Source organism: Neovison vison, chromosome 6 (genome assembly GCF_020171115.1).
Source record: "Neovison vison isolate M4711 chromosome 6, ASM_NN_V1, whole genome shotgun sequence".
NCBI lineage: Eukaryota > Metazoa > Chordata > Mammalia > Carnivora > Mustelidae > Neogale > Neogale vison.
This window is the reverse complement of record NC_058096.1, coordinates 104,974-226,869: the sequence shown is the minus strand read 5'-3', so window position 1 is coordinate 226,869 and position 121,896 is coordinate 104,974. Positions and strand designations below refer to the sequence as shown.

At 55.5% G+C, this 121,896-nt stretch overlaps 2 protein-coding genes across 8 annotated transcripts; one reads left to right on the top strand and one right to left on the bottom strand.

Moving 5' to 3' along the window:
* The first annotated feature begins 382 nt into the window (after positions 1-382).
* DIP2A (disco interacting protein 2 homolog A) lies at positions 383-93,561 on the top strand. Of its 6 annotated transcripts, none has more exons than XM_044250743.1 (38): positions 383-638; positions 22,227-22,298; positions 25,939-26,058; positions 31,624-31,743; positions 33,128-33,337; positions 36,727-36,855; positions 42,718-42,837; positions 44,267-44,464; positions 51,713-51,804; positions 54,732-54,842; positions 55,998-56,121; positions 56,401-56,510; positions 56,917-57,019; positions 58,564-58,628; positions 58,847-58,940; positions 59,508-59,627; positions 61,359-61,473; positions 62,663-62,802; positions 64,431-64,567; positions 64,976-65,056; positions 65,353-65,480; positions 67,801-67,915; positions 73,561-73,762; positions 74,709-74,818; positions 74,899-74,979; positions 77,381-77,504; positions 81,694-81,815; positions 81,938-82,049; positions 83,090-83,199; positions 83,632-83,762; positions 84,483-84,651; positions 85,197-85,367; positions 87,458-87,519; positions 88,142-88,199; positions 89,679-89,753; positions 90,895-91,069; positions 91,177-91,300; positions 91,710-93,561. In XM_044250743.1, the coding sequence occupies exons 1-38, from the start codon at positions 548-550 to the stop codon at positions 91,960-91,962; spliced, it is 4,674 nt and encodes a 1,557-aa protein (XP_044106678.1). In that variant the 5' UTR covers positions 383-547; the 3' UTR covers positions 91,963-93,561. The 6 variants fall into 6 exon arrangements, with proteins under 6 accessions (XP_044106678.1, XP_044106677.1, XP_044106676.1 ...); XM_044250742.1 differs by having other exon boundaries at positions 83,087-83,199; XM_044250741.1 differs by having other exon boundaries at positions 36,724-36,855.
* A 6,644-nt stretch (positions 93,562-100,205) lies between these two features.
* Positions 100,206-106,502, bottom strand: S100B (S100 calcium binding protein B). Of its 2 annotated transcripts, none has more exons than XM_044254931.1 (3): positions 106,401-106,502; positions 103,919-104,094; positions 100,206-101,334 (listed from the first exon to the last, which is right to left on the bottom strand). In XM_044254931.1, the coding sequence occupies exons 2-3, from the start codon at positions 104,054-104,056 to the stop codon at positions 101,194-101,196; spliced, it is 279 nt and encodes a 92-aa protein (XP_044110866.1). In that variant the 5' UTR covers positions 104,057-104,094; positions 106,401-106,502; the 3' UTR covers positions 100,206-101,193. The 2 variants fall into 2 exon arrangements, with proteins under 2 accessions (XP_044110866.1, XP_044110867.1); XM_044254932.1 differs by having other exon boundaries at positions 103,919-104,098; positions 106,401-106,485.
* Between the last annotated feature and the right edge of the window lie 15,394 nt (positions 106,503-121,896).

Below are 121,896 nucleotides of genomic sequence, written 5' to 3'. Positions count from 1 at the left end.
CCGGCCCGGCGGAGAGCGGCGCCTCACCCCCGAGCCCCCGGCCGCGGCGTCCCCCGCGCCCCCGCCTCGGCGGCGGGCAGTGCCCGGCCCAGCTGCACAGCGTCCGGGGCCCCGCCCTCCCGCCCGCCTCTCCCAACGGGGCCCGCGGGGCGCTCGCCGCCGCCTCGGGGCTGACCGCAGCCCTCGCGTTTGCTGGGCGGGCCGGCGGCTGCAAGCCCCGCCCACGCCGGGCCGCGCACGCGCACTCTCTCGCCCGCCCCGCCCGCCGCGCACGCGCACTCCGTGGCAGGGCCCGCCAGGAGGTCGGGCGCGCGGGCTGGCGACTCCGCGCTCGTGCTCGCGCCCGCGCTCGTGCTCGCGCCCGCGCCGGTGCGGAGCCGCTCGGGCCGCGCCCCTACCCCGCCGCCTCAGCTCCCCGCGCGGCGGATGCGGGTCGCCGGGCTGAGGGGAGCGAGGTAGCCTCCGCCCGCGCCGCCGCCCGGCCCTGGCCCGGCCCTTCCCGGGCGTGTCCGGCCTGGTCGCCCTCGGGGCGCGGCCGGAGCGGGCCATGGCCGACCGCGGGTGTCCGCTGGAGGCGGTGCCGCTGCCCGCCGAGGTGCGGGAGAGCCTGGCCGAGCTGGAGCTGGAGCTGTCGGAAGGTGAGCGGCCCGGACCCCGGCCCGCGGGACCCCGGGACCCCTGACCGGGACCCCTGACCCCTGACCGGGGGCGCCCGCCCTCACGCCGCGCAGACACACACATTCCCAACCCGTCCCCCTCGGCCCTGGCCCCGGACCCCAGATCCCGCCCGGCGGGGACCCGGGGGCTTCAGACCCCGGCCCGGATCCCCCTCCGGCCCTCCCCCGGGGACCCCTGCCTGGCCCTCCCCCGGGGATCTGGACGCCCCGCCACCCGCCTTCCGCGCCGGCCTTCGGGTTCCAGGCGGGTCACCGGCCCTGCGGTGCGGCCGCGAGCTCGTGAGTGGGACGGGAAGGGCCGTGCTGGGCCGAGCCGCGGTGCTCCGAGCTCCGAGCTCCGGCGGCGGGTCTGGGCTTCCCGAGGGGCCGCGCCCAGGCCCGTGAGCTGCCCGTGTCCCGCCGCTGCCCGCCGGGACCTGCACCTGCGCGTCTGCCCCGCTCAGGCCGGAAGATCCCATGCAAAGCCCTGGGCACTCAGCGCGCGCTTGTTGCTCCGTTTCTGGAACATTTAAAACATTCGGGGAAAGCTCAGCGAGTGGTGGTCTGTTGGGCAGAGGCTGGAGGAAGGAAGGGTGCGTCAGAGGTCGCTGGCGGCGGCCTGCAGGCGACCCTCCCCGAGGCCTGGGGCCTGAGGTTGTGTTTGGAGGTGTTGCCCCCGGTGTTCAGGGCAGCCGGCGGCCTTGGAGGAAGCACGTCTCCGTGTTTAACTCCGTGGTGCAGCCTTAAGTGCATTTCAGTTTCCAGCGTCCGTGTCCTCAGAGCCCAGCCGTCCTTCGGGTTTCGGGCTGGTAGGAGGGCGCAGGTCGGGGCAGAGAATTTCGGAAAGGGCCATCCCGGTGTGCGCCCCTCGGACTGTGGCATCAAACCCCCACGAAGCTCGGAGTGGAGGGCGCGGCTGTCCCCGTCCCCGTCCCCGTCCGAGGGTGCGGCCCCCGCTTGCAGCCCGTCTGAGTCGGGTCCTGCTCTGTGGCACGGTTCCGTAATGCAGTGCTAGGCCGTGGCGGCTGGGAGAGGCTCTGCAGAGGCCTGCGGGGCTCCCGGGAGGCCCGGTTCCGGCCGGAGGTGCGCACCTTGGTTCCTGGCCATGCGGCTACCGGCCGATGCGACCACGACGTGTCAGGTGTGTCTGCAGCTCCTGACCCTCCCTGCCTTCGCCGCGCCCCCAACGCTCGTCGTCCTGCGGCTGCACGTTGGAGGCTTTCCAGGAGCGGACAGGACAGCGGGTGCTTTGAGAACTTGGTGGCTGGTCGGTGGGAACGGGTACGGGGTGGGAGACGCGCTTTGTTGCCCGCGGCCGCGCTGTCCTCTTTGTGGTGTGTGCGTGGGGTGTCGAGCCCGGTGAAGGCCGGAAGGCTGTTGGCGGAGAGCCGCGGGACAGCCAGCTCGGGCCGAGGAGGGCGTGAACAGAGCCTTGGGAGGAGAGGACAGAGTGCCCTGTGCCAGGAGGCCGGAGCCTGGCCTGCGTCCAGCTTCTAGACTCGCCTGACACCTTTCTTTTGGCCCAAATAGGTCAGTGATGATTCAGGCACAGCCGCACTTGGCCCTGTTCCCCGGGGGTTCCCACACCTCTGACGCCGGCTTCGTCCGTTTGCGCGGGGCCTGTGTGGACGCCGGCCGGCCTCCCGGTGGGCTCGGAGACGGTTTGCGGCCGCGACCGCGTCTTGGGCCGGCCCTCGGCGTCTTCACGCATCTTCGCGGCAGCTGGTACGTGCCCCGGAACTTCGCCGGAGGACGGCGGCTCTGAACTGGGGTTTGGCCGGCTGTCCGAGGAGGGGCGCAGCGGCGGTGCGGACGTCCGTGGTTCTCGTGGAGGTTCCGTCGGACGACGGAGGACGTGAACGGGCCTCGAACCTCGGGAGGTGTTTTATGGACGCGGTTCAAGGAAGGTTTCGCTAAGGGAGCACGGTCCTGAAGCAGCCACGGGAGTCTTGTCGTCGTGTCTGTTTCGATCAAGTAGAAGTCGTCAGCGGGGGTCTTTGTCCGGTGCCTCCCGTCCCCCCCAGGGGTGTCCGTTAGGGTGACTTCTCCGAAGGAGAACGTGCATGGAATGTAGGGTCGGCACGGCGAGGCGGCTGAGGGGGCCGAGGACGGTAACAGACCAAGTGCTGCCCGCTGGAGACGGGTCGTGGTAGGGGCCTGGGTAATCGGAAAACCCCGCACGGCTTCCCTTGGCCTGCGCACCGGTCGGGACTGGCTGGGAGTGTGGCCCTGCCTTTGCTCACGACTCACGTGTGGGCCCACTGGATCGTCATCATTGACCGCTGTCATTGGGGTCAGCCCTTGGGGGGCTTCTGGTCTTAGAATACACTGATTTTTTTCCTCGAGGGCAGGTTTGTTGGCTTTATGTTAGGAGCTCCCCAGGGGAGCTCTGGTCTTGCCCCTAACTTTCCCTGCTGTTTCATCCTTCTTAGGAAGAAGAGGGTAAAGGGGGGATGTCCCGCTCTTCCTCGACAGCCGCGGCCCGCACCGTGAACACGCATAGACTCACACGTAGGCCTGGGAGAGTGTCTGTGGGTGAAAATGAGATTATTAGACTTGAAAACAATTAATTCCCAAACACTGGTCGTTGACCTATTGCAGTGTCCATTACCTTCCGGTTGGCTCACAGCGCGCGTTGGTACGGCGCAGCCCCTCGGGGCTGGGGCGCTGAGCTGCTTTAAAACCCGGATGTTGGTGTCGGGTTCGTGCTTTGTCTGAGGCGCCTGCAGTGGCTCAGAAAGGAAAGGGGTGCGCAGTGGGCGACGGTTGTCCCGCTCCTGTGCCTTTGTCCCTCCTGTGGGCAGTGGGACTGTTGACGAGCTTTACCTTGACTCTGTTGCTTGTTTTCCTGCGTTTTGTTCGTGCCGGGCCTCAGCCTGCAGGCGGGCGAGCAGAAAGGGGAAAGGCTCTGTGGGTGCAGGGGAGGGCGTCTGCACAAAGCTTTCTTCCTTGTTACGCGTCCTTAATGTCTGTGACTCGTGAGGGAATTCTTGGTTTCCAAAAAGGTAACCTGACATTGCTTCTCCATCGATAAACATTTGCTGTGCTTCCTAAATATTTTGTGATATGTTAAAGTTCTCGTGTCTACAAATTCTTCCCATCCATCAAAGCCCAGCCCAAATCCCTTCTTATTTTGAGCTTTTCCTGATCATCTCTGATGTGGCCGCTTTCTTGGAAGTGTCATCACATGTGTTCTCGCCTGTGGGATTCTTGCCACTTTTTGTTTTTTTGTAGTTGTTATGTGTATATATTCGTGCATTCCGTAATTGTTGAGTGCCCACTGGGTACTAGCTAATGTTTCAGCTGTCAGCGGTCAGGGTTAGCTCTGTTTCTCCACTGATCAGCTTTGCACACTGCCTTTTTAACAAGTAATGCGGGTCCAGGGGCCGAGAAGTGAAATAGTTCAAAGGAAATGTGGGCTAGAGCGAGTGAGTGTGTGTGATGCCCCCGACCAGGTGCTTTCTAGGGTCCATTTTCTGGGTTTCCTTCTAGAAGTAATCTGCCAGTGTGCGTCCTCTGGGGGCCCCTGAGACCTTTTTCTCCTGGGCGCCTGCGAAGGAGGTCTGTGTTCGCAGGGCTGCTGGGAGGCCATCTCCGTTCTCTGTGTTTGCACTGGGGGTAGAAAGCAACGCTGGCGGCTTCATCAAGGCCAGGACCCTGGCGGTGCAGCCCCCCCACCCCGGTCAGCAGCAGAGATTGGGGCCACATCCACTTAAAAGTGTCCTTCCTTGATGGAGCGGTGAAACTTAATTTTCCCAAGTCTCGACCCTTGAATACCCGTCTTTCTAGTAGTCCACGTGAGGAGATGGGAAGCGCCTCGCAGAGCCGCAGGGCCTGCTGGGAGGGACAGGCCTCCTGCGCCTTGACTTGCAAAGTGAACGGGCCGCTGTCATGGCACGATCCGTGTTTACTGGAGAAATGGGTGTTGGACAAACTGCAGGTGCAAGACGGGTCTGTGGTGGACGAGAACAAGTGTCCGTTTATGGCCAGTGACCATGTTTGTGGTTTTGAACAAAAATTAGGATTTTATAAAACTTATCGGCACACGAGCAGGACAGCCTCTCATTACTTAAACTTTTTTGCTGAGATCAGCGGCAATATTACTGTCAGTTTTTGATACTATGTAATGGAGTGTGTCCACGTTAGGAAGATCAATGTATCATGCTGCAAATTTGTGCGCAGGAGACAAGATCTTTCAAAATACAGACCATCGGGCTGTGACCCAACAGGGCGACAACTCACGGGTGGGGTTTCGGGCTCCGCATTGCTCGCAGCCTGAGAGAAAGCGCCGCTTGCCTTGCTGGGGGGCGTGGTGCGGAGGGCGCCCGCGCGGTCTGGAAGGGCTGCCCCAACACTCCGCCCTCTTCCACGGCCGCGGCCGGTCGCCCCGTCGAGCCAGGCGTTGGAAGAGGCGGGACGCGGAAGCAGAGGAGGGAATCGAGACCGTTCTCTGCGAAGCCAGGCTTGACACACTGGTGAGAGGAAGACAACCCCTGTCCTCGCTGAATGTTTTTGGCTCTGGAAATCTCTTATTTTTTTAAATTAAAATATATTTATGTTGACATGGTTTATTATAAACAAATCTGAGTGAATTAAACACTTAAAAATTTCACCATTTTAATTCCTAATACGGTAAATGTTGATCGATAGAACAGACACAAACAAAAGCTCTTCTGATTTCTGAGAGTGTGAAGGGGTCCTGCGTCCAAAACCTTTGAAAAGTTCTAGTCCATGCAACTCTAATAACAGCTTTTAAGGAAATGCCCAAATGTCACTGTATATTTCTTTATACTTTTGGAACAGACTTTTTAGCTGTTGTTGGCATAATAGGATTTCTCTTTATATTTGTAAAGACAGTCAGATGCTTCTGAAGGTTATACTTACTAAATGCTTACGTGTGCCACTTTACATGATTCGGGAATATTCCTTGTGGAATTTTTTTGTAGGGAATCGTCCTAGCACAGGCTCCTTATAAAACTTTTTTTCTTTACAGAATTTTGATATATTTTTAAAAGAGTGTCCATACTGTGACTTCAGTTTTAATACCCTAAAACTTTCCACATACCGTCCGTTGCCAACTATTCTGTACCGTTGAATTCCTGCCTTGTTTAAACTTCACTTTCTCTCTGAGGTTCCGCCTTCCTCTGGGAAACACCCCTTCTCCGGGGAGGCGCGTTTGCCCCGTGTCCCCGTCGTGCTAACCGTGTCCCTCCTGCCCGGTTTACCGCGTGGTCGCGTTTCTTTGTTTGCGAGCTCTGCTACTTCGTAGGGAACAGGAAGTTTGATCTCATCTTATGTCGTCCTCAGCACCTAGCATGTATTAGGCATTTTAATAAATGTTTAATTAATAAAAGTAAAAACTACACAGGGTGCTTATTTTCAGTTGTTTAAACCTTTTATTATTTTTTATTTTAAGTGATCTTCGCGGCCACTGTGGGGCTCGGATGCATGGCACCGAGATCCAGAGTCGCACCCTCCACGGCCCGAGCCATCCAGGCACCCTGTTTGCAGCTGCAAATCCAGAATCACCGTGCCTGGCTGAGCCCTTAGCTTTCTCGGTGACCGTCTTCCAGATTCAGTGAAGCTGTTCGTCAGCAGGGCAGACCTGCGTCTCAGGGTGCCGCTGCCCTGGATTTGGTGCAGTTGCTCAGACTACCAGGAAGAAAGTACCGGCGAGTCCCCACTGGTGTGTGGCTCAAGTCTCAAGTGCCATCTGGAAGGGTCTGACGCCCCCGTGGCCTCAGCTCTGGGCTGTGGGTCCACGCCGCCCGCACGCCGAGGCCGCGCTTCTGTTGCAGGAATACAAAGGCAGGCGGGAGCCAGGGCGCCTGTGGCTCCTGCGGGGCCTTTGGCGCGGGGACGCACGCGGCCTGGAACTTCCTGAGAGCCGAGTCGAGTCTATGACTGTTTCCACGCAGCCCGCCTCCTCCCTCTGCCGCCGCGAGGGGTCCCCTGGGTCGTGCCGCGCTCCACCCTCTGGCTCGCTCCCCGTCCCCCTCACGGGCATGTCTCCCCGAGGTCGCCTGCGTGCGTGTTCCGTCTTAGCATTGCTTCTCAGGGCCCCTGGACTGCCGTGGGGCTCTCTGGTTTCGAGCCAGCTGGAAAGGCTGGCGTGCCTGGTGGTGTGGCTTAAGCGTCTGCCCTGACAGTGCGCTTGGAGACGGGACTTGCCGCCCAGGTGTGGGTCCGCGCGTATCGGGTTGAATTATTCCCTCTCAGGACCCGCTTGCCTGGGGCTGGCTGTGGTTTAGGTGTCCACAGTGACCCTTCCTGAGAGGGGGGCCAAGCCCACCTTGCTCTCTTCTGTGTCCCCGTCTGCGGGGCGCTGGCGTGTCTTCCACGCCCAGGGGCTTCTGTCCGTCCAGGCTCTGCTGAAAAGAGAGGCAACAGCTGGACCTTGGGGAGGCGGTTTTAGACCAGTGCTCAGGACCCCCTGGGCAGTCGCACTGCGCGTGACGGGACGGAGCATCCCAGCCGGCTGGGTTGGCTCAGGCCGGGACTCAGGTGATGAGAAGGGGCGGGTGGTAGGAGGCGGCCTGAGCCTGGGCCGGGTCTGCTGGCTCCACCGGCGTCCACCCGAGGGGTCGTGAGGGTCGCAGGACCCGGTGTTCCATCGGTGCGTGTCCTTGAAGACTCCCTGGCTGCGTGCCAAGAGCGGCTTGCGGGGGGTCAAGCGTGAACGGGGCTCAGGTCACCCGGGGCAGGCACTGCTGGGAGAGGAGCGGTAGTGCCCGCTCGGCCTGCAGGAGGGGCAGAGGGATTGGCTGGTGGCGGGGGGACAGCAAGGAGCCGGGATGCGACCCCTGGGCTCTGGTTGGAGCGGCTGCCCGCGTGCCCAGGGACGGCCTCGGGGAGAGGAGGGTGACTGGGGTGGGGGGGGGGACGCAGTTTCTCGGCTGTTCAAGGAAGCAATGGCCACGGCCCCTGCGGTGATGGGACCCCAGCTAGTTGGCCTGATTGTGTTGCTGTTTTGGGGTGACTGCGGACTGCAGCCACGACTGTGGACAGGAAGTGGTTATTGAACGCTTCGTGCAGATAACAGGTTCCGTGAATATCACGGGTTTGCTATCCTGATGCTTGAAACACCGTCCCTGTCCGTTCAGTAGGTCTGTGCCTAACCTGATTCCTGACCACTAGCTGCAGGCCAGCTCGCAGCCCGCCGCCCGTGTGCGGCCCCGGCACTGCCTCCTCCTCCCGAGGGCCGGCCGCAAGGGGCACCGCCAGAGAACGGTGTCCTGCCTCTGTGTCCCGCACTCCGCAGCCCTGAGGACCTCGCGGACAGGGGCGTGGCCGTCCTGTGAGCTGTTGGCTGGGTCTGCAAGGGGGCCCTCGCGGGGCCGGCTGGCTGTGCCTCAGTTTCTCCCGGGGCACTCGCTGGCAGTCTTGGGGGGGCATCCCCAGGGCAGGCCTTCAGATGAGGCGTGGGTTGTGTGGGGGTCCGAGTCGCACACTGTCCGGAGCCTCTGTGGGCCGTTCGGTCCCCTCTCTCTGGAGACCTCTCATCTGACCGCGTGGGGGAGGGGTACGCCTCGGACTTTGAAGTCTGCAAAGAGGCTCGACGGGGGGCCCTGGTCTGCTAGAATGAAGAGTCTGTGCCTGGCCACACGTCCCCATGGAAGCAAGAGCGGGGGAGGGGAATGGCGTCACCCCTGCGCCCCGTGACCAGCACCCACTCCTCATGCCTCGAGCCCCCAGTGAACGGTCGTCCCTGTGGTGCTGCCACACGCCCGTCTCTCTCCGTCAGGGTCCAGGCTGACTGTCCTGCTCTTCTACTGGAAAAGTACAGAAGAGTTGTAATTTTTGAAAACACATTTTTATTCATTTTTTCATGTGTTCTTTTACCTGATGTGATAATGCAACATTTATTTAAAATAAAAGTGAATTTAAGGGCATCTGGGTGGCTTAGTCCACTGAGTGTCAGCCTTCGGCTCAGGTCATGATCCTGGAGTCCCGGGATCGAGCCCCGCGTGGCATCGAGCCCCACATGGGACTCCTGGCTCTGCTTCTCTCTCTGCCTGCTGCTCCCCCGCTTGGGCTGTCTCCTCTCTCTCTCTGACAAATAAGTAAATAAAATATAAAAAAAATAAATAAAATGAATTCATACAAAGTGTTTGGTCGCTGTACTGTGATGTAGCTGAACAGAGGGTTGTGTTATTTTATCCTGCTCCGCTCGTAGATCTTTTACAACTAATTTTTAAAAGATTTTATCATTTATTAATTTGACAGAGAGAAAGAGAGACAGCGAGACAGCGAGAGAGGGAACACAAGCAGGGGAAGCAGGAGAGGGAGAAGCAGGCTCGCCGCGGAGCAGGGAGCCCCATGCGGGGCTCGATCCCAGGACCCTGGGATCATGACCTGAGCCGGAGGCAGAGGCTTAACGACTGAGCTGCCCAGGCGCCCTCAGAACTAATCTTTGCTGTAGCATTTTGTTGGCAGTAAGCTTGCTTCTGAGTACGACTGCAGTCTTCACGGATCAATCTTCATAGACAAGATTATCTAACATTTCTGATATTGTGCTTATGCATACGAAGAGTAGGAAATTACATACTGCACGGCCAAGAAGAACCTGTAATCAGTGAAAGACACAACACCTGAAAACAGTTGCCTCTGTCCTTTATTGACCAAGAATCACTCGGACGGATGCCCCAGACGCCCTCGTCCTCTTCCACACACGAGATGAATGGCTTCTGTGTTTGGGGTCTCCTGGACCCTCGGGACGGCACCTCAGGTGGTCCCCGGGCCAGTAATCCTGCAGGGTTTCCTTCCAGACTTGGGCTTTGTGTCGCTCAGCTCGAAGGGACGCGTGGAAGTCCTGTGCTATCCGTTTACACCGACTTCATGCCTTGAGAGTCTCGTAGTAGAAATAGCAGAGAAAGATCTTTTGTTTCCCTCCAGATTTCAGAACTTTCTCTCTAGGATCTCTGATAAAAGACCTTTAAATTGAGTATCTGAAATGGGAAAGGACACGTTCATGCTGTCGAAGCAGGTGAGTAACTCAGAAGCACGTGTCGTGTCGTGTCGTGTCGTGTCGTGGAGTTCCTGCTGGACTCCGGGCTCTGCTGGCTTGTCTCTGAGGCTGGGGGCCGTGGAAGAGCCCTTTTCAGGAAACACTGACATCAGGATAATTTAGAGATAAAGGGTATAGAAATGAGATGATCTGGCCTCATTATTGGGTAATTTTGGCATCATGGGCTCAGTTGTATCCTCCAAATTCGTATGTTGAAGACAGTTCATATGTGAAGACTCAATGTGGAATTTAACTTAGCAGATTCGTAGTTGGGACTCTATTTAGAGAACGTCCTTCAAGGTGGGGATGCGGGTTAAATGAAGTCGCGGTGGTCTCTGATCCGACGGGACCTGCGTCCTCCCTAGACGAGAGGTGGCCGGAGCACGTGCGCGCAGAGAGGCCGTGTGAGGACAGACAGGAAGGTGGTGTGTGCAGGCCCAGGAGAGCCTCCGGGAACCCAAAGCTGCTGACGGGGGTCAAGTACGTTTCTGGTGTTGAGCCACCCAGTCTGTGGTCCTCTGTTAGGGCGGCTCGAGCAGACGAAGACTCTGTGTGTCCCCCTGTCGCTCAGCAGCATTCAGCAGACTGAGGGCCGTGGCCGAGCGAGGGCTGAAAGACCCACAGACGGTGGCCGTTTCGTAAGGTGTGTGCAGGCCCCCCAAGGGGAGCCCCTGTTGGTTCGGGCGGGCCCGGCGGATGGAATAGAGTTTCTTCCCGTTGGTGTGAGAGCACGTGTGAGGAGGGCGTCCTGGGAGGGCGGGGGGAGCCTGCTAGACCAAGGGAGACGAGCCAAGGCCGAGTGCCCGGGGGTCTGCAGACAGGGCTCCCCAGGCCACACGGGCAGACAGGGCTTCTTGGGAGAGGTGGGGCCGGTTTACAGCGGGGTTCGTGCATCCTAGCGGGGAGTTGGGACTGGGCCCTCTGGAGCCTAGACCGGTGCGGAGAGAAACTCAGGTGCCTCCTGCGGCCGGACGGGTGTTACGGACGGGTGAGGTGAGCAGGGCCGAGGCGGGCGCCTGTCCTCTCTAGGGCGGCGCAGTAGAAGCTTCTGTGCTGGTGGACATGGGTTGTGCTGGGGCTGCCACGGCCACGAGTGTCCCACGGCAGCCGCCAGTCACGTGGGTGGGAGTGGGAACCGAGTAGCCCATTTAACTGATTTTTGATTAATTAAAATGCAAATCTAAAACTTAAAATTTTAGGGGTCCCTGGAGGGGCTGGGGGGCTCAGTTGGTTAAGCATTTGTCTCTGGCTCAGGTCATGATCTCCGGGTCCTGGGATGGAGTCTGGGGTCAGGCTCCCTGCCACGTAGGGAGCTTGCTTCTCCCACCCCCTCTGCTGCTCCCCGCTTGTGCGTCCTCCCTGTGCCAAATAAAAGAAATAAAATGAAAATCTTTAAAACTTTAAATTTTAAAATACTCCCATAAAATTAGGGATATAGTAAAGATCTGTCCATCTACACTCCTATTAATAGTACAGTTGGTAAGGAAAAGACAAAAGTCTTTGTAAACTGTGAGTTTGCTTCCACAGACAAGTCCCCGAGAGTCAGCGAAGTGTCAGAGCCAGTGAGCGGCCGCACCAGTGCCGGGTGCAGGACCGTCGGGGGGACTGGGAACGCGCCTTCACACCCGGAAGAAGGGACGTGAGAGTCCGTTGGGAGAAGCCCTGCCCTTTCACAACAGCAACAAAATCACACGGTACCCAGGAATGTGCACGAAGATGTGGCAGCTCTCCTTCAGAAATCCACAGACGATCGCCGGGAACCTCGGCCGACGGGAAACAGGAGAGGGAGACTGTGGTGCCCCGGGGTTGGGTGGAGAAGGACCCTCGGTGTTTCATGCGTGCGTGCGGACCGCACACTGGTCTGTCCGTTCTGACCCTGGGACTTGTAGAAGGCTGCACGGCCGAGAAGAGTTGAGACATTTTTCAGGTGGGAAGAAGAGAACAAGGTTAAGGCTCATTCCCTGCGAGATAACCAAGATTAATTTTAAAACTCTGGCAATAAGTAAATAAATGAAGTAATAAGTAAATAAATAAATAGGTAAATAAATGAACGTGGTGTGCTGAGTTACCTGGGAGGGCACACCGTGGCCCCGGGGGTAGACGAGCGTCATTACAGCAGTGGCGGAGCTCCGCGCTGCAGAGGGTCTTCAGAGACCCTGCGAGAGCGGCAGCGGCTTACGTGGCCCGCGTGGACGGCGCCGTGAAGCCAGGGCGGCTCCCGAGGAGGGGTGGCCTGTGGTCTGGCGGGGGCAGTGCTTGCAGGGCCGGTTTCTTACCTGCGTGCACATTTGTGTGATACAACTTGTCAGCCAAGAGCTGTACCTTGTGTAAAGCTCCTCTTGATCCATCTGAGAGAGAGTGTGGGGCAGAGGGACCAGCGGACCGCGCCAGGCACAGAGCCCCACGGAGGGCTCAGTCCCACGACTTCCGGACCAGGCCCCGGCGGAAATCAGGAGTCGGCTGCCCAACCGACTGAGCCACCCCGGCGCCCGGCCGGGAGCTGTGTGCCCAGGAAGAATCGGACTGTCCTCTGTGGCTCTGCGGTCCGTCTCCTCGTGCGGCCTGAGCGGGTGTCGGGGTCTGACCCGGATCCGACAGGGAAACGTAGATGAGCTGACGAGGACGGGTCAGGAGGCTGCGCTTGGGCTGGGCCCTGCCGCGGTGCCCAGTGTGGCCGCAGCTTCTCCTGTAGGTAGTCGAGAGGCTCATGGTACGCACCCGTGCACCCACCACCCGATTTTTCAGAACATGAAGACTTTGTTCGATCAGCTTCAGATCTCTGCAGAGAACCGTTACAGAGGGAGTGTGAGCCGCACTCCGGTTCCCCGTCCCCCGCCTCCCTCCTGAGCTTGGCGTTGGCGCGTCGTGCTGCGTTTCCTTAAACAGCGTGTTGTGCTGTGTTCATGCTTCCAGACTTTTCATCAGTCGCCAGTATGAGTCCTTCTGAAGCTCGCTTTCCATCCCAAATTATGTTTTAGAATGGTGGTAATGGTGTTAATACACGTTCTGGCTGACTGCTTTGGGGTAGTCTTACGTGATTACACTGTGGTGTATTAATTTTTTCCCTTGAGTGTCTATATTTTAAATTAGTCAACCATTTTTAGAGCAGTTTGAGGTTCAGAGCCCAGTGGCGTGGCAAGCGCAGCGTCCCTGTGCCCCGCGCGGCCGGTCCCCACCATCACGGCCCACGTCTGCTCTCTCAGCGCTGCGAGCTCCCGTCGCTCACGACACTGAGAGGACACGTCGCCCGTGCCGCCTCGGCTGCCTGGTGGCGGGGTGTGTGCTGCGGGTGCGGACGTGCGTTTAGTGACATTCGTCCACCGTTTCCCATGCGGTCCTGAGTGTCGTATTTGAAAGAAACGGAGGGCGACCCCTCAGCAGCTGGCAGCGGCCTCGCCCCATCGCCCACGTGGAGGAGGGTCCCCGGGAGGCCCTGAGACCTCCGCCCAGGAGCGCACACAGGCCGGCCGGGGGAGGAGCTCCGGAGGTGAGGACCGCGGAGCGCCTGCGGCCCCGGCCAGGCTCACGGGGTGGCTGCTGGCGGGCAGCGTGGGGTCGCAGTGGGCTCCGTTTAGGAGGACGTGGATCTGGGGCAGGTCCGGGCGGGTTTGGGAGGCCTCTGGCCGCCAGCGAGGTCCAGCCTCCGCTCCTGTTGTTCTGCGGGTCCGTGTGCTGCTGGACCGTGAGCCTGCAAGAGCGGTCATTCCGCCCCTCTGCGGCCATGTCGTGAGGGGACATCTGGCATCGCCGGCCCTCCCCAGAGCGACTCAAGGAAGCACGCGTCTTCCTGAGAGCTCAGCGGCTCTCGAGACGTGGTTTTTACCGGCCTCCGGTCGTGGTGCGTTTCCCGGTGGTCCCCAGAACCGTGCTGTAGTCGGGACCTGTGAACGTTACCGTCTGGGGAGACAAGCTCTTTGGAGATGGGATTGAGGATCTGAGGCGAGTGACCCGATGGTTCGGGTGGGACTTAAGTGCCCTCGGCGTGCGTTCAGGAGAGAGGCGGAGGGAGCGTGGGCGCGCAGACCGAGGGCAGCGGCAGGGGCACCGGGGCACAGACTGGCGCGATGCGGCCCCGACCGGGAAGCCCAAGGGTCCAGGAGCGGGTTCGCCCCGAGGGTCCCCGGAGGTCGTGCGGCGTTTTTCTCCTCATTGTGGCGCCGTGAAACTGACTTCGGGCTTCCGGCCCCCAGAGCCACGAGGGCTTGTTCTTGTTTTCAGGCACGCATTGGTTGCCGCTGCAGGACATGAAGCCGCTCCCCTCAGGCCTGCGGCGTACTTAGAGACGATGGTTTCTTACTTCTCTTTGATCCAGGTTGCCTCTCTGGGGGCGATACTGAGGTCTGAAACAGGTTCCTTGTTTTCCTTTATGGTTAGTAATTTTTGTTTCCTGGGTGAGAGTTCTTTCCCTACCTCAGGGCCACGGAGATGTTCTTTTTTTTTTTTTTAAGATTTTATTTATTTATCGGGGGGGGGAGAGCGAGCACAGGCAGACAGAGAGGCAGGCAGAGGCAGAGGGAGAAGCAGGCTCCCCGCCGAGCAAGGAGCCCGATGCGGGACTCGATCCCAGGACGCCGGGGTCATGACCTGAGCCGAAGGCAGAGGCTTAACCCACTGAGCCCCCCAGGCGCCCCGAGACGTTCTTCTATATTATTTTCTAAGAGCTTTACTGATCTTTCCCACTGAGACGCGTAATCCACCTGCAGCTGAAGCCGTCTCGTTGCTGTTCCGTGTGGCTGCTCCGCTGACGGGCGTGTTTGTGCGAAAGGCGCCTCTTCGTACGGCTCCGCCGTCTCGGTGTCTGTCTCGGGGTCTGACTGCGCTCAGTACCGCAGCCTCGCGGGACGTGTCTGGGTCTGGTCGTCTGTCTTTTTTTATTTTGAGTTTCATTTGCTGATCTCGGCCCTTTGCACTTTTCCACGTACATTTTCGCATCAGCTTGCCTATTTCTACACACGCACAAACCTGCAGGAGTTCTGATCCGAGTTCCTCGGGCTCTGAAGGTCCGGCCGGACAGCAGTGGCATCGTTACGGTATTGAGCGGGCAGGTCCATGAACGTGCTGGATCTCTTCATTCTTTAGGTCTTTTCACCCTTACCCTAGTGCTTTTAGTTGATGTACTTCTGAGACAGAGAGAAAGTGAGCAGGAGTGGGCAGAGCGAGGGGGAGCAACAGCCTCCCCGCGGAGCGAGTGGAGCCCACGTGGGGCTCGATCCCACCACCCTGGGACGGGGACCGGAGCCGAGTCAGACGCGTTGCCAGCCGAGCCCCCAGGCGGCCTGCGTTTCCAGTTTCTTTAGAGGTCATGTATATACGTCTTTCATTAAATTTATTCCTGGATTTGAACTATAGTATTTTTCAGGGTTAGAATTTACTTTTCTGTTTTTTTAAAATCACAGTACTGCTTTTTAATTCCTTGAACATGTTGATCAGGGTTATTTTAAAGTCCCATTATGTGGACACCCGGTCTGTACCTCCCTGTTCTCTCTTAGTCTCCGTGGGTTGAGGTCACAGCTTCCTTTTGCCTATAGGCCGGACGGCGTAGGTGTAGCAAAGATTTGTTACTCTAGATGTTTCTGTGTTTCTCCGTAAAGGGTTTACTTTGGCTCCTGGCAGGTGGATGGACTCGGGTGCGTCTTTAATGTGCACGTCCTACCAGTGGGACATCAAACTATATGAAGCAAAACCAAGTAGAATTGCAAAGAAAAACAGGTGAATCCACTATCATAGTTGGAGACTTCGATACCCTCTCTCAGAAAAGGACCCAGCAGGCAGAACATCAGTGAGGACACAGCTGAATTCAACAGCATCATCTAGCCACTGTGTGTAATGGGTATCTGCAGACTATTTTGTCCAACAACAGAAGATTATACATTCTTCTCAAGTCCGCATGAAGCATTCACCAGGAGAGACTACATTCTGGGCCATAAAACACATCTTCATGAATTTAAAAGAATAGAAATAATACAGTGTCTGCTCTCAGACCACAACGGAATTGAACTAAAAATCAATAGCAGAGAAATCAAAATATGTAGAGATTAAACAGCATACTTCTAAATAACATGGGTCCAAAGAGAAATTCTGAAATATTTTGAACTAAATGAAAATAAAAACACAACTTACCTAAATTTGTGGGATGCAGCAAAAGCAATACTTAAAGGGAAACTTATAGCATTAAGAAGAAAGATCACAAGTCAGTAACTGGGTGGACATTGAGGGCATTATGCTAAGTGAAGTAAGTTATGCAGAGAAAGCCAAATACCATGTGATCTCACTTATATGTGGAATCTAACAAAACAAAACAGAGCTCGGAGATACAGAGGACAGACTCGTGGTATTTGAAAGTTGCTGGGAGAGTAGATCTTAAAAGTTCTCATCACAAGGAAAAAAAAAGTAGCTGTGTGATGAGGGCTGACTGTATTTAATTGTGCTCATTTCACAGTATGTACAAATATCAGATCATGTTGCATACCTGAAGCTAATATAACGTTACCTGTAAATTATATTTCCGTTTAAAAGATCAATAACCCAAGATTCTTCCCTGGGAAATTACAAAAGCAAGAGCAAATTAAATAAAAAGTAAGTAGAATAAAAGAAATAATAAGAATTAGAGCAGAAATCAATGAAACTGAAATCAGGAATCAGTAGAAAATCTGGTTCTTTGAAAGTCAATAAAATCGATAGATCTTTAGTCAGGCTAATTAAGAAAAAAAGAGAGGGGGGTGCCTAGGTGACTTAGCCAGTTAAGCATCTGCCTTTGATTCAGGTCATGATCCCAGCTTCCTGGGATCGAGCCCCACATCAGTCTCCTTGCTTGGCAGGAAGCCTGCTTCTCCCTCACCCACTCTCCCTGCTTGTGTTCCCGCTCTCGCTGTGTCTCTCTGTCAAATAAATAAATAAAATCTCAAAAAGAAAAGAAAAACTCACAACTAACATCATGCTTAATGGGGAGGAACGTAAAGCTTTCCCTATAAGAAGAGATATAAGGCACGGATGACCCCTCTCACCATTCATTGTCAACGTTGTAGTGGAAATTCTAGCTAGTACTAAAAGATAAGAAAAGGAAATAAAAGGCATATAGATTGGGAAGGAAGAACTAAAACTCTTTGTTTATACATAGCATGGTTGTCTATGTAGAAAATCCAAAAGAATTAACAAGCCCTCCTTCTCCTCACCAAAACTAATACACGGTTATAGCAAGGTTGCCTGACTCAAGGTTAATATGCAAAAATCAATCACTTGGCACTGTACAAGTGGAACTTGAAATTAAAAACACAATACCATTTATATTAGCACCCCCCAAATTAAATACTTAGGTATAAATCAAACAAAATATGTTGTAGATCTCTGTGAGGGAAGCTACAAAATACTGATGAAAGAAATCAAAGAACTAAGTAAGTGGAGAGGTATTCTATGTTCATGGATAGGGAGACAATATTGTCAAGATGTCAGTTCTTCCCAGGTTGATCCACAGATGCAACACAGTCCCAATCAAAATATCAGCAAGATATTTTGTGCATATTGACAAACTGGTACTGAAGTTTATAGGGATAGGCAAAAGGCCCAGAATAGCAAAACAATTGTGAAGGAAATGAACAGAGTTAGAAGACAGACACTCTGCTTTCAGGACTTACAATAAAGCTGTAGTAATCAAGATAGCAGAACAGATAGATCAATGGAGCCGAACAGAGAAGCCAGAAATAGACCCACATAAATCTAGCCAATTAATCTTTGACAGAAGAGCAGGAGAAAAAAGATGGTCTTTCCAACAAATGGTGCTGGAACAACTGGACGTCCACGTGCAAACAAATGAACCTAGGTATGGACCCCTACCAAAAAGTTAACTCAAAATGGATCTCATCCCTAAAGTAAAAATGTAGAACTCTAAAACTGGACGATCAATAGAAGATAACTTAGAAAACCTAGGTGACCTTATGTGTGGTGATAACTTTTAGATACAGCACCAAAGCCACTATCCATGACATAAATAATTGATAAGAAACACTCTATTAAAACTAAAAACTTCTGCTCCGCAAAAGACAATGTTAAGAGTAAGAGAAGACAAGCCATTTACCAGGGGAAATATTTACAAAAAACCACGTCTGATAAAAGACCATTACCCAAAATATACAAAGAACTCTTAAAACTCAACAGTAAGGAAACAACCTGGTGGAAAAATGGCCCGAGGACCTTAACAGACGCCTCACCAGAGCAGACATACAGATGACAAATCAGCATAGGAAAGACGCTCCACATCACAGGTCATCAGGGAAATGAAAATAAAAATGATCCTGACACTGCTGCACACCTACAAGAGTGGCCACAATCCAGAACAGGACAGCGGCGAGTGCTGGCGAGGACGGGAGCCCCAGGAGCGCTCGGTCTTGGTCACGGCTGCTGGGGAAGAAGGTGGTGCAGCCATCTTGGAAGGCAGTTAGGTGGTTTTTCCCAAGACGAAACCTGCTCTTCCCATCTGACCCAGTGATCACATTCTTTGGTATTTCCCCAAAGGAGTTGGGGAAACTCAACTGTGTGCACAAAAGCCCGACACACAGTTGCTTACAGAAAATTTGGAAGCAACCAGGATGTAGGTGAGTAGATAAGTAAACTGGTCCATCCAGTCAATGGAATGTTCTCTAACACTGCACAGAAGCGAGCTGTCAAGCCAGGAAAGACATGGAAGAAACGGAAATGCATTAAGTGAAGTCAGTCGGGAAAGGTTATCGTGTGATTACAGCTCCATGACATTCTTGGAAACTATGGAGACAGAAGAAATATCAGTGGCTGCCAGGGATTGAGGGGTGAGGGAAGGATGAAGAGGCAGAGCACAGAGGACTTTCAGAGCAACGAAGATACCCTGTGTGATATCATAATGAGGGGTATGTTTTCATACATTTGTCCAAACTCACAGAATGTACCACACCAAGAGTGAGCCCTAACCAGACTGTAGACTTTGGGTAAATGCTGTGAACCCATGCAGTTCACCACCGGTCTAGGGGAGGGTGTTCATAATGGGGGAGGCCGTGCATGTGTTAGGGTAGAGGGTATATGGGAATTCTCTGTACCTTGCCCTCAATTGTGCTGTGAACCTGAAACTACTCTAAAATACATATATATAAAGCTTTAATTAAATAAATTAAAAGGCAGAGTGGAAAAAAGTCCCAACTTTCTGGAAAATAAATCTGCACACCCAGATGGTTTCACTGACAGATTTTATCACTTAAAAAAGAAATAACACCAACTTTATATAGTCTCTTCCATGTATTTTTAACATTTTATTTTGAAATAATTTTTGTCTCTTAAGTTGCAGAAATAGTACATGGAATTCATTCAGTCTCTTTCAATGACATCTTACATAACCAGAGTACATTATCAAACGATTTTCCACATATTCCTAATTACAGTTATTGTGCTAAAAATGTAAAGAATTTGGAAGTGTATGAAGGGAAAATATTTGTTACACCCACCTCAAGCTAAATAAACAAATCACTACTGATAATTCATTGGGCTCCCTTCCAGGCATTTCTTGCACACACAGAATGTACACACTTACACGCATGCGTACTTCTATTTATTTGTTGTTCCCAAAATTAAATCATTCTTTATAGTTTTTTTTTTAAATCATTCTCTGTAGTTTTCAACTTGCTGCTTTTATCCAGTAGTGGATCATGAATCTGTGTAAGTGATACTCATCCCCTACCTTCCAAATACCAGGGTATTTTGTAAGGAGTAACGACAGAAGTAATAAAAGCTGTTACTTTTACGAGTAACAACAGCGTATCAACAGTATTCTCTAGTAATGATGTGTGAACAGCACGTTTTCTTCCTTTTTTTTCTTTTTTTGATGAGGAAACAGTGGGAGGTTGTCTCTCATTGTTTGCTGTTACATATAATGTGCTCTGCCTGTCCTCGGTGCTGTGGCCTTCAGGAGTCACCGAATGCTTTGAGAATAGGAACCCCGTGTCTGGTTGGGACTTGGAGATAACTGTTGCGATTTTGCATTTGTAGCCCTAAATGAGTTTGGTCAGCGGCGCTGGAGGTCAGCCGGAGCCACAGAGCATCGCCCTACCCGGAGGGCTGGTCGGAGCAGCCAGCAGCTCCCAGACCACCGGAGAAGGAGGGGCCCTGGCATCTTCCCAGCCCCCTCAGGGTGCTCAGCCAGGGGCGAGCTTTGTCCTGACGGAGGGAATGGCGATTCCCTCGGTGGTCAGTGGTCGGGTCAGGGCAACTCCAAGTTTGTGTGCCTCTGCTGTTTGCCTCTTGGCTGTTTACCGAACTTGGGTTCAGAAAATCTGGATTTGAGTCCCTTTTCTACTAGCTTACTCGTTTTGTGTCTGCATTCTCTTGGAATTCCGCCTGCGCTCTGCGTGGGGAGAAGTTTGCATTGGGTGGCGCGTTGGGTTGTGTCTGAGCGGGAGATGGGAAGCACGGTAACTGGTTACGCATGGAAGCGTGTCTCTGGGCTACGTTCAGCCGGTTCAGTGAGAAGACACGAGACCGCTTTTGCGATATCAGAGGCGTGAAGCAGGGAGTTAACGTTTCATTTCTGAACATTCCCTGGCACCTTTGCATGGAAATGCTCGTTTGAAATGCGAACCAAGCAAGGGTCCGTTTCTAGGAAATGAATACCTATTTTTATGTATCCCGGATCCCGGAAAATCAGTGCTCTGCTTTGAAATAGGGGTTTATCAGTTCTTGTGTTGTGTAACAACATTTAGTTTTCATTTCAATTTGTCTCAATTATATATTTTCATATATTTCAGAAGAAGCGTAATTTGTTAGCTTTAAGAAATACATGTGCTTTAAAGTTGTTCACAAGTTAAACCCTTAGAAGCTATATTCCATAACCCTATGGTGGCCCAGGTTGGGGTGTCTGGTGCAGTGAGTGGGCAGGGCAAGGACAGTGCGCCCCAAGGCCCCGGGCCGGTAGCAGCCGGTCGGTGTACCCCCTGCCCCAGTGGAGGCTTAGCAGAAGAAATCAGAGTGGGATGCGCAGTACCCTGCCATGCAGGTCAGGCACAGATACATGCACACAAAGCGCCGTACATTCTGCAGAACAAATTCAGATTAAAAGACCAGGTGCCTGGGGGCCTCAGTGGGTTAAAGCCTCTGCCTTTGGCTCAGGTCATGATCTCAGGGTCCTGGGATGGATCCCCGCATCGGGCTCTCTGCTCAGTGGGAAGCCTGCTTCCCCCTCTCTCTCTGCCTGCCTCTCTGCCTACCTGTGATCTCTGCCAAATAAATAAATAAAATCTGAAAAAAAGAAAAAGCAACACAATAAAAGACTGGTGTGCTGTGGAATCGGAGGGATCGGAGTGGGAAGCAGAGTGCAGGGTAGGTGAGAGCCGCAGGAGCGGCCGGGCTGGGAGGGCGGCGGGAGGGGCCCTGGTTAACGCAGGGCAGACCCCCGGGAGCCTGGACCAGAGCAGCCGCCTGCCTGTTGGGAGGGCAGGACCTGGAGCTCCCTGACCTCAGACTTCTTTCGTGGGGCGCTGTGGGAGTGTCTCCCCAGAGACTTCCGGCGAGTCCTCACTTGGCTGGGAGACCGTGGGCACGGCAGACCCTGCAGTCAGGAGCGTGGACAGGCCGTGCGTGGTGAGGCCCCGGGGACGGCGGCCCGGCGCTGGGCTCGTGCGGGCGGGCGGAGAGCTTCAGAGCAGCGAGAGCTGTCTGTTGACGACGGTTTGCCCAAGCGGGTACCGAGGAAATGGTCGTTCGTCCTTCTGGTCTCCGGAAGGTCCCCGAGACAGGACGGATTCCCGTGGCGCGCGCCAAGTTCCCGCTCGGAAGCAGCTGCGCGCGGAGCCCGAGGCGTGTTTCGGTGAAGACTCACTCCCGTCTCGCCGCTCCGCCCGGAGTCACCCGCTGCTCCTCCGTGTGACCCCGCGTCCGCGCGGCGGGCCTGTTCGCGCTCCGGCCCGGCCTCACCCCGCGCGCGAGTGCTCGGGCCGCACGGGGCTCCCTGCGGGGTCTCGGCGGAGGCCGGCTGCGCTCGGTTGTGGCCTCGAGAGCTTCTCTTTCTTTGTTTTTCACTTCGAAAATGTTTATTTTTAAAATTTTTATTGAATTTTTTTTAGACCCTGCATTTCTGGCAGGCTCTTAGGGGACGATGATCACAATTTTTAAAAGCCAAAGTAGGATTGACGCACAGTAGGACGCGCCCTTCCTGGTGCGCAGGTCTTGGGTGTCGAGGGGCGCGTGCACCAGAGCCAGCACCCCGAGCAGCACGGCTCCTTGCGGCCGGCGACCCTCCTTCCCTGTTGGAGTCAGCCCTTCCCTCACCCCATCTCTTGGCAGCCACCATCCGCTCTGCCCGACGGTTTTGTCCCTTCCAGGATGTCCTAGAGGCGGAGTGACTCGGTGTGCCGCCTGCTTTCACCTGTGCCGCCTGCTTTCACCTGGCGACGTTCTGGCAGCGCTGTCTGGGCCGAAGGCGTCCGTGCTTCCGTCGTGCGGGTGCCTCAGGGGTGTCGGTGCTTTCGGTTCCTCCGTTAGGAACTATCTTTTCATTCCAGAACGTTGGCACTTGGGAGGAAAAATAATCATCTTTTCTGCTGTCGTTTTAGGTGACATCACTCAGAAAGGCTATGAGAAGAAACGGGCAAAGCTGCTTGCACGCTACATCCCGCTTCTTCAAGGTAAGGTCCGCTCGCTCACCCGTTTTCTAACAGTCCGTTTTCTCACTGAACTTGACCTCAGTATGGATTCGAGAGTGTCACACTGGTCTGTTTCATAGTTTATCGAGGAGGACGGGGCAGCGTATCTAATAGTAACACCGCCCACAGGCTATAGTTTACAGTCTGGGTCTCATTTCAAGTAGGATTTATTATATTTTTACGATGATAGAACATGACTCCTGTGATCATAGTAAGGAACGTTCCGTTACTTAGGTTCAGAACAGATGCCGTAATGGTGTCGGTTCTTCCTACCTTAAACTGATCTGCAGAGCTAACACACTTGTCATTTCAACAGGTTTTTTGGTTTTTTTTTCGGTGGATTTTAACAAGCTAATTCTAAAATTCACATAAGTTTAAAGGGCCAAGGGATCCAAAGTGTGCTCCAAAAGGAGGAATGAGGTGGGAAGGTTGGCCCCAGCGGGATAAGAAGGATCGCGATCGCGCCGCTGTGGTGAAGACGACCTGGTCTGGAACGCGGGCAGGCAGCGGAGCAGGAGCGGGACCAGGAGCCCAGACACAGACTCACACGTGTGTGCGTGCGGCCGTGGCCTGTGGGGGGCAGCGTTACAGGGCGCGGGGCCGCCACAGCTCCCTGTCCTCATAGGCTGGACACAGCAATCAGTGTCCGGCATAGAAGGGCCAGTAGAAAAGGCGAAAGCTACAGCCCCTTAGAGGGTCATGGAGGAAGATGGTCACTGTTGCTCGACGTGGCGAAATGGGCGGGACATCACAGGTCTCTGGAGGGGCTGAGAGGGGCCTGAGGGAGGGCTGGCGGCTGTGGTGGAATGATCAATGTCATGGTTCCCACAGTCACCGTGAGGAGGGTAAGGGCACGTCACACAGTGAGAAGAGAATTGTAACGGAATCGAAAAAGAACTGGTGTGCGGAACATACAAGGCAGCCCTGTCCTGTTTATTACCTTTGGCGATAATGGAAATGTTCGGTGACCGCTGGCTGCCGAGCACTTGAACGCGGCTGGAGTAACTGGACACTGGATTTTTGATTTCATTGGAATCCGTTTAACCTTAAATAGCCGGAAAGTCCCCCAACATACTTTTGACAAAGCTCAGGAGGAAGCTGGGCTGAGCCTTGCACCGCTGTGTCCCGAGGGGCAGGCCTCCCAGCCGGCAGCAAAGAAGGAGGGTTAGCCTCAGCGGGAACCAGAGGAATGTGGGTGAGAGCCTGCACGGCTTGTTGGAGGGGACTCTAGCCGAGGGGGGGACAGCTGGCAAAGCTGAGGGGGCATTGGTGGCCAGCCGCCCAGGCGCTCTGGACGACCCCTGGGGCGCTCGTACTTGTCCTCTCTCTGCGCAGCAACGTACGTTGGGCCCCTGCGGCGCCGGGAGCGCAGACGTCCCCCAGCGGAGCCCGTTGGGAGAGCTTGAAGACCCACACGCGTCGGCAGAGACGGCTCTCAGAATCGTGACGGGGAGCGAAAGCACTCACAGGGGAGCTGAGGAAAGCCGACCTGCTCTGCTCAGGAACTCTTCCGTAGCTGGGAAGAGAGACAGGGCCGCGGTTTTCCCGGAGGTCAGCGTGCCGTGTGCTCGCGGAGGGAGGCGGGGGCGCAGGGGGCCCGGAGGTGCTTGAGTCTCCCCTTACCACTGCCGAAGTCCCATTGGGTTTTTTCCCGTGTAACGATTTAAAAACGGGACACGTGGTTTCTACTGCCTGTGTCGGGGTGATGTAGCTTACAGTAAGTCGGCAATAGAAAGAATACGTTCTGACATTCATTCATCCCAAACAGGAGTCTCTGAGTAAAATGGGAATTGAAGGAAAGTGTGGGCGTGTCGTGAAAAGCACGGGACAGACGTCACCGGCAGCTGTCAGACTAAGTGACACACACTGGGGCCTCCGTAGCCCAGGCGGGGGAGACGCGCCCGGCGATGGTGTCGGAGAGCACAGGAGAGCGCTGAGGGGGGGCCTTGTGTGAGGGCCGGGTTCCTGCGGCTCTGTCTTGGGAACTCATTAGCTCGATGAACTGAATAGAAATTCAAAGAAGAGGAAATGAAGATGTTCCTCCCCACAAGTGGGTACGGAAATGTGAACCATTTCCTCCTATCAGATTGGCAAAATTCTAAAAATCCTTCTAAACACCCAGTGCTGACGAGGCTGAGGGGAAATGCCCTTTCCTGCTCTGCTCGTGGGCACGCGTGTTGCTGTAGCCCTTCGGAAAGTCCTCTCCTGGGACCTGTAAAAATGAAAAAGCACCTGCTCCCTCATGTGACCGTTCCACATTGGGCGCATATTCCTGTGGAACCCACGAGCCTCTCGAAGGATGAATGCACCTGTATTTGGGGAGCGAACGTAAGGGTCCACAGGCGTGTGTCCGTAACGGGTTGATGGATTCTCCGTCACGACCTTCGGAGTCATTCGTCAGGTCACGAGTCACAGTGCGCCCAGGATCGCGGTGTGCGCGTGTGTACACGCTCGGATTCGGAGCGCTAACACGGACTTCCGGAAGGAGCACCCCGTCTTCTAGCTCTGTGTAACCGAGTGCCCCGAGATGCGGTCCTCAGCACCCGTGATGACCTGTGTTCTTCACACACCTGCAGCCCAGCGGGGCTCCGAGGGCCGCTCGCCCCCTGCACAGAGCCAGCCGCTGTGGGCCCCGCTGTCCTGTCGCGTGTCCTCTTGGTGCGTTGTCTCCAGGTCACACCAGGTGGTCTCTGCCGCACTGTCCAGCACAGGTCGGAGGCAGGGATAGACGGCCCCTTCTCAGGAGGGGTGAGGGCTGGTGGGACCCACGGGGCTGGAATGCCTGCAGCCGCCTTTACGAGACGTCTTGAGCCAGAGACTCGAGTAGAACTTGATCACGATGAGCACGATGGGAGGCTCGCCCTGTGCTGCTCTCGAAGGTCAGCAGATTAGAGCTCAGACAACACCATGGATTCTGTTTCATGAGCCTGCCTGCTTGGGTCCCGTCCCTTTCCTCACCACACCGTCCTCCGGGCCTGTGTGGTCAGGGGCTGTGCAGTGCAGGCTGTGCGGGTGTCGGGTTTGGAGACACAGCAAGCGGGCACCCCCAGCTACGTGTGTCAGCACCTGAGGCCTCTGTACCCTGTGCCTCAGGCTCTCGCGGTCACAGGCACCCCTGACTCACCACTGCCCGTGTTTCTGCCTATGTCTAAGGGCGGCCGGTTCTCCCCAGTGACTGCACTGGAGAGTCACTGATGTCGTGGACAGTGCCAGGGAAAGTGGCACAAGGCGTTTCAGATTCAGGGAACATTTACGATGCAGAAGTACGCTTTTGCAGGGCCTTCCCAAGAGAGTCTGCCCCAGGTGTCCCCATGTGCTGGGCGGCTGGGCTCGGGGACACTGTTGCTGGTCACCCTTCCTGTGGATGCTGGACAGTGAGGCAGCGCAGGCCGGCACTTCCAGGAGAGCGAGCGAGAAGTGGGTATTCACGGCTCTGACCCCAGCCTCCAGTCAGGGGTCTTCTGGGCTTAGGGACCACTGCTGGATGCTTGTGCCGGATTGTTACGTCGGTACAGTGTGTGCTGTAACAACACAGGACAACGTGGGGTGTTTTAAGTGGATTTTTCCATCATTGGAAAAGCAAACTGTTTACACAAGATGTTCCTACAAAATTGTGTTGCAGGAGCAGATCCCTCCCTCCAAGCAGAGAACAGGGTCCCTGCTCCCACCCAGACCACAGCTGCCGTGTCCAAACAGCGGAAGCCAAGGCCCCCCAGCTCCCGGGACGAGCGCTTCCGGTCAGGTAGGACCCGACGTGGGCAGTCGCCCCCGTGGCCTTGGCTGTAAATGGCTGTGAAGAGACTGGTCTCACGGAATAACTTACCACAGCCCGAGACTTCTCAAGAGAAAAAAACCCAACTTTCACACAACCACAGTCTTCCTTAATGTAACCAGTAGGGTTGGTGGTCTCTCCCCAGGGGATGCTTACAAAAACCCCTAGAGAGGTCGTCCTTCCCCTGCAATTAGTATGATTTCTTTAAACTTTTTTGTCCATTTTCCTGCCTCCAGCTGTGGGACTGGGATGGGTAGTTTCTGTGTGTTACGGAGCAGCTTTCCTACTGTAGGTGTTTTACTGTTTTTTTCTAATTTTGGAGATTTCCTTCTAAGGAGATTGCTGCTACTCTGCACTGCATTTTTTTAATAAAATTTTATTTATTTATTCGACAGAGAGAGATCACAAGTAGGCAGAGAGGCAGGCAGAGAGAGGAGGAAGCAGGCTCCCCGCTGAGCAGAGAGCCCGATGTGGGGCTCGATCCCAGGACCCTGAGATCATGACCTGAGCCGAAGGCAGAGGCTTTAACCCACTGAGTCACCCAGGCACCCCAGCTGGTTCTTTGCATTCTCTTAAAGTGGCTTTTGAAGAGCAGAAGTTTTAAATTTTATTTATTTTTAAAAAGAAGTTATTTGTTTCTTTATTTAGGGGGAGAGAGCTAGTAGCAGCAGCGGGGGGAGGAGCAGAGGATTGGGGGAAGCAGACTCTTGTGCTGAACACAGAGCCCTGTGCGGAGCTGACCCCATGACCCAAGATCACCTCCCCCCGAAGCCAGAAGCAGAAGTGAGACGCTTAACTGACTGAGCCACGCAGATGCCCCTAGAAATTTTTAATTTTAATGAAGTTCATCTTAGCTGGGTTTTTGTTTTCGTTCTTGTGTTTTTTAGCAGATAGTGCTTTTGTTCTTGTATCTGAAAAATCTGGCCTGCCTAAGGTCACGAAGATTGTTACCTCTGTTTTCTTCTAGATGTTTTATAGTTTTATATTTTAGCTTTAAGTCTGTGATCCATTTGGTGTCGTATTAGTTCAAGGTATGAATCAAAGCTCATTTTTTGCATACAGATGCCCAGTTGCCCCCATCGCTTGTGGAGAATGCACCACCTTTGCTCCTAGACCTGGGAGCACCTGCACGGGTGTGCGCGACGTGGTTTCTGGACTCTGCCTGTCCTGTTGGTGCTCGTCTGTGGCAAGAGCAGGTTTCAGGGATTATAGCTTAGTACCATCGTGGACATCAGTAGTGCTCTTCTAGGAGTTTCGTTGTCTTCTTCCTTAGTGTGGTTCCCTTGTCTAGACGTGACTTTTTTTCCCCTGGGACTTCGAAGGTTTTCCTCTCTATCGCTGGTTTGGAGCGAATACAATGTCCTGTTCTCCTCACAGCAGCTGTACTTTCAGTCTCAAGGGGAAAACATTTTACTGATACAAAGCAGACACCTAGTGGAAATAGAAGAACAGAGAAATCCGGGCTCAGATGAGGACAACAGTCAGCAGTAAAGGAGAGTAGGACGGAGTTCCCGCAGGTCGGGTGCGGACGACACCCAGCTTTCTCAGCGGGGAGCCCCGTGGAGACACCCAGGGTGGGTCCCCACTGACAGGCCCGGGCGGGGCGTCCTCTCCAGAGCGGAGACTTCCGCTGACCGTCCCCGGAAGGGCCGTGTTTCTAGGGCCTGTGCCGGGGTCTGAGGTTGAACGTTTGTTCACCTACGTGCTGTCTGGAGCGCGGCATTTCCACGTTCTTCTGTCTTTACGCCCTCAAGGAGCCCGGGCTGCGTGTCTGCCTCCCCTCGGGGATTCCGTTCCCGGGGGGCCGGCCCTGTCCGGAGCGGCAGGGGGTAGGAGGAGACGTGAGGCCAGCCTCACAGAAGGGCCCGTCCTGACTTGGAGCCCAGCCGATGTCCACGCACCAGGCTCCCGGGGTCCCGCGTGTAACATGAGCGCTTTAGCTTTCGTCTTGCTCACGGCGGGCTTTAGCCTGTGTTGGTGCGGGGTGCGGTGATCTGGGATGTGGGAGAAATCACAGCAGCGTCTTCCGCCCAGGACATGTGCCTTGGTGTGTGTGGTTTTCGGCTTCTTGGATTTCTGAGCTTCCTGGATTTGTCGGCTTGGACCCCTGTTTCGCTGACACTGGGTCGACTTCCAGCTCCGTGTCGTGGCACCTGCGTTTGTGGTGGCGCTCGCTTCTAAGACCGCGGCGGGGCTCCAGGGGTGCTCACGGTCACTGCCCTGTCGCGGCAGGGGTTCCTCTCAAACCCCTTCTGTGTCTGCAGGTAGTTTTGTTAGACGCTTGCGTTTCAATGAGAACTTGGCCGAATATGAAATTCTGGGTTCGGCACTTCTTTCTTCAGCAGGATGTGGTTGCCGCTGGCAGTTTCTCTTCCCTAATGTGAGTCTGTCCCCTGATCCTTCCTAGGTGAGTCAGTCTTTCTCTCTGGAAGTTATGGAATTGCCTTGTTGTCTTTGATGTTTGTAAACTTTATTTTAGTACATCTACGTGCAAATTTTTCATCTTTCCTGATTAGAACCCTGTGGGCCATTTCACTGTAAGGATTTTAAGTGTTTTAAAAACACTTTGTTGGAGAAAAATGGAAACATGTATAGGAACGGGCTTCCTCGTGTAGTAACCCTCTTGAGTCATGTCATGTCAGTCTGGACCCATTTATCCACTTTCCACCCGGGCCCTCCCTTCCCACATGATTCTGAAGGAATCTCCGCGATCGCGTTATTTCATTTAGATGTCACAATATGCTTGGTGTCCATTTCTGAAAAGGATCATGTCCTTGTATCTCTAAAAGATAAAACCATCATCACAAAATAATTAGCAATAATTCCTTAATATTAAATATTCAAATGTTCATGTGGTTTTTAATTTTTTTTTAAAAGATTTTTATTTATTTATTTGACAGACAGAGATCACAAGCAGGCAGAGAGGCAGGCAGAGAGAGAGGAGGAAGCAGGCTCCCCGCGGAGCAGAGAGCCCGATGCGGGACTCGATCCCAGGACCCTGAGATCATGACCTGAGCTGAAGGCAGCGGCTTAACCCACTGAGCCACCCAGGTGGCCCAATGTGGTTTTTAATTTTTGATTTTTATTTCAAAAAATTTTTTTAAGTAAGCTCTGTGCCCCACGTGGGGTTCAAACGCCTACTCCAAGATCGGGGGCTGGGCTGTACCGGCTGAGCCAGCCAGTGCCCCGTGGCCGCCCCGTGGCCCAGACAGTTTGTCTGGACCCAGGATCCAAGTAAGATCTACACATCACAACTGTGTGATAGTGTTTTCAGTCCTTCCTGACTTACACCCGTCCGAGGCCCACGGGGGTCGGGTTAGGTGCTCGGTGGTCCCTGAGACGAGAACGGCGCTGCGTTCCTGCACGGGGAGGACTGCCCGCCTGGGAACGCGGTACCCAGTGCCTAGATCCGGTCACGCGTGAGGGTGGCAGAGTAGAGGAGCTGCCTCTGTCATCCTTCTTCCTTCAAAGGCTGGCATCCTTCTAGGAAGACCGACTCCTCCGTGCTTGCCACCTGGGTGTGCTCCGTTCTTTCCATTTATTTGCTCCTTTTTAGAATGATGAGTCAGGTCACTAGCGTCCTCCGATGGCCACTGGTTGATTTTGCTGCCTCTCTTTCTTCCCTTCTGTTCTTTTGTCTGTGTGTATATGGATTTGACATCTTTTTTTTTGTTTTTTAAGATTTACTTATTAATTTGAGAGAGGGGGAAGGAGAGTAGGGCAGGGTAAGGGACAAAGGAGAGGGAAAGAGAATCCGAAACAGATGCCCCAGTGAGCACAGAGTCTGCTGTGGGGCTCGATGCCACGACCCTGAGACCATGGCCGGAGCCGAAATGAAGGATCAGATGCTTCACCAGCAGAGCTACCCAGGCACCGCTGCGTTTTGTGTGCGGTCCGTTCTGGCATCTGTCCTTGTCGGGGTTCAAACCGTTCCAACCCTAGCCTTTGGGAGCCTCTCCCAGTCAGCTCCACAGTCCTGAGCTGCTGGACCAGGTCCTCACTGGCGGTCGTGACGAGACGCTCAGCTCCTCGGTGCATTTCTTGCCCCAGCCCTAGACTCCGCCTCCCTTGGCGTCCTCCAGTGAGGATGGAATTTGAAGGCCACATTCTGGGTGCCAGGGTTACTCGTTGTTGTTGGGTTGGCACTTTTTTGTTTTTTAAAGATTTATTTATTTGACAGAGATCAATCACAGGCAGAGGTGGGGGCTCTCCGCTGAGCAGAGAGCCCGATGCGGGGCTCGATCCCAGGACCCTGAGATCATGAGCTGAGGTGAAGGCAGAGGCTTAACCCACTGAGCCACCCAGGCGCTCCCTGAGCTGACACTTTTTTAAAAAAGATTTTACTTATTTGAGAGAGCAGAGCACAAGAGAAAGCACAAGCAGGGAGGGGCAGAGGGAGGGAGAAGGAGGCTCCCCGCTGAGCAGGGAGCCCGATGCGGGGCTCAAACCCAGGACCCTGGGATCAGGACCTGAGCCGAAGGCAGATGCTTAACAACTGAGCCACCGAGACACCCCTGGACAGACACTTCTCCCAGACATTTTTCGTGGGCGGAGGTGCCGCATAATAGTTAAAGACAAAATACCGCATGTGTTCACGCGGACTCGTCCCACTCAGATCCAGGAAGAGAGGCTCATCGCACGTCCTTTCTGTTTGGATGTTCTTCCTCACGAGTGTCTCGGTTCCCGGGGCGGTAGCATCACTGTGTGATTGCAGGAAAGAGTTTATATTTCTTTTCTTTCTTTCTTTTTTTTTAAGTTTATTTATTTATTTATTTATTTGACAGACAGAGATCACAAGTAGGCAGAGAGGCAGCAGAGAGAGAGAGAGGGAAGCAGGCTCCCCGCTGAGCAGAGAGCCCAGGACCCTGGGATCATGACCTGAGCCGAAGGCAGAGGCTTCACCCACTGAGCCACCCAGGCGCCCCTGTATTTCTTTTCTTAAGTAATGGAGCCAACATAGGGCTTGAACTCAGGGTCCTGAGCTGATCAAGAGTCAGACGCGTAACAGACCGAGCCACCCAGGAGCCCCCAGAGTGTATAACCTGACTCGTCCTTAGTAACTGCCCCGGAGGGACAGGCTGGACAGTCTGTGTATGCGAAAGTCATCTGGAATGGTTGAGGCGACAACCAGAGACGCATTTACGTTCATTTGTTTCCTTTTATTTTTAATTTGGGGAATTTCGTTTTTATAATATAGTTTTGACTTATAACTGAAAATGTTTACATGGGTCCAAATCTACAAACAAAAGAACATTTAAAGAAATCTAGGGCCAATGTCATAGGCCATGCTTACTTTTTAAAAAAAAAAAATTTTAAATCTAAAATCGTGAACATGCAGGTACTGTTCATCTTGGGTGGAGGTCGGCGGTCGGTCAGCTGCACCCAACACCCGGGCTCGTCTCAGCACGTGCCCTCCCTTAGGACAGGCCGTGCTTAGTCTCTTTCTCATTCAGGGCAAACAGATAAGAGTGTGAAACTTAATTTCGTTACTTCCTGAGCCGTGGAAAGTGTCTTCACAACCTTGTTTCTGTGTAGATGTTCACACCGAGGCGGTGCAAGCAGCTTTGGCCAGATACAAGGAGCGCAAGGTGCCCATGCCCTCGAGACGACGCTCTGCCCTCACGCACTCGTCCGTGGACACCTCCACGCCTCCAGGTACGGACGGCCCCGCCGGCGTCGCGCCCTCGGCTCCCTGGGTGCTCCCCAGCCCTGATGTCAGAGCCTTCCTTTCCCCTCGGCCCTGTGGAGGAGATCCGGAGACGTTGGAGATCAGGGATGTTTGTGCATGAGCCGCGCTCCTTCCTGAGCCTCCGGGGCGGACGCAGTGGGGCTCTGACCAAGCAAGCGCTTGCTTTCTACAGGACTTCAGTAAAAGAATTTAATTCTTTCACTAAGATGCCATTTATGGTTTTTAGTCAAGAGAGGAACCTAAAATCAATGCTTCCTGGGATACTAAATTTCTCTGATTTAAGAATTTTAAAATTATTCATCTTCTTAATGACTATTTACTACATTGTTACCAGGCCTTAAACAGGAGCGTATAAGGCTATTTGGAGGATTTTAAAAATTTATTATTGTTCTGTTGTCATTACCTTTAGAAATGGGCACATTTACATGGAGCTGCTCCTCAGCAAAGGTGTCGTAAGCTCTGCGTCTACGCCGCACCCGGAGCTGGTGGCGTGTGGCGCTCTGTGCTCCCTGTCTTGTTTTTGAATCACGACAACGGGCAACAGGAGTTTTTGGTTTGATGATGTAGTGAAAACCAGACACACCAGACTTAGAAGACAAGTTGGTGGTTTTGGTCACACTTCCTTTCAAAAGAAAAAAAGTTTATATTGTTGAAAAAATATCTTCTAAATATGGCTGTCGAATTATCGTTTCTCCTAAACATAACTTGACGTACTGCCTACTTTTCAAAAAGAAAACCTTTTTGTAATAATAAAATGCAGCCAGGGTGCCTCATAGAACCTTAATGACCAGCTGATCTGACTGACTGGGGCAGTTGTCCTGGGGAAGGAATTCTTGTCCGCGCTCCCTGCCAGCGCTCGCAGGAGGACGCAGGTGGACGGGGGGACGCCTGGAGCGGGTTAGGGCTGCTGCGTGTGACCCTGCGCGGCCTCAGGAGGCCGGCTGGGCCGTGCGCGAAGGTTGTGTGGGGCATTCACTCAGCTGAGCGCTCAGCGCTTGGGGTCTCGTGCGGTGCTGCGACCCCTCCTGGGAATGTGCGGAAGCCCTTTAGGGCTCGGGGTTGCCTTCGCGCCCGGCGTGTGGTGCTCCCGGGCAGTCCTGTGGGGGAAGCAGGGCTCTTGAAACCACGTTCCCAGGTAGCGCTCCTTGGCTCTTCCAGTCGGGCAAACACAGGCCCTTCTCGACCGCGGGCAGCCTTGAGATGGCCCCTTGGCCGTGCTGGGGCGCAGCGGTGCGGGTGAACACAGCTTGCCGTGGGCAGGCCCGGGAGACGCAGGAGCTGGTGTGGGGACTCCGCCCTCCTCCCAGACTCACCCCTACATTATGCCTGTCGTCGTTATTTTAACCGCAGACACGTCATCTGCCTCGGAAGATGAGGGCTCTTTCCGGCGACCCACGCGACTCACCTCCACTCCGCTCCAGAGCCATTCCAACACCGAGCCCTGGCTCGACCGGGTCGTTCAGGGCTCGTCCACCTCATCCTCCGCCTCCTCCACCTCATCTCACCCGGGAGGGAGACCCGCCGCCACGCTCGCAGGCCCCACGGCCCACGCCCACGTAGGTCAGTGACCCGCTGCCCCGGTGCCTCTGTGCCCACCGAGCCCCACCTTCTCCGTTTCGTCTGGAAATGGCTTGTCGGACCTGGGCAGCTCAGTGGAAATGGCTTGTTGGTAGCAAAGGTCATTCTTGATGCTTCTGTGGTTTGGCCCTTCCGGACCGTGTGGTGTGCTGGCCTCCCCTGGGCCCCAGAGGGGGTGGGTTTCTGGATGTCACAGCCCCTCCTGCTCGGGGCGTGTGGGCTGGTGCAGGTGGCAGGTGTAGGGTGGACGGTCCCTTAGACGCGGACTTGGGGGCTCCTGAGGGCCTGCCTGGGCCCTCTGTGCCTCTGTGCCTCTGTGTTGGCTCCGCCTCCGCTCTCCGCCACGTGTGCTCCGTTGCGGAGCCGTCCGCGGGGCTGGAGGCTGGGGCTGCGACCCTGGTCTGGCTGTTCTTCCTCCGCATCCCAAGCGAGAGAGCCCCTCAGCCCGAAACGGGGGGTCAGGCAAAGCTAAGCCGTTAAGATGTTAGATCTTTTCTAAATCATCCGCTTCTTTAAATTACATTAATCTTAGGGAAAATCGCAAACCTTCCATCGTTTGGGATCTCACTTGCTAACGACAGCAGCGCTCCGTTCTCTGTCCCGAGCCGGTGTGCGGAGGTGCGTCTGTTCCGCCCCCAGACTCACGGCCGTTCTTGGGTGGTGCCGCCAGGGCTGCCGCGGACCCCGTACAGCCCCCAGGCTTCTAGACGTGGCGGGAGAGACAGACAGGCTGTTTCTCACTTGCCTGAGATCACCCTGGCCCAGGGATGACACTGTTCAATTTGCTGTTCGTTCCGCTCAGTGGATTGGGTGCACCAGCTGCGCCCTGTCACCGGCGGGGGTTTCGGTGGGGGTCCCGGGAGCCTGGACACCCCCAGGCAGCGGCAGGCTACGGGGCTTCAGGTGGAAGTCTGGCCGTCCCGTCGTTCGGCTGCCACGGAGTCAGCTGGCAACTCTCCGCGTCGTCAGGGACATGTGCCTGATGCTCGACACTTTGTCTCCATTGAGTCAGGAGACCTGCACGTGTCTGTCGAGCGGGTGCCTTCTCGGGGACGTGGCCTCGCTGCTCCCCGCACACAGAGACGCTGCCGACGGCCCTGGGTAGCAGGAGAGGTTGGGGCTTGAGGCCAGAGGCCTTGGGGTGCAGCCCACGCAGGCTGTTGGCAGTGGCCCTGGTGTCCTGTGGTCGTGGTCACCCGCCAGCTTCCTCAAGGAGGGCCTCAGGGGAAAGCTTGAAACATGGCCTTCGCACGGATGTTTTTTCTTGTTTGTCACAGTGATTTGGCTTATTGGAAACACAGATATCTCCAATGGGAGAAAAACCGTTGTTTCTGAATGTTCTGTTCCCTTATTTCTGCTTCCTGATGCCCTGTTCTCGGTGAGATGGTGCAGGAAGTAGAGCTGTGTCAGCCCGGCCGAGCCGTTGCAGCCCCTGCTTCCCCGTGGGTCAGAGGTGAAAGCGTGTGTCGCACGAGCAGCTGACCGCGGCTCAAAACGTGTGGCCCCACAGCCCTGGACTGTCCCGTGGCCGCGGGGTATGTGTTCTCCCTGAGGGGGGCTGTGGAGGCCGGCGACCGAGACCCCTGGCCACGTGCATGGACGGTCCCTGACTCTGGCAGGTGCGGCTGCACCCTCTTCTGTCCCTGGCCTCTCCTGCGCATTGTGTGATCGGTTCTCGTAAATTCTAATAATCTTCCTTCATTTGCTGAATGTTTGCTGGACCCGGTTGATTGGAGTTCCTGAATCTGAAAATACTTACCTTTCTGCTCCTTGTTATAAAAATCGTCATTTTAGTTTTTAGCATGAGAGAATTCTTCAGTTTGGACTAAGAAAAGAAATATGGAAAGAGGAAGAATATATTACGTCAAAAAAAATTGACGTACAATCTTTTAGGTAAAGGTAATTAAAAAAAAATCCATCATTTTCAGTTTGGGATCAAATCCATAACACATTGGGACACAGATGTGAATATCTATATTTGAAAGTAGTATTTTCAGTTATAGCCATTCATTTTTATTTGGAATATTATTTATTTTTACATAGTGATTTAAAAACTACTTTGTAGTTAAGATTACCATTTATGCCTTTCATGAATATTATTAAAATCACTTATTCTTTTTGCTAGACGTGGAAGGCTGGGGAAATTTCTTTCTAAACTAAAAGAACATCCTGATAGGCATACTTTAAAATTTGAATTTCATCGTCACACTTTCTCATGGGTTGTGAAAACTCTGTCATTAAGACAGATTTTTCCAGATGGTTTTTTTCTGATATGTCAATAGTAAGTTTGGGTTTTGCTTCCATATAATTTCATCTTTCTATATATTTAAAAAAAATTTAGTTTACATTTTGCCTAGGTGATGAACTAACAGTTAAATGATCAGAATTTGAAAATCAGAAGTAGCGGAGTAACCACTGTGGGGGCAGGACCAAGCATCAGAGGAGCAGAGGGACAGCGGGTGGGCCCCACCGGCCCTGGTGCAGACGCTCACGCTCAGCAGCCTCAGTCAGCCGGCGCCGTCCAGACGCCCGTGCCACGTGGTCCAGATTGAACCCCGGGATGTGCGTGTGGACAGTGGAGGAGTGACTTCAAATATTTTCGGCATCTAACGTCATTTGTTTCTGACTGTGACGTTAATACTTGTGCGCTTGGCACTTGCCTGAGGTCCCCCAATGGGGAGACGTGTTCATCTGTCAGTGGGGATCGTTTTTATGTTCGTAGGCTTGTCCTGTGAAGCCTGTAGAAGTCTTGTATTTTTGTGACGTCCAGCATACTGTTTTGGGGAGTAGGGGATAGTTTATAGAAGCCTGGCTGTGTTTTTCATAATACAATGAAAATGGTCCAATGACAGCTGATTTAAAATGCGTCTCTCCTTCGTTCAAATTCCTTTTTCTAAAAAAAAGATTTTTTCATTTACTTGAGAGAGAGACAGAGAGCATGAGCACAGAGGGAAAGGGAGAAGCAGGCTTCCTGCTGAGCAGGGGGCCCAACACGGGTCTTGAACCCAGCACCCTGGGATCATGACCCCAGCCGACAGCAGAGGCTTTATGGACGGAGCCGTCCAGGCGCCTGTCACCGAGACGTCTAACGGCAGTACACTCGTGCCTGTCAAGGCAGCATCGTCCGAGGTTCCGGCCAATACCCCTTGAGAAGCAGCAGCCCATGTGCTCACAGGTGTCCATAGGCGGTGCCTGGGACCTCCGAGTGCACAGGGTCCCCGTGTGTCTTGCCCCGCCAGAAGGACCGAACGAATCCCGTTCCTCGCTTAGAGCTCAGCCAGTGAGGCTCTTGTTGAACAGGATTTCAGGAGCGACTCTGACTTCTTTTGAATCAAGAGCCACTTTCATGCGCGTTTGTTTTTCCAAAGCAGATGTGCACTCCGCCCCTCCTGACGTCACCACGGGCCTCGTGGAGCTTTCACACCGTGAGCGTCCGCAGCTGGCTTCGGTGCGAGGGGTCGCTCGGGGCTGCAGCGGGAGCGTCCTGGAAACGGCCGGTGGTGAGCATGCCTCTCTCTGTCCTTCTGCACATCCTCAGCCCTTCTCTTCAGGCACAGAACACGGCTCCGGGGCTTTGGCTTTAGCAAACCTGAGCCGCCGTGAGCTGTAATTCTTCGCTGTGCATGCACGGAGGCCGGTGTGGACCGGGCACGTGAGCACAGACCGCACGTGGGGAGAGGCCGTCAGCGCGTCTCTGGCATCGGTCCCGTGGGGATCACGGAGAGCAGTGGGGAGAAAACCTCCACCTGTAAACTGGATGCCAGAGGGGTTTGGGTCTACAAAGCAGAAGGGAAACGAGAGGCCACGGGTGGGCTCTTCATGGCCGGCTCCTTGGGGCCTCGAGGAGAGGGTGCCCTGCCTGTGACGGCCGGGCCGGGCCCCCACGCTCTCCGTGCCCGCAGCCTGAGACCTGCTTTCTGACCTGCAGGCCCCAAGGCCGGCGAGATCCTCAGTGCCCTCCTTCATACCGTTTCCTTTGGAGACGGTTTCCAGGGTCTCCTGTCAGCATCACGCCAAGTTTTCTTTTTAATGTCAAGTGTATCAGATTCGAATGGCAAAGTATTCCGGAGGATCTTAGATTGAAGGTTTCAACGTGTATTTTGATATTCCAAAGCAGTAGATCAAATTTTGTCAAGGTCTTCTAGCTCCTTGTCCGGATGCAACAGAAAAACCCTGAGTCAGCACGAAACAGGCTTTCCGTTGGTTAGGTAGATTTTTAAAAATTTGATCATATTTATTCTATTTTTTTGGTGGCTTTTTGAGAATTTTTTAAAATTTAAATTCAATTAATTAGCATATAACGTATTATTATTTAGAAAAGTAAGAGCTTAGTTAAGGTATAACTGACTCATAATAAATGACACATATTTAAAGTGTCGATTTTACAAGTTTTAAGGCGTGTGTACACCTGTGAAAACCATCTCTGTGATCAAGATCGAACACATCCATCTTTCCCTCTTCCCCTCCCCCTCCTGCCGCACCCCCCAGATAAAGAAAGAAATAAATAAGTCAATAAAACAAACCTTGGGGCGAAGGGTGGCTCAGTTGGTTAGGTGTCCGACTCTTGATTCTGGCTCACGTCATGATCTCAGGTGGTGAGAGCGAGTCCTGTGTGGGGCCTGCGCTCAGGACAGAGCTGTTTGGGATTCTCTCTCTCCCTCTCCCGCTCTCCCTCCCCCTCCTTGCTTGCAGGCTCTCTCTTTCTACCCCCTCAAATAAATAAGTCCTCTTAAAAAAAGAGATAGTGAACACATCCAGCATTCCTAAAGGTGTCCCAGGAATGTAATACCTCCCTTCTGCCCTTTCTGGCTTCCTTCAGTCTTCAGGCAACCCCCAATTTACTTCCTGACACTGTGAATTAGTTTGCATTTTCTGGAATTTCATAGAGATAGAATCATGCAGCATTTACCTTAGACGGTCTGGCTTCTGCTGCTCTGCGGAGGCACCGAGATTCACGCAGTGTCTTGGAGGCATCGAGTATTTGTTCCTCTTACCGGTAGGTGGTGTTCCCTCCGACGCCTGTGCCATCCACTCATGGCGTTGGGTTGCCTCTGGGGCTTGGCTCTTACAAACGAGGCTGCTGCAACATTCTTACAGCAGTCTTGGAGGTCAATGGCTATGAAGAGAATGGCTGCATCATAGAGTAGGGTTATGCTCAACTTTCTTTTTTTTAAAAGATTTTATTTCTTTATTTGACAGACAGAGATCACAAGCAGGCAGAGAGGCAGGCGGAGAGAGAGGAGGAAGCAGGCCCCCCGCTGAGCAGAGAGCCCGATGCGGGACTCGATCCCAGGACCCTGAGATCATGACCTGAGCTGAAGGCAGTGGCTCAACCCACTGAGCCACCCAGGCAGCCCCAAAGATGGGTTTTTTAAATAAATGTTATAGTGACCATTGGAAAGCTTGCTGGGAAAAGTTAAACTCAGATCCTATTCCACTAAAAAGGCAAAACTCCAAAAGAATCAGGCATCCAAATATCAGAAAAGAAGAGTAAAATTTTAAGAATTGGTGAATTTTCTTCAACCCGGTTATAAGTAAAGACTTTCTAAATTTAGCTAAAAATCTACATGCAATAAAAGCAAAGATACATGAATTTGACTATGTGAAACTAAAATAATTCTTTACATGGCAAAATATCCCCATTTAGAGTCATGAGAATCCTGCGTCTGTAGGTGCCATTTCGTTAGGGACATAGCCACACCCCTCCTTCCAGTGTCCTCTTTGCTGCTTTTGCCCCAGAATTGCAGAGTAGGGTAGTTGCAACCAGATGCCGTGCTCACTGCCCAGAATGTTTCCTATCCAGCCCTTTAAGATAAGTTTGCCAACTCCTAGTACAGGAAAATGGGCAGAAAATAGGAACAGCCTGTTCATAAGAAGATGTAAAAATAGTTCTTGAACATCATGTTCAGGATTTTTTTGAAATTAGAGCAATATGCTATTGGTGGGAATGCAAAAGAGTTAAACCTCTTTGGAAGAGAAACTGGTAAAATGTATAGAGGTGCTTCTGTCTGGGTCTAGGAGGGCCAAGGTGGAACTGTGCTCGGGACACAGATTTCCAAAAGCCAGGAATGCACGTGTGCATTACTTAGGATTTCAAAGCATCGGAAACTCCCTAACTCTCCACACCTCACAAACTGGCAGAACAGACCCAGTATATTCTCACTGTGGAGTACAATGCAGCCGTCAAAAATAGGAAGAAAGAAATACGGAGAAAGCTCTTTATGACTTGGAATTAGGTGTTTTTCCAGGAGATGTTGGTAAGTGGGAAAGTAAAAAGTGAAAGAGCGGTTATGGTCTGCCACCTTTTGTGAGCAACAAGGGGACGCGACCAAGCATGTGTCTGTATCGGAGGGGCCCTGGGGGCCCAACGATGGGAGGAAACGATGAAGTTGGTCACCCCAGAGGTGGGCGGGTGGGTAGGAGGCGGAGTGCAGGAGGGAGGGACATTCCTTGAGTTTGTCTTCATAGTTTTGACTTTTAGAAGTTCGTTCATGTAATACAAAATTCAAAGCATAAACTTGAAGGATGGGAAGAGGGTGAAAACCCCTGAAACGGAAAGCAAGTGGGAATGAACCCAGTTGCATCCCCAAGAAGTGCCAAAGCCACATGCAGGGGGATGGGGAGAGAGGACAGAAGGTTAGTTAAGATCACGGTATTGGACTCCACTCCTGCGGTCTTGGGCGAGCTTGGGTGTGAACAGCAAAGAAGTCTTGAACTCTTGCTTGTAGGTTCGTATGGGTAGAGCAGCTTGGAGACTATTTTACATACGTGATGGTGTTGGGCAAAGGTATTGACGTTGCTGGGATCCAGGGTTCCTACTGTGGAAGAGAGGATGTCCAGATGAGAGCAGGAAAGGCCAGAAGGACCCTGTGGGGAAGATCGGGATTGGAGGAATAGGTATGGACGTGTGCATCCTAAGGTCTAAATATGCATCTGTTCCTACTGTGTGGCCCACGTCCAGGGACGTGCGGGGGTGTGTGTGTGTGTGTCCGTGGCCACACGTGTGTGTACATACCTAGCACACTTTCTCGGCTCCGTATTCTGAAAGCAGCAAAGACCCTGCAGCAGTGGTGAGTGCACACGGCGTGGAGAGCTCGGTCTTCGGCGTCTGTCCCATTCAGGGGACCAGGGCTCCTTCAGGGAGCAGCTCATTCCGGGGCCGAGGCAGGACAGCGAAGCCTGATGAAACATGACAGACGTGTAGCTTGACAAGTGATGGGTCCTGTCACCTGTCCACTTGCACAGGCTCCCGCTGGCTAAATGGGGGACAATTTATGCATCAAAATAGTTAACCATAATGTCTTTTTTAAAAAAAGATTTACTTATATGGGCGCCTGGGTGGCTCAGTGGGTTAAACCTCTGCCTTCGGCTGGGGTCATGATCTCAGGGTCCTGGGATCGAGCCCCGCATCGGGCTCTCTGCTCAGCGGGGAGCCTGCTTCTCTCTCTCTCTCTCTCTGCCTGCCTCTCTGCCTGCTTGTGATCTCTGGCTGTCTAATAAATAAATAAATAAAAATCATAAAAAAAAAAAAAGATTTATTTATTTGACAGAGGGGGGAGGGGCAGAGGGAGAGAATCTGAAGCAGACTCCCCGCTAAGCACGGGGCTCAGCCTGGGGCTCGATCTCACGACCCTGAGATCATGACCTGAGCTGCAATCAAGAGTCCGATGCTTCACCAGCTGAGCCCCCCGACGCTCCAGACCCGCGGTGCTTTATAACCATCAAGCAGTCCCTCAGTCATTCCTGATGACTGACTGACAGATGGACAGATAGAGAACAGGGTGCTGAGTGTCACTGGGTACAGCTCAGTGGGGTGCTCGTGTTGGGGCATAATTTGTAGCCGTAGCAGTACCAACGGCTTCTGACAAGACTGACCCGATGGGTTGTTAGAAGCGGGCAGAAGGCTCTGTGAGGATCCGGGTGTTTGTGGTGTCGTGAAGTCGCCCTCACTCGTTGCATGTTAGTTGCTGGAGGAGACGTAGTGACGACGCAGAGGGACGCAGGCAGCGTTTGGGCGAGGACGACCTGTCTCCGGGAGGGTAGGTGGGCGTCCCGTAGACGGACGTGCTGTTCGGTGGTGGGTCAGCCAGGACCACAGCACCTGAATTAAAGCATGACAAAACTTGGAGCAAACGCGGAATGAGGTGTGTTCTACTTTATTAACAAACAAAACAAAACTGTATTCTTTCAAAATGTTAATGTCCTAAAGGACAAAGAATGTTCCAGATCAATGGAGACGAGACTGGTGATGACCCAGTACGGGGCTTGCTTTGGGACTGGGACTGGCTCCAGACCAGAGGGGGCGTGGCTGTGGAAGGGCTTCAGGGTGCCGGCCGCCGTGCTTGCGGCTGACGGTGGCTGTGTCTGCGGCTCGGGGCCCTGCCTACCTGTCCTCCACGGGGCCCGGGCCTCTTCCCACGGTCCGCAGCTCTGGCTCCTGCGTGTGGGCAGGTTCCTGCTTGTTTTCCCCCGGCAGGTGGGGAGCTGCCTTTCTGCTGACTCTCCATCTGCCAGAACGTCGTTTCTGGATAGTGACTCAGGACACCCAGGAACTTCCAGTGTATGTGGCTTAAATCTCTTGATATTTACTTTGAAGATTTAAAAAATATTTATTAATCCATTTAAAAATAGCAATAAGAAACTTATCACATCTTCACATAAGTTGCACGTATTTATGAAAGAATTTCTTTTTTTTTTTTTAAGATCTCGTTTATTTATTTGAGAGAGACAGAGAGAGAGCATGAGAGGGGAGAGGTCAGAGGGAGAAGCCGACTCCCCGTGGAGCTGAGAGCCCGAGGCGGGACTCGATCCCGGGATTCCGGGATCGTGATCTGAGCCGAAAGCAGTTGCCCAACTAGCTGAGCCCCCCAGGTGCCCTAAGAAATAATTTCTAAAACAAAGATGTGGCCCAGAGAATGGGCTTGTTTTCCGCGTTGCCGGCGTCCCTCGGGGCCGGTGTCCCTCGGGGCCGGCGTGCGGGCCGGTGTGCGGGGTCGGCGTGCGGGGTCGGCGTGCGGGGGAGCAGGCCCCACCGCGTTCTCAGTCTGTTGTGCCTCCCGCATTGTGCGGTCCCTGGAAGACGCGCTGGCCCTGGGAGGAGGGAAGGAGGGAGGCGCAGTGACACCCCCACACGCCCCGTGAACCCCCTCAAAGGGTCTCGGGGCCACTCCAAAGACCACTAGCTTAGCAAAGGTTCCGGTTCCCGGAAGGCCTCCAGGGACCGCTTGCTCAGCGAGTGGGTGAGTCCCGGCACGGCTGCGCCACGGGCCGGTGCTGGTGGCCTCGGTGGCTGAAGCCCGCCTCCGCGTCCTGTCGCAGAGGGCTGGCGAGCTCTGGCCTCAGCGCTCCTCTTCCCGTGGCAGGTGTCCCCGTGAGCAGCAGGGTGTCCTCCAAAATCCAGCAGCTTCTCAACACCCTGAAGAGGCCGAAGCGCCCTCCGCTGAAGGAGTTCTTCGTGGATGACCTTGAGGAGCTGTTGGAAGGTGAGCGTCCCGGGCGGGCTCTGGGGTCGGACGGGGTGGCTCTCCTCGCAGGGTTCGGAGCAGCGGCGGCGTGTGGGGTCACACTGGGCACTGCGGCACAAGCAGGCGGCCCTCCGTCTGCTGCGGCCCTGGGGTCACTGTGCGCCACGTCCCGTGAACGGGGAGAAAACGCGTCTCTCGGGATGAAGGGACTTATGTTTCCCTGGGCCGCCGGTCCTGGGCTTGGTACCTGAGACCCCTAAGGGTTTGTTGTAGTTACATTATTTCAGTTCTTTTCAAGTCCGCTCCTTGCCCACCGTGGGTTTGAACTTATAACCCTGAGATCGAGCGTCACACGCTCCACCAACCGAGCCAGCCAGGCGCCCCCATGATTTCCTTTTTTATTTAAACTTTAAATCTGAAATGCTTGTCTTCCCATGGTTTTAAAGTATATTTTTAGCATGGTTTTGACTCTTTTCCAGAAATTCAGTCTCTCGTTTATGAGTGAGATGTATATTCAGGAAAAAAGAATATAGATCTATTTTTAAAAGAAAATTACCAGGAAACAGAAGTCCAAACCTGTAGGAAGGGAACAGAAATAAAGACTAGTACGAGGTCCGAGTGCCTAATTGTATTAGAGCTGCGGGGCGCGTGCCCGGCTGGCCCCTGCCCCTCCTGCCTCTCCTGTACAGCATTACTGCCCCCGAGACTGCTGCCCGGTGTCCCCTCCTCACTGAGGGTTAGACACGACTTGTAGGGCACTGTTTTCCCCTTCGTAATCAGACGACGCCTTTCAGATTCAGAGCTCAGTGGTGCAAACGGTCTTTCTCGCACTTGGGCGGATGCTGGTTACGTAGCATTGGAGACGTAATTGATTTTACTTTATTTTTTTCCTTCTACATGGTGAGGGTTGTTTTGAGTGCCCAGACTGAGACGGTGATTCTACTCGCTTTTATCCTTTATAAATGGGACTCGTGCCTGCCCCTCAGGTGTCGTCATCGGCATCAGCCCACGCACCGCTGCTGTTCTGGGGATTGTCCTGTGAGGTCGCAGTTAGAGTCCAGCATTATCCATGACGAATCTCCGTCTGTCCTTTGGTCCGCTGGTCTGTGACTATTAGAACGATAAGGAAATCGAAACAGGTTATTTGAACCTTCTTACAGTTAGTTTTTTTTTTTTTTTTTTTAAAAGACTTTATTTATTTATTCGACAGGCAGAGAGAGAGGCAGGCGGGCAGAGAGGGAGAAGCAGGTTCCCCGCTGAGCAGAGAGCCCCATGTGGGGCTCGATCCCAGGACCCTGGGATCATGGCCTGAGCCGAAAGCAGAGGCTTAACCCACTGAGCCATGCAGGTGCCCCAACAGTTGGTCTTTTTTAAGAGGATGCTTAAAAACAGGGTGTATGTATTATACTATAAAATGCTGATTTCTTAATTTCAACTTTGCTTATAGTGCAGCAGCCGGACCCAAATCAGCCGAAGCCCGAGGGAAGCCAGATGGTGGTGCTGAAGGGGGAACCTCTGGCTGTGGGGGTTCCCTGGCCCCCGTCCCTGCTGGCTGTCTTGCAGCGGTGGGGTACAACACAGCCCAAAGCCCCCTGTCTGACTGCCTTGGACGCGGCCGGGAAAGCCGTCTACACTCTCACCTACGGCAAGTATCGAAAGCGGTCGGGGTCTGGGTTAGCTGTAAAATGTTGGGTGTCGCGTAGCATGACCTAGAGCTTCATGAACAAGCTAGAATGATTCCTGAGAAACCAACACAGCTGTCAGAACAACAACATCGCCTCACTTCAGGTGCCCCTCCTGGACCACTGCCGCTTCCTCCCCGCAGAGGAGGTGACCAGCCACTGCTCTGGTGTCGGGGATCACACCCAAATATGCGTCTCTGAACAGTGGCATTTAGATCTGTCTCATTTTGAGCTCTGTATGAATGGAATCATACACTATGTATTTTTTGTGTTTGGCATCTTTTGGTTCCATATCATGTTTTCACATAACACAAATCATAAGCATCTGGCTTGATGCAGTCACGGAGTGAATGTACTCCTCTTAGCCCCGAGCATTTCCAGGTCCCCAGGCCCCTGCGTCCCTTCCAGCATGCACACCCTCCCACTGACGGTTGACCGTTCTGAGCCTGAGCACCTCTGGCTTTCCCTGATCCAAGTTTTATGTAAAGGGAATTAGGCAAAAGTTGTTGCGTGTCTGCATCCCATTGTGCAGCTTTGTTCACAAGGCTCGGCCGTGGCGGCGTGCGGTGCTCGCTGGTCGGTGTGTTTGTTGTGTGAACGTGAGGAGAATTCCTGGTGTACTCTACGGCCGGTGGACGTTCCCACTGGGGCTATAGCGTATGGTGCTGTCTCGAACGTTCTTCGGGGGTCTCTTTGTGGGGCATAAAGGTACACGTGTGGGAGCCGCGTCTGGCTTAGGACACACAGCGACACAGTGTCCGGACCACCGTGCAGACTAACCCTTGTTCCCATCCGTGGCAGCACTCGCTGTTTTCTGTCTGTTTCGGTTTAGCTTCCCGTAGGCGTGTGGTGGAGTCCGGTTAGGGTGGTAATTTGTCTGCGTTTCTCTGATTCCGGAGGATACTCTGTGAGTTTATTGGCTGTTTGAATACCCTCTTTTGTGTACTGCCCAAATCCTGGGCTCATTTCTCTATTTGTTTGCTGATGTTTTCTTCTTTGCATGTTTCAGATGCGTGTCTTTTGTCACATGTTTTGCAAATGTCTTCTTCCGCTCCGCGGACCTCTGACTCTTTTATCTGAGGCTTTAGATAAATGCGAAGTCTTTTTTTTTGTTTTTTGTTTTTTTTTTTTTAAAGATTTTATTTATTTATTTGAGAGAGAGAGACAGTGAGAGAGAGCACGAGCGAGGAGAAGGTCAGAGAGCGAAGCAGACTCCCCATGGAGCTGGGAGCCCGATGCGGGACTCGATCCCGGGACTCCAGGATCACGCCCTGAGCCGAAGGCAGTCGTCCAACCAACTGCGCCACCCAGGCGTCCCGATAAATGCGAAGTCTTAATCTAGTTCGATTTATCTCTTTTTCCCCCTTTATTTTAGTGGGTTTTTTGTCCTGTTTGCCAAACCTAAGGTCACAAAGATACTCTCCTACTTTTTCTTTTAAAAACTTGGTTTGCTTTTCATATTCTGCATCTTCAGTGTTGTTTGTGTGGTGGGACCCTGCGGTCATTTTCCTCCCTTGTGAGTGTCTAATTGACCTAGTACCGGCCGCTGAAGAGGAGTCCTTCCCCCGGGCACATCAGGTGAGAAGACGTGTGGGTCATGCTCTTTTGTCCTTCTGTCGTGCTCTGTCGTCCGTCCGTCCTCCCTGAACGGCTCCGGCTCTGAGAGTCCTGGTGTCGGGTATAGATGCCGTTCGGCTCTGTGATTGTTCCTTATGGTTTTCTGGACGGTTCTTGGCTCTTTGCGGTTCTGAGCATCTTTAGAATCAGTTCGTCAGTGTCCAGAGCGGTTCCCGCTGGGACATGGACTGACCCTGCACTGACTCTGTAGTTAAACGTGAAGAGAAGTGCTGCCCTTACAGTTACACAGTCTGTTCAGGACTGTGCAGTGCTGCCCCCATCTCAAGGCTCCCTTCAGTTTCTCTCGTTAACGGTTTATACTTTTTTTTTTTTTTTTACAGATTTTTATTTATTTGACAGAGAGAAATTACAAGTAGAGAGGCAGGCAGAGAGAGAGGGAAGCAGGCTCCCCGCTGAGCAGAGAGCCCCATGCGGGACTCGATCCCAGGACTCTAGATCACGACCCGAGCCGAAGGCAGCGGCCCAACCACTGAGCCACCCAGGCGCCCAACGGTTTATACTTTTGAGAACCGAACTCAGAGCTTCTTCACTCAGAGCTTGAGTACAGTACAGAGCTTCTTTCATTGGATTCATTCCTGTTGTAAGGGAATGATTTAAAACTTCTCCCTGCTGATTTGTTGCTTGTATGTAGAGGTGCAATTGAGTATTTAAATGATGATTTTAAAAAAAAAGATTGCATTTATTTATTTGAGAGAGAGGGAGAGAGTGAACAAGCAGGGGAGCAGCAGAGGCAGAGGGAGAAGCAGACCCCCTACTGAGCAGGGACCCCCCCAACGCAGGACTTGATCCCAGGACCGGAGTCATTACCGGAGTCAAGGCAGAGGCTTAACAAGCTGAGCCTCTGCGATGCCTCTAAATGGTGATTTTGTATCTAATAATCTCATTCAACTAACTTACTAATAACTTTTCTCTTTATTAATTAGTAGTTTGTTCATATATTTTGGGGATATCCAGTGTTCAAAATCACATCATCTGTGAACAAAGACAGTGTGATTTTGGCCTCCCCAGTAGAGCCTGCGGTCCCATGCCGGGGAGCGGACCTGCTCGCTGCCTTCCCGTCTTCACTGCAGAGCTTCGGGTCGCAAAGTATGATGTTTGCTGTAGTCTGTTTGCTTGTTTGGGGGTAGAAATTCTTTCTCAGATTAAGAAAGTTCCCTTCCATTCCTAGTTTACTAGAAGTTTTTTGTTTTTTTTTTTTAATCATGGATGGCTCTGAATTTTATTAGACACTTTTTCTGCTCTGTCTAGATGATCATATCTTTCTCTCTCCTCCCCACTTAATTTGATGAACTACTTGGTTCATTTTCAAATGTTAAGCAGCCCTTTCATTCCTAGAATTAATCCCACTTGGCCATGATATCTCTTTAACAAATGTCTGAATTGGATTCAGCCAATACATTGTTTAAGATCTTGGCATCTGTGCCCATTAGCCTGGTCCGTAATTCCTCAGAAAGGAGCTCACTGCCCGCTGTGAGCCGCATGGACTGCTCCCAGCCCACCTGCTGGGTTCAGGTCTCCAACACCCTTCTGGAGCTTTGAGTCCACGTATACCTGTGTCGCTTTATGAGACTGACGGGCTACCTACTGCGCTAACGAGGCACCTACCTGTGTAGCTTTAATGTTCTTTCTTCTATTTTGTATTCTTTCCTATGTATTTGATTGACCCTTGAGCAATGGAGGGTTAGGGGTGCTGACCCCTACAGAGTTGAAAACCAAGTATGAGTTTTGACTCCCCCAAAACTAACTACTGCTAGTCAGCTGTTGATCAGAAGGCTTACTGATAACATAAACAATTAACACTTATCTTATATGTTGTTTTTATTACATGTCATATTCATATAATAAAGTAAGCTAGAGAAAAGAAACTGTTACTAAGAAAATCTTAGGAAGAGAAGACACATTTACAGCATTGCTACCGTACTTACCCAACCCACAGGTAAGTGGACCTGCCTTGTTCAAGGGTTGTCTGTACTTCAGTTTGGAGATTTTAAAATTTTCCTTTATTCAAATTCTCTAATCCTGTCTTCTGAAATTTTTATTCTATCATGAAATTCCTGATGAGTTCTTAATTTTGATATTCTGTATTTTGGTTCCTGTCCTAATTTTCTAGGACAATTCTTTATCATTCCACGGATCGTCTTTGTCTTTTACATCATTTCCTGGAACGCACATGTCCTTGCCGTGTCGGGAAGTTTCCGTCAGCCGGCTCCAGGTCAGGTCACCTGTGGGCCTCTTGCTGTTGTGTGTACTTTCTCTTGGTTTTAGTTTAGAGAATTTATCTTTGGAATGCCTGGTACCTTTTGGATCGAATGTTGGGCAGTGTAAAGAATTATGGAGGTTCCATGATGCCGTTCCTCCTCCGCTCCGTGTGGCAGGTGGCAGGGGCTGGTCCCATGGAGGCAGTCGGGGCTGGCTCAGCCCACCCCTGAGCGCCAGGCTGTCCTCCTCCGCAGTTCCCCAGCCGTGGCTTCTGTCTCACGTGCTACCTGAGGACTCCACTTTGCTTCTCAGAGGCTTTCCCCATGGCTTTCCAGCCCCTGCTGCTGGCAGCCCCAGGACGGGGTAGATTTCCCGAGGGGAGGCTGTTTGTGCTGGCTGGCTCCCAGCACCCCCAGAAGCTCGGCTGTCGGCTTGGCGCCTCAGTGGCAGCGGTCCGTGGACGTGAGTCCGGGAGATAGTCTGTCTGCCGCGGGGGCCAGAGCCCTACTGACCCCCCAGCTGTGCACGGTCAGCTCGCCTCCCCAAGGGGTTTCCCTCTGGAACCCTAACTCTTCTCGTTGTCTTTGCTAGATGATTTCTGCATTTACCCAGGGTTTAAGTTGTTTCAGGTGGGAGCCCTGGCCTGCCAGCAGTACTGTCTCCTGTTCAGTCTTTTACCATCACGCTTTTGTGCTTTTTTTATGAGCTGGAGCTCCTTCACTTCTGTCTAAGGAGGAATAGATCGAATTTACCACTTACAATGGTTGTCATGTTCGTATCCAGTTTGGGCTCTTACGGTGCTGCCAGGAATGTTCCGGGCTGTGCCGCCTGGTTCACGAGCAGGCAGTTTTGCAGGGTCTGTACCTTGGAGGGGACGTCCTGGGTCTGGGATTACGCGCATCTCCGCATTTATCAGATAATGCCGAGCTTCCCCAGTTTACGCTTGCCGGGTCAGTGTCAGCCCCACCTCCTCCCTGTCCAGCCGGTGGCTACTTTGCTGAGACTATGGTAGGAGTATTTTGGTGTTAATTTGCATTTTCCTGATGAAAAAGTCGATTGACCTCTTTTCCTGATTTTTTTTTTTTTTTTAATCCTTGGGGTTTTCTTTTATGTTAAGTACTATTGAATCTCTTGTGCATTTTTTAAAAAAGTTTTTATTTATTTATTTGATAGACAGAGATCACAAGTAGGCAGAGAGGCAGGCAGAGAGAGAAGGAGCAGAGAGCCCGATGCGGGGCTTGATCCCAGGACCCTGAGATCATGACCTGAGCCGAAGGCAGATGCTTAACCCACCGAGCCACCCAGGCGCCCCCTTGCGCGTTTTTTAGGTAGGGTTATTTGTGGGACTTCTTGGTATGTTCTGGATACCAGTCCTGGACAGTGACATGTGCTGCCGGTGTCCCCCTCTGTGGGCTGTCCCCATCCGCTGCTGACCACGAGCTTAGTGAGCAGAAGCTCCGCCCAACCTCACCTTCCTTTTGCTCATGGCCAGTGCTTCTGGAGTTCTCCGTAAGGACTCTCCCTGGGCCACGATCCTAAAGCTCTTCTGTTGTCTTGGAATAGCTCTGCTGTTTGCCGTTGACACTTAGATCTACCGAATGCTGGGAATGAGTCTTGTGTACGGTGTGGGGATGGGTCCCAGGGTCTGTCTTTCAGGACGGATAGCTGTCTGTCCCAGGGCCCCTGTGTCATACAGGGAATTGCCCACACGTGGTGGGGCTGTTAGGGTTCTTTGTTTTATCCCGTTGAGTTATATGCCACCCTATGCCAGCAGCAACTTCCGGAATGACTGTGGCTCTGTAGTTAGTCTGACAGAGATTCACAGTGTGCATGGTCATGTCATCTGCCGGCCGTGCTAACAGGGTCTGCCTTTTCTCTCCACCCTCCCCCTCACTGCACTGACTGCGACTCTCGGTAAAAAGGCAGATGTCCCCGGCTTGTTTCTGCTCCCCCAGGGGAAGCTTTCAAGATCTGACCATTAATTCTCATATTCCTATAGGACTTTTAAAGATGGGGTTTATTACGTTAAGGAAATTTCCTTTCATTCGGAATTTAGATCATTTAAAATCCTGATTGATTGTTAAATTGTTTTACCTCTTTTCACCTTTGTTAATGTGACAGATTATGTTGATTTTCTGTTAAAACTTTTTGCGTTCTTTTTTTAAAAGATTTATTTATTCATTTGAGAGAGAGAGAGCGTGTGAGAGAGTGTGGGGGGGGGCAGAAGCAGAGGGGGAGGGTCTTCAAGCGCACTCCCCACTGAGCGCGGAGCCCTAGGCGGGGCTCTGTCTCACCACCCCGAGATCACGACCTGAGCCCAAGCCAAGGGTCAGACGCTGAACCGATGAGCCGCCCAGGCGCCCCAAAGCTTGTTGCATTCTTCAGAAAAACTGACTTGGGTTTTGTGCCTAGACAAAGGCAACAGTGTTTTGGGTTGAATATTTTTTTTTGTCACTGATTTCTCAGGTCTCACAGTTCACTTATGTCATAATGTCACACCCAAGTTAGCTTGATTTACGGTGAAGTCTGGGCACTACTCAGGGGGCGTGGCTGCTCAGACTGCACGAGGTCCTTGTCGTGCAAGGACCCGAACTTGTCGCTTCCCTGGTGCTGCGTGGGTGCGTGTGAGGCTGCTTCGGGTGTTGGGGATGGACTCGGGTTTTTCTGTTGTCCGACCCCGTGGTCGCCCCCACCTCATTCTCCCTCCCCAGAAGCCTTTAGTCTTCCTTCCCCTCCCTTTGTTTCCACCTTCTCAGAGACACTGTCCTTTGTTGCGAGTTCGCGGCTGGGCTCTGCCCGTGAGACCGCGCGCCGGAGGGGGCGTGTGGGGGCTGGGGGCCGCGTCCTGGAGGGCCAGCGGCTCTGGATGGTATTCTCTTGGGTGAAAACTGGAGACGCACAAAGGACCCACTTACGAGTTATAAAGGTTAAATGAATTCTGTGCCACTCATAATAAGGGATGTAGTTGAGAGATGTTTAATGCCATGAAAATGCATTCAAAATGACGTGTTGGTTGAAAAAAGCAAAGTGAAGTTTGCTCCAGATTCTTGAAAACTTCACGTACGTGCATATGTGCATGTGTGTGTATATACATAACTGAAAGAAGGCTGACTTTTTCTGTTTTCTATGTTCTAAATATCGTGTAATAAATTCCTCTTCTATTTTTGAATAAAGAAAAATAAATCTAAGTTAATTTTAAGAGGAAACTATGATGTTCATTACAGCATTGTGCAAAATAGTTATCAGTTGGAAACGTACCTGAATTTCCAATAATAGAGGGATGGTACATTATGGGGTATTGTGAATGCTATGTTAAAGTGTTAATTATTAGTTTCTTTAATTTTACATTGCTTAGTATTTTTATTTTATTTTAGGCAAACTTTGGAGTCGGAGTTTAAAACTAGCTTATACTCTACTTAATAAACTGACTAGTAAGAATGAACCACTACTTAAACCCGGAGACAGAGTAAGTAACTAGAATATAACTTATTGGAGTGAGCAAAAACAAACTCTAAAAATATGTCTCATTGAAATCAGTTTTCTGTCAGTTGGTTCGACTTACAGCATTAATACACGGGATTTAAAGTCAGCACAGAACACTACTGAACATGGGCGAAGTCTGTGATGATGCAAGACGATGGTTCTTTCCTTTCTTCACTGACTCTTCAACATCTCTCCTCTGAGTTCATATCAATTCCTTTTAGTAGAGATAATATTGATAAATAGTAGGTCCTCAAAGCGTAGGTTTTATGAGAAAATGTTGATCTTACTTGGAAATTCCTCTCTTCCTCTCGTCCCTGTGGCCAGGCAGCCCCCGTGACCTCACGCTCAGGTAGAACATGGCGGGGGCTAGAGGCGTATTTGTTCCGTGTGCTGCTACATTGCCCGGCATTGTGGCATCACCCACGTGGGGCCACTTAAATTAACCACGATTAAATAAAGAATTTAGTTCCTCAGTCATCCAAGCCGCGTTTCAAGGACTCGTGAGCCCCATGTGGCTGATTCCTACCCCATCTGTTAGCTCGGAGATGGAACATTCCCGTCATCATAGGAGGTTCTGTTCCTGAGCACGGCCCTGGGCGAACTGACCCAGACCGGAGGAATGTCCCAGATGGAGGGCAGGACCCTCAGCAGGGAGACCCCGTAGTGAGACGGCTGCTGTGGTCAGATCACCCCACAGTGAAACTGCGCGTTTCGGGCAGCTGTCCGAGGGGCCACGCTTTAGGAAGAACCACTCACCAAGGACATTTGAAGAATGTGAAAGAAAACAACAAACAAGCAAAGAAAAGAAAAACAAGGAAAGTGGAAGGTGGTGGTAGGGGCAGAGGAAACGAGTGTGGAAGAGGAGAGGATTTTTTAAATCCCTGGAAAACTAAAACATTGCCCTGTAAATCAAGACGAGACGCTTGTGGGGAGGCTAAGAGATGGACAGGACAGAGGGTGCAGGCCGGAGCCTCGGTCAAGAAGGTCCGGCGTTCAGCTGGTAGGAGTTCCGGGCGGGAGAGGCCGAGAAGAGCGTTTTACACCGAGGTAGCAGCGCCCGTCAGCACCCTGAGCCGGCGAGCGAGAGCACCCGCCGCGCAGCTCCCCGCCTACGGAGCAGGACCCGGGTGCAGTAAGGGACCCCCCAGCTTCTGGGGGGGAGGGGGCAGAGCGAGCCACAGCACAGGGCGGCCGGGGGGGACAGAGGGCCCAGGCCGGGGTACACCACGGGCATCTGGTGAGACTTAGGCCGGCCTGACTGGTTGGTTACTCAGCAGATTCCTTCGGAAGGTATTGTACAGCCGGCGGAGCCTTTCGGAGCAGATTGGCGGCGGATCTGTGGACAGCCACGCAAGGAGAGGGGGCGGTAGCCGCTACCGGCAGCAGACAGGAGCTCGGCGGTGAAAGTGAGAACAGCCCGAGAAGGGGACTTGAGAGCGTCGTGCTTGAGACCGAGCCCGTGAGAGTTCCTGCTTTATGTTGTGCTTTAAAATGACTCTAAGAATCACTGATTTAGTTTTCTTGAAGATTCCTGCAAGGACAGAGACTTCCAGATCCTCTCCTTGACTCCAGAGAGAGTCCCGAAGTTGGGTTGGTTAGGGGAGGTTGGCAGGAACCACAGTGACTGAGCTAGACGGGCTGTGGGTGTTCCGCTCACCGTCCTGGAGTAAGCGGCGCCTGTAAACGTGGATGGACACGCGCGCTGAGAACAAATTCTCTGGAAGTGTTTTTACGCCCAATGTCTAGTCTCAAAGCTGTGGGTCACAGTTCTGGTGCAATCACTACCAATACCAACTTTTAAAGGAGAGCTTTGCCCTTTCCAACAGACTACCTTGTTGGGAACTGGATTTCCGGACCTCGAGGAGCGAGGGCTAGCTATCGCGTCGGCCTTAGTGGCCGTTGTTTGTGCTCTCGAGGGCCCAGTGGGAACATCTGCATCCCGACTTGTCACTTACGGTTCGGGGCACACTTACCACAGTATTTGGGGCTCATAAAAATCGTGTTCCATAAGTAGCTTTTAATTTTGCCCAATTTGTAAGAAACGGCCGCTGGGAGGATGGGGATGAGAAAGGCCGCCGTGCCGAGGGCCGGCGGTTTGTCTACAACCGCAGGAAACACAGTCGGTGCCAAGAGCCGTGTAAGCATCGCTTTTCAGACTCTTGAGAGCACACGGGAAAGGAGGATGTAAGATATTTTTGAAGAGGTTGCCTTGGGGAATGAGGAAGGGTGGCTGAGCTTGGGGTGTTTTTTCATCAGTACTTACGTTGTATCTTAAAGTACGGGTTTTTAAAGTGTGTTTGATAGAAACAAAAGTGTAAGACGAATGAGACAGAGCATGTAACTTAAACAGGGGCAGCACAGGGCCAGGGGGCGAGCCGGGGGCTCTGCGGGAGGGTCAGCGGTGGGGGGTCTCAGCCGAGGGGTCCGGGGTCCTCCGCTACCCCGTCAGCACACTGGGGTCTTGAGTGAAGCGACAAAAATGTTGGTGTTAGGATTTTACCTTCTGGAAGATATTCTGGGTGTGCTCTGGTTCTGTGCCCACTCTTCCTGCCGCTGTGGGTGTTTCCGCCTGGGCTGGCGGGTGTGGGTGGTGTGTCCCAGACAGCGGAGCCGGGTCTCCTTCCCACACCAGACTCGTGCTGGACTGCCGTGAGGGGCGAACACTCTAAATGATTTGGTGGCTTCTAGAACAGAGACCTCAACCCGAAAACTATTTATGAAAAGTTACATGGTTGAGGAAATTTAAGAACCAAGAATTAACCCCCCAAATTACATTTTCTGAACTAAGTTGGAAAAGCTGTAAGATGGTCTAAAATGTCCAAATTCCGTCTAATCAGCAGGGGTTCTAAGCTTTGAGATGACTGCATCGATCGCGAGTGGATTTCGTGGTTTTCCTTCATGCTGTTGCAGGTGGCCCTGGTGTTTCCGAACAGCGACCCCGTGATGTTCATGGTGGCGTTCTATGGGTGTCTCCTGGCAGAGCTGGTTCCCGTTCCCATAGAAGTGCCGTTAACAAGAAAGGTAGTTAACTCGCTGGGGCCCACGGGGCCTGGTCCTGTGAGGTCCTCTTCGGAAGCTGAGCGTAGACTCACCGCGTCTCCGGCCGCCTTCCTGGCAGCGGCGCTGTTCCGAGTGAGGAGAGGGCTGCAGGCAGGCCAGGCCGGGGGCCAGTGGGCTGAGCTCCGCGGGCGAGTGTCTTGCTGTGGGAGGGCCTTCAGAAGCTGTGGATGGAGCTGTCACGTCACCTCTGTGAACTTTCCAGAACAGAGGGTGCAGCTTTTCTCCTCGGATGGCTAGAACTAACGATTGGACCGGGTTTTGTTAAGTTGCCTCTCAAAGCCATAATTTCCATGTCCTGGGAGTGAGCAAATCACACTGTGACATACTGGAGCTCCTTCCAGGGACAGTTGTGAATGTGCAAGATGAGAATTTGCTTGCTTTTCTGTCTGCACGAGCAGTTCTTGTACTGACCCATGATTAATGCGGGGACTTGCTAATACGGTAGGGAGCTGTTACGTTTCAAGTATAGATGTCGGTAATCTGATTACTAAAGAGAGATAATTATTTTAGGAGTAGACAAGGCGTGTGTTTTAGAAAATAGAGTTTTCTACCCTATCAGTGTTCAGGTAGTTAAAGTGAGTATTTCCAGCAGCAAATTCCCGAGAATCCCAAAAGTGAAGTTTGAAATAAAACCAGCGCCTCCCAGAGGATAGTATATGATGAATAGATGTTTGAATACAGAGATTATTCAGAAAAAGCCAGAGATTTGCCAATCTTGAAGGAAGAAAGTGATAAGACGTTACTGAGGGACGTGTATAAAAGTGTTGACTGGAAGGAAATGTGCATTTTGTGTGGGAAATAAGTCACTGTGTTAAAGGTCCCCCCCCCCAATTTATCTGCAAATTTTAAACGTGACTCAAGTGGAAATTTCCATGCTGTAATTTTTGTAGTTGATTAAAATGCCACTAAATGTCATTTGCAAGAGAACACTGAGGCATTAGCCTATTATCCAGAACTTTCTATTTTATTTTCATGAAAATACAGTCTCTGTCCGTATAGGGTTCCGTTGTAGCAGCTGGTGAGGGTGAGTCAAGGTGGAGGGCCCGGCTCTCGCGGGAGGGCCTGAGCGGGCCAGGCCCCAGGGCCGCCCGTGAGCACTTCGCCGTGCTTCTGCAGGACGCTGGCAGCCAGCAGGTGGGCTTCCTGCTGGGCAGCTGCGGCGTCACCCTGGCCCTGACCACGGACGCGTGTCAGAAAGGTCTGCCCAAGGCCCAGACCGGAGAGGTGGCTACTTTCAGAGGTAGGTGCCCGGGGGCCCTGAGGGGAGCGGTCTCCAGCGGGAGCGAGGTCTTCCTGGGTGGGTGTGCGTCTTGCTGCCCAGCCCCGCGGTTCAGAGTCTAGGCCTGTGCGGTCACTGGCCAGAGGCACCGACTGAACCGAAGCTAGATCAGTACAAGGGGAGCGGGACGGAGACGCGTGTTCCCCGGGTGGCAGGAGCCGGTGGCTGTGAGGTGGGTGGCCGGGCCCTGAGGCCGCTGACCACTCTCCTGGGCCGGGGGCCCTGTCTGCCCCCTCGCAGGATGGCCCCCACTCTCCTGGCTGGTGATCGACGGGAAGCACCTGACCAAGCCCCCCAAAGACTGGCAGCCGCAGGTGCAGGACTCCCAGGCTGGGACCGCCTACATCGAGGTAACGGCCTCGTCTGACCCAGAGCATGGGGAAGTGGCCCCCACGGGCTCAGCTCTTGCTTCTGGTCGGAGTGCAAGCCGGAACTTAGCCTTCTGTTTGACCTTCACCCCGGAGACAGCTAGGGTCGTAGGGGAGCTCATGCAGGTGTGGTCTTACCCCAACTTGATTGTCCCTCGCCGCCCGCCCTGGGGGCGTTGGCAGTCATGGGGAGCCTGCGCGCACTGTTGTGCCCGGGCGCTTACCGCAGGGGTGCCCCAGCTTCCTCTGCGGGTGTCACCCCAAGAGTCACGGCGTCACGTGTGCTTCCATGTGACAGGTGGTTAGTGAAGGATGGACCGCGTCTTTGTAACTTCCGTCAGCCTCCAGAACCATCCGTAATGGATTTTTTTTTCTTGAAATCTTTCAGTATAAAACCAGCAAAGAAGGCAGCACGGTGGGGGTCACGGTGACCCACGCGTGCCTGCTGGCCCACTGCCAGGCTCTGACGCAGGCTTGTGGCTACTCAGAAGGTAAGGGCGTGCGGGCCCCTGGGGACTGGCCGAGCGTTGGTGCGGCCTTCTCGCCCAGCTGGGGCCCAGGCTGGCGTGCTTAGGGCCGTCTGCGTGTGCTGAGTGCGAGGGGCCGGGTCACCCAGGCAGCCCCACTTGGGTTCGTTCCAGGACGTTCGTGTGTGTTGATGGTGGGTGAGATTCATCTACCCCTATGCCTGGTGGGCTGGTTCTGTCCGGGACGTAGCTCCGGGGAGGTGTGTCCTGCATGTAAAAAAATGGAAAACCATCTTAACAGACCCACTTTTGTAGGGCTATTTTCTGGGACTGTGGTTTCGACGTAAACTGTTGTGCGTGCAGTCACAAGCGGAATCTTGAAAGTTAGAGGTTTTCTGTTGGTGGCACGTAGGTAGCACCATCCCCCACTGACTATTAAATATTGGATGTTTAACTTAGAGAACTGTTATTTTTAGAGAACTATGAAAACAGATATATGGTAGTTTCCCTACTGTAACGATGCTGGGGTTGAATAAAACTACAACGTAAGTCGAATGGTTTGTTTAAATAACTAAAATACGGTGTTTAAAAGTAAGAGGAGAATAAAAATGCAAGTCAGGAGTCACTGAAGCCTTCAGTGGAGATTTGGAGAATGATTTTAGATATATTCAAGGGCCTGAATAATTTTTTGAAAACTGGATCTATTAGTCACATGGTTTTCCTTTTCTGGACATGGATGTATCAGGGATCATTGGGGCGCTTTAGCTAACGGAGGGAGCGTAGGGACAGACTCTTCCTCGGGAAGCAGGCGCCTTTCCTGGTGGCCCTGTGTTCACCGTTGGTGTCCTTGCTGTGGGTGCCTCTTGGGGTTGCCAAGCATCGGCGGGGGGGCCCGGAACCAGGTCCCCCAAGCATAGGGCTGTGTGGGCAGCCCCCGTCACCACCTGCTCCCGCCTCCGTCCTTCCTGGAGGAGACGGCAGAGAAGGATCAGCTTTCTGAGGGGAAGCAGCCTGTGACATTTCCCAGAGACACAGGGTGGTGGCCTTAGTGTCCTCACCCCTGACCTCACTGTGCTGGGGGAACCTCGAGGGGCTGCTCGAGCACGTGAGCTCCTTGTACTTTCAGACCAGTGATCAGCGCAGCTCTGTGGGGTTTTTCCCAAGATGTTTAAGGATTCTTACTTATTTGAGCGGGGGAGGGAGAGAGCGAGCGTGAGCAGGGGGAGGAGCAGAGGGAGAGGGAGAAAGCAGACTCCCCGCTGAGCAGGGAGCGAAGCAGGACTTGATCCCGGGGCCTGGAGATCGTGGGCCGCTTCACGGACCGAGCCATCCAGGCGCCCCAGCAGAGAGCAGTTTTAATCCCAAAGTGCATCACCTGCTTCTGAGTGTTTCTGGTCATTTGAATCAATAACCAAGACGATTGGTTGACTGGTGCCTGGTGTTCTCAGATGCTGTGCATTTCCTAGAGCTCTTGTGCCGCTGATGTCTTCACCTCACAGTTTCTTGAACAATGCGCGTGACCCGTGAAGACGGTCACAAGCGGTTTCACCATCTTTGTCCCCTCGCAGCCGAGACACTGACGAATGTGCTGGATTTCAAGCGGGATGCCGGGCTGTGGCACGGAGTGTTAACAGTGAGTGTCCTTTGCCCTGCGGTCTAGTGGTTGGACTCGAGGGACCCTGAGGCCTCGTACCAAGAGATGCCACCGAACCCTGCTTTTAGGTGGTGCAGTCAGCCCTTATCTGAAGGGTCGGCAAGAGCAGGCCGGGCTGCTCTCTGTGCCCCGCGGGCGCGGTGTGGCCTCTGCCGCCCCACAGCGAGGCCCGCCCTGAGCGCCCGTCTCTCCCGCAGAGCGTGCTGAACAGGATGCACGTCGTCAGCGTCCCGTACGCGCTCATGAAGGTGAACCCTCTGTCCTGGATCCAGAAAGTGTGTTCGTATAAAGGTAACGGGAGAGACGCCGTCCCCGGACCCCTCCTCCACGCAGCAAGTCCCTCTGTTGTCACCTCGGTGAGGGAAAAAGCAGTGAAGCCGGCTCGCCGACCGGCGGGGACGGGCTGTGGCGCCCCTCCTGCCCGCGGCGCCAGGCCACCCCCTCAGTGATGGACTCTGCGTGGCCTGGGCGCAGGGCCCCTGACGGCCTCCTCTGCCGACACCATCGGCCACTCTTTGTTCTCTCCAACTCTTCCCAGTCACACTAGCACCCCCGGTTCTTAGTCCTGGAGATGGTTTTCATCCGAGGCTCTCACCGGCGGCAGAGCTCTTGATTCTAAGGAAGCAGTGTAGACAGAGGGCCACTGGCCTGCCCCCGCCTGGGTCACCACAGGGCTTCCTCGTCCCTTGGGCTCTGCTCCAGTGGGGCTGGGGGACCCCTTGGTGAGCCCCGAGGCTGGGCCCTGGGTCTGTCCTCACGCACGCTGTCCCGGGGACCTGTGTTGATGCGGGTGGGTCTGTGAGAGGCCAGGGGACCGCTTTCCTGTGACTCAGGGCACTTCCACGCTCCCCTCCGCAGCCCGCGCCGCACTGGTGAAGTCCCGCGACATGCACTGGTCTCTCCTGGCTCAGCGAGGCCAGAGGGACATCAGCCTCAGCTCCCTGCGCATGCTGATCGTGGCCGACGGCGCCAACCCGTGTGAGTAAGCCCGGCTGAGCGTGGCCTTGGCCGTGGCCGCCGTGGCCTCCCCAGCAGGCCTGGCGTGGGAGGGAAGGGGGTCAAGTATGGCACGCCGAGGAACAGCGCTGCGGTGTTGCAGCTGCAACAGGCCTGCCGTGGGCCGTGCTGCACGCCCTCCGGGGGGACCCGCTGGTGTATCTCGTGCTTGTTCATGAAGGCGCTGCATTTTTTTTTTTAAAGATTTTATTTGTTTATTTGACAGACAGAGATCACAGATAGAGAGGCAGGCAGAGAGAGAGAGAGGGAAGCAGGGCCCCTGGTGAGCAGAGAGCCCCATGTGGGACTCGATCCCAGGACCCCAGAATCATGACCCGAGCCGAAGGCAGCGGCTTAACCCACTGAGCCACTCAGGCACCCCAAGGCGCTGCATTTAAAAGCAATTTTAACACCGTGGACAGAAGATACATTAAGAAATTACTGGAATTTAGACATGGACCAGGCACCTGTCCCGGCCCCCGGTCCTTGGCCCCGACCTCCTGCTGGGATTTCCCGTCACGCCCCCGAGCACCCTGGGTTCTGCAGGGGCTGAGCGAGGCTGCTCATTGGTGCTGTCCATGGCCTTCCACGCGTGGTTCCTTGGGGAGGCCTGGTGGACCTTTGGGGGGTTTCTGTGTAGCACAAGCCCTCGACGGGGTAGGTGGGTTTTCTCGTTGGGTTCACAGCTGTCTTGCAGGGTTTGCCCTAAAGCTTCCCAGCCCAGAGGCTGGCCTTTCCTCTAGTTCCCTGTGAGGAGGGCCCCGACATCCCTGCGCCCCTGGGTGCCCACTGCTCAGGAGGGCACCCTGCCATCCAGCTCCTCTACCCGTCCCCAGCAGGGCCTCCGTCCTGCCTCTGAGACGCCCGGGGCTGGGTGCTCTGCATCCCCACACCCGCCTGAACCCAGCCGCGTGCCCGGGCCTTGCACCACTCCCCCGCGTGTCCTCCGCCCTGCCGCGCCCCCAGCAGCTCCTTTCCTGGTGGCCAGGCTTTCCCACCACTGAGCCCTCCCTGGACCCCGTCCCCACAGACCTTAGATCCTGCCCCTCCACGTGCCGTCTGGTTCCCTGTGGTACTGAACCAGCGGCTTGTCTTGTGTGCTCTGCCGTCTGCCAGTGCCCAGCGAGAGCCGCACACAGCACCCTCCTTTCCTTCGAGCCTCGCTGTGGCAGGTGCCTGAGGGGTGGGGTTCAGCCCTGGGGTCCCGAGGGGTGCAGCCCCGAGCCGCGGCAGCCCCCCTGCTGGGGAGCTGGGCTTCCATATCTGCAACGCCTCAGACTGGCCGGGGCGAGTAGGGGAGAAGCGGGGGCAGCCTGGGGACCTTGCGTGGGCTGCCCTGTGGGGGTTACTTGGCCAATCCGTGCCCCGAGGCCCTCCGGCAGGCGCTCTCGTGCACCTGGGCCTCACCGTGAGGGGGCTCGCCCCAGAATCGCTCCTTGGTCACCTCCCACTCAGCCCAGCTGTGAGGAGATGCGGCGAGGCCGGGGCAGGCTGTGAGTCTGCACTCAGACACCGCGCGGGGGCGAAACAGAGGCCTGCCCTGGAAGTGTCCCACTCTACCTGCTGGTGGTTTCCAGACGCATCGTGTTTTCCTTGGAAGCCGCCCCCCGCCCCCTCGAGGCTCCTGATGTCACGACGCCCTGGAGCTCATGGGCGGTTGGGCCCTCCCTGCCAGCCGTCCAGTTACCCCACGGCTCCCTCTGTCTCACGCAGGGTCCATATCCTCCTGTGACGCGTTCCTCAATGTCTTCCAGTCCAGAGGGCTGAGGCCCGAGGTCATCTGTCCTTGTGCCAGCTCCCCTGAGGCGCTGACGGTGGCCATCCGCAGGTAAGGCGGCCGCCTCTCCGTCCACTCATGCCGCTGCTGTCCTGCGCTGCCGAGCGTGGCCGGCCTTTCTCGAAGCAGCAGGCCGCACGGAGCCATGTGCCAGTGTCCCAGGCGCGTGCGTGTGGTGGGGGGCAGCCCGGGCACCAGGCCCCTCGCCCTGTGCTGGCCGCGTGTCTCCCGCCAGCCTGGATCCGTGCCGCGACATAGGGGGTGGCGGCTGCCCGGGCTGTGGTCTCTGGGCTGGTTTCCCTCCGAGGGCTTCGTGGGCGTGACAGCCCAGAGCCCTTCCCTGCCCGAGGGCGCCCGGCAGCTGGTGGGGGCCGTGCTCCCCCATCTCAGCCTGGACGGTGGGGTTGGGAGACCTCAGAGCTGGCAGGCTCTGGTCCTTCCTGCTCCTAGCAGGCTACCTGTCCCTTCCTGGGTCGCCTCTCGCCTGCCCTAGGGCTCCTGTCCGCAGCGGCCTCTGGGGGCTGTCCTGGGAGGAGGGCGCTGTGCTCGCAGTTGTGGGTGTCTGTGCGGGGGTTTTCTGCCCTCTGGCCAGTTGTTAGATAAACCAGCGGTGATTGTGGTCTTGTGTTGTATTAGTGTGCCATGAATAGTCTGCGCTTCCATATGTACAAGTATTAAATAATCCGAAAATTTTAATAACTCATCAGAGAAAGGATTTCTTTATGCTTCACAGACCGTAAGGTGTTCCTCATTCCTCTGCTCTGTGGTGCTCTCTGGCCACGGGACACGTCACTCCCACGCCTGGCGGCATCCGCCGCTGCACTTCTGCTTCCTGCGTCAGGGCTTTGGGAAGGGCTGCGCTGGGCAGTCCGGCTTGCAGCCTCTGGTCTCTGGACTGGGCGTGTTGGGGGCTGCTCTGGCTTCCTTGGTACCTGTCTGCTGCTGCCCAGGGCTCCCGACAAGTGTCTCCGCAAAGCCAGGTGGAAGCTCAGTCAGCCTTAGGGCCTCTCCGGGGAAGTCACAGAGCGTCCCTTAGACTGTGGCCACAGGCCCGCCCGAGGCCCCCGGGTGGGAGGACAGTGCAGGCCCCCGTGCAGAGCGGCGTGCGAGGCAGAGATGCCGTGGCACCCTCGGGCAGCCGGTCCCCGCGGCCAGCCGTGTGTGGTCCTGCAGGCAAGCTGGGCACGGACCCCGCCCCCTGCGCTGCCCCCTCGTCAGTGTGTCTGCTTTTGTTTCCCAGGCCGCCGGAGCTGGGCGGACCTCCCCCGAGAAGAGCCGTCCTGTCGATGAACGGTCTCAGCTTCGGTGTGATCAGAGTTGATGCTGAAGAAAAGTTGTCCGTCCTTACCGTTCAGGACGTCGGTCAGGCGCTGCCGGGAGGTGAGGGACAAGCTGGCGGTGTCGGGTCCCACCGCGGCTTGACGTTCCCGGAGGCCGGAGTGTGCTCTCGGCGTGCCACGAACCAAAGTCTTTCTAGCCGGGTTTTCCCACGTGAACTGGGGTTTCAGCTCATAGTCCTATGTTTTCCGGTTTTTGCCTGCCTTTGTACGGGAGTTCAGGTCGAGCAACAGCACCAGGGGCGTGGCCCCCGCGCGGTGTGCGGCAGTCTGGTGTCTGGGGACCGGAGCGCGACTGCCTGTCCGGGGCGGGCATCGTGGAGGCGCCGGCAGCTCACGGCACCCGGTGTCTTCAGACAGCCCGACGCCCGGCTCCTGCCCGCGGCGGGCGACCGGGACGTGTCGGTCAGGAGCGGCGCTCCGCAGGGCGCAGCGGTTCCTGTGCGCAGCCTCCTGCCCGCGGAGCCCCCGGGCCTGAACGCCGGCCCCGCGGAGCGGCCGATGGAGCGCTGCCGTGGCTCCCCAGCGGAGCGCCGCACGGGGAGCCCGCAGCCTGGCGCAGGAGGCCCCGGGACAGCCCGGAGTGGGGGACGCTCTCTGCTGCCGCCCTCCGGCGCCCTCGCCGTGGGGCCTCACAGCTGCTCGGCTTCCTCCTCGCCACGCGGGCCCTCCTGAGATCCGTGGGCAGCTGTTCTGACCCGCCCGGTGTGCGCGTGTGTGCACCGTGGTCCCGAGTGCGAGCGTGCGTGTGCGCGTGTGTGTGCGTGCACAGCGCTCCCCCAGAGTGTGCGAGCGTGTGCGTGGGTGTGTGTCTGTGCTCACCTGCTCCCCAGGTCGGCACCTGTTAGTTTGACCCTTGCAGAGCTGACTGACTTGTTGAGGCTGACGGTCTCTTGTGTTTCGCGGAGACCCAGCCTTTCAGCGCGTTCGCCCCCGCTGTGAATTAGATCAGGGTCTCTGCGGCGAATGCGCGCTTGTGGGAGTGTCTGTGCCCACCAGCCTCCTCCTCCAGCAGGGCCTCTGTGGTCTATGGTCTCATTTGTGGGCCGAAGGAAATGGGAATGGGCACCCCTTTGCCCCTTTCTCTCTTGCTAATTGCCATCCTTGGGGGAAGGGGCCATGCCCGGGGACCAGAGGCTGCTTAATTCGTTTTCTTTAACGGACCGCTGCGTGTTGGGTTGGAGGCCGGTGTGGGTGCCTGCTCTGTGGCGTGAGTGGCCTGAAACTGCACTGACTTGACAGGCGGGGTCTCCTGTGCCCAGGGTGGGCAGCAGGCGGGGTTGTCGGTGGGGAGCCGCTTAATGACAGCTGATCAGGGGTGGCTGGGCTATGGGAAGGGCCACACCAAGGCTACAGGGTGCATGGGGCTACGGCACGGGACGGGCCAGCCAGCATTGCCCGTGGGTTCAGGGTGGTGACACAAGGAGGGGGCACGGAATCTGTCCCTGAGAGAGCGGGTGCCCCATCAGCCCGGGCTTCGTACGTGCAGGATGCATCGTGAGTCGGTTAGACGCCGAAGGACGCACACCGGCTCGAGCGCGTTGTCAGAGCGCCCTGCGCGTGGGACGCTTTGTTTCCGTAACCGCACGTGGACGCGCAGGTCGTCCTCTGTGAGTGAGCCCGTTCACGTGGCGTTCTCGTCGATGACTCCGAGGGTTTCTCTCTGTTTAGCTGACGTGTGTGTTGTGAAGGTGGAAGGTGCCCCTTATCTCTGCAAGACCGACGAGGTCGGGGAGATCTGCGTGAGCTCCGGCGCCACCGGCACCGCGTACTACGGACTGCTGGGCATCACTAAGAGCGTCTTCGAGGTTTGTACGTCTCCTGCCCTTTCTGTGCAGGTGAATTCCAGAGCGTCCACGGAGGGCGGCAGGCAGGGTGCAGCGGGTCTCCAGCCTGATGGGGCCGAGGCCGGCCCCGGAAGCCCGCGCTTCACGTGCGCCAAGAGTCTGGCAAGTGCCTGCTCCTCAGAGCCAGGTGCTGGGCCCAGGGAGACAAGGGGTCACAGAAGGGGTCGCAGGAGGAACCCGGACCATGCTGGGTGCAGGAGTCTGAGGAGCGCGTCATCTACTGACAGAGCCTCTGGCCTTGGGGCGGCCTGTTCCCCACCAGGGATCCGTGGCGGCAGCCTCATCTGGGGAAGCCGTACCCTGGCCACCTGGCCGGTTGGTCCGTTGTCCGTCCAGCACAGCCTAACGTGCCCCCCTTTGCTCTGGCAGACCGTCCCGGTCACGGCAGGAGGCGCACCCGTGTCTGACAGGCCTTTCACCAGGACGGGGCTGCTGGGCTTCATCGGGCCGGTGAGTGCGTCCTGCTACCACGACCTGGGCCTCCGGACATGCCCACAGCTCCATGGAGGGGTGCGCTGGCATCCAGCGCCAATCTAGGGGAGCAGGGAAGCTCCCCATGTCCCACAGTCCCTAGGACAGCACCCCCCCGCCACGTCCCCTTGTCTCCAGCCCCACCCACCGGGATGCAGGACCCCGTCTGCGTGTTCCTTGCTTTCTGTGTGCTGTCTGCTGCCTGCAGCAGCTATCAGCTACCCGACCCCCAGGGCCTGCATGTCCCGAGTCCTGACCTATGTCCTTGCTTCCAGGATAACCTGGTCTTTGTTGTGGGCAAGCTGGATGGGCTGATGGTGGTTGGAATTCGCAGACACAATGCAGATGACATCGTGGCCACTGCGCTGGCCGTGGAGCCCATGAAGTTTGTCTACAGAGGCAGGTGATGCGCTGCGGGCCTCTAGAACCCTCCTCCTCCGCTTGAAGTCCGCGAGTCCATCTGCAGTAGCAGCCAGGTCCAGTGCCTCGGGTACACAAAGCCTAGGAACTCCTGTTCATCAGAAAACCTGCCCAGGAAAAAGGACGATATTTGCAGCCAGAGCCCGTTAGTGTCCTCCCTGCCCACGGGGCTCCTGTGGGTCTTGAAGAGGACGGGGCCCAAGGAACATCGGCTTTAGCAGCCAGAACCTCACACACTCAGACTGCAGCAGCCGAGGGCCAGTTTCTCTGAATCACAAACGTCAGTTCTCTTCTCTGCTGAGGGTTAGCGAGGCTGAGGAGGGCCCTGCCTCGCCCCTGGGTGGGGCAGCTCTTGAGCGTCCGGAGTGTGTTAGGCAAACCCTTTCTGAGCCCGGGCAGCTGGGGGGCGATGAGGGAAGCTGTGTCTGGCTCTGTTCAGCTCCGAGCTCTTTGTCCTGAGGGGAGCAGCCCCTTCTCCTAGCTGGCCCGCTCAGCTGGCTGCATTTTTAAATTATTTTCTTCTCAAAGGGGTGCTTTTATTACTCAAAGCAGGGTACCTGTGAGCCTGGCCAGGCCCTGCCTTTGAATATTCCTTAGAGAAATCGTTCGGGAGTCCTGCCAAGTGGGTGCTGCTGGCCCTCTTGTCGGTCGGGATGACAGGAGTGTGGGGTGCCCACCAAGGAGAAACCAGCAGGTCAGGCCTGTGTGGGTGCCCGAGTGGAGGCCGCCAGGACCTCATGACCTGCCCTCACAGCAGAAGTGGGACGCTGTTGGTGTGGGTGCCCGGGTGGCCAGTGCCTGTTTCTGGGGTGGGGTAGGGAGGCCCCCGGGACCTGACAGAACCTGGAGGTGCGGGCTGGGCCTGAGCCGCAGCTGACGAGGTGACGTCGTGAGCGGTGGGGAGGGCACGGGTGATTGCGTCTGCCGGTGAGCAGGGTGCCTGCCTGTCCCCCCCACCACAACCACCTTGACCTGGAGCCACAGCGGCGCCTGCGGGGGGGGGGGGGTGTCACTCAGTTCAGCGTCTGATTCTTGAGCCCTGCCTCGGGCTCTGCCCTGGGCACAGAGCCTACTTAAGTCGCTCTCTCTCCCTCTGCCCTCTGCCTGTCCCCTGCTTGGGCTCCCTCACTTGCTCTTTAAAAAAAAAACAAAACAAAAAAAAACCGAGAGAGAAAGGGAGCCATAGCCGATAGAGAGTAGAAGGTCTCGGGAATGGTCTGACGCACACGACACGGGTTCTTTGTTCTCCAACACCAGCGCAGGAGACGGAGTAAGTAGCCGGAAGGAAGTGATGAGCCGAGAGTCAGGTTAAGGAAGTCCTCCAGAGGTGCAAGACACAAGGTTGCACAACCGGAGAGGGGCAGCACGGAAATAGCAGACGGGGTGGGGGGGGCGCACAGGGCGGCGGGGGTGGGGGGCATCTGAGCGGCCGGAGACCAGGTTTGTGGGACTCGAGAAGGGTCCAGCACTAGGGTCAAGCAGAAGGCATGAAAGTCCCCAGCGCTGGGACTAGCCCAAGAAGGCAGCAGTGCAGTTATGTTTTTAAGTTATTAAACAGAGTTTTTAACTTAGATTTTACATTTTTCCAAATTGTTACTTAATTGTGCCGTTGTAATAAAAATATTCTTGGGAATGTAAGTTTCAGAAGTTGTGTTAGCAAAAGACACTTCTTGTGAGAACAGCTTCGCTGGGGTTACTGAGATGCATTCAAGATGTCTGAAAGCAGGAGAAATTTGGTGCTGGGCGAAGTGTGCGTGTGCACACCCGCCCACAGGAGAACAAGAGAACGCGAGTGTGCTGCGATGGCCCAGAACTGGAGCAGCAGGGGTGCTGGGGGGAGGTGTGGGGCCTGGGGGAGGCCAGCTTCTGGTCCGACAGGGAAGGGGAGAGAACCGCCTCCCAGGGTAAGAGGCAAAGGCAGCAAGTGCAGAGACAGACACCGACATGTTCCGCGGGACCGACGGAGTCAGGCCGATTGACCCTTCCGACCGCTAGTCCTTCTAGACGGAGATGTGTGCGGAGAAACGTATTCCGTGCATCAACATTATAATTAAGGGAAGTTTTCTTTTAAGATCCGTGTCTGGTGGTTTTGCTTTGCACCAAAGTCATTTTGTCTTAGCGAATCGGAGCTACTTCAGCCGCCCTACGGGAGGCCAGGTCGCGTCTCTGGTTCTCAGCCGCGGCCACGGTTAGAGTCTCTTCAGCCTTAGCCTGTCTGCACCCTCCGTTTTGAGGGAGAGGAAGGGTCTGCGTCCCGTTTGCTGTCCTTTGCGGGTGGTCATGTGTCCTCGTCCCCCCCCCAGGATCGCGGTGTTCTCCGTGACGGTGCTGAATGACGACCGGATCGTCCTGGTGGCCGAGCAGCGGCCCGACGCCTCCGAGGAGGACAGTTTCCAGTGGATGAGCCGCGTGCTGCAGGTGGGCCCGGCGGCCGGCTGCGGCCTGGGGGCGCGTGGTTCCCAGGAGTCCGAGGGCGCAGGGCAGAGCCTGGCCTGTCTAACCCCGTCTCTGGCTCCAGGCCGAGCAGGCCGGGTGTCCGCTCGCCTGACACGGGATCTCGGCTCGACCTCCTGAGAGTCGCAGGCTTCCTGCCCCCGTGCCGCCTCCCCCTGCCCTGTGCTGCCTCCCCCCTGCCCTGTGCTGCCTCCCCCCTGCCCCATGCTGCCTCCCCCCTGCCCCATGCTGCCTCCCCCTGGCACTGCCTCCCCCTGGCACTGCCTCCCCCTGGTGCTGCCTGTACCCGGCACGGCCTCATCCTGCTTGCACCCAGCAGGCGCCAAAGAAATCCGGGCTTGGTGAGGTGACAGACAGCACCGGAAGCTGTAATTCCGTACAGGGAATACATAGAACAGCAGCCCCATACCCGCCCCGCCGGTTGGGGTGAGATCAGTTGAGACGTTACGTAGGCTCAGACCAGGCCATGGCCCTGGGGGCCTGGGAGCACCGAGCTTACACGCCACCACACGGTGGTGGTTTCCTGTGTCCCGTTACGAAAATGTCAAAGCGTCACGCAGAAAGTCCCTAATGCCCACGTTTAGGTCCTGCCGTGGCCACCACGTCATCACCCTTGCCCATCACGCCCCTGTCCCTGTGCACTCCTCAGGGCGCGCTAGGTCGCCCTCACTTCCTTAAACCCCGAACGGGAGTCCTGCCTACTACTCTGGGGGAAAGGAGTAAAATTTACGTTTGGTGAAGTGCGCACAGCTTACGGGGACCGTCCAGTGGGGGTTTTCGGTTGACTCGACGGGATGCGATTCCCCCGTCCAATGAGCCCATCTGTGGGTGCGGGCGGTGAGCGTCCACAGCCGTACGCCCCAGGTAGCCAGCGCAGCGCGATCACGAGGACGCGGAGTGTTTCCGCCGTGCCGGCAGGTTCTCCCGGGGCCCCAGCTCCGCCGCGCTGCCCAGCCCGAGAGCCCCCGGTCGGCTGCGTGTCCGCACGGCGCGTCTCCCTTTCTGCCATAGACGGTCTCAGGAAAGGGACTCACACGGCGTTTGCCTCCTGTCTCGCTTCCTTCCCTCCGTGAGGCTTTGGGACGGCTCATGTCGCGTGGGGGCTGGGCCTTCCTCTCCAAGCCTGGTGGTGGTTCTTCGCTTACCTGTTCACACCCTGACGGGCGTGTGGGTTGCCCATTTCTGCCTGATGAACAAAGCTGCCGTGGGCAGTGGTGTACAGACCTCGGGGTGTTTCCTCTGGTGTCCCTCCTTGGCCAGTTGGTGGGGGGGGCCTGAAGCTGGCAGAGACGGGCGTGGAGCTGCCCACGCGTCGGGAGAGCCGGCGACCGAGCCTCAGAAAGTGCTCCCCACTCGTGTCTCCCAACGCGGACTTTCAATAGAATTTGTGGTGGGTTGTTATGGAATAGTTCTAATACAGCAAACAAAACCAAGGGTGTGACTGATGTGGGGGACAGAGGCAGAAGGGAATGGGGATCAAGTTCAACGTCCTCGTGACCTGCGGCCTGTGCTTGAGGCGGCAGAGGGTCACCTTCCTCCGGGAAGCCCCCTGCTATCTTAGCGTTGCTGCCGTGCTGCAGGGAGAAACCACCCTTACTTGACCCGGGCCTCCAGGGTCCCGCAGTCTCCTTCAGCAGGTCAAAGTGCTTTTGGACACCTCCCTCGTCTTCACCTCCCCAGTGGGAAAGTGTATCATCAGCCACCCCTCACAGTCCCAGGGCAGCGGCCCCCTCTGCCCACAGGGTCCCGTCCCCACAGCTTTCATAAAACCACCCTTTTGGCACCAAAGATGCCTCAAGAATTCTTCCTTGATCGTTGGCTCTAGACCTCACCAATCCCGCCAGCATTCAGAAGTGACATAATAACCCACATTCCTGTCACCCTGCTCGGCACTTGCCAGTCCAGGTCCTGACCGTGTCCTCACCTGGCCTCCCCACTTCTCCCGCAGGAGTGTTCTGAAGTCATGCCAACATCACATTGTATCTGTAAAGATTTTACTGTTTCTTTACACTAGGAATAACCGTTATCACATCTCTAATGTTAGTAATTTTCTTATTTTTTAAAATTGAGATGATTGATGTTCACCCTAATCTCAGGTGTGCAGTGTGATTTGTTCGCTCTGTGACGTGATCCCGCGGTAAGTCTGGCAGACGCTCACCGTGTATAACCACAAATGTTCTCGTGACGAGGACTTGTAGGATCTACCGTCTCGGCCGCTCCCGCGTGTCCAGTACAGCCTTGTCTCTGGTCACCGAGCACTGCCCCCCCAGACTCTGCTCTGTGACCGGAGGCTCGTGGCCTCTGACCCTCCCTCCGTCCTGCCCACGCCCACGCCCGCCGCTCTGTATCCGTCAGCTCGGTTAGCATCGCACGGGGCAGTGACTCCCGTGGGGCGTGTTTCTCTCCGACTTACTCCGCTTCTCCCCTCGGGGTGCGTCCACGTCCACGTCCACGAGTGGCTCGTCCTTCTTCGTGGCTGAGGAGTGTTCGGTCGTGTGTGTGCGCACGCCCTCGGCCCGACCGACAGTCCGCGACGCTCGGGCCGCTTCTGTCTTGGCTCTTGTAGATGGTGCTGCGACACGCGTAGGGAAGCCTTTATCTCTTTATCTCATTTTCAGTGCTTTTGGGAAGACACCAGCAGTGCGGTTGCTGGGTCTAGGGCAGCTCTATTGTTAGCCTTTTGGGAACCCTCCACGCTGTCCTCCAGAGTGGCTGCCCCGGCTGGCGTTCCCAGCAGCCGTGCACGGGGCTCCCCTTTCTCCGCACGCTCGCCGGCACCTGCCCTTTCTCGTGTTGTTGATTTTAGCTGTTCTGACAGGTGTGCGGTGGGATCTCACTTTTAAAAATGTTCATTTTCCAGATAGCTGGTGATGTTGGGCACCTTTCCACGTCCCTGTTGAGCACATGTATGGCTTCTTTGGGAAAATGCCCGTTTAGATCCTCTGTGCATTTTTTAGTTGGATTGTTTGTTTTTGCCGTTGAGTTGTGTGGGTTCTTGATGTATTTGGGGTATTAACCCCTTATCAGAGACATGACTTGCAGCTCCCTTCTCGGATCCAGAAGGTCGTCTTTTCATTTTGCCGATGGCTTCCTCTGCCGTGCGGAAGCCTTTTTGTTTGATGTCGTCCCTCTCGCTCATGTTTGCTTTTGGTGTCAGAGCCGTAAAATCACCAACAAGACCTGTCTCGGGGAGCTTGCCACCTATGTCTTCTTCTTGGAGTTTCGTGGTTTCAGGTCTCACGTTCAAGTCTTTAATCAATTTTGATTTTATTTTCACGGGTGGTGTGAGAAGGTGGTCCAGTTTCATTCTCCTGTCCGGTTCCCCCAGACCGCCCCTTCCTCGTGGTGCGTTCTTGCCCCCTTTGTCACACACTAATCGATCGTCTGTGTTGGGGTCATTCCTGGGTTCTCTTGTATTCCATGGCTGTGTGTGTCTTCTTTTGCTAATACCGTGCTGTTTTGGTTACTAAAGCGTCGTGACATAATTGAAAATCATGAACACCTCCAGCTCTGTTCCTCAGGTTTGCTTTGGGTGCTTTGGGTCTTTTTGTGATTCCGTACACATTTTAGGAGGATTTATTTTAGTTTTTTGAAAAATGCCATTGGAATCAGGGATTGCACTGAATCTGTAGATTACTTTGGGTAGAATGGACATTTTAAAAACATTAATTCTTCTAATCCATGAGCATGGAATGTCTATTTCTTTGTGTCTTCAATCTCTCTCTTCAGTGTCATAGTTTTTAGTGTGTAGGTTTTTCACCTCCTTGGTTAAATCTATTTTATTTTATTATCTTGGTGCATTTGTAAATGGAATGGTTTTCTCGATTTCTCCTGCTGATTCAGAGACACAGCAGATAATTCCTGTGGTTTTACTGAACATATTTGTCAGTTCTAACAGTTTTTGGTGGAGTCTTAAGGGTTTTCTGTATGTGACATCATGTCATCTATAGTGATGGTTTTACTTCTTCCTTTCCAATCTGGATGCCTCTTCTTCTTTCTTGCCTTATTGCTGTGGCGGGGTTCTCCAGCTGCATGCTGAGTGGCAGTGGTGAGTGTGGGTCCCTGTCTCATCCCTCATCTTAGGGGAGGAGTTCTCAGCTTTTACCCTTGAGAATGGTGTTGGCTGTGCTTGTCAAATACCGTCTTTCTTATATTGAGGTACGTTACCTCTGTACCTGCTGTGTTCAGAGTTTTTATCCTAACAGTAACGTCTTGTTGTAATTAATATCTAGTCACTAATCAGACTTACCCGATTATCTAATGTTTAGTTTGTTGGTTAGATTCAGGATCAAAATGAGGTTTAAAAAAAAAAAACTGTACTTGGTGGGGACAAGTTCTTTAAGTCTTCTTCAATCTAGAGATTCTTCCTCTGTCGTAGATTTCTGGTGGTTACTTTGTGGACAAAGTTGCCAGTTTTGCTTCTGTAGCCTGAATTCTGATGACCCTGGGGCATCATTTGATGCAGCTTTCTGTCCCCTGCAGTGCCCCTGCACATTGTCATTGGATCAGAGTCAGGGTTTTCTGGCAGAAATCCTCCGGGAAGGTAGCGTCTGCATCCGGCTGCCTCTGAGCTGGTCTCCGCTCCGGGGGTCCCTGCTCTGCTGGGACTTCAGAGCCGAGCTACCGATGGGGAAAGCTGACCGGAGCAGCGCAGCAGAGACGAGGAAGCCCAGCTCCTTGGGAGGAGGCAGTGTGTTTCCTACCCGAGACCTGTCACGGCTGGGGCGCTAGGGCCTCTGCTACTTCCTAGGGGAGATGGAATTGAGGACCACCATCTGGGCACTCGATGTCACTGGCCTCTTCACAGTTTCTGGGCTGTCTTCAGTGCACAGAGTCAGGACTGATGTCTGTTTGTAGGGCACCTGTGTCCTGGGTTTGCGCTGCTGGGTCCAGCTCCAGTTCGAGAGCACAGAGTTTTCCTTTAACTCCCCGACCTCCTTTCCCCCTCACTGACAAATTGTGACCAACAGCTCCTGAATCCCTCATCGGCTTTAGCCAAGCTGCACACCGCAATCTCCACACTACCTCTAAAATGCGAGATTTCTGAGGGCAGGTTAACTTTTTTTTTGCCCATAGGGCCTATCTCATTAGGGGTGACTAATCAAACTACCGCATTTACAGCCACTTTAAATAGATTCTCTCCCTGGGGCTTTTCCAACAACCTACTTCCAGCTCAGCTGAGTTCGTTTCCTTATTTCACTGCCGACTGTTCAGAAATGCTTTTTAAAATTTCAAGTTTTTCCGTTGTAAAATATATAAATGCCTCCAAAGTCAGATCTGAGCACAGGGTGAATTCGGAGAAGTCCAGTTTCTGCCCCGCAGCCCCACGGGCTCATCTGACTTTCCTTTCTGAAAAGACGCACTTTCGGGTTTACGAGTTTGTGCACAGACGCACAGTAGGCGTGTGTGTCCCATGACAGAAACGGATGCACGTCCTTCCGTGTTCTCTTGTCGAGCAGAGTGTCTTCACGACCTTCAGAGCTGCGTGTCTCCCCGGTGCAGCCTCCCGGCCCCCGTAGCCGCGAGCGGCTCAGCCCGGGCCGCCCGTGGCCAGGTGGTGTGTCGGGTGTCACGCGCCGTCCCTCTGAGCTGGTGGTGTTCCCTTCCAGGCGGTCGACAGCATCCACCAGGTGGGCGTGTACTGTCTGGCGCTGGTTCCTGCCAACACCCTGCCCAAGGCTCCTCTCGGAGGGATTCACATTTCTGAAACCAAGCAGCGTTTCCTGGAGGGGCTGCTGCACCCCTGCAATGTGCTCATGTGCCCGCACACCTGTGTCACCAACCTTCCCAAACCTCGCCAGAAACAACCAGGTCAGTGTAGCTGTCCGTCCGGTCTCAGCGCCGGTGGCAGCCACGCTCGGGGTCAAGTGTGCGGGCCTCGTGGCGCCTGCCTCTCCGGGGCTGGGGAAGGGCCAGACCTCAGGGGCGGTCCCCATCTCCCGCCGCCCGGGAACCAAGCCGCAGGCGAGGAAACTTGACCATGTCACCTGTGTGCTGGGACTCATCCCGGCGACTGAACGCAGGCGTCGGAGGCCTGGAAGGAAAGGGGCGGCTCCCAGGGCGTAGAGGTGCGGCCCAAGGGCAGACGTGGGGCTTGGGAGGGAGAGCAACCGCTCAGTGCTGGGGGGTCAGTGCTGGGGGCTGGCGTGGGGGGCCGGGACTGGGGGCTGCCCTCTACGCCTGCGCACGCCCCCTCGCTGCCCCGACAGCCCAGGACTGCCGGCACTCCAGGGGCCTCCGCAGATGGTTACTCTCCCTTCCCTGATCTCACGCCTGAAAAACTAATCTTAAAGACGGGTTTGACAGTTACTTTTGTTCTTTGGTTTTGTGAATCTTTAGTAATGCTAATTTTTTTTCACTGAATATTGAACACTTAAGTTATCATAAAATAAAATGCATTTACTCAGGAAGATTTACCTTCCTGTTTGGTGTGTAAGAAGCAGGAAAAGACCACTGTGGAGCGTGGCTGTGGCTGAGGCCTAGTCCCCCGCCCGGGGACACGCTGCGGCTGTGGCTGAGGCCCAGTCCCCCCCCCCGGGACACGCTGCGGGGCGAGTGTCTCAGTCTGGGGTTGCCTGTGTTGGAGGCAGGGATTCTCTTTGTCGCTCACCATGACCCTTACAGCTGGTTTCCCAAGCTCAGCACCTTAATGGACAGTGAAACGCCTCCTTCAGACAGAAAGTCTTGTGGCAGGAGGGTCCCGGGCCGGTCCTGTCCCCGAGCCACCACCCGCTCACTCAGAAACCCCGTTTTCCAGAGGTGGGGCCGGCCTCCATGATCGTGGGGAACCTGGTTGCGGGTAAGAGGATCGCGCAGGCCTCAGGGAGGGAGCTGGCTCACCTGGAGGACAGCGACCAGGCCAGAAAGGTAATGGCCGGTGCCCGGGGCGCGAGGAGGGCGTGAGCAGGCCCCGGCGAGGCTGCGGCTGAGCGGGCCTGTCTGCGCAGTTCCTGTTCCTGCCCGACGTGCTGCAGTGGCGAGCGCACACCACGCCTGACCACCCCCTGTTCCTGCTGCTCAACGCCAAGGTGAGGCCGGTTCCCCTGCTCTGCCCCCCACGCCCCTGCCCAGAGTGCGCCCCCCGCCACCCTCCCCACCCAGTGCTTCCTGGTGGGGGACTCTGCGTCTCCTCCCTCAGGCAGTGACGTCGCTGTGTTTAACGGAAAATTCCCAGTTAGGGACACTGTGCTCGGAGAGGCTTCTCGGTGAGCTGGAAGAAAACGTTTCTTTTGTAAAAATTAGGAATCTAGACTTCCCCATTTACGGCTTTAACATGACAGGCGCTGTTTACTGCCCTGGTCCTAGTATAGGTCCAGAAATTCTCTTTCGTGGTTTTGGCTGCCTTTTAGTGTGATCTCTCCGCCCCGGGAGTGCTTAGGGTAGAAAGGAGGGGCTGTGAACCTCGCGTCCGGCTCTGGGCCAGCGGACAGAATGTGGAAACAGGACAAGTTACAGAACCGCGGACGTCCTGTCTCACTCTGACGCGTTGCACGCAGGCCGGGAGGACCGTGGCGCTCGACGCGGTGCAGGGCAGGTCGCTGTGGCGCCGAAGACGCTGGTCTAGCTCTTCTTAACGCTCCTCACTGCCCACTGCTTCTTCATTCAGAAAATACTCGCTGATGCCTGTTAGGATCTGGGTGTTCAGAGAAAACGCGTCCTGCCCTCGGGACGTTTGAAGTGCGTTTTCTCTGCTGGAAAACGGTCCGTAGGAGACGTGATGTTCTCTGTTCACCGTGTACCCGCAGATGTAGAATGGTGTTCGGAAAACGTTTGTTTTATCATTGATTGAGTTCCAAAGCACGGACATGGCCAGAATTCCCAAGTGGCCCAGGTAAAATGAGCTCATGAGCTCATGGTGGGAACCGGAAGACGAGAACAGCAAAGCCATGGCCCCGAGGGCCGGGGGCTCAGAGCAGCAAGGCCTGCTGCTGGCTGTTACCCCAAACCCCGAGAGTGTGGCCAGAAGCCGGCGTGGGACTGCTCCGTGGGCGCGTGATGGTTGGGGTTCCATGTGGCTCCTGTGGGCTGCAGGAGGGTGAGTGTGGGGTGGCAGCTCAGTGAGGAGGGGCCCTGGGGTGAGGGCCACGGGGAGGTGCTTGCTGGACATGTGTGGGGAGGTGGACGGTCTCTGGAGCCGAGAAAGAGCTCAGGAGGGGCCTGCGGAAGACGGGCGTGGTTTTTTCCAAATCCGTTCCCGACTTTCCTCTAAGTCACTGGTAAAACTTTACATTTCTTGTGGTTAGCCTTCTTCGGTTTTGAAATGTCCTTGGGTCCCTGAAGACGTGCTGGCCTCTGCCCTAGGAGGAGGCCTGTGGCCATGTAGGCGGCCATCCAGGGGGACTGGCAGGCTCTGCCTGGAGCTGACCTTCTGCCCCTCAGCTGGGCTTGGGAGAAGCAAGCCCAGCTCCCTTGCACACAGCCTGGAGGGCCTCTGTGCTTGGCTCTGTGGACTGCGCCTTGGCCTTCGGAGTGGCGAAGGGAGGGGTTCTGGTCGAGGCTGGGTTGTTCGGGGGCGGTATGTGCAGACCGAGCTGCACTTTTAATTTCCTTAAGAAGGACTCCGAGAGCTCGGAGGTCCGCCCGACTCCGTGAGCCGATTTGGTGCGAACTGGTCTGCAGGCCCGAGGTCTTTGGCAGAGATGGGGGGCGAGTGAGCCAGCCCCTGCCGCCCACGCCGCCGTGTGTCTGCAATGAGCTCCGAGCTCCGAGGGGCAGGCCCGTGGCGTGGGGGAGGGGAGGCCTAACCGTGCACGACCCGTAGCCTAGCGGCGTGCGTCTCCTTCTGCTGCGGCATTCTGTGTCTCTGGTCAGGATCGTGGTGGTTTCTGGGGACGGGGGGTGAATTAGGGTGGTGGTGATTTGTTTTAGAAAACAGATTTAGACACTATGTGGCAAAATATTATTCGGGAAGGAGAGCCTAGATATTTATTACATTATTCTTTATAATTAAGCTTAGTTAATTAATTTAACAAAATTTTTTAGACAGAGTGAGTGAGTGCCCATGAGCGCGTTGGGGAGGGGCAGAGGGAGAGCCGACCTGGAGCTCGATCTCACAACCCTGAGATCATGACCCGGGCTGAAATCTAGGGTCAGACTCTTAGCCAGCTGAGCCAACGGGGCGCCCTCAAGAGTTTTCTTTAATGGCTGTGCCCCTGACCGTCCTGGACAAGCAGCGTGCCCCCGCTCCAGGCTCTCAGGACACACTGCATGACTTGTCCCTTCCCTGCTGGAGAAACAGCTCGCCTTTGGCGATTGTCCCTGAGATACAGATGACTAGGAAAGACAGCAGGGGTGTGTCTAGCCCGGCACGAGCCGCGGGCCCCGACCACGGGCGTTGCAGGTACAGGGCAGGAGCAGCGTGGGCACGGGGGCCCGAGGAGAAGATCCCGGCCCCCCAGCCCCACGCCCACGCAGGGACCACTCTCCTAGGGGACCGTCACCAGCACTGCAACCTGTGTCCAGCTGCACAAGAGGGCAGAGAGGGTGGCCGCCGCCCTGATGGAGAAGGCAAGACTGAGCACCGGGGACCACGTGGCCTTGGTCTACCCGCCAGGTAAGCACACGGAGACCTCCCTCGGCTCTGCGCTGCTGGGGACACGCTGTTATTATAGAGCAGACCCCCCTGGAACCGCCTGCCAGGTCAGGGGACCGATGTGGAGCGCGCGCCCCAGGTGTCCCCAGCACAACGCCCTCCACTCTCCAGAGCAGCCTCTGCCCCTGGTGTCCGTTGTCTCTTCTGCCCAGTGGGGCGCCCTGCACGTCGGGTTCGTCTGCCAGTTTTCTTCAACTTTGATAGGTTTTTGGAGTCTTTTAATCCTCAGGCTTCGGTCTCTCTCTAGACCGTATCGGCTGAAGGCTGGTTTGCCTCTGCAGAGGCCCCGGCCGCACGCGCAGGCGGCTCCCGTCTTTCCCGCAGGCTGGCGGTGAGGTCCTGGCTCGGAGTCTTCCTCGGGTTCGGTGCCTTTGCCGACTCCAGGCGGTGCTGAACTCCTGGGTCAGGGACCACGGTAGCTCGTGTCTCCTCCTGCGGTGTCCGCGGTCGCAAATGATGGTCTCATTCCGTCTGTTCTTGTTCTCATTTACCGGCCGTGAAGCTGACACACAGAGACTCCCGTCCTGTAGCATTCGGCACCCCGTGGTGGAATTCACGGGGCTGACTCTTTCCTTCTCTCCGTCCTGTGTATTCCTATCACGCTCCGAAGCCGACCGGTCCGCGGGTCTGGAAGTTCGTACATCGTTGTGAACTCACGACGGAAGTGAATCGGTCGGGTTTCAGCCCTTTGCAGTTTCTTGGTCAGAGCTCAGGTCGCCCGTAGGAGCCCCTTCCGGCTGGCTTCATGGCGACCACCGCCGTCCCCAGGACACAACCCGGGCGTGGGGGGTGCTCGTTTCTCCCGCTGGCTGCTGAGTGTTGGCTTTTCAGCGAGCGGAGCTGGGAATTACAAATCAACACGACGTGGCCCCCGAGTTCACACTGCTACATCCCCTTCACATTCAGACGAGCCTCTCCTCCCACGTACCTCCCGTTTTCGTACCAGGGACCGCGCTTCCGAGCACGGAGAGAGCAGAACGCAGACCCGCGCGGCTCTCCCAGGCCAGCGGCACAAGTGCGGTCGCCGCCGGATGAGGTTGGGGCCGGTCGCGGTGTGCGCACGTGCTTCCCGCCTCCCCCTGGTCGCCGCCCAGTGTCTGCTGTGGGAGGGACGGTGGACGCCCTTACAGACCCAGCCTCTAGGCTTCTCCTTTGGTTTCCTAAAGGGCTTCGGTCGCTGAAGGAGACTCACAGGACCCTGGAGTCCCGGCTCTGGTCAAGTCGGAGTTGTTTCTCCCTGTGGTGCGGCGTCCGCATTAAGACTGGGAGTTTCCCGGAATGTTACACTCCGCCCGCCTCAAGTACAGGTCAACAGTCACAAGGACACTTAATTTTACCTACATTTTTAAAAAAAGATTTTATTTATTTATTTGACAGACAGAGATCACAAGCGGGCAGAGAGGCAGGCAGAGAGAGAGGAGGAAGCAGGCTCCCCGCTGAGCAGAGAGCCCGATGCGGGGCTCGATCCCAGGACCCTGGGATCATGACCCCAGCCGAAGGCAGAGGCTTTAACCCACTGAGCCACCCAGGCGCCCCAGATTTTATCTACATTTCCTTCTGCTTCTGATGAATTTCTAGAACATAGGTGAGGTTTGGTGGGGTGAGGTCCGGAGCCAATGATCAAGAAAGAATTCTTGAGACATCTTTGGTGCAAAACGGTGGTTTATTAATGCGCGGGGACAGGATGAGCTGCTGCCCCAGGGTTGTGAGGGGCAGGTTGTGTACCACGGGGGTCGGAAGTAAGGAAAAGGGAGATTTCAATAGACTTTCATCTACTAAAGAGGGCCGACGAGATACCAGATGCCAGGGGCCTGGCCATTGCCCTTTTTAGCAAGCTATTAAGATAGTTGGGAGAGTCCTAGAGAATGTCACTTATGTCTGGGCCAGGGGGTGTTTTCCAGGTGTCAGCCTTTTGCTTTGTCCTCAGCCAGCCTTCTGTTCCTTGTCACTTCTGTTCGCCACATCACCAGGGCTGTGACTGCAGTCCCCACTCTTCAGGTAACCCTGGGTTCCAGGAGTAAGGCAAGTGGCCGCGGAGCTGTGCTTGCCTGAGCTGGCCGCACCGCTGCGGTGGGTCTGTGCCCTGGGCTCAAGGCGGGGGCTGAAGGCCCCCGGGAGCGCCCCAGAGGGAAGGCTTCACTACCGGAAAGTAGAAGGAGAGAGAGGCTTGCGATCTTGGTGACAGAGGGTCCCAGGGGGACGAGGGGAGGGCCCTGCCGCTCTCCCCTGCCCAGGAGTAGGTCTGAGGCCATTCAGAAGGGAGTGCCCGCTGGGGATCTCAATTTCCCGCAGGTGAGAGTGCTTGCCAGAGGCCGAGCTGGGGTCCCCACGGGGAGGTCCCCCCTTGCTTTGCACTCCCCACAGGGCGTGTTGTGTATTTCTTGGGAGTGGGGGGGGCGGTCCGGGATTTCTTCCAACTTCCAGAGGGGTGTTGGAGCCAGGGGACTAAGAACCTTGCTGCCTGGAAGCGGCAGGAGGATGCTGCTGGGATCGGAAGGTCCTCCCGCCTGTGCACCTGGAGACAGCTGCCTTCAGGGAGCAGCGTGGATTCTGTGAGCTCCTGGGCCGCGACCGCGCTGGGTGTGGGAACACTCATGCGTGCCCAGCCTGCTGGGTGATGCCAAGCCGCCCTGGCCTCAGTGTCCGTTATTAACACTGAGGGACCCCGGCGAAACCCCCCTGCCAGGTTGAGTGGGACATAGTTATTTTGACCCTGGAATGGAAATAGCCTGAGGCTGGCGTCTTGAAGCCGGAGGATGCCAGGTGGGGGCTTGGAGGGGCCTCCAGGGTGGGGGTGGGGGGGGCATCTGAAGCCGGACCAGTTCCAGATGGGAGTGTAGGTTTTGGTTTTTTTTTTAAGATTTTATTTATTTATTTGACAGAGAGATCACAAGTAGGCAGAGAGGCAGGCAGAGAGAGAGGAGGAAGCAGGCTCCCCACTGAGCAGAGAGCCCCATGCGGGACTCGATCCCAGGACCCTGAGATCACGACCCGAGCCGAAGGCAGCGGCTTTAACCCACTGAGCCGCCCAGGCGCCCCGGGAGTGTAGGTTTGAAGTGCCGTATGATTCCCCTCAGTCTTAAATAGGAGGAGTTTTAAACCTTTAGAAACTTGCAGGAACATTTTGGTGGCCCCGTGTTACGAAGTGCAGTGGAAAGTGAGGGGGACGCCCCGGCCTGGGCACAGACGTGCAGGGAGCGGGTGCGGGCTCCGTGTGTCCCGCTCTCCAACGGGCCAGACCCTGCTGCGTCCTCCCCGTCACTTCCTGCTCCTTCTCCTTGGTGGGCGGACCGCTCCCCCTCCCGTGTTCCCCCCGTCTCCAGAGCCGGGCAGCCTGTCCCTCAAAGGGGTTCTGACTTTGGAACTTCCCCCGGCGCACCTGCCCCACCCGCCCCAGCCTTGGCCGCACAGGAGCAGCAGCAGGCCTAGTGGCTCCCCTGGGCTGCGGCCTCGGGCCCTCGCCCTCTGTGCCCTCCCCTGTGGCACAGGCACACCCTCTTCCTCCTCTGCAGCCTTTCAGGAGAGTCTCTGTGCCTCCCTCGTGGCACTGAGTTGTGCAGAGACGGGTGCCGGTCTGGGCACCGAGAGGCGTCCTGCGGGAACAGCCCGGGCAGGAGTCGGCTGCGGGCTGGCGGGGGCGAGAATGGGGTCTGGTGAAGGTGCGGCCCGAGTGTTTGGGGGACTCAGGAAGGGAGGGAGATTTTGTTTGTCTGGAGTGTGGGGGTTTATTGAGGGCGGCGCGTCCTCTTAGTTTAGACGATACTGCCTGGGGCCGGCGGATGTCGGCCCAGAGCTGTCTCCAGAGCTGGGGACCCAGACATGCATTCTTACCTGGCCCAGTCGCTTAGGTGTTGCCTGTGCTAAAGAAATCGTTCACTTCTCGTCCCTTACGCGGAGGACACACACCGTTTGCATGTGTAAAGTGGGGGTGCGGGTCCCCGCAGAACAGAAGCAGAGAAAGGAAGCAGCAGAAAGAGCAGATTTGTGTGGACTCTGTCCGTCTCCCTGTCTCAGTACCGGTGAGGTTTGGTTAGTGGCTTTTCCAGGTAGCGCTGGACTGAGACCCTCTCGATTCTGTGGCCGTCGGGTACGAGGTGCCGTCCGTCATGTTCTGCCTGCGCTGACCCCCTCCGACTGCGTGTCTCCGCAGGGGTGGACCTCATCGCTGCCTTCTACGGCTGCCTGTACTGTGGCTGCGTGCCGGTCACGGTGCGGCCCCCCCACCCCCAGAACCTGGCGACCACACTGCCCACCGTCAAGATGATCGTGGAGGTATGTGTGTGTTGTGCACCGGCCGGCGGGCCTGACCGGGGCGGGGCCTCGTGCGGTGACCGCGTCCTCTCTCCCAGGCCCTGCGGGACGCCCCGCTCACACCTCCAACCCCGTGCCCGCAGGTCAGCAAGGCCGCTTGCGTCCTCACCACACAGGCCATCATGAGGCTGCTCAGGTCCAAAGACGCAGCGGCTGCCGTGGACGTCAGGACCTGGCCGACCATTGTGGACACAGGTGCGGGTCCTCGGCACTGTCAGGGTGGGTGCTGGTCCCCGGGACGCGCCGCCTGAACGTTCTTTGTGGTGCGGATTGAGCCACCAACGATACCAGTTGGGTGAAAGCAGCTGAAATAGCTGGTGAAGGGCGCTCGCCTCCGGGCCTCCCTCGTGGCGGGACCCTCACCCCGCGGGCGCTGACGTCCTTGTCGGAAGCCGGGCACCTGCGGACCGTCCCTCCCCGTGCTGCTGCCTGTGCCGGGACACACCTCTGTCCCTTGTCCCTGTCCCCGGGGAAGGCTGCTGGGCCCCATGACATGCCTGTGGGCCCACCAGGAAGGGCTGCAGAGCCGTGGACCGCTGTGCCTCGAGCCATGAGGCCAGCCTAGGGCTGAGACGCCCCCGACCAGCGCCCCCGCAGGCTCTGTGGGGGAGCCGCACTGCACAGCCATGGGGTGTCCGCCAGTAAGCAGGCCGGCGGCCCTCCTCGCCCTCGCACCTGGCCGACGCCTGCCCTTGGGCTCTAGGGCAAGCGGGCAGGGACTGTGTTGTCTGTCATCCCTGGCAAACCTCAAGACCTGGGGAGCTGGCCCGGGACCGCTGGTGTGGGGCCCGGGGGGGCTCGGGCGCAGACGGCTCCGGAGAATCTCGTGGCCTCGCTGGCTTGGTGCCGCGTCGGCTCCAGCCCTGCCTCTCTGGAGACCACCCCGTGGCCCGTGCTCGTACAGGAACAACGAGGCAGGGAGAGGCCTGAGAGCCTGTCCCTCGCTCTCGCGGTGGCCGGAGTCCTTCCTGATCTCACTTCGCCCACTGGTAAACGCCCGTGCCCACTGTCCGGGTCCCCGCGCACTCAGCGCGGTCATGCTGCGTCTGCCGCAGGTGACTCTTCCCTGAAGCGTAAAGCGAGCTCCCACGTGTACGCGCGTGGCCTGCTGTCTCCAGGCCTCCCTCCTGTCCCGCGCTGGCTCTCCCCGGGACTCCCCAGGAACGGATCATGTTCTCTTTCTCCCCTTGAGAGCCTGTAGTAGTGTTAACATGGCTGGGTCTCTGCTTCAGCAGATGACATACCAAAAAAGAAGGTGACGAGCATTTTCAGGCCCCCGTCTCCGGATGTGCTCGCGTACTTGGACTTCAGCGTGTCCACCACGGGGATCCTAGCAGGTGTGAAGGTGGGTCCTGTGGTCCTGTGTGCTTCCGCCGCTGACGGGTGGGGAGAAGGGGTGCTGGGTGCAGGCGCTGGGGGCCCTCGCTCCTGTGCACAGCCGGGAGCTGCGCTAGTGTTCCCTGGACTTTGTGTTCAGTACCAGTAGAGCCCAGAGTCAGGTTTGCCTGAGCCGCGCGTGTTTTCATGTTCTGTGGTAACATCCAAACGAGAATTTGTGACTGGCTCCTCGCCGGGATCCAAGCGCTCCACTCAGCTTTTTTATTATTCTGAAGTCTCACTTAGGAGCTCTTTTGTGTGCCTTTTCCCGCGTATCATCTGGTTCGTACGGGGAGTTGAGCCCGCTGTCCTGTAAGGCAGTGCCTCCGTCCGGCCGTGTGGTCCGCGGGCCCTGCTGCTCCCTCGCTCACTGACCAGAACTTCCGTTGTACTCTTTAAGATGTCGCACGCGGCCACCAGTGCCTTGTGTCGCTCCATAAAGCTGCAGTGTGAGCTGTACCCCTCGAGGCAGATCGCCATCTGCCTCGACCCCTACTGTGGCCTCGGCTTCGCCCTGTGGTGTCTGTGCAGGTGAGAGCCGCCGGCGGTGAGCCTGTGGCGTGCGGGTGCCCCAAAGCCGTGCCCGCCTTCAGGGCTGGACTCGCTCGTGTCAGTTTTGGAAACTTGACATTCGTTGGATGCCCAGGGAGTCTAAGATGTACACGTGAGGGGTTTGTTTGGGGACGGAAAGGATTGGGGCCTGAGTTTGAAAGTGAGTAAAAGAGTAAGAATACAGGTTCCAGTCCCCAGGAACACTCTCCACCAGAGTAATGGCGAAGAGACTACTTAGTTTCATCAAAACTAGGACGTAGGGACAGATTTTGGACGTAGAAAGCCAGTTTCCAGCTGGCAGGCTCCGTCCCTCACTGTGGCCCTGGAGCCTTCCAAAGTGCTTACAGGGAGGCCACATGCCTCTGTCACCCCCTGCTCCCCACAGAATTTCCTAGTGAATCTCCCACTTGACATTAGGGCCAAATTGTGCCCGCTTCTGCCTAAATTTGCCCCCCTGCCCGCTTTCCCGCTGGCTGGAAAAGAAGTGTTCTCGGAGAAGGAAAGAAGCAGGCACTCCAGGCATATGTGGTGCAGGCGGGCAGGGCATCCCGCGGCTGCGGCCGCTGTCCTCACTGTCCCTGCTGTCCTCACTGTCCCCGCTGTCCTCACTGTCCCTGCTGTGCTCACTGTCCCCGCTGTCCTCACTGTCCCCGCTGTCCTCACTGTCCCCGCTGTGCTCACTGTCCCTGCGTCTTCCAGCGTGTATTCGGGACACCAGTCCGTCCTGGTGCCCCCGCTGGAGCTGGAGAGCAACGTGTCCCTGTGGCTGTCCGCAGTCAGCCAGTACAAGGCCCGGGTCACCTTCTGCTCCTACTCGGTGATGGAGATGTGCACCAAGGGCCTGGGAGCACAGACGGGCGTCCTCAGGGTGAGTGTTGCTTTCCTGTCGGAGTGTCCAAACCAGGGGCTCCTGCTTGCTTCCAACCCGGACTGTGGGAACCTCCAACAAAGACCCCCAGGATTGTTCCAGCCAACTGTGGAAATGGCGTTGGGCCACACTGCCTCTGTGCCCTTTATCCTGGTCCCCTCCCTGCTGCGAGCTCCTCCCTGTGCCCCCAGCGGTCCCCCTCTTCCTCTGCACACCCCCCACGGCAGAGGAGGGTGTGAGAGCCGGGGGTGCCAGGGTGGGGTGTGGGGCCCCTGCTAGCTCTGAGCACACCGTGGGGCGCGGGGCCTGGGGCGGGGCACAGCAGGCCAGGAGCGGGGGCAGAGCTGAGGGGCCCGTCCAGTGCTATCATACTTAGGACTCTGGGGACCCTAGACCCAGCCAGGGAGACCCAGGGGAGGAGGAGGCCGGGGTGTGCGGTCTGCCTCCCCATTGCCCTGCTCCTGTTCCTATGCCGGGTGCCCCTGGGGTGGCCCTCCAAGGCTTCCTCAGGCGGCTCAGGACCGTCCCTCCTACCCCTCCCGCAGACGAAGGGGGTGAACCTGTCCTGCGTGCGCACCTGCATGGTGGTCGCGGAGGAGCGGCCCAGGATCGCATTGACACAGTCCTTCTCCAAGCTGTTCAAGGACCTGGGGCTGCCGGCGCGTGCCGTGAGCACCACGTTCGGGTGCAGGGTCAATGTGGCCATCTGCCTCCAGGTAAGGCCTGCTGGGGGCCCCCCGCTGCGCCGTCCGTGTGCCGTCCTGCCTCCTGCTCTGTGGTCCCCGCGCGTCCTCTGAGCCTTTCCCGTGCACTTCTGTCTGTCGTCCGGCCTTGGGAGCTGGGAGGGGTTTTCGTAAAAGACGTTCCCGTCTCCTGGGCGATCAGGGGTTCATTGAAAACAGCACGTTCTTGAGCAGTGACCACTGACGTCCCTGGAGAAGTCTCTGAGGTGAGCACAGCATGGAGCTGAGTTTTCAAAGCAAGATAAACTTATCGTGCCATTTACCGATTTTATTTTATTTTACTTATTTTTAAAGGTTTTATTTATTTGACAGACAGAGATCACAAGTAGGCAGAGAGACGGGCGGGGGAAGCAGGTGCCCCGCCCAGCAGGGAGCCCAGTGCGGGGCTCCATCCCAGGACCCCGAGATCATAGCCTGAGCCGAAGGCAGAGGCATGAGCCCCCCAGGCGCCCTGACATTTACAAATTTTAAATGGAAACATTAATTAATGCGGTGGTTTGTATTGCCCCAGATTCATCTATGAAACATTAAGGTATTTTACTTATTCAGAGGAAACACAAAGTTTCGAAACTCAGTTGGAGGACTGTTGACTGCTGCTTCCGACAACTGGCTGGTTTCTGGAGTTGGTCCTAGTGTCTCCATGCCCAGTCTCTGAGCGCCTGCTGAATGCCTTTCTCACCGACCTGGTAGAGGCAACACGGGCCAGAGCAGGGCCGGGTGCGAAGCCAGAGCCTCTGCGCGGCCGTGGTCCTCGGCGCCCGGCGCACCCGTCCTGAACCAGCCCGTCCCCAGCACAGGGCCGGTTCCACGTGCAGAGACCTCCCTCCTGTGGTCCTAGCATTTCTGCTGACGTCTCTCCACCGTGAAGCCTCTGCCGGCCTCTCTGAGCCTCAGCCCTTGTCGGTGGCCGGAGGAGGTGGGCGGGGCACCGACGGACGTCCCCTCCTGCTGTGGAAGGTGTGCCCAGCGTCAGGCTGCGGACGCAGGTCCCGGGCCGCGAGGGACCACCTCGCTCTCCGTGCAGCCCCTACAAGCCTCCGCCCTCACGACTGGGCACTGGGGGCATCCGTACTGTTTGCCGGCGCGAGGGACGCCGCGTAGTGTTGCCGGAGTCTTCCTGGGTTGTTCATGTTTGTGCTTTGAGATGCAGTGACGTACTTTGCTTTCTCTTCCCGTGTGTTTCTCACGTGGCCTGTTGCTTTCTGTTGGTTTCCTGTGGCTGTCTCCTCCCCGTCTCCCTCTGCTGGCCTCTTTGCCTCTGTCAGCCCAACAGGCTGGGAAAGCTGGCTGAGCAGGTACGACCTTGACCTCAAACTCAAGGCACCTCTGTGCTTCCCCCAAGAGTCCTTGTGGCCTTCTTGTGAAGTCTAGACAAATGCATGCTTCTTTCTTGTCTGACTCGGCTCACAGTAGATGTTACGGACGCACTACAAAGGCTCCTTGGAAACCAAATGTAAGGGCAAAGCTGTTTTTTAAAGAATGTGCCAGTCCCAGCGTTGCCCATGGAGGGAGGGCAGTGTTTGGTCTCAAAGAGGACCCTTGTTCTAACCAAGGCAGGCAGGGGTCACGCTGTCCGGGAGCTCCAGGGTGACGCGGACTGCAGCGTCCGTCCAGCTCAGCGCTCCGTATCTACTGAATGGTACCTGACAGCCTCGGCGGGGCCAATGCCAAGGGTCCGATGAGAGGAGAGGAGGGTGGCTTCCCAAGGGAGCCTCTGCTCAGCCCTTGGTAGGGTCCCGTTGGCCGGCGGGAGGCCAGGCCTGACCCGATGGATGGTGGCCGTGCCCTCCAAAACCTGTGGTGGTGTTTTTACCACAAAGCTGCTAGAACTGACAAGTAAAACTGTAGGGTTTTCCGGACGTTTCCCTCGACGTTGTCAAGCCAGGTAGATGTTTGGACGGCGGCGTCTGTGCCCCGGGCCGGCTCATTGCGGCACGTAGAGCTGCTGCCGTCCTGGGTTTCCCCGGGGGCCTGGGGGGCGCCGTCACGCGCTGTGCCCACGTGGATGGGGACGCCTCCCGCAAACCCGATGAAGGGAGGTCCCTCTGCTGCTCTCCTTCCAGGGCACGGCCGGCCCGGACCCCACCACCGTCTACGTGGACATGAGGGCACTGCGTCATGACCGGTAAGAGCCCGTCCACACCCGCAGGGGAACTTGTGTGGGCTGTGTCGTGAGCTGACTCCCGTACCCTGGGTTAGCGGCTGGCCGGCCAGGTCCCCTGGGTCGCCTAGGCCGCCTTCTCGTCCCCTCGTATCCGTGCAGGTGAGGCAGCAGCCCCGTACCTGTGGGCTCCACCAGTGGAGGGATGATGGCCGTTTCCAGACGCCTGACCTGGGTCGTCTTAGGGGTAGAAAACAAGGGAACCAGCCAACCGCAAGCATGTTCTTCCCACGATGCCATTTTAAGACCAGACTTAGTGTTTATGTCAGTAAACGTACGCTGGAGGCCACGGTGTGTCCCTGGAGGGTCTGGGTCCCTCCCAGCAGTGAAGCTGGGCGCTGTTCCGGACCCTCAATCCGGCCACGCTGCCCCTTGAGGGAAACAGTGGTGGAGCTTCCTGGGGGTGCGGCCAGTGGGTCTGGGGAGGCCCCAGGGAAAGTCAGAGCAATCCTTGCCTTGGGTCATGGCCAGTTAGCAGGCGGGCACTGCTCCAAGCTCACGGCAAGGTTGTGAGTCTAAGGGCGAGGCATGTGACCTCTAGACTGATAATCCGTTTCTGATGGCCTTTTCCCTTGTTAATTTTCAGGGTACGTTTGGTAGAACGGGGTTCTCCGCACAGTCTGCCATTGACGGAGTCTGGAAAGGTAGCGGAAGCCGGAACTTGGCCCCTGGCGGGTGCTGAGAGTTCACCACATCCTAATAGACACAGACTGACCAGGGTCACGGCTGGGCTGATGCAGAGGGCTCGTCTCTTCCTCACCATTCCCACGAGGACATCAGAGAGGGAGAGAAGGGCAGAAGCCAGAAGGAGCTCCCACTGTGGGGCTTGAGCCCGCTGGGCCCCTTGGGTCAGGGCCCGATGCCTCCGGGGGAATCTGGAGAACAGGTGTCCTCAGAGCCGGGGAAAGTTCGAGGGAAGGAAGAGCACCCTCATGGCTTTTATCCGGCGGTGCAGTGCAGTGTGGGGACGGCCTGGGTGCCAGGAGGTGGCAGGGTCAAGGGCAGGGCCGTGTGCCCAGCATCGTGGCAGGCAACAGACGGCCCCCAATGTCAGGGCTTCCCACGGCTCCTGCTGCTCATCCGTGCTAGGCCGAGGGCAGAGGGGCAGCCCTTCCTGTACCATCCCAGAGGCAAGAGATGGAGGTTGGCACAGGCCACACAGCCTGGAAGGGCCACCCCATTCTGTCCCACACTGTTAGGGTCACAGTGGCTTCTAGGGACAGGGCTGTGGGGGCAGTAACAGGACAAGCCTGTGTGCCTGCAGAGGGTGACCAGGGTCAGGGTCCTGAGGAGGAACAGCCATGGACATGAGGGGCAGAAGGCTCCCCTGGTGCAAAGGTGGGAGTGTGGGCCTCAGAGGAGCCCGTGTGGCCAGAGTGAGTGGGGCAGGGAGAGGCGGAAGGTTGACCGTGTACAACAGAGCCTGCAGCCCCGTGTTCCTGTGCCCCTTCACCTTCCTCCCACCTGCCTGGAGGTCCCCACGGCCATCTGTCCTGTGTGTGGGGATGTCACCCGAGACAGCACAGGTGGCAGGTGGTCGGAGCAGAGCCCGTGGCCCTGCGTGCCTGAGCCGGCCGGCACAGACCTGGACAGGCAGCTCCCAGGCCAGGCTGGGGCTCACCGAGCCGGCAGATGGAGCCTGGCGGGGGGCCCGTGGTGTGTGGACGGCACCCCACCCTCGTGAGCCCTGAAAGGGCCTGTTGACCTCGTGTGGCCTTAGTGGAAGACCTCAGGTGTGGGAGATGCTACGGAAACTCTCCTTACCCTCTGCACATCTGAAATAGGGTCCGTTCTTAGGAACTGGGGTAATTCTACCAAGATTCACAATTGATTTTTTTTTTTTAAGATTTTATTTGTTTATTTGACAGAGATCACAGGTAGGCAAAGAGACAGGCAGAGAAGGGGGGGCAGGTTCCCCACTGAGCAGAGAGCCCGATGCGGGGCTCGATCCCAGCACCCTGAGACCATGACCTGAGCCGAAGACAGAGACTTAACCCACTGAGCCCCCCAGACACCCCTCACAATTGGTTTTTATCTATTAAAAAGTCCCTTATTTCTCTGAAAAATCAGAGTCTGATTTAGGTTGGCTTCCAACCCTCCAGATCACTCACTTCTCTCTCCAGATCCTCCCTGGGGTGAAAGTCATTATTGCTCACACGGAAACCAAAGGGCCCCTTGGAGACTCACACCTGGGAGAGGTAAGGTGGCGGCCCAGAGCCCCCGTGACCTCAGCAGCTGCTCCCCCCGCCGTCCCTCCCCAAGTGTCTCTCAGAGTCAGGAATCCTCTGGCTCAGAGTCAAGAAACCTCCAGCTTTGTGGGCACTGGGAGGCCCGAGGAGCCGCACAGGCACTGTGGGTCCCCTTGAGAAGCGGTCCCTGAGGGAGGGGCTGGCTGGGGGCAGACATGGGCTGGCGGGGAGGCGGGTCCCTCTGTCCTCAGGGTGCAGGCTTTGCGGGCGTCGCCGCGCTGACAGCCTTGTGCATGTGAGTGGGTCCTGAGTGACTCAGGGCCAGCGGGACTGTCCCTGGAGGCTGGGGGCCCAGGCGGCTCAGTCATGGTGGAATGGTCTAGGCTTCCAGTGCCAGGCTCTGTAGGCGTGCACCAGGTGGGCACAAGGACCACCGTGCTCTGCCGTGTACCGCTTCTGGGGTCTTGGGTTTCTCCCAGATGCTGCCCAGTTTGTCTGATGGGGGCCTTCCGGGGTCGCTCAGTGTCCTGGTCCCAGGGCCGAGTGTAGTCAGCATGGAGCCTCCCCTTGGCCCTCCCCCTTCCTGGCCAGCCGGACCCTGGCCTGTTAGAGCAACATGGCCCCATGGTGCTCAGGGAGGGTCTGTGCCAGGCCGGGAACCTCCCTCTCAGGGCAGAAGGCCCTACTGGCCGCCCCGCGCCCTCTCAGATCCTGTCTGGGGGGTGTCTGGAGCCAGGCGCTCAGTCTGGGGAGCGGACTCTGCGTCCTGGATGGGCCGTGGTTAGAACGACACGCTAGGGGACCCTGCAACCCTCAGTGCCGCTAGCCTGTGTGTGGCCAATGGGAGTGTGGTGCACGTAGATGCGCGTAGATGCCCGCCGGGGAGTTCAGCGGCCACGCCTGCTCCTGGACCTGTCCCCGAGGGACGTGCAGGTGCCCCCGCCCTCTCTCACCGTCCGTACCATCTCACTCTCCACAAAGGAGAGGAATGCGTCACTGCTTGCTCTCCGTGCCTGTCATCTTAACTCGTTCGCAAGAGAGAGCATCTCCCTCTCCTGCCACCTCCTCTCACGTTTTCTTAGTGCTCTGGGCTCGTGGCGGCTCCGGGCGCGGCTCCGGGCCACCCCTTGCCGTCCTCTGGGCCCCACAGATCTGGGTGAGCAGCCCCCACAACGCCACCGGCTACTACACGGTCTACGGGGAGGAGGCTCTGCACGCCGACCACTTCAGTGCCCGGCTGAGTTTTGGAGACACCCAGACCGTCTGGGCGAGGACGGGCTACCTGGGTTTCCTCCGCAGGACGGAGCTCACCGATGCCAGTGGAGGTGAGGCTTGGCCCCAGCGCAGCCACGGTGGTGCCCCTGTGCGGAGGCGCCCGGGGTCCCCGGGGTCCCGCGGGTGTCCTTCTGAGGCGCACGGACCGTGTTCACAGAGCGACACGATGCGCTGTACGTGGTCGGGTCTCTGGACGAGACGCTGGAGCTGAGAGGCATGCGCTACCACCCCATCGACATCGAGACGTCCGTGGTCCGAGCCCACAGGAGCATCGCCGAGTGGTGAGTGTGGCTGCCGGCGGCCCCCGGGGCTCATCTCCGTCCGTCCGTCTCAGGCCCCGGATCCGGCTCCCAAACCCTGAGGCCCCTCAGTTGTCCTGAAGTGTTCCGCTTTCACTCTGAACTTTTAAATTTCAATGGTCTTGACTCTTGATGTCTTCCCCTGGGAGGAAGCCTGAGCTGGGTCAGGTCAGCGTCGAATAAAACCCTGGGTTCTCAGCCAGGGCCGCAGTCGGAGTAGAGGTTCCTAGCGCGCGCCTGGCCCAGCCCTCCCCTCGGTGACGACCTCACGCTGTGGGCGGTGTCGGCGAGCGCCCGCGGCCGCCTCACCCTCTGTGTCTGGCCCCGTCTCCCGCGCGCCGTGAGGCCGGAGGCTGTGCCCGCCGTGACGCCACCGGTCTCGTCCCCGCAGCGCCGTGTTCACCTGGACCAACCTGCTGGTGGTGGTGGTGGAGCTGGACGGGCTGGAGCAGGACGCTCTGGACCTGGTGGCGCTGGTCACCAACGTGGTTCTGGAGGAGCACCAGCTGGTCGTGGGCGTGGTGGTGCTCGTGGACCCCGGCGTGATCCCCATCAACTCGCGGGGCGAGAAGCAGCGCATGCACCTGCGGGACGGCTTCCTGGCCGACCAGCTGGACCCCATCTACGTGGCCTACAACATGTGAACGCGGCCGCGGCCGTCCCGAGCGCTGTGCCCTTCCCGCCCTGCCGGGACAGACCCGTCTCCAGGCCCCCCGTCGCACGTTAGAAGCCGCTTCCTGGGCCGGAGGGGAAGAAACGTCTTCCTCTCCGAGGACATTCAGGAGGACAGAAATGTCAGTACTTGAACGGAGGGCTGCCTGGGGGCGGCGGGCCCGGCTCAGGCGGGGAGGGATTGCAGGTGCGCTACTGTGTCGCGAGTTGGCACTTTTTTTAGGCTAAAAATACGGTTCTTGATTATAAAAATTCAATTATTTATTCCCACTTCCTATATAGACTTTATGCCGGGAAGAGCTTGAGGCCCCTGTGCCGTGTGCTTCACTTCTGTTTCGCAGGGAGGAGCCGGGGGGCTGAGGGGGTCCTGGCCAGCCCCCCGACTCTGCGTTCACAGGGCACTTCCCGTGCTGGCTCGTTGCAGACGCCGAGCACGCGTGTGCCGACCGTTCGCGCTTGTGGTCACAGAGAGCCGGCCGTCAGGTTAGACGCCTGCTTTCGGGCGGAGGGACCAGCATTTGGTCCTCGGTCTCCTTCCTGGGTCTGTAGCTTCGTGCTGTCCAGTTAACGTCCTTGTTTTCCCGCCGGCGCCATCTCTGATCTCGCGGTCCGTGGGGTTGCGTTGGGTTGTTACTTTTATCCCTCTTCAGCGCACTCGGAGGCCTTGGGGGCAGCCCCCGAGGCGTCGGGTCCTCCGTGGCACCCGTGAGCCCCCTGCCGCGGTGGAGGGGCCATGGACAGAGCCTCGTGTCCCCGCCCCCTCCCACCCACCCGGGCTCTCCCCGTTGAGTCGTGTGCCTATAAAACTTGGCCAAACCACATTCAGTTATTTAATCAAACTTGGTGAAACTGACGGATCTAATATCCTAAGAAACCTAAATCAAAGAAGAGAATGTAAAACCCTTTAGATACGTATAAGAATTTGAAGCGAAGCTCAAATCTAAGATTATTTTTCTATAGCGGTTGGAGAGTATGTTATGAAGTCCTGGGGTCTTGGGGGTTGAGGTGGGAAAGTTTGTGAGTTACGCATGCGTCCTGGGAACAACCAGGTGTTTCTGCAGTTAGCCTGCAGCCGTGCCTAACAAAGCTACTGTCAGTTCTCTTCCATCTTAAATTCACCACCGACGGGGCTGGCCAGCCGGGCCGACTCTGTCACCTCCTGCTTGGCTACAGGTAGCTCGTGCGTATCAGTTCCGTTGGCCTGTGGTTAGCTGTGGTGGAATGTGTTCCGGCTTACTGGAACTCTAACAATCCTGTTGTAATTGTGTACATAATCTGTATAACTTACGTTTGACGTGCAGGGGTTCTAGCGCTGGACCAGCGGACAGGCCTCATACTAGAATGGCAGCAGGGAAAACTACCTAACCCTGATCTTCATGTTGTAGTTTTATAGCAAACAAATACTGTAAAATTTTTGTATCGAGAGGTCAGTGGCAGTAAGACAAAGTGTCTTGTAAATTAAGATTTCAAGAAGCACATTAAAATGTTTTAAAATTGCTCTCTGGGAATTCTGTATATCACACTAAAATTTTTTTATATCATTATGTTAATAAAAGGTATTGACTTTGTAATTCTGTCCTTTGAAATGTGTGAAATGTTTTTTAAATAACTCCAAATAAGATGTATTTTATTATGCATTCTTTTTTCTAAATATAAAAGCATTTGTGCTTACAGGATAAGATCTAGATACGCATTAAAGTGTGAGGAAGACAAGTAAGATCTCCTCTTACCCTACCTCCTGGTAATAGCAGCATCTGCATTTGATGAAAAGCCTTTCAGGGATTAATTTTTAGGACCCTATGCTTTTATATCCATTTTTGTACTTAATAAATTACAGACTTTTAATCTGTCACATATATTCTTCTACGTTTTAACCACCGTGTCCCCTGGCTGTGCCGTGACTCACGGCTGTTTTGGTCCTGCTGTCCACCAGTGTCGGGTGACGCAGGGACAGCACCGCGTACCTGCCGTCCACAGTGGCAGCCGCGGTCTCCGACGAGGTTCCTGCAGGGAGAGTGACCAGGGCAGAGCTCCTCCCTGTCTGAAAGCCCATGTGGGGTGGCTTCTTCCCACCAGGGGCCACGGACCCTTGGCTGACATTAGAAGGAGTCCTTGCCAAAACTGATAGTCAAATAAGTGTCACGGCTGGTCACGTTAAATACGTTTTCATGTGTCGTTGTGATTTCTCATTTGATTCATTCTGTTCAGATCTGCTGACTCTTTGTGCTCAAAGTTTTTTTGGTTAATTTGTAGGAGCCATTTTATATTAAGAATTATAACATCCGCATATACACTCCATACTATGTCTAATAGGTCATTTGCATCTTGATACTGTTTGCTTTAATTTAGGGTTTTAAGATTTTTATTTATTTATTTGAGAGGGAGACACAGAGATAGCATGAACCAGGGGGCGGGGGGGGGGCGAGGGGGCGAGGAGCAGGGAGGGGGGAGAAGCAGGCTCCCCACCGAGCAGGGAGCCCGATGCGGGACCCGATCCCAGAACCCTGAGATCATGACCTGAGCCGAAGGCAGAGGCTTTAACTCACTGAGCCACCCAGGTGCCCCAATTAAGGTTGTTTTTTAAATGTTCTAGTTATTTTATGCAAAGTATGGTTACTTTTGCTTGATTTCAGATTATGAATATAGCTGATTTGTTTCAAAGTGAGTCTACTGGGACGGTCAGCATAACCGTGATCTCTCCTCCTGGAATGGAGCCTCTGCTTTGGGTGAGAAGCCACTGAGGCAGGAGCCTGATCCTCCTGGGCCAGCTCAGAAGCTCCTGGCTCCACCCGGGGAGAGGCAAGCTGAGAAGACCCGAGGGAAGGACTGCCCCCGTCTGATCACCGAGCTCTGAGAGTGGGTCTGTCCCTCAGAAATGGGCCATTGCTGCCACTCCCGGGTCTAGAACCCTCGCCGGCTGGGGGAGGCAGGCTACAGGACAGGTAGCTCCTCGGCTCTCCCCAAAGGAACCCACTGCATTAGCTTCAGGGCCTGGAGAAGTTTGAGCATAAGGGCACTTTTGTTTTTAAAGATTTCATTTATTTATCTGACAGAGAGAGACACAGCGAGAGAGGGAACCCAAGCAAGGGGATTGGGAGAGGGAGAAGCAGGCTTCCTGCCAAGCAGAGAGACCAATGCGGGGCTCTATCCCAGGACCCAGGGATCATGACCTGAGGCAGATGCTAAGTGACTGAGCCACCCAGGGACCCACAAGGGCACTTTTTAAAAACATAGGAGTTGTGGCGAAGGCCACTGGAAAGAGATTCAGAGATTCAGTGAAGGTACTGGCCGAACCATAGGCTGGCCAGCAAATTTGCAGAACTGGGAAGAGAGACTGTGGGGAGGAGCCCTTCTGGGGTTACGATAAATCCCAAACACTGAACTTGGGTGCTATTTTCTCAGTGAATCCCACATTGGGTCGAGTTAGGCTCTAGAGCTGTCCACACGTCCCCCACCCCAGCCTTGTTGAAAACAGTGCGGCAATCAGCTGGCCTTGCAGGAGCCTAGCAGCAGCAGGTGTGGTCAGTGGAAGAGACTAGGGTCCTGCCCAAACCACTGGCATGCCCACCACATGCTTTAATTCAAAGACAGTAGGAGATTGAAAGTAAAAGAATGGAAAAAGGTAATTCTTGCTGATAGCAACTACATGACAGATGAAGTGGCGAAGCTAATATCAGATAAAATAGAGTCTAACACACACACAAAAATTGCTGGAAGAGATAAAGAGGGACGTTTTATAATGACAAAAGAATTCCTCAGGAAGGCCTAATAATTATAAAAATATATGCACCTAACCGTAATAGATCACCAAAATACACAGAGCAGAGACCGACGGAAACGAAGGAAGGAGTGGTAATTGAAGACTTCAGTGCCCCGTTTTCTCTCTGTGGAATAGAATAACCAGGCAGACGACCCACAGAGACACAGACCTGAACAGCAGTAGAAATCTGCTGGACACAGGCGTGTACAAGACACTCCGTTCAGGAGCAACAGAATAGGAATCCTTCTCAAGTGCACATGAAAATTCTCTAGGCTGGGCCATACGCTGGCTGTAAAACAAACCTTGGTCAATTTTAAGAAGCTAAAAAATCACACAAAGTATGATCTTTGAACACTGTGGAACAAAATGAGGATCAGCAGGAAAAAAATTGAGAAACTGACACATCCCTAAATAAATGCATCAAACAAGAAATGAAAAGGGAAATAAAATACTTAGAGATGAATGAAAACGAGGACAACATATCAGAATGTATGGGATGCAGCTAAAGCAGTGCTTAGAAGCACATTCATAGTCATTGATGCCTACATTCATTAAGAAAGAAGGTCTCAAATCAATAACCTAACTTTCTACCTAAAGACACTGCGTAAAGGAGAGCAAACTAGACCTAAAGCAGGAAGAAGAAAGGAAATAATAAAAGTAGAAGTTAACAAACAAGCAACAGGTAGGGCGCTGGGGTGGCTCCGTCGCTGAGTGTCTGCCTTTGACTCAGGTGATGATCCCAGGGTCCTGGGATCGAGTCCCATAGTGGGATCCCTGCTTGGTAGGGAGCCTGCTTCTCTCTCTCTCTTGCTCTCTCTCTCTCTCAAATAAATCAAGTCTTTGAAAAATAAATACATCTTTTAATATAATAATAATAATAAACAACAAAATCCAAGAAACAACTGGTTCTTTCAAAACTGACAAAACTTAGGTTGACTGAGAAAAAACAAAAGACTCAAGTTGCTAGAATCAGAACAAAAGAGAGTACTACCGACCTTCTAGAAATAAGCAATATTCTAAAGGAATACTATAAATAATGATATGGCAGTAAACTAGATGAGTGGACAGATTCCTAGAAAGACACAAATGACAAACCCTGACTTAAGAAGGGGACAATCTGAACAGACCCAGCAAGTAAAGATAACGGATAATTGAAAAACCGCCCACCCAGATGGCTTCACTGCTGAAATCCACCAAACATCTGAAGACCATTTAATACCAGTTCTTCACAAAACCTTCCTGGAAATAGAAGAGGCCAGTATTACCTGATCCAAAACCAAAGACTACAAAGACCGGAAAACGAAAGGCCAAGGTCTCTTACAAACATGGACAGAAAAAATCCTCAAATAAAAAGCGTGGAGGGAGTTGGGGAAAAAAGCAAATAAAACCCATCAGCATACAGAAAGCTACGAAAGAATCATATACCATAACCACGTGGAATCAACCCCAGGAATGCAAAGCTGTCCTGACATCTGAGACTCAGTCAAGGTAACATACGGTACCAATAGAGTGAAAACCCAAACCGCATGATCATTCTCAACAAACGCAGAAGATTGGCCGGGGGCACCCAGCACTCCTGGAGTAGAAGTCGCTTCCCAGGAGAAAGGGCACCGACAGCCCCCAGCTAACATCATGCTTAATGGTGAAGGAGGGGTTGCCTCCGCCTGAATCAGGACTGTTCATCAGGGTGTCACACAAAGTGCAGCCACCAGAAGAGGAGGTGGGGACCCCCGTGGGTTAGACCCACACACCAGCCAACAGCCTTTCCTAACGGAGGGAGCTGCAGTCTGGAGCTCGGGGCCCTCAAGCTCTGGGGATGCTGAGTTCTCCCCCGCCTTCCTCTGCTCTCCGGAAGCCCACCGTACCGGGAAGACAGCACAATTCTAGAAGGACCTCTAAGGCTGATAGGGCTTTTTTTTTTTTTTTAAAGATTTATTTATTTGACAGAGATCACAAGCAGGCAGAGAGGGAGGGGGAAGCAGGCTCCCCGCGGAGCAGAGAGCCCAAGCGAAGTGCAGGGCTCGATCCTGGGACCCTGGGATCAGGACCTGAGCCGAAGGCAGAGGCTTAACCCACTGAGCCACCCAGGAGCCCCTGATAGCGCTATTTTACTAATCTGGTCTTTCCTAACTTTCTGAAGACAAAAATCACCTACGTTCTTGCTCAAGCAGCCTCCCACCACCCTGGCCCCGGCCCTGACCTGGGAGCGAGGCTGTGGTGTCACACAAGCTCCTGGGGGTGGGGGCGGGTTGTGCTGGGAGACGGGAGCCTGCGCAGCCCAGGACTCCCTCCCTGGTCCCCACCCCTGCCCCTCCCAGATGGTCTCCCCACCTCCCCGCCCCAGCCCCGGGGAGAGGTACTCCAGGGGCCCCCTGTTACGAGGGGCCCTGGAGGTGGGGGTGGGGTCTCGGAAACACCTGGGGGCCTAGGGCTGTGCTCTCGAGCAGGTCCCCACCTCAGCCTCAGCCCCTGCTCTGCCCGCACCCACCGCACCCTGCTCCCTGGGCAGGGCCAGCGCTCAGGGACTCCGTGGCCTTCCCACAGCTCCTGTGCCTGCGCGAGCTGGGAAGGGGTGCGCCCCACACCACCCCAGGACATGACGTGAGGACCCCTGCTCTCCGTAGCAGGGAAGCCCGGCGATCGTCTCGCCAGGACTGCGGGCAGGGGCCCTGGTGGCCGCCGGGACGCTTGCGGTCCCGAGGCTGGAGGATGGGCCCCCAGCAGCCCCAGAAGTGCGCAGTACTTGTCACAAATAGGGTCCCAGGCTTGGCCCCAGGGTCTCTGCCCTGTCAGAGACGGACTCTCTGGCCACTGTGGGTCGAGCCCGGGGGACCGGGGGGCACAGGAAATCGCCTGTGGCTGCACCGTGCCTTGTGAAAAGCAACCCCCGGAGAGGACAGAGGTCGGTTAAGATGCAGAGCTCCCTTCCTTGAGGCCCGAGTGAGTGGCTTTTGCTCCCGGCTGAAGTCGGGAGCTGATCCCACCCCACCCACCGCACCCCCGCCACCCTCCCCCGGGCCCAGGGCTCGCCCTGCCCAGCTGGGGATGCCTGGGGCAGCTCTTGGGTCATCAGACCTGCTGCCGTCTGTGTGGGGACCCTAAGTGGCCATTCACAGCACCAGACACGGCCTGTGGGGCAAGGGTGGTGGGGCCTGTGGGTCCCACCGAGCAGAGGTCAGAGGAGGACGAGGGGCCTCTTACAACCAGGAAGCCCCCAGGATATCTGCAGGTGGCCCTGCTTCCCTCTTCGGGGTAAAGGAGCACCCCTGGGTGCGGGATCCGCGGGCACATTCCACGGCTGCCCTGGCAGCCTTCCGGGGGCCCAGTCCACTGCAGCTGGTTCCTGTGTGGTCGGGAGCCAGGGGGACAGGCCGGAGCCGAATCCCCTTGAGCTGCTTGGACAGCGGCCGGCAAGGGAGCTGCAGGCCGGGACTCGGTCCGCCGCTGGCCTTTGGGGGCCGCTGTCCTCTGCGGCCCAACGGAGAGCCGGACGCAGCCCGGAGCAGGCTCCCCTTCTCCTCCTGCCCCTCCCTTTGAGGATGGAGGCCCCGGCTGGGTCACCCCCTGCTCCCCCCAACTCCTCTCCACCCCTTCCCCGCCCCTCCCCCACCCCAGGCAGGACCAGAGGCTGCGGTCCCTCCTCCAGGGCACCGCGCCCCCCCCACCCCGCCACAGCTGCCCCTCCCTCTGCGGCAGCCTCCGGACCCCGGTGGCACCTCTTGCGGCCCTGACCGCTCTTCCCAGACAAACCCATCTGAATGGCGGCCCCACTTTACCCGCTGTTTTATTTCCAAGATCGAATCTCTCTGAGCCCCGGACGGTGGGACACGCAGGTGCCCCCGGGCGTGTGGGGAGAAAACCTGCCAAGCCTGAAGGAGCCTCCCGGAGGCCGCAGTGGCCGGCCGTGGGCCGTGGGCCGTGGGCACGCTGGGGGGGGTCCCTGGGTGCTGGCCTCAGTCCCCAGCTCCACGCACCCCGCACAGCCACGTGCGTCAGGGACTCTCTCCAGCCTCGCGGTCCCCGGGGCCACATGACATGCCCCCTCCCCGGGGTCGGGCTGATGAGGCCGCCTGGGGCCAAGCCGGCTGGAAGTCTGTGGCAGGCTCTACCCCCACCTCCCGCCTCACCCCTTCCTCACCCTGACCCCTCCTCCCTCCACCTCTTCTCGCCCCCACGCTCCCACACCCCTTCCCCCTCCTCACTCCCAGCTCCTCCCACCCCCTTCCCCGCCCCCACCGCTCTGGGCCCCCCTCACCACTCTGCACCCTGCCCCATCTGTGCTTGTCCCTTCACACCCCAGCCCTGCTCACCACGACCCCATCCCAGTGTCCCTTGTCCTGTGCACCCGCCGGGCTTCAGGGAGGGCACAGGAGGGCGAGGCGGTGGCCGGGCGTCTCTCTGCTCCTCCCAGGCTGGCGGGTGTTTCGCTCTGGTTTCTGTCACGGCCACGAGAACTGTCACTGTCACTGCGATCTTTATTTAACGCGGATACAAGCAACCACCGGCTTAGGAATTTCCAAGTCTGTGCACTTAAAAGCAGCAGCAGCAGAAGGGGGTAGATAAGGTTCATGGGCTTTTCTGGGATGTGACTGTTCATATTTATAAGTTGATGATGTGAATTATTTGAAACTGATTTATTTGAATTCGTGGATACCCAAGCTCACAGCTCAGCTTGCCGCGTCCACCGACCTTGCCAACCGCCGTGGGCAGGCCCAGCCTCAGCACACACGCGGGAGGGCCAGGGCCCTTCCCAGACCGGAGAGGAGGCCACGGGAAGGAGCCTGTCTGCAGGGAGGCGCGCTGTCCCCGCCACACAGCCCGCGGGCAGCAGGTGGGAGCCGCGCAGGGAGTCGGCAGAGAGCGGGACTCTGATCCTCAGTCCCGGCTAGAACCAACGCGTCGGTACTTGGCGGTCGTGAGACACAGGCTTCCTGCAGCTCAGTGAGCGACGGTGTGTGCTCAGGACCCACAGCTCCCCGCCGGGAAGGGGACCGGCCTGTGGCCGCACTGTCGGGGGAGCAGGTGGCCTGTCGGACCCCCTCACGCCCTGAGGGTTCATTTGCACGGAGGGTAAACCGATTTAAGGGCAAAGCTTTGTCTTTCTGGCTCCAGGAAGCACACGTGCCCGGAGCATTTCTGGGGGCAGCGTGGCAGGCCTGGGTTAGGGCTCTCCGCAGCCATGACGGCGGCCGAGCACACGCTTCCCAGAACGAGGATGGCCCGGGCCCCGCGCCCCCGTCAGCGGACGCGTGTGCCGAGCGGAGCAGAAAGAACGACGGGGCCAGAGTCAGCCGTGGGAAGAGGTTGTCAACGGCTCGTTGACAGAGCAAGTCAAGCTTCCTAATCAGCTACAGCGCGGCGGGGAAGCTCCGTTCCTACTGGCTGCGAGCCCCACTCCCTGCTTCCTGCGTGACCCTCGCCCAGCACAGCAACTGCTCGCCGCTCACTCGTGCTCAAAGAACTCGTGGCAGGCGCTGGTAACCATGGCGACAAAGGCCATAAATTCCTGGAAGTCACATTCGCCGTCTCCATCACTGTCCAGAGTTTCCATGACTTTGTCCACGACCTCCTGCTCCTTGACTTCCTACGAGATAGAAGAGAAGCTGCCCAGCTTGTTTTTAGTTGACGTTTAGGGCCATCGAGACGGGAGTAATCGTTGGCCGGCTTTCATAATTTGTGCCAGAAGCAAGTTAAGAGAGAAGATGCCCTGAAATACCAGAAAGGTCTTTTGTGTGACGGGGAGGCTCTTGGCTGGGCAGAATCTCTGGGGGTCCGAGTGTCGGTTCCACCCGTAGGTCCTGGGGGACCCAAGCTGCTCGACAAAGATGAAACGGAACAACAACCTGCCGCTGGCTCTCACTGTGCCTAAAACCGGAAACGCCTGGAGAGGGGATGCAGTCCAGACGCCAGAAAGCATTGTGAGCAAACATCTTGGAAGAAAACATGAAATTTTGGTTCCCCTAAGTGTTTCACTGCTTCTGGGAGTGGAATGAAAGTTTTCAGTGGGTTTTCATGTTTCAAACGTGGGTTTTGGGGGGCACCTGGATGGCTCAGTGGGTTAAGCATCTGCCTTCGGCTCAGGTCATGATCTCAGGGTCTTGGGATCAAGCCCCGTATTGGGCTCCCTGTTTGATGGGAAGCTTGCTTCCTCTCTCTCTGCCTGCCTCCCTGCCTACCTGTGATCTCTGTCAGAAAAAAACAAAAACAAAAAAACCTACAAAAGTGGGGTTTTTTCCTGGAGTGACTCTTGGGAACAGACCCTAAATTTGTGAAGTCCTGTGTTCTTTCTGCCCCTCGAGTTGCTTTCTGGGTGTCAGGGGACTTTCCTGCCGGCCCTGATGACTGTCAGTGCTGCTGAGCGAACGGGGTTACCGGTCCCGGGGGGCAGACACAGGGCAGGGCTTTAGGCGCGGTGGGAAGAACTGGCACCAAACTTGCATGGACAGCCTACGTGCAGGCTACAGGGAATCAGCCGCGGGGCCAGAGAGCTTGGCCCGAAGCAGTCGGGGGCACGTCCACAAGCCGCCTTGAAGAGAGCATACGTGCAGGACAGATTCCAGCGGGGCTGGTGGGACCTGGAGACATCTGCTAAGACGGACGGGAGGGACGCTGTTTCGATTACGTTATAGATTCACCCCCAAACCGAAATTACCCCAATGAACCGGGTCAGCTGATGCTGATGATGCCTCGATCCACTTACCACGAGTTATTTGTCTTTTATAAATTGTGGTTCCCACATGCTAAGCTTTCCCTGTTTTCAAACCAACAGTTTGTGATGAGTGATTGTTTTATGTAATTTACATTATTTTGTAATAACTTCGTCATCACTAATTACTGATAGTTGCTTGTTGGGCTGTCCCTTCGGTTCAGGGCTTGACAGACTGTTTCCCCTCACCCTAGAACCACCCTCGTCTGCAGAAGAAGCTGCGAGTTCGGGCCGTCAGGTTAGAAGGTGGGCGGGCGGGGAACCGAGCCACAGGCGGGCAGCGGCTCGAGAACCCGAATGCCTGAGAAAACCCCAGTCAGCCCCAGACACGCCCACCCCCGCGAGCCTGCTGGTGCGTCCCGGGGCTCGCAGCGACGGCGTGTGTGGGTCGGGGTGCGGACAGGAGCCCCCCAGGCGGCCCTGCAGACGGCGGGCGCTGCCTCGCTGCCGGAACCCGGGGCGCTGCAGCCAGTGGGGCTCAGGCGGGCGGCTCCACGGCCCGGGCCGCGGGGCCACACCGGGTGTCCTGGCACCGTTCCCGGAATTAGTGCTTCGTCAGACCCTGGCGCCCTGGCTTGTGGTCTGGCCGTTTCCTGTGTGTGGCCTGGGTTCTGGGCACTAAGGGAAGGTCAGCGACCAGCTGGACTGCAGTCCGTGGCCTCAAGGGCACCAGACGGGGCACAGTGCAAAGGCTGATCTGAGGGCAGTGGGGATGGGGGCGCTGTGGCCGTCCACGCACCAGGCCGGTGTCCCAGAAGCCGGGGCCGTGTCCTCGGGCCTGCGTTCCCCGCGGTGACCACGGGACGCCCTCAGTGACCACGTGCTGAGTGAACGGCGTCTGGAGGCACTGATTGTGCAGCTAATGCGGGCACAGCCCTCCCGGACCAGAGCTCACTTCTAACCCCTTTCTCGTGTGTGCGCTGGCCCAGGTACGGCAGGAGGACACTTTCCATCCCAGCTGCCCTCATCGCTGCTGCAAACCTTCCCATTTGTCAGGAAGTCAGCATGATCTGCAACCTGTGCTTTGGCCTTGGAGACAGCAGTTTCTCCTGGCTGCTGCTACTATACACCAAGCATGAAAATGAGAACGGGGCCATCTGAGCTCGCCTCTAAAATGGGGGTTCACTGGGGCGCCGGTTGCTCAGTGGGTTAAGCCTCTGCCTTTGGCTCAGGTCATGGTCTCAGGGTCCTGGGATCGAGCTTTACATTGGGCTCTCTGCTCGGCAGGGAACCTGTTTCCCTCCTCTCTCTCTGCCTGCCTCTCTGCCTGCTTGTGATCTCTGTCTGTCAAATAAATAAATAAAATCTTAAAAAAAATCAAATGGGGGTTCATTTGCACGAACACGTGTGGAGAACCAGCCTACACCGGAATCACCTTCAGGCTGCCCAGAAGAGAAAGCGCACCGTGGTTTTATGAGTGGACGGAGAACGGATAAACTGGATTTTAAAAAGCGAGACTCACCTCTAAGAAGTGGGGGAGCTCAGCGTTGATGAGCTCCTTGAGTTCGGATTTCTTCAGCTTGTGCTTGTCACCCTCCCTTCCGGAGTACTGATGGAAGACATCGATGAGAGCCACCATGGCCTTCTCCAGCTCAGACATCCCGGGGTCCACAAAGGAAAGAAGCCCTCTGGTGCTTTCTGCCTTGTTCGTACACAGAACAGTTAAGTGTTAGCTCTACAGAACTCCGCCCAGAAGAGGGTCCAGACTGGCCTCAGCTCATCCCCCTCCTGGCAGGGAGCAGCTTCCCATTCCCTCCCTGCGGCCCATCCCAAGTTCCCATGTGCCCCGGCTTCACGTGGGTTTGGCCCATGGGGGACTTCAGCAGGAAGACAGGGCGGCGCCGTGAGGGGGTCTGGGGGCCGATTCCTGCTTCCTCCCCAGTAGGCCACGCTCTGCCCTACCGGGCTCCAAGATGAAGGGACAGAGAGCAGGGAGCAAAGCGCTGACCGCCAGACGTTAGAATGGACTAGAACGAAGTAAGGTGACCAGGAAGGAAAGAAGCAGAAATCAACGGTGCTCCTGTGAGCCGAGCCACCAGTAAACAACTGGAGAACAGAGGAGGAAAATCCTGTTGGTAAATTCACGAAGCAGCGCACACATATTCAGAGTAAGTTTAGCAAGAAAAGTGCAGGTCCTTCTTCAAGATTCGAAGGTTCGTAAAATGCAGGGACTTGCTTTCCTTTGAAATAATATGCAAACAACGTCAAATACAAATACAAACCCTTAAGGGATTCTTCTTTGATGGGTGTGAGCAACCGACCGGAAACAGCTGGAAATCGAACGAGAAACAAATACGGCAGAAATGCCACAGATACTCTTAAACGCACACCAGCATCTCAGTGACAGGTCGAAGACGACCCACCAGAGACAACGAGGTACCCCAGGCCGCGGGGCCGGGCTGGTCCGGAGGACGGACGAAGCAGCAGGAGGCTGAGCCGGGCCGGGCCCCTTGCCGGGCCCCTTGCGGTCTCCGCAGCCTGCAGCGCGCCCTGCGGGGCCCCAGAGTCACTCAGCTTCCTGCTGTCCTCTCCGCAGGACCTCCGACCACGGCCCGAAAACAGGAAATATCTGTTTCATCCTGGGACTTGGGAACGTTTTACAAAGGACAGCCCATCAGCTGCTCCACAAAACCGAGACAGCCAGAGACGTCCAGCGACGGCCGGCCTTGAGCTGCCGTCAGTGAAGGGTCCTCGCACTGTCTCAGCTGAAATAGTTACGAAACTACATCTCGTTGTTGAAAAATCTCCCCCATGTCGGATACATCACTTGTATCTAAACAATATATTGGAGGAAATAGTTAACACTTCATTTCTGACATTTTTTACTTCTGATTTCTCAGAGGAGAAAGCATTGTGGATTTTTGTCTTACCTGACCTCTGCTACAGTCACCTTACTGATAATCAGTACCCTTCGCTTTGCTCTTAAATCCCTAAAAATCGGATTTATCACACACGGACGGAACAAGTCAGATGGATTAAAATCTTCAACGTTAAAAAAAAATCTGTAATGTTTCATTTGTTCTCATCCTTTGCACCCAGGTTCTCAATTATTGATTTTGTTTTTTGGAAACAAAACAAAAGAACCCAAGGAACATGTGCATTATTCTGATGTTTCTCAAAGTCTGTGATCATTTGGGGAAGGAGAGGCTGACTTATTTTTCCATAAAGTATGACTAGTGGGATTTTTTTTAAAGGAAAAGCACAAAACATATATTCCATGTTCGAAAGCTCCATATAATGTGACTTTCTTCATAACCACACTGAAATTAATTAAAATGTTTTTCCTTTTAAATTCTTCCCTGCTTTAAAGCTTATCTTCTAAGAGAAACGGAATCAAACATCTGTATTTCCTTTCTGCTTAGTTCCCGGAACGTTACTCCTGGGCCTCTCAGTCCTGCCTTAATCTCTCTGCGTGGAAACCAAGAGGCTCCTGGGCTCTGAGTGCCCAAGGACGCATCCCCGGGACGCGGGAAGGGGCCCTACCTCCCTGAGAAGTCTTAACCCTGAAGCAAGTTTAAACCCACCGAACCCCGGTTTCTCTGACCCACTTTGTCACCTCCCAACCAAGCCCTCCCAGCTGTGCTCAGACTTCTGGGTGGTCCAGTCCCTGGGACCCTGGCGGCAAACCCTGGGCCAGGACAGGAGCTGCGGGGAGAGAAAAGGCTCTTTGGAGTGGGGCTGGCCGAGCTCGGGCTGCCGTCAGTCTCCGGGGTGGGGGGGTGGGGGTCCTGAACCCTCCCCCGAGGCCACGTCCCAGTGGGCTCTGAGTGGGGACCGTAGCCCACTGGGGTCTGAAGTCCCACTGGGCCAGCCGGGGTCACGTCCATAAGGCGGGACAGGAGCCGCACCAGCAGGCCTCAGGGGCCTGGGGAGCCGCCACCTTGTTCCCAGCCCTCCTTCCTGCCCCCCAAAGGAAAGAGCAGGTTTTCCCCGAGGGTCCTCACATCAGCGGCTGCAGGCTGCTCCGTGTCCCTCCTGGCTGTGCTCCCGAGTGGCCCAGCGGCCGCGGGTCGGCCTCTTATCCCTTCCCGGCCCGGCCCGGCGGGTGCGGCACTGCGGGGGCCCGCAGCCAAGGGGGAGGCGCGGGGCAGCGGGGAGGGGTGCGGCTGGGGGCGGCGGGCGGCCAGGCCTGCACACAGGGCCGCATTGAGCTTGCGGCCACCCGGGGCCTGGCTCGGGAGCCAAGCCCGCACTCCGGCCAAGGAAGAGAGTCCTAGGGGGCAGGAAGCCAGGCGTCAGCTTTCTGGGCGGCTTTAATTATACATGAAGATCGACGTGAAGGCGAGGCCGGGGGCGGGGATAGGACTGAGCCCCGTCCCCGATGCAAACAAAGCAAATGCTCAGCCAAGACCAAGGCCGCAGCGCTTCCAAGTACAGGCTGAGCAGGGGCCTGGGGGCTGCGGGCTGCTTTCGGGGGGGCCTCTGCACCACCCCACGCGCGGCCCCCAGCCCATCCCTGCACGGCCTCCCTCACCGCCCCCTGAACGGCCGCCCCCGCGAGGCGCACACCCGCACCCCGGCCCGCCCCCCGCGCTGGGCCCGTCTCCTGACTCGGGTTCGCAGAGGCCACGGTCGCACCCTACAGGACCCGCCTGCGGGCACCGCTGTCCAGTCACCGTCTGCTTCACCAGGAACTTCTTGACTCCTGGACACGTGGAAGTGTGTCCTGGGCACAACGCTGGGCCGTGAGCCTTGGGGCTTGAGTTGTCCCCTCCTGGCCACCAGCCTGTGCCCAGACCTGCCTGCGTGGAACCTGAGTGGCCTGGGCTGGGCCCGCGTCCTCAGCTGCCCACGGGCTGCTGAAGGGCCCCGTGCTGTGCGCGCCCCGGGCGGCAGGGCTTGCCCGCGTGCGAGGAAGGAGCGACGGGGCCCCGGGGCCGTGCGCCCCGCACTAGGGGCGGCCAACCCTGTGCTGGCTCCGCAGCGCCCACGCCACAGCCGCTCCCACAGGGCAACGAGGAGTGTGGAACCTGCCCATCCGGCCGCCGGTCGCCCAGCACGGTGCCTGCCCTCGGGTTGCCCGCAGCTCGGCCTCCCGCACAGCCCAGGGCACTGGCCGCGCACCCCGCGCCAGGCTCTGTGCGAGCAGAGAGCAGGGAGAGGGTGCTGGGCTCCGCGGCCGAGAGGGGCCGGTCACCTGGGAGAGGGGGCTTTCAAGCGCTGGGACACCCGCGTTTCCTCTCCCGCCGGAGCCGGAGCGCATGAGACCAGAAGAGCGCGGGGTGCGCGGCCCGGCTGAGGGCAGATCTCCCGGGACAGGGACGTTCCCGGCCCCCAGCCGCAAGGGGTCCAGGGCCCAAAGCGCCTCCGTGGCCTTCACGCCCGCAGCTCACGCCAGCTGCCTGGTCAGGGTCTCCTCTCGTTGCCCGGACCCCTGCGCTGGTCCTGCGTGACCGTCAGACCCACGGCCGCAGCTCCGTCCCCGGGAGCGGCCGGCCCCGAAGCAGCGGAACTCCGTTCTTGAGTAAACCACGGAGCCTACAAGTGGCCCCACGCGTGGCTGCTTTTGGATCAGGCTCCTGACTTCCAGCGGGGGATGGGATCTCAGAGCGGTGCGGGGAGCTCCAGGCGTCAGCAGGCCTGGGTCCACGGAGGTCGCTGGCCGTGGACGGCAGCCTGCTCGAGCCGGCCTCACCCGGGCCGTAGCACCAACTCCAGGTCTGGGCACCCAGATCTGACTGGAACCAGCACAGTGAGGGCCACCACAGATCTACGTTGGCTCAAAACTCCAGTCTCGCGAGGGAGGACAAGGCCCTAGACGGCCACCGGTACCACCGGGAAACCCTTCAGGCTGTCCCCAAGGCACCGGCAGCTGCTTGCTGAGGCGCACAGCAAGGAAATGAGGATCTGAAAGGAAATTCTTGCATCTCTTGCATCTCTCCAGGGGAAATTAGATGTGGGCTCTGCGCTGGCGTTAACTCCTGGGGCCACAAAACGGCGCCGTGGCCCCGCCGTGGCCCCCCACTCCTCCGCGGTGTTCCGGTGACAGCGTCTTCCCCCGAGCGGCTCCCCGTGGGCTGGCGCAGGGGCTCTCCGGGTCCTCGTTTCTTCAGCTCCTGAATGTGCACCGGAACGACACACTCGGCCGCTGGCAGAACCTTCCGAGGCTCCCTGGCGCACGAGCGGGGCCAGTAGGACGGAAGAGCCGGGGCCCTAGAGCTGCCCCCTCTATCATGACATGCACTGAGCAGGACTGCAGCCCCGGGAGAACTGGAGAGATTCGTGCCATCGTCAAAGAGCTGGTACAGACCAGGGTGGTGATGCCACAAACCCACTTAACCTGCCAGCGTAGCCTGTGTGGACGCCGAGTATGTTGTGGCGGACGGAGACGGAACGGGCGGGTCAACGGTGACTTCATTGGGAGTCACCAGGTGGGTGTCTGTCTTGGAGGAGGCCTAACACGGCGCCTGACACTTGGTATCGGCTGTCGATCTGACTGCGGCCTTTTCCTCAAAACCAATCACTTTTTTTTGTTGTTGTTAGTGGTTTTATTTTTCTATTTAAATTCAATTAATTACAGCGTATTCAAATAATATACAGTGTATTACGAGTTTCAGAGGTAGAGGTCAGTGATTCATTAGTCTTACGTGGCACCCAGTGCCTATCACATCCTGTGCCCTCTTTAATGCCCGTCCCCCAGTCACCCCACCCCCCTTCCCTCCAGCAGCCCTCAGTGTGTTTCCTATGAAAAGTCTTTGGTTTGCCGCCTTTTCAGATTTCTTCTTGTTTTATTTTTCCTTCCCTTCCCCTATGTTCATGTTTTGTTTCTTCAATCCCACATACGAGTGAGATCATGTAATTGTCTTTCTCTGACGGACTGACGTCGCTCAGCACAGTCCCCCCCGGTTCCATCCACGCCGAGGCCAAGGGCAGGACGTCTCCCTTTCTGATGGCCGAGTCACATTCCGTTGTGTCGACGAAGCCCGTCCTCTCTGTCCGTGCATCTGCCGACGGACGTCCGGGCTCTTCCCGCAGTCCGGCTGTCGTGGGCGTCGCTGCTGTGAACTCTGGGGGGCAGGGGCCCCTTCGGGTCACTCCATCTGCATCTTTGGGGTAAATACCCAGTATTCTGATCGCTGGGTCGTAGGGCAGCTCTATTTCCAACTTTCCGAGGACGCTCCGTGCTGTTTTCCAGAGCGGCGGCACCAGCTTGTGTTCCCGCCAGCCGTGCAGGAGGCCCCCCTTTCTCCGCACCTCGCCAGCATCTGTCGTTTCCTGACGTGTTGATTTTAGCCGTTCTGACCCGTGTGAGGTGGGATCTCACTGCGGTTCTGACGTGTATTTCCCTGATACCGAGGGACGTGGAGCCCTTTCTCATGTGTCTGTTGGCCATTTGGATGTCTTCTTTGCAGAAATGTCTGTTCATGTCCTCTGCCCATTTCTTGATTGGATTATTTGTTTTCGGGTGTTGAGTTTGGTAACTTATAGATTTTGGAGACCAGCCCTTTATCTAACATGTCGTTTGCAAATATCTTCTCCCATTCAGTTGTCTTTCAGCTTTGTCAACTGTTTTCTTTGCTGTGCAAAAGGTTTTGATCTTGATGAAGTCCCAATAATTCACTTTTGCCTTTGTTTCCTTTGCCATTGGAGATGTGTCTAGCAAGAAGTTGCTATGGTTGAGGTCTCAGAGGTTTCTGCCTGTGTTCGCCTCTAGGAATTTGATGGATTCCTGTCTCATATTTGGATCTTTCATCTATTTTGAGTCTATTTTTGTGTGTGGTGTAACATATGGTCCAGTTTCATTCTTCTGCATGTGGCTGTCCAATTTTCCCAACACCATTTGTTGATAAGACTATGTTTTCCACTGGATTCTTTCTTGCTTTGTTGAAGATTAGTTGACCATGGAGATGAGGGTCCGTTTCTGGGCTCTCTGTTCTGTTCCGCTGATCTATGTCTGGTTTTGTGCCAATATCATGCTGTCTTGATGACAGCTTTGTAATGCAGCATGAAGTCTGGAATTATGATGCCACCAGCTTTGGTCCCCCCCACCCCCACCAAGATTATTTTGGCTATTTGGGGTCTTTTCTAGTTCCATACAAATTTTAGGATTATTTATAGGAGGCCTGGGGAGCTCAGTCAGTTAAGCATCAACCTTCAGCTCAGGTCATGATCCCAGGGTCCTGAAATTAAGTCCCACATTGGGTACCTTGCTCAGCGGGGAGCCTGTTTTCCCTTTTCCCTCTACCTGCTGCTCCCTCTGCTTGTGCTCTCTCCCTCTGACAGATAAATACCTAAAATCTTTATTTAAAAAAAAAACACCAAATTTTCAGATTATTTATTCCAGCTATGTGAAAAATGTTGATGGCATTTTGACAGGGATTACATTGAATATATCGATTGCTCTAGGTAACATAGACATTTTAACAATATTTGTTCTTCCAATCATGAGCATGGAACAGTTTTCCCATTTCTTTGTGTCTTCTTGAATTTCTTTCATGAATATTCTATAGTTTTCAGAGTACAGGTCCTTTGCCTCTTTGGTTAGATTTATTCCTAGATATCTTATGTGTTTAGTGCAATTGTAAATGGGATCAATTCCTGAATTTTTCTTTCTTTTGTCTCATTGTTCATGTATAGAAATGCAACTGATTTCTGTGCATTGATTTTATATCCTGCCACTTTGATTTTATATCCTGCCACTTTGCTCAAATCCTGTATGGGTTCTAGCAGTTTTGGGGTGGAGTCTCTTGGGTTTTCCACATAGAGTATCATGTCCTCTGTGAAGACTGAGAGTTTGACTTCTTCTCAGATGCCCACCCCCTTTTCTTCTTTCTGTTGTCTGATTACTGAGGCTAGGGCTTCTAGTGCTATGTTGAACAGCAGTGGTGACAGTGGACATCCCTGCTGTGTTTCTGACCTTAGGAGAAAAGCTCTGTTTTTCCCCATTGAGAGTGATAGTGCTGTGGGTTATTCATATATGGTTTTTATGATATTGAGGCATTTTTCCTCTATCCCTACAGTGTGAAGAGTTTTAATCAAGAAAGGATGCTGTACTTTGTCAAATGCTTTTCCTATACCTATTGAGAAGATCTTATGGTTCTTGTTCTTTCTTTTATTAATGTGTTGTACCACCTTGATTGATTTGTGGATGTTGAGCCACCCTTGCAGCCCAGGAGTAACTCCCGCTGGTTGTGGTGCATATTCTCTTTAATGTACTGTTGGATCCTTTTGGCTTCTTGGTGAGAATTTTTGCATTCATGTTCATCAGGGATATTCTCCTTTTTGGTGGGGTCTTTGTCTGGTTTTGGGATCAAGGTATTGCTGGAGTCATAGAAAGAGTTTGAAAGTTTTCCTTCCATTTCTTTTTTGGAAGCAGTTTCAGAAGAATAGGTATTAATTCTTTAAATGTTTAGAATTCCCTGGTAGAATTCCCATCCAGTCTCGTTTGTTGGGAGATTTGTGATCACTGCTTCAATCTCGTTGCTGCTTATGGGTCTGTTCAGGTTTTCTATTTCTTCCTGTTTCAGTTTTGGTCGCTTATACGTTTCTAGGAATGCATCCATTTCTTCCAGTTTGCCTAATTTGTGGGCATATAGTTGTTCATGATGTGTTCTAATAATTGTTTGTATTTCTTCAGCGTTGGTTGGGATCTCTCCTCTTTCATGCATGATTTTATTCATTTGGGTCCTTTCTCTTTTCTTTTTGATAACTCTGGACAGGGGTTTATCAATCTCATTACTTCTTTCAAAGAACCAGCTCCTAGTTTCGTTGATCTGTTCTATTGTTCTTTTGGTTTCTATTTCGTTGATTTCTGCTCTGATCTTTATTATTTCTCTTCTCTTGCTGGGTTTAGGCTTTCTTTGCTGTTCTTTCTCCAGCTCCTTTAGGTGTAGTGTTAGGTTGTGTACTTGAGATTTTTCTTGTTTCTTGAGAAAGACTTGTCTTGCTATATACTTTCCACTCAGGACCAACTTTGCTGATCCCAAAGATTTTGAACAGTTGTGTTTTCATTTTCATTTATTTCCATGAACTTTTAAAAATTCCTCTTTAATTTTCTGGTTGACCCATTCGTTCTTAGTAGGATGCTCTTTAACCTCCATGTATTTGAGTTCTTTCCAACTTTTCTCTTGTGATTGAGTTCTAGTTTCAAAGCAGTGTGATCTGAAAATATGTAGGGAATGATCCCAGTCTTTTGGTACCAGTTGAGACCTGATTTGTGACCCAGGATGTGATCTATTCTGGAGAATGTTCCATGTGCACTTGAGAAGAATATGTATTCTGTTGCTTAAGGATGGAATGTTCTGAATATATCTGTGATGTCTATCATCTGGTCCAGTGTGTCATTCGAAACCCTTGTTTCCTTGTTGATTTTCTGCTTAAGTAATCTGTCCACTGCAATGAGTGGGTGTTGAAGTCCCATATTATTATCATATTGTCAATGTGTTTCTTTGATTTTGTTATTAATTGAGGTATATAATTGGCTGCTCCCATGTTAGGGATATAAATATTTACAGTTGTTAGATTTTCTTGTTGAATAAACCCTTTACTTATGATATAATGTCCTTCCTCATCTCTTATTACAGTCTTTGGTTTAAATCTATTTTTTCTGATATAAGAAATGCTACCCCAGCTTTCTTTTGATGTCCATTAGCATGATAAATGGTTCCTGTCCCGCTCTCACTCTGGAGGTGTCTTTGGATCTCAAACGAGTCTCTTGTGGACAGCATACTGATGGGTCTTGCCTTTTAAAACCAATTGTTAAGGCCCCCCAGAAACAGTTTGCTTTTACCTGGCAGGGCCAAAGGCATACCCTCTCTGTTGTCTCAGGGATACATAGGTTCTCCTGCTTGATGCCAGAATACTGTCCGAGGAGACCTCGATCATCTTGGCAGCTCACAGAGTAGCAGGCTTGTCCACCGTACTGATGATAGTGTGCTGATGGGTCTTATGCCTGCGTGAGACATCTGCAAACTGGACACTGGGAGATAAGCCCCACAAAACTGGCATGGCCAGGCCCCCGTGGCCTCTTCACCCTGGCTCTCTGGCATAGACACTACAGAAGGTGCACTCACATCCGCTTGCTGCCCACTCTGCATGTCCACCTTCCCTCCTTGCCTGGCTTATGCCCTGAAGGTCTCAGCCTCTTCCTGGTGCCATCACCATGGACCTGAGGCTCGATCCCATGATGGCACCCCAGCACCCTCTGTGCACGGGCCCGGCAGCCGAGGTTCACCTGGGCTCCATAACGGTGTGGCAAGGACTGTGACTGGCTGAGATCTGACCCTGCCTGTGGGCTGAGGAGGTGGCATGTCACTTCTTCACAGATGCTGGTAGAGGCCAAGGTTCTGTGTCAGAGATTGCTCAGGTGCTTCGGCAGAAAGCTTTGTGCTTGTGGGGGTCCCCTGCCCCCGAGTCCACAGCTGGGCCACAGATAGGCCTGGAGGAGGGTGCATGCTGGGCTTGTGTTCTCAGAGGGCACGGGATTCGGGGGGACTCCCTGTCTGCCGTCATGTGGAGTGGTGATGACCCTGCCCTGTGCCATCTCTCCTCAGGAGTGCTCCCTGCAGCCCAGAGAAGCCGGTGGGGTGAAGAGCGGCTGGGGCCTTGCATTCTGGGTGGCCCACCAGTGGGCACAGGGAGCCTGGGCTGTGCTGGCTCTCCCAGCAGGCATTTGTGCTGGCCAAGGCCTGTGGACCAGCTCAGGTCTGTGCAGCCAGCACACCCTTTCCAACAGTACAAACCCAGCCTTGCGGAGGGTTCCTCTGCTCCTGGGGTGTTCTCCCTCATCCCTGGGAGGCCCTTTAGATTTCTCTGTGTAGTTACTTCTTTGTCGTACTTTCATAATTCTTTATGTCAGCTTGGACTCAGACCAATGCACTACGTAACAAGAAAAATTAAAAGGTTTTGTTAATTTTTTACCACTCTTTCATTATGCAAAAATGATTTCAAAATAAAAAAATGTTTAAAGATATTATATGGAGGGGCACCTGGGTAGCACAGTTGGTTAAGTGTCTGACTCTGGATTTCAGCTCAGGTCGTGATCTCAGGGTCCTGGAGTCGAGCCCGGGGTCAGGCTCTGTGCTCAGTGGGGACTCTGTTGAGATTCTCTCTCTCTCTCTGTCTCTCTCTGTTTAAAATAAATAAATAAATCCAGTCAGTACTGGTCAGTCCAGTACCGATCCGTCTACCTGGAGTTGGCACAGACCCCACAGGGCAGGGCTCAGTCCCACGAGGCTGCCCCTCCTTCAGATGAGTCCCCGGCCGCACATGCTTCTGACTGACCGCCTACACACTGGGGGCTCCCGTGACCCCCTCCTTCGATTCAGTAATTTGCTAGAATGATTTCCCAAGAACTCAGGAGAACGGTTTTCTCACTGTTACTGGTACAGCCGAATTGGAAGAGATGCCGAGGGCAAGAGGAGGGGCGTGGGAAGGGATGTGTACAACTGCCTCTGCTCCTCCGCGTGTTCGACCTGGAAGTTCTCGGAACCCCGTGCTCTTGATGGGGGTTCCCTTATGTTGGCATGATTCATCAACTCACTGGCCATTGGGGGTTAATTCAATCTCCAGTCCCCCTCCCCTCCCTGCCAGGGGACGGGCTGAAAGGTCCAACCCACTAATCACGTGGTCCTTTGCTCCAGAGTCCAGCCCCGAGTCCCCTTACTAACTTCATACAGTGTGGTTGAAGGGAGCTTGGTACCACTAACAGAAGATGCCTCCCTGACCCCCCACTCAGGGTTTTAGACCTCTACCGGATACATTCCTTATTATATATATCTCAGTATCACATGAGGGAATAAGACGTTGTAAATACAAATAGCCCACTACAAAAAGAGTCTGTACCATTGTCCACCTAATGAAAAAGCTTAGGGAGACAGTGTACCAACGCGGGTTATTTGTTGGACAGCCATTACTGTGGGTGCTTTCTAGGGACTGGAAGGGACGGCATGACACCTGGAAGACGGGTGACCACTGTGAACGACTGGCTTGACTGGTCCGGCTTGGCCGTCTCTGGAGCCAACAGCCATCCCCTGGGTTCACGGTCGTGACATTACTGATGAACGCCCAACACTCAGTCTGCAAAACTGTGGGGATGGTTGGAGGGGGTGAAGGAGGCTCAGACCCTCCTGTGACTAGTCCACAGCACCTCTAGATGCCGAAGGCACCCACTGAGACCTAATGGTGAGGGTCCCCTGGCTGCAGGAGGTAGGCTCTCCCAATGGGACTCTATCTGTGGTCCTGGAAAAAGGGGTTCACTTGTCGGCGAGAGGGAAGTGGATGGTGTGGATGGAGACACGAGTGGGTCAGTGGACGCCTCTTCTGGGGGCACAGAGCGTCTGCTCAAGTCTTCTCCCATTGCTTAGACGCTCCGTCCCCTTTCAGCCAGCCTTTACCCGCTCAGCAAACCTTTAGCACTGGTTGGTTCAGAAAACTAGACCCAAGCCCAGCTCAGTCTGTGCAGGGGCAGGAAGAGGCATTCTGCTTTGAGTTTTCTAGGAGGAAAGGCCTCAGACAGCGACATTGTTCTCTGGTACAAAGGACAGTGCCATCCGCCACCAAGCTGCTCACGAGGTCCCTTACTGTGACCCATGTCCTTGGGGAGAGAAGGACGCTTGTATTCTAAAGGCACGTGGGAGAAGTGACAAAAGGCTTCTGTTGTAGTAAATGCAAGTGTCAAGGTGATGAGAATGAATTGCCTTTCCTACTCTGCAGAATGCTGCTACCAGCTAGCAGGCGGCCATGGGGCGAGGGTGGGGGCTGATCCTGGAGCTGGGTTCCAATCCTGCCTCTGTGGAGCGTCCTTCAGCAAGACTTAACTTTCTCGCCCTCAGTGAAAGGGGGGAGAGACGTATCCCCGAGAGGATTGGTGGAGGGGTAAAGGAAATTTTGCAGGCACGTGCACACACACAGAAATGCCTGTGCACATGAGCGTGTGTGCAGAGGGCTGACCGTGCTCAGGTGATGGCGACGATTATCATCACGAAGGTCACTATTCTTCTGTCGGGAGAACCTGCACCTTCCGCGGAATGACAGAGGACAGAGATTTCTTTCAGGGCCAATCGGTCAAGGTCTAACATGCGGAGTGAACTTGTTGGTTAATCTAGAATACTTTGGAGTGAACTTGTTGGTTAGTCTAGAATACTTTGGAGTGAACTTGTTGGTTTGTCTAGAATACTTTGGAGTGAACTTGTTGGTTAATTTAGAATACTTTGAGAGCAAGAGGTCCCCAGTTTGGCAATTGTGATGGTGATATTGTATCTCATGGTATCACATTTTACTGTTTTTATGCTGCGTCAAATTCCATGAATCTGTTTGGTTTCTAACCAGCCCTTCCAGAGTCCGTGCTCCCTTCCAGTAGGGCAAGCCCAGCGGGAGCAGAGCTGGCGTCTGCCCTGAGCGGGGTTTGCTTTGGACCCATGGCAACGTCCGGACCCAGCTCCAAACAACAGGCCTTTTGTTTTTGTTTTTCAACTTTTTTTTTTTTTTTTTTGGAGAAGGAACAGGAGGCTGGAGCCTAGTGCGTGGCCCCCCACAAAGCCCCCTCCTCTGCCCGCTTTGTGTGTGAGGGGCTTCGTTGCCTGGGAACAGCTTCTCTGTGAGATGTGAGTGTGTTGAACTGACCCAAGCAACGGCTTCGAAGGGAAAATTAACCGTTTTCCCTTGGGTAGAACTCTGCTACATGTTTTTATTTGATTATGCTTTTTATAACTTTCAAGGGCTCTTAGAGACCTGGAAATTTGCCATAAACCCATGTCAAGTTTAAAGTTTTAAAAAAATCAGTGGGTTTGCCCATTTGTTTTTTGCTCAACAGGAACATTTTTTAACTTCGTTCCTCTGTACGCATCACGCATTTTTATGGCTTCGTGTCGCCGTGGGCCCCGAGCTGCACCCTGTACCCCACCACGGTGAGCGCGCAGAGCAGGGACAAAACCTCCGCAGTTGATCGCTAAGACGACGTATCCAGTGAGACCGCAGGCCGAGCTCTCAAGGCGCCACTGTGTGGTCTGCTCGTCCCCAGGAGCTCCCGCAGGCAGGAAGGAGCCGGCTCATGGAGAGATTTAAGTGAGGAATGCACCAAACACAGTGGATAATAGGAAGGGTCATGGCGAGTCAATCCAGAAGCCTAATTCCTGGTGGTTTTCTATTGTAATATTATGTAAGTAATATTTTTTGCTTTTTAAAAACAAACTTTAAGTTAAAGATGCTGTAAAGAGTCCACGTTATATTCAAAATTTTTGTAGAACTGAAATATATACAAGGGTTGATTTATGATCTAATAGGTCAAATGAGTGCTAATATAAACAGAAATGTACAGAATACTTAGAGGAGATCATAGGAAGGATAGACAATATTTAGAAATTTAGAAATTGAAACCTTAAATAATAATATAAATAATATAAAATGATCTCTTTGTAGACTTTTAAATGTATCTTATGTAATATTTTTGCCTTACTAGCTCAACTGATGAATTTCTTTTTCAAAGATTTTATTTATTTATTTGACAGAGAAAGAGAGATCACAAGTAGGCAGAGAGGCAGGCGGGGTGGGGGGGAGGCTCCCCGCTGAGCAGGGAGCGGGACTCGATCCCAGGACCCTGGGACCATGACCTGAGCCAAAGGCCGAGGTCCAACCCACTGAGCCCCCCAGGTGCCCTCAACTGATGAATTCTTAATATGTTGAAACTTGTTAAAAGGTGCCTTGATGAGGCTCTTGCAACGGGCTCTGGGGCTTGTCTTGGCCTCACGCTCGCACCCTCCCATTTCCCGAGCCAGAGCCCCAGGCCTCCAACGAGGACCCCAGGACGCAGAGGCGCACAAGGACAGGACTGGCTCATGTCATGGTAAGGTGCAGACCCAGGGCCCAGGAGTGGGCGTGTGTCTCCGAGAAGGTCCTGTGGGAAAGGAGAGATTGTTGGAGGCAAGTCTGGGAAATACGCTGGTGTGCTCTCGGGCCGTCCCCCACGCACGTGCAAAACCAGCTCCCAGGACCTCCAAGGCCTCCCCCCGCCGAGGCCGCCAGCGCCCCGGACCTCAGCACCCACCTCAGGCCCGCGCGGATTTGAGGCTCCTTGAGGGGGACGCGTCAGGAACAGCTTCTCCAGGGTGTTCGCCGCTCAGCTGAAGACACGAGGGGCCCGACCCCATGGCCTCCCGCGCGGCGGGACAGGGAGAGGACGGCCATGCAGGTCCCTCCTGCTCGGAAGGGGGGCGGGAGGCGGAGAGCAGGTGTCGTCCACGGCCGTTCCGAAGCCCGGCCCAGCGACGGTCCCCAGCAGGGGCCTGCTGTGTCCCGGGGACGCTTCTCCCCAGCTTCTGGCCCGCGCTCTGCGGTCTTGACTCCATCCTCTACGTCCTTCCTCCCTTTCTGTAGAAAGCAGCCCGTGCTCCGCCGGGGAGTGTCCCGGGGCTGCGGGGCTGCTCCACCGGCCTCTCTCCGTCCTGCCGTCTCGGCTCTTGCGGCCCAGGCCGGAGCGGACGCCGCGGGGTCGGCCCTGGCAGCGGCGTCTCGTCCGACGTCACCGACTTTCACTCCTCCAGGCAGAACCGACCCCCGAATCCCTTTGACACGGGCCCCTCCTCTGTGGGGCCGGACCCGGTTGCGGCCGCGGCCTTCGGTGGCGAGACGGCTGGCGGTGAGAGGCACCGGCCGGGGGCCCGGGAGGCCTGGACCCCTCCGAAGGGGTCGGCGAGACGCCCACTGAGCTTTCTGGAGCCTTCCCGGGGGCTCTCCCGTCCCTGCCCGCCTCACCGTCCTCCGAGGCCGCCCTTTCCCAGCAGGGCCGTGGGCGCCGGCTTTGCTCTGGGCGCTCCCCTTCGCTGCGAATGTTCTGCCGGGAGAGGAGGGGCTGAGCCCAGCCGCTCCGGGCCTTTGCCGTCTGGAAGGGCCGCGTGAACACGGAAGCGCCCTTCTCTCTCCGGCCCTTCCTCTGTGCAGGCCCGAGGCTCCGCTCCACCCTGGTCACCCCGCCTGGAGCCTCCTCGACCAGCCCCACCGGCCGATGGGCACTTTCTTCCCCCGGCTCCGCGCAGGCAACAAGCGCACCAGACCTGCCCCACCGAGGAGCGAGGGGCTTTTCCTTGCTTTTCGCGGGGCCTTGCCGACGGCCTCTGCGGGCCAGAGCCCCTGCCACGGGCCGTAGCCTGCGGACGGCAGCTTCCTGCTTCGGGGTGCCCGTCCTGGGCCAGCGGACCGCGTGCCAACCTCGACCGCTTTCTTATTCTCTCCGGGCCTGGGGGACGGCTCAGAGGGGCTCCACAGTGCTCGGGGCCTCAGCGGGCAAGACCAGCACAGCCGGGAGGGCTCAGAGGATGGCGGTGGGACCGCCTAGTCCTCAGTCCCCTGGCGACAGTCAACCTGAAGGCTGGGCTCCGCCGGGCCTGCCGTCAGAAGCTCGGCGTGGGAGTTTTTGCAGTGACTGCGTCCCAAGAGCCAGCATTCCAGGAGAACCAGAGGACACCCCATGGCCTCTGTGTCCTCAATTCAGACATCACCTCTGGGGGCGCCTGGGTGGCTCAGGGGGTTAAAGCCGCTGCCTTCAGCTCAGGTCATGATCCCAGGGTCCTGGGATCGAGCCCCACACCAGGCTCTCTGCTTGGCGGGGAGCCTGCTTCCTCCTCTCTCTCTGCCTGCCTCTCCGCCTACTTGTGACTTCCGTCTGTCAAATAAATAAATTAAAAATCTTAAAAAAAAAAAAAGAAGAAGAAGAAGAAGTCACTTTTGGTCTTGTATTCTGCTGGTTCCAGTAGATACAGGCCCACCCAGATCTGAGGAGGGGGAGGCGTGGCCTACTTCCTGATGGGGAGGGTTCACAGCCACTTCAGAAGTCACCACAGTGGGGACGCCTGGGTGGCTCAGTTGGTGAAGCGACTGCCTTCGGCTCAGGTGGTGACCCCAGGATCGAGTCCGACATCAGGCTCCCTGCTCCGCGGGGAGCCTGCCTTCCCCTCTGCCTGCTGCTCCCTGCTTATGCTCACCCCCTGACAAATAAATGAATAAAATCTTAAAAATAAAAGAAGTCACCACAGTTCACCTCTAGCACAAGGTATTTACAAATCACAGAGGGCACAAATCTCTTAAAGACATTGTAAAGAAGAATTTCGGTTGAGGTATACTTGCGTTGTGTGAATTACATGGGATACTGCGCAACTTTACCCTTTAATTGTACGGGACATTCCAGCATCCCCTTCCCTTCCTATGAGCCTTTCTTGTCTTTGCCGGACATGTGCGTTTCGTGCGTGTTTTTGGAGAGCGGACACACCTAGGAGAGGGATTACTGAATTACGGGATCTGTGTAGGTCTCACTTTACTAGAAACTGTCAAGTGGCTTTCTAACATAATTGTATTAGTTTGCACTCCTCCCAGCAGGAGGGGAGACCTGGTCAAGATACTCACCAACTCGAAGTATTTTTGATTTTTTAAGATTTAACCATTCTGATGGGTGGGTTTTAATTTTTTGTGGTTTTAATTTTTTTTTAAGATTTTATTTATGTACTTGACAGACAGAGATCACAAGCAGGCAGAGAGGCAGGCGGGGGCGCGGGAAGCAGGCTCCCCGCTGAGCAGAGAGCCCGATGCGGGGCTTGATCCCAGGACCCTGAGACCGTGACCTACGCCCAGATCAAGAGTTGGATGCGCAACCGACTGAGCCTCCCAGGGACCCCTCTCTGCGCAGTTCCAACACTGGCCTCATCTGGCCTCACTCATTTATCTGTAGTTACCATTGGTCATTGGAGTGGTTCTGCTCTTTGCTCCTTGAGGAGGCTGGTTGTGTGTGTGTGTGTGTGTGTGTGTGTGTGTGTGTGTGAGAGAGAGACTCGGTCAAGAGGATGAGGATGGAAACTGGCCTCTTGAACCTAAACTTTATTGGCGTCTGTAGCCTCTGCAGGCGTGTTGCTAGACCAGCCCAGAAGCCGAGGTCCTCCTCTTGCTGGAAAACCCTGCAGAGCATTACGGCCATTTTGGCAATCTTCCCCACTTAGCTCTCTGGCCTCAAACGCAAAACATTGCTCCCCTTATCCGAGGAACCCCGAGGTCTCATCGAAGCCTGAAGCTCAGGTCCCATGATTTAAACCAGGCGTGGAGGCGGCCGAGGCTCCAGGCACAGCTCTGGTCCCAGAGGCCTCGGCTCTAGGAGAGCAGGTCACCCGAGCCTCTGCGCACACACGCCCAGCACGTCGGCGAGACGGGGGAGGGAGAACACGGGATGCTCCACTCAGACGGGGCTGGATACTCAGTCCTGGTTCACCACCGTCCTGAAAGGCCTGCAGGGTTCCCCAGGTCCAGGAACTAAATACGTATGGATTATGGCCTGGTCAGCTCCCTACAAGGGGCGCACAAACAGTGTTCCCCAGGGCTCCCTGGGAGGGGGCACCCCAGCCCACTGGTCTCTGCCTGGTGAGATGTCCTTCCTTTTCCATAAAGAACGGCTCGTTTGTTGAAAGTTGGGGGCAGGTGGGCCTCATTTCATTTGGAACTATCTCCATCCAAGCTTCTGCTTTT

Excerpts from the sequence above, each read along its gene's own strand:
- DIP2A (XM_044250739.1), top strand. The coding sequence starts at position 548 with ATGGCCGACCGCGGGTGTCCGCTGGAGGCGGTGCCGCTGCCCGCCGAG. Across the intron at positions 65,481-67,800 it reads AAGTTTGTCTACAGAGGCAG|GATCGCGGTGTTCTCCGTGA; the intron begins GTGATGCGCTGC and ends TCCCCCCCCCAG. Across the intron at positions 81,816-81,937 it reads CCGTCAAGATGATCGTGGAG|GTCAGCAAGGCCGCTTGCGT; the intron begins GTATGTGTGTGT and ends CCGTGCCCGCAG.
- S100B (XM_044254931.1), bottom strand. The coding sequence starts at position 104,056 with ATGTCTGAGCTGGAGAAGGCCATGGTGGCTCTCATCGATGTCTTCCAT. Across the intron at positions 101,335-103,918 it reads AGCTCCCCCACTTCTTAGAG|GAAGTCAAGGAGCAGGAGGT; the intron begins GTGAGTCTCGCT and ends TCTATCTCGTAG.